The following is a 121,020-nucleotide window of genomic DNA, read 5'->3' as shown; positions in this document are numbered from 1 at the left end:
GCAAGGTGCTTTAATTAGAATAGGTGATCTAATTGGAACAGATTCTGCCTGCATCAGCTTGATGTGCAAGCTAATAATGCTATGCCATGGAGTGAAAGAATAGTAATCACATCCTGAAAAGACATGACTATAGAAACTCGATGCTATAAACTGGCTTTGCGATGATCCAAAATCATCAGCTATTACATTCACCCCAGTGTGAACAGTTGATTTTAAAAAAAGCTTGCTAACCTAATCCCACCTCCAGCATAAGAATCTGTAACCTGCTGGTCATGGTACTTTAAATCAGCAATATTGAACATTCACCAAGTGCAATATCCTATTTATCTGCTTAAATTTAAGCCACGCAAAAAATGTAGTCTGAAAAAGTTATCTAGCAATTGGAATTATTTAATTGTTAATTTTTGAATACATTGTAAATGTGTGTTTATGGTGCCAAAGGTAGATAGGTTGTTGAATAAGGCTTTTGGTACCTTTGTCAGCAAATTGAGCATAGGAATTGGAAGTTTTGTTTAGAGTTGTATAAGATGTTTGTGAGGTTGCACTTGAAGTATTGTGTTCAGCTTTAATCACTCTGCTAAAGGAAAGATGCTGTTAAGTTGGAAAGGGTGCAGAGAACAATGCATGAGAAGTTGGGCAGGCTAGGACTTTATTCCTAAAGGTTGTACGAAGCTGAGGCATATTATAGACGTGTATAAAATCATGGAGGAAGTAGATAAGATGAATGTACAGAGCCATTTCCCCCCAAAAAACTAGAGGACATAGATTTAAGGTGAGAGTGGAATGATTTAACAGGAACCTGAGAGGCAACTTTTTCTCAGAGGGTGATGGGTATATGGAAGTGGTTGGGGTAGGCACAATAACGCTTAAAAGACATTTGGACAGGCACTTGCAGAGCAAAGGTTTAACTGTATATGGGCCAGACTTGCGTATTTTCTGTCTCGGAGCATTTAACTGCCAATTAAGTACGGTTCATAAACAATGCAGATTTATATTTATATTTGTGCTATCAGAATCAAAAATTATAATAGAGACCAATTTCCTTTAGTGCAAATGGGTGAAATTAATTTTAGATGAGAATCCTTAATCCAATTTGCACTGAATAGGGGTTGGGGAAGTTTGTCAGTGCTGAGGAAAGATTGGATAATCTTTTGAGTTGATTTCTCTGGAACAAAGATACTGAAGGAAGATTTAGCTGCATAAACTTGAGGGCTTTACATCAGTGCAATCTCAATCATCAGCAAAATGATTGGCATAGATGAGTTGGGCTGAAGGGCCTGTTTCCATGATGTATGACTCTTTAAGCAATGGAATCTGTTGTTGATGCAATTAATCAACAATTCCCAGTTTTAATTTATTGTACTAATTGGCTTCAGATTTCATGCAATCCTTGATGCAAAAATATAAATCAAAATGTTGAATTCTGAAGGTAAATTGTGGGTGCGAGCCTTTCACTGAGGCACCAGTTGATTTCAAGAGATTTCAAGATCAATTTATTGTCACATGTACCAATTAAGGTACAGTGAAATTTGAGTTACCATACAGCCATACTAAGTAAAAAGCAACAAGACATACAGCCACATAAAATAAAGTTTAACCTAAACATCCACCACAGCGGATTCCACATTCCTCACTGATGGAAGGTAATAAAGTTCAAGCAACTTCCTCTTTGTTCACCCGTGGTCAGGGCTGTTGAACCATCGCTACTGCCGACTGTCCGAGGCCCTTGCGTCAGGATGATCGAAGCTCCCCGCTTCAGGACAGTTGAAACACTCTCCACAGTATGGAGCTCCCGAGTCAGCCTCTTCTTACCAGAGGCCGCGGGCTCACGATGTTAAAGTCCACAGGCCCCGCGTTTGGAGCTCTCCACAGTCGATCCTCGGCAAAGGATCGCAAGCTCCACTATGTTAAAGTCCGCGCCATTCAGCACCGGCATGCAGCACCGGGCCGGTCTCCAGGAAAGGCTGCCAACTCCTGACGTACAATCACCATCACTGGTTGTCGCATACGTTAGGAGGGTCATGTGCCAAGTTGCAATTAAATATTAAAGTGGGCCTTAAAGGTCAACATCTTAATATCGATTGTTTCCAACTTGGTATTGAAGGTCTTAACATCGGGTGCAGTGCGATTGTCATGGTAGAGATTATTCCATTCGCAAATTGTCTTGAATACCTATGTCTTTACTTGTTGGGATGATGTTGTATTTGAATGTCTTTGGTTGTCTGGATGAATTTGCAGATTGAAGATGACTCTTAATATTGCATGGAATAAACCCATGCATTTCTTTATAGATGGTCGTCAGGCGTAATTTGGTCCTACGAAGAGTTTCCCACTCTAGACCAGCAAGAATTTTAGTGATACTGGACTCCCTACTGTAATCACCAACGGTGAACCTTGCAGCTCTATTTTGAATTCTTTCTAACTTGTTCCCATCTGTTTTGTGTTGTGGATCTCAGACTGCGGAGCAATACTCAAGTTTGGGTCTTATCAGAGTCTTGTAGGCAAGGGACTTAGCTCTGTTGTTACAATAATAAATATTTCTCTTCAGTAATAGCAGCATTCTGTTAGCCTTGGTGGTTGTTTGGTTGATGTGAGTAGACCATTTCAAATCACTGCTAAGTTCCACTCCCGGTTAGGGATGATGTTTCACCTCTTCCAGGGTGGAGTGCCCCATCTTGTACTCCCCTGACTCTCGGTCTGAAGAAGGGTCTCCACCCGAAACGTCACGTATTCCTTCTCCCCAGAGATGCTGCCAGTCCCGCTGATTTACTCCAGCAATTTGTATCTGTGTCTTGATGTAGTATAATCACCATCAATGGTTGTCGCATACGCTATGTTAGGAGGGTTAACACAAAATGCTGGAGTAATTCGGCGGGTCAGGCAGCATCTCAGGAGAGAAGGAATGGGTGACGTTTCGGGTCGAGACCCTTCTTCACACTGATCAGAGGTCGGAGGGTTAGGTGCCAAGTCGCAATTAAATATTAAAGTGGGCCTTAAAGGTCAATAGACAATAGGTGCAGGTGAAGGCCATTTGGCCCTTCGAGGGCAGCACCGCCATTCAATGTGATCATGGCTGATCATTCTCAATCAGTAAGCGTCTCAATATCGATTTTGATATGTCCCAATGTCGATTCTGTCAACCCACTAGGACATAAGTCCAGTTTCCAATTGATATTCTCATTTCCCCAGCCACAAGTGCCAGTGTTGGGAGCCGGAAGCGCACTCGCCCGCAGTACTTCCGGCCCGGGAATATGGTCTATTCAGAGAGCGCGCCCATCCGGGGCCGTGAAGGAGGAGGGCGGCGGCGCAGGCACGGGCACGTCGATCGGGCGTGGCGGCGCGGGCACGTCGCGCGGGGGCGTGATGGCATGGGCACGTCGCGCGGACGTACTGGCGCGTGCACGTCGCGCAGGCGTAGTGGCGTAGCCAGGGTCGGAGCCATGGGTGTGGAGGACGGAGAGATGGCGAACACCGGAGAGCCGGAGGTGAGGCTGCCCCGGGGTCGGCGGGCAGGGGAGGTGGCGGGCGCGGGGGAAGGCAGTCAGGGGAACGAAGTCCTGGCGGGAGTACTAGAGGCCTCTTGCCAACTCCCCCCTGGCCGTGTCGCCGAGGCTTCCTGGGCCTGGACGGAGAGCCAAGGGCAAACCAAGGCCGCCAGGTTCGGCGCCGCGGCGGGACTGAGGAGGAGGACGAGGGAGATGGAGGAGAAGGTGGACGAGGAGGGGGAATAGGACAAGGAGGAGGAGAAGAAGGTGGAGAGGAGAGAGAGGGACGAGGAGGAGGCCAGACGGAGGTCGGCCAGCTGTAGAGTGCGGGCAACACCGGCTAAAGGGAGAAGGGCGAGAGGGTTTAATCAGACCGTTAGTGCTCCACATTTCCCCATCAGGTCATTCCACTTCAAGGAGACTGCGTTCCTCCCACCCTCACCATGCTGAGTGACCCACACAACACAAAAGTGCCGGAGTAACAGCGGCTCAGGCCACATCTGTGGAGGACATGACATGGATAGGCATCGTTTTGCTTTACTCCAGCACTTTGTTTTTAAACTGCAAACCAGCTGTTCTTTGCGTCAACGTTCTGAATGACCTGCCTTCAGCATTGAGCGTTGCAGTTTCCACCTTCTGAATGACCTGCCGGTTGCAATATTTCATATACTTGCTCATGTACATGAGTCTTGTACCAACAAACGATATTTTCAAATTATGATCTGCTTTCAGTTGTCGTATATTGCTTCTGCGATGTGAGCAAGCCAATATAAATTAGAGGGCACCATCCCAAATCTAAAAACAAGAGGATTAATACGACACCGTGATTGCTGGGTTCGCTGACTGTGGAAGGTTGTTAAAAGTATACAGTGGGACAGAGATCAGCTACAGAAATGGATAGAGAAATGCAAATGGAGTTTAATCCAAGCATCTATAAGGTGTTTTCTTGGTGAAACTTGCTACTACATAAATGCAAATAACTATACTGAATCAATTTGTTGCATTTCTTATTGATTCTTGCTAATCCAAGTTTTTTCTCTACTTAGGAAGAAGAGGAAGTGGATTTGGTGGTAAGGCTTTCAGTAAATTATCGATAGGTGGAAGCTTTCATTTGGTTTTTATTCTGAGGTGGTGTCTTTTTTATTGGACATCTGCTTTATTAGACTGAAAAGCTTGCTCCTTTACATGTTGTAGTTCCTTCTGCCGCAGTTACTCTTAACAATTTGTTCTTTTCTTATGTGCACCCTGAATCTTGTTCAATATGAGTAATTGGGAGGTTAACCAGTTTTGTTAAGTGCCCAACCTCTTCCAAATCTTCCAAATATGGGAGATATTATGCCTGACTCCAGTTATTTTTTGTCACTTGTGGTCCTGGATGTTCATAGCAGGGGACTTGACGTGACCTGATTATTCCATCATATGTTAAGGGACAATTTATTACTAATTCATCGGGTGAGATAAGTGTAAAATGCTTTTTCTCCAGTTGCCAACTTTTGTTCTTAATGCTTTTTAATGAAATTATCTGCTATGCTGCAAATAAACAAAAAGTATAATAACTAAATGCAATTTTTTTCTGCTGTCACCTCAGTATTTTCATTTTTCTGCTTGACCACCACAAAGGCAAATTTAAAAATATTACAAAGCAATGATCTGATACCATTAAAATTGCAACATAACTGAATTGAATATTACCATTGGTATTAGGTATTGTGGGCAATTGGAGAATGTAGATTTGGTCTGATTGTAATCTGATACTGGTTTAGCGAAAACAGCTTTGTGCTAAATCTTATTTTCCTTTTGCTACCCTCACAAACGTAAACTTATCGCCAGTGCATACAAGAAATAGTTTCAATAGACAATAGGTGCAGGAGTAGGCCATTCAGCCCTTTGAGCCAGCACCGCCATTCAATGCGATCATGGCTGATCACTCTCAATCAGTACCCCGTTCCTGCCTTCTCCCCATACCCCCTCACTCCGCTATCCTTAAGAGCTCTATCCAGCTCTCTCTTGAAAGCATCCAACGAACTGGCCTCCACTGCCTTCTGAGGCAGAGAATTCCACACCTTCACCACTCTCTGACTGAAAAAGTTCTTCCTCATCTCCGTTCTAAATGGCCTACCCCTTATTCTTAAACTGTGGCCCCTTGTTCTGGACTCCCCCAACATTGGGAACATGTTTCCTGCCTCTAATGTGTCCAATCCCCTAATTATCTTATATGTTTCAATAAGATCCCCCCTCATCCGTCTAAATTCCAGTGTATACAAGCCTAATTGCTCCAGCCTTTCAACATACGACAGTCCCGCCATTCCGGGAATTAACCTAGTGAACCTACGCTGCACGCCCTCCATAGCAAGAATATCCTTTCTCAAATTTGTAGACCAAAACTGCACACAGTACTCCAGGTGCGGTCTCACCAGGGCCCGGTACAACTGTAGAAAGAGTTTCGGGCATCTACTTTTGTAGATATTGTGCTCTCAAGTTCAGTGTAAAATCCAAGATTGTATGGGGCAAATGCTTATTAATGTTCAAACATCTCTGTGTGCTATTGACGTGCATTTTGATTATTTAAAACATTTGACTTGATGTAGGATCCTTTGACAAACTTCAGAGAGCAATGTGAGCAGCTTGAAAAGTGTGTGCAACTGCGGTCACGCCTGGACGAGTGCACAGACCGAGTGAACTCGAGATCGCAAACACAAGAGACGTGCACCGAGGAGCTGTTTGACTTCCTGCATGCCCGTGACCACTGTGTAAGCACTTAATTTTTCACATTGGGCCCAAAAAGAGATCCAATTTACTAAGAGTGTTGTTCACCCTCTTGTGCTTTTCTTTTGGGAAAGGTGTCCCCATGGATCAACTCTAATATTCCTACTTGTAGTACTATTCAGTAATGTTTTCTCTTTTAGTCTTCCTAAAAAAATCCTCCTTGAATACATTTTGGAGTTCATCAAGTAATTGTTGCCTCTTTTATTGGACATTACTATAAATACCAGAATTTTGCTGTTTTTAATGTCCAGTGCTTATGTTGAAGGAGGACAAATTATAGCAAAGCTACTAGTAATTTCAGAGATTGGAATTGAAGAGCTGGGGAAATTACATGGTCTGAATACATTCTAAAGAGTTATCATTTTTTTCTAGATCTGGTGTCCAAAAAAAAACATTACAAAGGGAGACAGTTTGGCTGTCATGTCTGTTAGATCTTGAATAACTAAGCAATCTTTTCTGTTACAATCTTTTTAAAGAACAATTAAGAAATGCACATGTTTCATGACTATAACAGCACATTGAATAAAGCCTAAGTATTTTCTTTTCCCCAGGTGGCTGACCAAATCTTCAGTAAGTTGAAGTGAAATCCAATTCAAAAAAAGAAAGTGCTGGGATTCATACTGATTGTGAATTGAGTTTATTCACTGATTTCTGATTGTATATACAGCATATTAATCTTGTGGTCCACTGCACAGTGATTCGGGTATTGCTTTTAGGTATTTGTAATTGAGTTTGGTGCCACCAACTGTTGGTAGTTAATAAATTTATTGAACTTGAATATGTGTAATTTGTTTTTCATTTCATATTTATTTCAACTGTTCACGATTGTGATGGTTCATGCCTCTGCAAATGAATTATTTTACCTTTGCCCTTTTAAAATTGTTAATTTTACCAAATTAGGATTTATTTATATTTATTTGGATTTTGACTGATTTATATCTTAACAATTTAACTGTCTGTTACATTCAATTTTTAACATCAGAAAAAGAAAATAATTTAGTTCAATCTGCTGAGCTATTTTCTTCATCCAAGTTAAACAAGTGTATTAAAACACCACATAAACCTCCAAATAATTTATTTGGTACCATTTATTTCAATGTCAATTGATTAAGTTAGCAACATCATTTCTGTGACATTGGTGTTCAGTATGCGTAATACCTCTCCTGCAAATCAGGTTGTAGCATAAATGCACACGACTAGAAGTCCCTGCTTAAGATGCATTATGTTGCTCCCTGCTGTTTATACTTTTGTCAAATTTGCTTTGAATTGGTATTTCGTTTCTTCAACTGGAGTCCAACTGGGCCACATTTTCACAACCGACTGGCTCATCATCCAGATTTGGTTCATCTCAAGTCAGGAACATTTGATCTAAATGATCACAGGTTGCAATTAGTGATTTTAAACATCTGAACACACATTGGTTTAACAAACCTCTACAATGGTCCCTGTCTCGATCTGTCTTTTCCTGACTCACTAGGTAAGCGTAAGCATTCTTGTGTCATTATTTTATTTGAAACTATTCTCTCTAATTAGTGTCATAATGACAAGTTCAACTTGTCCATTATCAGGTGATGTATCGGAATTGATGAACATATTCTGATCCTGAGAAACCACATCTGCAGGTGTCCACTGCTCAGGAATTTTCGCTCAAAATTGATCAAAACAACAATAAAGCAATACCAATTTTATCAGTCAGAGTATTGAGCATAGAAGTTGGGGGATCGTGCTACATTGGTGTGATCGCATTTAGAATATTGTGTTCAGTTCTGGGCAGGCATGTTTTCGGAAATATATTGTCAAGTTTGAAAGGGTTCAGAGAATATTTACAAGGATGTTGCCAGGACTAGAGGGTGTGAGCTATAGGGAGAGGTTGAGTAGGCTGGGTCTTTATTCCTTAGAGTGCAGGAGGATGAGGGGTGATCTTATAGAGGTGTATAAAATCATGAGAGGAATAGATCGGGTAGATGCACAGAATCTCTTGCTCAGAGTACGGGAATTGAGAACTAGAGGATATAGGTTGAAGGTGAAGGGGAAAAAATTTAATAGGAATCGGAGGGGTAATTTTTTCACACAAAGGGTGATGGATGTATGGAACAAACTGGCAGAGGAGGTAGTTGAGGCAGGGACTATCCCAAGGTTTAGGAAACAGACAGTTACGTGGATAGGACAGGTTGGAGGGATATGGACCAAGCGCAGGCAGGTGGGACGAGAGTAGCTGGGACATGTTGGCCGGTGTGGGCAAGTTGGGCCAAAGAGCCTGTTTCCACATTGTATCATTCTATGACTCCACCTGTCTCAACATGCTAGAATAAGAGTCTTGACTTGTTATCAAAGAGTTTGGAGAGAAAAAATGCACATGTCAATGTGCCAGTTGTTAACCAACACCTTATGCCAACATTTTAAGTATTTTCTGACATGATTTATTGTGCCATCTATACACTGTTAAATTCTAGTTCTTCATTGAATGAACTTCCAAAACATGAAATCTACTCTATCATATTAAATTATCACTGAAATTGTAATTGTTGCTTGTCGTAGACTTGGTTTGTAGGTTGTAAAAATGTTATCTATTTTTGGCCAACTTGGTTGCTCGAGGCTGAAACGATTATGGTTCACAATGATCATTGGAACAATAACAACTGACAGTTTTGTCCTCAAGCATAGTTTCATTATCTTGCATTTTGCTATGGTTTACTGACTGCAAACCACAACTATACCAGTCACTTGTACACAAAACCCTTTAGCATTCTTGAATCTTTCTATTTACAAGGCAAAATGTGTTCATATTATCGAAACGTATAAGATTATTAAGGGGTTGGACACGTTAGAGGCAGGAAACATGTTCTCAATGTTGGGGGAGTCCAGAACAAGGGGCCACAGTTTAAGAATAAGGGGTAGGCCATTTAGAACTGAGATGAGGAAAAACGTTTTCAGTCAGAGTTGTGAATCTGTGGAATTCTCTGCCTCAGAAGGCAGTGGAGGCCAATTCTCTGAATGCATTCAAGAGAGAGCTGGATAGAGCTTTTAAGGATAGCGGAGTCAGGGGGTATGGGGAGAAGGCAGGAACGGGGTACTGATTGAGAATGATCAGCCATGATCACATTGAATGGCGGTGCTGGCTCGAAGGGCCGAATGGCCTCCTCCTGCACCTATTGTCTATTGTCTGTCCATCCACAAATCTATTTGGATAGCCTAGTCATCCCTGTCCAAAACCAAACAGCTATGGAAGTAACAGCAAGTGGTCTTGAAGTCAAGTCAATTTTATTTGTATAGCACATTTAAAAACAACCCACGTTGACCAAAGTGCTGTACATCTGATTAGGAAAAAAAAGAAACATACAGTGGCGTGAATGGTTAAACAAAGTTGGGCGTCAACGAATACATTGTGGAAAATGATTTTTATTCACAAAATGCTGGAGTAACTCAGCAGGTCAGGCAGCATCTCAGGAGAGAAGGAATGGGTGACGTTTCGGGTCGAGACCGTTCTTCAGAAAATGAGTGGAAAATGAGTTGCTTTTCCAGATGCTGACTGCGTTGCTTCGAATTTCAAGCTTTTATTTGTACACTGCAACTCGACTTCGCCTTAAAAAGCACAACGAAAACCCGAGATGTTAAAAAATCTTTTTTTTAAAACGCGACATTCTGCGTAGACGCTAGAAATTGGGCAACGCGAAAAAAAATCAGGAACGAATCAATTCCGACAATTATTCAGAATACAAACTAAGTCTCTTGTTTGATTTGACCCATTGCGCTATTCCAGCACTTTGTGTTCAATTATCATATCATATATATACAGCCGGAAACAGGCCTTTTCGGCCCTCCAAGTCCGTGCCGCCCAGTGATCCCCGTACATTAACACTATCCTACACCCACTAGGGACAATTTTTACATTTACCCAGCCAATTAACCTACATACCTGTACGTCTTTGGAGTGTGGGAGGAAACCGAAGATCTCGGAGAAAACCCACGCAGGTCACGGGGAGAACGTACAAACTCCTTCCAGTGCAGCACCCGTAGTCAGGATCGAACCTGAGTCTCCGGCGCTGCATTCGCTGTAAAGCAGCAACTCTACCGCTGCGCTACCGAGTTACATCCTTTTCCTCCTGACCCACTGCCATTTTGCGTCTATCTTCGGTATATACCAGCATCTGCAGTTCCTTTCTACACACCATGTTCCTTGTTTGATTTTGAGTCATTGAATTCAAAGTTGCCGCCGGCCCTTTCGAGCGGCGGAACGTTTCCGGTGGGAGCGAGTTTCTTGCCGGACCGATGCGGGCGGCGCTCAGTAATGGCGGCGCTCAGGGGTTGCAGCCTCCGCCTGAAGACTTTATGCGAGCGGCTGGGCGAGTGGCAGCGGCCGCCCCGGAGAGAAGCTCACAAGAAGAAATGGGTGAGTGTGTTTGACCGCGGTGAGCGCAGGGGCGACCGGTCGAAGCGGGCACCCGATTGATGGCGTGTAGGAAGGAAGTGCAGATGCTGGTTTAAACCGAAGATAGACACATCATGCTGGAGTAACTCAACGGGACAGGCAGCATCTCCGGTGAGAAGGAATAGGTGATGGTTCGGGTCGAGACCCTTCTTCAGACAAAGTCAGGGGAGAGGGGGGGAAGGAGAGGGGGAGGGGGAAGGAGAGGGGGAGGGGGAAGGAGAGGGGAGGGGGAAGGAGAGGAGGAGGGGGAAGGAGAGGGGGAGGGGGAAGGAGAGGGGGAGGAGGAGAGGACGGGATGGGGCAAGGGGGGGGAGGGGGCGAGGGCGAGAGGGGGAAAGGCGAGAGGGGGGGGGGGGGGAAGGTGGAGGTGGTGGGGGGGGGGGGGGGGGGACACAGATAAGGCGGCATGGTGGTGCAGCAATAGAGTTGCTGCCTTACAGTTGCAGTACCAGAGACCCGGGTTCAATCCCGACTACGGGTGCTTGTCTGTACAGATTTTGAACATTCTCCCCGTGACCTGCGTGGGCTTTCTCCGAGATCTACAGTTTCCTCCCACACTCCAAAGGCGTACAGGTTTATAGATTAATTGGCTTGGTAAATATAAAAGTTGTCCCTAGTGTGTGAAGGATAGTGTTAATATGCGGGAATCTCTTGTCGGCGGGGACCCGGTGGGCCGGTGGGCCGAAGGGCCTGTTTCCGCGCTGTATCTCTAAACTATATAAGGAAGTGTAAGGTGTAAGAACGAGACATCAAAGGGTGTGGAGATCAAGAAAAGTGTAGAATAGATAATTGTTAGCTGGGTGAAGGTTACAACAAAGGAAACAGAAAATATAACCAGGGACAATCGGACTGGTCGGAGAACTGGGAAGGGATGGTGAAAGAGGGAAAGCAAGGATTACTTGAAATTAGAGGTCAGTGTTCATACCACTGGGATGTAAGCTGCTCAAGTGAGATATGAGGTGCTGTTCCTCCAATTTGCTCTGGGCCTCACTCTGACAATGGAGGAGGCCCAGGACGTGTCAGAGTGGGAATGGGAGGGGGAATTAAAGTGTTTAGCAACCGGGAGATCAGGTAGGTTTTGGAGGATTGAGCGGAGGTGTCGATTGATGGTGTCTTCTTTCCACCCGAAGGCTTCGTTCCGGCCCAGTGCCCGAGGCGCTCAGCTGGCGCTGCAGAACCTGGACATGAGCTGTGGCCCGCAGTTCGGTGACCTCTGGCCCTCTGTTCGCGTCGGCCTCCTCTGCGAGCAAAAGTACGGGGCTCTGCTCAATGGTTTCGAGGACGTGGAGAAGGTGATCCGACAGATGGAACTGCAGCAGGCCAAAGACTTTGTGTACGGCGGCTGGGACAAGGCGGCGGGCCAGGAGGCGGGCTGCACGCCGAAGGCAGGCTGCAAACCACGCGGAATTCGGGATTTACCTCAAGACTTGCAAACGTCTGAATCTCAAGATTTGCAAACGTCTGAATCTTGTCCTGATCCTTCGTTGGCTGATGGTGACTCGGGCCGAGAATCTGCATCTTCCCTGGAAACGAAACAGTATCTATCCGTTAGCCCAAACCTTAAATGTTTCACATTTCCAAGAGGAGATACCACACGTTTTAAACCATCAAGGTATTTTAATGGCTACCTATCCATGTTTTCCATGGCTACCTATCCAGGTTCTCCAGAAATGCTGCCTGACCCACTGAGTTACTCCAGCACTTTGTTATTTTTTTGTAAACCAACATCTGCAGTTCCTTGTACCTAAATTAATGGCTAGTCCATGGAACACTTGCGGCCCATTTGTTGAATGCAACATATCCGCTATAGTGAAGGGGTGATCTCCGTTTTGAGGCACGCTACGTTGAAGCCAGCACTTCTCTGGAGGCCATTTGGTGGAAGAAATATACGATTGTTTCCATCCAGCCTTTTATGGTCACTTATAATGTGGATATAGAATTATTGCAGTTACTTCCTACACGTTACTCCAGGTGTCTGTGCAGAAATTGCTATGTCTTTTCCAATATCATTGGTTCCTCCAAAAGATTTGTTTGGTTATTTTTCTTTTTAAACTTGACCCAGTTATACTTCCTGAAGCGAGGGAGACAACTGATAACTTGCCAGTTCTTGCATTATTGCATCTCTGCAATAATAGAACTGCATGCTCCTAATCGGTTAGTTGTTACAATATGAAACAAATTCATTATTACTCTTCTTTGAAGCGCCATCCTCCTTATATAGTCAGAACTGATGGGCAGATCCAGGGATTATTGCACAGATTCGGTCTCTTCCTGTGGATTGTTAACCGATTCACATTTTCCGCTCCATTCTGCACATATTTATAGCGTCCACTTCCTTTGGAAAAAGATTGCTGGAAACTTTACAACCCCCCATACGTTCAAGATGTACGATTCCTGTTCTAAAATGTAGCAGTTCATTCAAACGGCATGGCATACTGATAAATACGTGCCAGGTGCAGGTTTCTGATACCTTTACTTGCATGCATCAGTAATTGGGCTCCTAATACTTTAGTATTCACCATTTTTAATTCTGAACTTAATAAATCAATTAGATTTGTTGTGTAGACTCAAACCTTTCTCAACATTCCTCTATCCCAAGCATCAATCATCTTCTGCCTGTAGATACCCACTCCTGTCAGAATATCACCCAGTCATTCTCTCAGCTCAAATATTATGTTATGTTGAAATGTTTCAAAATACAGGTAATGGAGGACAGAATGTCAGATGTGGTGTTAGGAATTGGCAATTCCAGGAATTTTTAAAATGAAGATAAAATGGTGTCTGATGACTGATGGCAGTCTCGCCAACAGTCTCTCTTTTTTGTTATTTTTAGTTTGTTTTAAAAGTCTGTGCTAATGTTCTCTGGTTTGTTTTTAATGTTGGGGGTGGGGAGGGGGTCGGGGGAAACTTTTTTCAATCTCTTACCTTGCCGGAGTTGCGATTCACGTTTTTTTTTCTGGATCTTAACTCCGGTCGTTCTGCCCCCTAACGTCATGGAGCTGGCGGCCTTGCACGAGACTGACTATGAGCCCCACAGCGAGGCCGTGGACTTGCCATCGGAGCCTGCGATCCCTTGCCTGGGATCGACGCTCCAACCATGGTCTGCGGATTTCAACATCGAGGAGCTCACAGTCTTGGGTAAAGACTGATGTCGGGAAGCTCCAAAGTCGCAGGAGGTTCGACTAGCCCCGACCCGGGGTCTGATCGTCCGGCACGGGGGAGCTGAGATCCCTCCAATGCGGGAGCTTGATCGCCCCGACGCAGAGGGCTCGACCGCCGTTAGCGGGAGCCAAGATCGCCCAGACAACCGAAGGTTCGAGTGCCCCGAACGCGGGAGAACAAAGAAGGAAAGAAGATTGAACTTTTTTTGCGTTCCATCACAGTGAGGAATGTGGAGGAGTCGCTGTGGTGGATGTTCAAGTTAAAAATTTATTTGGATGTCTTGTTGCTCTTTATTGGTATGACTGTCTGGCAAATCAAATTCTTCATATGTTGCGAAACATACTTGGCTAATAAGGTACTATTATGATTATGAGTAAATACAAAATGAAATAGAATGAAAGCTTTGCATCAGTTTTGAAAATGTTAGAAATGGAATCTTCCTTTCCTTTTAGAAAGGTGATTTTTTAAAATCTATTGGCATTATATATTTTTCAATGTTATTTTGTTTCATTTCAGACAAGGAAGTTTAAGAATGCTGGAATATTATCTAATGGATGCTGCATCACTTCTTCCAGTACTCATTCTGGATGTTCAGCCAGGTCACGCTGTCCTCGATCTATGTGCAGCGCCTGGTGGGAAGACTTTGGCACTGTTGCAGACTGAATGCTGTCGTAAGTTATCAAAGCATTTTCAGTGATGATCATTGTAAGACTTTGAAAACAGTATAATAAAAGAGAGTCTTATTTATTGGAGAAACAAGGAACTGCAGATGCTGGTTTGCAAAAAATAATACAAAGTGCTAGAGTAACTTAGTAGATCAGGCAGCATCTCTGAAGAACATGGATAGGTGACATTTCGGGTCAAGACTTTTCTTTAGACTCGCACTTTAGGTTGGGACTCTTCCTCAAACTGAAGAAGGGTCCTGATCTGAAACGTCGCCTATCCTTGTTCTCCAGAGGTACTGCCTGACCTGCTGAGTTTCTCCAACATTTTGTGTAATATTTATTGGGCTATTAAATATATATACAAAGTAAGACAGGAGGAATTAAGGTTTAAAATTAGTCATTAGCCTTAAAGCTTTGCATCAGTTTTGAAGTTTGTTAGTGGGGTCATTGTCCAGAAGGAGGGATGAAGATACGTTTAAGTGCTGATACTGCATAAATAAGAGTCAGATTTGCAGTATCTGCTGCTTTAATTTTCATATTGTTAAATGTTGCTATTGTTCTTGTCTTTTGGAGCAGGACATCTTGCTATCAATGATATATCCTCATCTCGCCTAAGTCGGTTACGTAAAATTCTTCACAATTATGTCCCAAAGAATCTTTGTACGGAAGATAGACTACGCATCACGTCATTTGATGGCAGGCTCTGGGGAGAAATAGAGAGGGATACCTTTGATAGGGTGAGTACATTATTACATGGCAAGCCTCATTGTGTCATGAAAAAAGTGCTTCAATCACCATATGCCATATTTCCTCACAACACAGAAGAAAATAAAACATATAAAATTCTGAGGTAAAGTGGATAGTCAGTCTTTATCCAAGGTTGAAAATGTCAAATGCAAGAGTGCACAGCTTTAAGGTGAGAGGGGGAAAGCTTAAAGAAGACTCAATAGGCATTTATTTTTACACAGAGAGTGGTAGGTGCCTGGAATGTGCTGCCGGAGGAAATGGTGGAAACAGAAATGATAGCAATGTGTAAGATACATTTATGCAGACATATAAACAAGCAGGGAATGGAGATATATAGCCCATGAGATATATAACCCGTGTAAACAGATTATGCATTAAGGTTCGCAAGATTGTGGGGCAAAGGGTCGGTTGCTGTGCTGTACTGTTCTATGAGCCCATTTTGTCTCATTGAGTCCATGCCATCTTACAGAGCATTCCCATTCCCCACTAACCTATTCTCCCCACATTTCTATCATCCCCTCCCAGATTTTACCACTCACCCGCACACAAATTAACCTGTCGATTTCTACGTTGAACAAAGGAGGAAGAGAGTGTGGAAATGTTTATTGGCATCCATCCAAACTTTCCAGGAAAAAATATCAATAATAAAGTTGTTTATGTTAATTGTCATTGCAGGTGTTGGTTGATGCTCCTTGTACAACGGATAGGCATTCAGTACTTGAAGACGACAACAACATCTTCAACAGGTTGCGGATCAGGGAACGGCAAATGCTGCCTCTATTACAGACCCAGCTATTGGTGTGAGTATTTTAAGAAAATAACTGCAGATGCTGGTACAAATCGAAGGTATTTATTCACAAAATGCTGGAGTAACTCAGCAGGTCAGGCAGCATCTCAGGAGAGAAGGAATGGGTGATCTTTCGGGTCGAGACCCTTCTTCAGACTGAAGAAGGGTCTCGACCCGAAACGTCACCCATTCTTTCTCTCCTGAGATGCTGCCTGACCGGCTGAGTTACTCCAACATTTTGTGAATAAATACCTTCGGTGTGAGTATTTTGATCATTTCACTCTGTTTGCCACCCAAATTGATCATCCTCCTCCTCCCCCCCCCCCCCCCCCCCATCTCAGTAATGTGACACTAGATTTTTATTTTTCACGTTGCCTCTGGACCCTCGCTGTGGTGATATGTTGCTTGTCCAATTTAAAATTACTAGAAGTGAGAGGCAATCTATATTATTAGATGTGGGCATGATATTCACAGGTAACTGTTTATTTAGTATGAAAGTTGTGAATACAGGGGTAGAGAAGCCAGAAAATCAGAAGTTTATAAATAAAAAAGGATGAAAGATCATTCAAAGGGAATCTAAACACTGTTTCTCTTATTACAAATGACAAATACCGCCTTAACTGATGAATATTTGTCGCATATTCTATTATTTCTGTATTCCAGCATTTCTCCGTTTTTATTTTTGCGACAAAGCGAGTTAATTTAGCGAGTAAATCATTCAGGTTACATCCCTGAATTGTGCTGAGTGTATTGGTCTTGGTTTATGCAGGGAGTATTAGTCGTATCAGTTTGCTTCCCCTTCCTCCCCCACCCCCTAAAGATGGGCATAGTTAAGAAGAATCAGTTACATTTTTGTTACCAGTCATTATCCAAAATGGCACAGGCCTGTGGGAACATCAGATGACCTTATTATTGGGTTTTTATTAAATATTTTGTTTTTCCCCACTCATTCAAAGAACAAAACAAGGAGCCGGGGAAACTCTGCAGGCCAGGCAGCATCTATGGAGGGAAGTTGACTGACAATGTATCTATCCATTTCCCTCAATAGATGTTCCCGGGTCTACTGTGTTCCACTGGTAGGTATTTCAATCCTACTTTGATAATATACAGTAATAATATGCCAGGCCATTTAATCCCCCCTTTGTTTCCTATCAATGCCTCAAATTTTCCAATTGCATTTCAAGATTAATGTCAAACAATATTGCCAGAGAATCGTGTGTTGATTTTTTTTCTCCCTTCCCTTCTCTTTCTCAGCTCTGGTATTCTTGCCACAAAGCCTGGCGGGTCAATTGTGTACTCAACGTGTAGCTTATCCCAGTTGCAAAATGAGTGTGTGGTGGAGAGGGCAGTACAAGTGGCAGAGACGGAACATGGCATGGAGCTTCAACTGGAGGACCTGACTGACATCCGGGCACACTATAGAGAGACATTTAATTTCTACGGCCGCTGTAGAGTTGGTGAATTAGTTCTTCCACATCTTACTGCAAATTACGGGCCAATGTATTTCTGTAAGCTGCACAAAATACATTAAAAGTGTTTATTATTTAATTTTGTGGAGTAGCTGGTTTTATTTTCCTCTTGGGAATGTAACTTGAATCTCATTTGCTGCCTTCTTGATCAAGTGAGCAATGCTATCTTTTGGCAAGCTTCTACTTTCATCTTTAATGTAGAGGATGTTATTTCAGAAAATAAAGATGTGGGTGAAGTCAAATAGCATCATGAGACAAAAGTGTTGGTGGGAGTTATCCACAGGCTTACAAACAGTATTGGTGAAGCAGGGGGCACCATCAAAGAGGAAATTAGAAATGCATGCAGCAAGGGTGCTGCAGTAAATATAGGTGATCTTTAAATTTGCATACAGTTCAGCTTAACTAAATCAGGAGGAAGAAATCCTGGAGTATTTTTTAGGGTTTTCTTTTTGTTTTGGACCAGTATGTTGAGCAGGTGACCAGAGAACACACTGGACTAGGCATGTTGCAAATAACAAGCATTATTTGAGAAAAGTGAGGAGGTAAAGGAAATTAGTATTAGTATGAAAATAATTTCATATTTTATTTATTTCATATTTCAGATACAGCGCGGAAACAGGCCTTTTCGGCCCACCAAGTCCGCGCCGCCCAGCGATCCCCGCACATTAACACTATCCTACACACACTAGGGACAATTTTTACATTTACCCAGTCAATTAACCTACATACCTGTACGTCTTTGGAGTGGGAGGAAACCAAAGATCTCGGAGGTCACGCAGGTCACGGGGAGAACGTACAAACTCCTTACAGTACAGCACCCGTAGTCAGGATCGAACCTGAGTCTCCGGCGCTGCATTCGCTGTAAAGCAGCAACTCTACCATTGCGCCACCGTGCCGCCCTGGTGAATGCTGGTGAAGTCAATGGCACTGCAAGCCAATAAATCCCTAGGGCTTGATAATTTGCAAACCAGTGTCCTTAAGGTGCCGGCAATGGAAATGGCTGTGCTGGTGAACATACGATCTAATTAGAACGAAAGCAACTACCTTTCTAATGTTTTTAAAGATGTCACGGGAGTACTTCTGAATTGAGTTGAGAACATACTCCCTTTTGTTTGTTCCAAGATAAACTGCTATCACACCATGCTTACACCGTGATTGCCTACACTGTGATTGAACACTGAATGAAACAATGATCAGTCATCAAGGTACGTTTTAGAAACCATCTCTAAATATGCCCACTTGATGTGTTTTTGGTTTCGCAGCACAGCAGTAACAAGACCTGGCTACCACTGGCAAGGCCAACATTTATTGCTATTAACTAATTGACGAGATGGTGGTAGTGAGCCTTGAAACTGCTGGGGTCCTTCTCGCCAAGATACATCCATTGTGCTGTTGGGTGAGATGTTCCAGAATTTACAATGAAGGACAGGCAATTGTATTTCCACATAGTGTAGGACTTGGAGAAGAACCTACAGGTGCTAATGATTTGATTTGGCAGTTTCTCCATCCACTGCCCTTGTTGTCCGTATGGTAGAAGCGGCAGGTGTTTGGAGGTGGGTAACTAGCATGCATTCTGCAGGTGGCCCATCACCCTGACGTCACACTCAGTCAACTGTGCTCCAGTAATGGGGGAAATGAATGTTTAAGGTGGTAGAAGTAGTTTCAGTTGGGCAGTGCTATCATGTCAAGATTCTTAAAGGTTTTGGAGCTACCAAGGCATGTGGAGGGCATTCCATGACACATCGGATATGTGCTATGTTGATGTGAGAAGGTATTGGGGGCATCATAAGCTAAATATCAAAACCTAAGCAGAAGCAGTTTTCAGATGAGTAGCACCATTGATGACAGCTTCCATCACTATTGATTGTGAGGTGACCGATTGGGCAGGTAATCAATCTGATTGGATTGGTTATGCTTTTTGTGGCAACTTTGCACTTTGTTAAATGGATGCCAGTGTTGTAAACATCGAAACAAACTGTCTAGAGGCACTCACAGGCAGACACAAAATGCCGGAGTAACCCAGTGGGACAGGCATGGGTGACCTTTCAGGTCGAGACCCTTCTTCAGACTGATTCTAGAAGCATTGTTCGTTCTGAGTACAGGTCTTCATGACTGTAATGCTGTCTGGTCACTGCAGTGTCCTGCTCTGTCCACCATTTAATGATACCAAATAGAGTGAATCACATGGGAGCAAGTGAAGGTGAATCATCTACTCCGCAGTTCTGGCTGGATGGTATTTTATAATATTAAAATTGTATGCACAGATCTGATATGTTGAGGTGCCAATGAGCAATGAAGTAGAGCCATAGTTTTCGTGCTCTGAATAAGGTAAATTATTCATTATTCATCCAGATGTGTCTTCAGATGAGACAATGCCATGCAGGCACCTCAAGCCCCTAAATGGGTCATTCAAGACTGGATCAGAATCGAGGCCTGAACATTATTAAACATTTCAAATGAAGAACGGACTGCAACTGAACACAACCTACCTGCTTCAACAAAGATTTCTCGAGGAACGTTGTGGGAACATTTTACCAGCCCCACGGCTTAATTATTGCCACGTTTTAGACAAAGAAACCAGTCAGTTGGAAGTTTGGAACATTGGTGTTTGAAGCAGTTGGGTTCTAGAACACAATATAAAGGTACAAAAAGTTGAGAATGTGGCAGTTTAGACGGTTGAAATTGTACAATTGGTAAAAAAATCTAGAGAGAGGAGGAGAAGCAGAAAGTAGCAGAAATGGTGCTAGGCAAATCGAGAAGGTAACAAGAGCTAAACATAAGAAGTAAGATAACACCCACAGAACCAAGCAAAAGAAAATCAAAAGAAACGGGATAACAGGATTTTTAATGAAAATTAAGATCTATAAAACTGTCAAGATAGAGGTGAGTTACTAAACTTCTCAAGAAATACTAACACGTAGATTTAATACCATAAAAATTAGGAATATGTGTAGATGAATAGAAGGATGTATTTAATACAACCAGTAAACAATGCCTGAAGAATTGATGCAGATGGCAAATATGGCTGCCTCCAACCTTGTCTATTGCTTTTGATCCTCTCGATGTGGCCTACTCCACAATGGTGAGATGAATTGTAGACCAGTCCATCACTTTGCAAAACATTTGTAATTTGTCCACCAGACCTTATTGGAGATCCCGGATTCAATTCAATTTAATTTCCCTTCCCTTTCGCATACCAACCTGTCTTTCTTTGGCCTCCTCCACTGCCATAGTGAGGTCACATGCAAACTGGAAGAAAAGCACCTCATATTCCTCTTGGGCAGCTTACAACCCAACAGCATGAGCATTGATTTCTCCAATTTCAGGAATACACCGACCCTCCCAAACCTTCTCATCTACCCAGCTCTTCCCATCGCACACATCATTCCTTGAGCATGTAATGAGCATCATTTCGCAGATGGGAAATATATGGATTAGTCTGTTAATTTTTTGGGCTTCAATCATGCCTGGGCATTGGAATTACAATCTAATTCTCTTGTGCCAATTTGAAGTGTGGAAGTTCTGATCAAAGGTTGATATAAAAATTGGTCAACAAAGGTTGCAAAAATATTGAATATATGTTTCAGTAATTCATTTTATGGGATGTTGCCAAGTTCAGCTTGTCCACTGTTTCTTCTATAATTGATGGACAATCTTGAATAGTCATTGATAGAGTATTGCTGATGTGTGGAAAAAAGAAAAAAGAATTAACAACTGTGTTAGTTTCAGAGTAATTTTATTTCCCTCTAGGTCTTTTCTATTATTGTAATCTCCATTGCCCTGTCTGTGAAGTTGATGAGATGGCTGGAGAAAAGGCACTATCATCAGGTGATTTTGAAAGTTCGCTCGAGGAGGGAAGAATCATTAAATGACATGAAACAGGTTATGGATGTGATTAAAACAATGGTAAGTGCTTCCTGTCTCTTCCAGCTGGATGCCAGCAAAAAAATCCTGTTTGGATTTGGGCATTTTCCCATGTGTATACTATAAAACTTCATACTTAACCCAACATTTCCTGAGCAGAGCTTTTGAATAATAGTGGAAGAGGATCCAAAAATACAGTTTTTCAACTGAATATGGGGATTGATTACCAAGGTTGGGATTGAACCCTATTGCACTTTGTCTCCAAGCCACTTGGAGTGTGCTGGGATTCAATGACATTTTAGAAGAAGGTGAAGATTTATTTTCTCCCGCCCACCTCTTTGGTTGATGACATGTTGACAATAACCTTGCCTTTATTTAGCAAGATTACTCTGGAATGTTATTAGTGTGGAGTGGATATATAACACTAGTCAGGCCTACTCCCAAATCCATATGCTGAAAAATCAACATTTATCAAATTACCAAAATTTAGTGGGGGAAAAAAACGTTTTTTATATTAGATTACTTCAATACCCATACTACCGAGCAGCTATGAACAGTATATAATTATTCGTTTAGAGATACAGAGCGGAAACAGGCCCATCGGTCCACCGAGTCCTCAACGACCAGCAATCCCCGCACACTAATATCCTACACACAAGGGGCAATTTACCCTTTTCCCAAGTATACAAACCCAATTAACCTACAAACCTGTACGTCTTTGGAGTGTGGGAGGAAACCGAAGATCTTGGAGAAAACCCACGCAGTCAGGGGAAGGATGTACAAACTCCATACAGGCAGCACCTGTAGTCAGGGTCGAACCTGGGACTCCGGCGCTGCAAGCGCTGTAAGGCAGCAACTCTACCGCTGCGCCACCGTGCCGCCATGATTATGATCGCTTTCAACCACAGAGTCGGTTCCCAGTTACCTCCACAGTTTTGTTCTTGAAGTTGAAGTCATTCACTGTGGAAATGTCCCTGAGCACAACGAAACACGATTCTAAAAAGCAAATCGCCAACAATCCCTACTATAGAGCCTGTCCCAGTTACGCGATTTTTAAGGTGACTGCCGGCGACTGTCAAAGTCGTAGCAGATCGCCAAAATTTTCTTTTACCCTATGACAATGACCACGACAATGCCGAGTCAGGTCGATACAAGTTACTTTTTTTTTGTGAAACTAGCACCTGGTTAAGAGATTACACCGTCTTCGGAAACATCGCAAAATTCCCACGCTTACCTGACCGTCAAACTGTCGCCTCCAATCTACCTGTCAAATGTCCTGACGGTAAATAAATTGGTTAAACAAAACTATCTCTGGTATCTTCAAATGCCTTTTCTTAATTTAATATTACGTGCTTCTAAATGCATCTGCGACAACCTAGCAAACCCGGGGACAGCATGCGACAGCGCCCGCTGTCGACAAGCCAGCTGTCGCCGAGAAATTTCTATCTGGGAATTTTTTCTGCGACTCTCCGAGATCCGCTACGATTCATTGAAGACTCCTCACGATCATGCCCCCGACACCCCGGCGAACGTTCGGCAACAGCCTAGTCGCCGGCAGTCACCTTAAAATCGCCTAAGTGGGACAAGGCCCTTAAAGTCTTGAACTCCGTTATTGCCATGGTGAGGGTTTAGAGTATTTTGGATTTTATAAATTTATAGATACATAAAAGTAGCTTTATACACTCACTCAGAAAAGAAAATAATTAACTTTTTGCAATTGCTAAATGTTTCGTAAAATAATGAGCATATAACCAAACTGGTTATTGTAATTTCTGACAACATGGTCAATGGAACTGCGACCAAAGAAGAGTTTTGTTTCCTGCATCTAAATCTGATTTCTGTTTTATTAATTGACCGGAGCTATATGTGGCAATGTGCTTGAAATGATTAGATTTGCGATGAAACAACTTTCTTTGGTAAATTACAATACTGAGGCATGAACTAATTGCCTGCTAGCTGGTGCCAGAAGGTTATGGGCTCAGCTCTAACTCCAGATACTTCAGCAGGTGAAATCAAGACCTTTCCGCTGATTCAAGTGGACACAACAATATGCCATTCTGAAGGTTCATAGAAATATAGAAAATAAGTGCAGGAGTAGGCCATTCGGCCCTTCAAGCCAGCACCGTCATTCAATGTGATCATGGCTGATCATCCAAAATCAGTTCCCCGTTCCTGCTTTTTTCCCCTTATCCCTTGATTCCGTTAGCCCTAAGAGCTAAATCTAACTCTCTCTTGAAAACACCTGATATTTTTCAGCATGTATGGTCTTTTCTTTCTGATCTAGTGTATTAATTCTGAGAATTATTGGATCAGTTTCACAATGTTACCGGCACTGTGCAGCACCTCTAATCCTGTTGCTGCACCTTCGGTCTCTTACTTGTCCTTCTGAGGATAAAGGAGAGTGATAGAAAATGGTTCCTAATTACCTGTATTTTTGTTTGTACTGTAACCAATATGCTCTTCTCTCTTTAGGGTACTTTTCAAACAAAAATTGACCATGAACTCCTTCTCTCACTTCGTGACCTCTGTAAATCAATAAAGAATGGGGATGTGTCAGCAAGTTACATACTGCATGCCTACATGGACAAAGTAAGAGAACAGCCATGTTTCATTCTAGATTACATGTTATGGAGCCTCACTCCATTCCTATGATATTCGCCTTGTCTCTCTTAAATATTCTTGCTATTGAGGGCGTGCAGCATAGGTTTACTAGGTTAATTCCCGGAATGGCGGGACTGTCATATGTTGAAAGACTGGAGCGACTAGGCCTGTATACACTGGAAATTTGAAGGATGAGAGGGGATCTTATCGAAACATATAAGATTATTAAGGGGTTGGACACTTTAGAGGCAGGAAACATGTTCCCAATGTTGGGGGAGTCCAGAACCAGGGGCCACAGTTTAAGAATAAGGGGTAGGCCATTTAGAACGGAGATGAGGAAAAACTTTTTCAGTCAGAGAGTTGGAACTGAGATGAGGAAAAAGTTGTGAATCTGTGGAATTCACTGCCTCAGAAGGCAGTGGAGGCCAATTCTCTGAATGCATTCAAGAGAGAGCTAGATAGAGCTCTTAAGGATAGCGGGTATGGGGAGAAGGCAGGAACGGGGTACTGATTGAGAATGATCAGCCATGATCACATTGAATGGTGGTGCTGGCTCGAAGGGCCGAATGGCCTACTCCTGCACCTATTGTCTTTTGTCTATAAAGTGATCGACAGTCACTGCCTTTCATGTACTTTCATGCATTGTACAGATGGTGAAGGTTTCGTTGAAAGATTTATCGACCTACAGAGCTGGCAGCAATCTAATTGTCCAAGGGAGATGCAACACCTCTCCTTATACCTCCTTCCTCGACTTCATCCAGGGACCCTGACAGTCCTTTCAGATGTGGCAGAGGTTTACTGGCACCTCCTCCAACCTCATTTACTTCACCTGGTGCTCCCGATGTGGGCTCCTGTATATATTAGCTAGACCAAACTTAAACTAGGCGATCATTCAATCTGCCTTGGCCTACGCAATCTCCTGGTTGCCAAACTTTTTCATTCCCCCTCCCATTCCCGCATTGACCTTTATATCGTGGGTGAGGCCACATGCAAATTGGAAGAACAGCACCTCATATTTCACTTGGGCAGTTTACGACCCAAAGTTATGAACGGTGATTTCCCTAATTTCAAGTAATTCAAGTTTTCCCTGGGTGCTCCAGTTTCCTCACACACTCCAAACACGTACAGGTTTGTAGGCTAATTGGCTTGGTAAATTTGTAGATTGTCCTTAGTGTATGCAGGATATGGTTAGTGTGCGGGGATCGCTGGTTTGCATGGACACGGTGGGCCGAAGGGCCTGTTTCCGCACTGTATCTCTAAACTAAGAAGGAGGGAAAGCCTGGACGGAGCCTGCTAGATTTTGCTATGGTGGCTGCAGACTCCTGGAAGATGTAATGGCTAATAAGATCACCGCACACCCCTCGGTTCACTGCAGATTATTGGCATGCTGCGCCAAAATCATGCTCTTCCATAATATCTCTCCAGCCAGTGGTATGGTGCATGCTTTCCAACATAATGAGCAGACCCTGAATAAACCTCTTTGCTTTAAAGTCTGGGCCAACAAGCTGTGCAATGTTGTCCTCTCTGCAGAACTGGTCCTCATGGTTGGCCTTCAGCACACACATCCTGCACACACTTCATCTGTTCCACTTGCACCTGCACCTGTTTTTTCTATCCGTGCCACCTGGGGGCAGACCTCCAACACTGATAATGAATGAATGAATGAGTGAATGAATGAATGAATGAATTAATGAATGAATGAATGAATTAATGAATGAATGAATGAATGAGTGAATTAATTCATTAATTAATATTTTATTGTCACATATGACAAGTCACAATGAAGTTCTTTCTTTTGCATACCCAAGGTATGCAAAGAGTCGCCACATAAAGGGTGCCAACAAAGTTACAAAGTATCCCATGCAGATCCTCCTTTGCTCTCTCCCCCTCCCTTCACCCACCCACCTCCCCCTCCCTCACGGCGGTCCCCCCACGCCGGATGAGAGGTGAGAGAGATTTTATTTACATCTTCAGGAAAGGGCTGATTCTTCTGTTTACACAACAATGTTATCTGAAAAACATCAAAAATGGTGAGAGTTATCAAATGTTATCCTTTAAGGCGGATGAGAGTCAGCGCAATGCAGGTATCTTTGTGTGTCCTTTTACAACATGGTTTGTTCTCTTCCTATTTTTGTACTCGTTACTCGCCTGAGTATAGAAGTTGGGAGTTCGTGTTGCAGTTGCATAAGCTGTTGGTGAGGCCGCATTTAGAGTATCGTGTTCAGTTCTAGGCATCATGTTATAGGAAAGATGTTGTCAAGTTGGAAAGGGGGCAGAGAAGATTTACAAGGATGTTGCCAGGGCTAGAGGGTCTGAACAGTAAGGAGAGGTTGAGTCGGCAAGGACGCTGTTCTTTGGAGCACAGGAGGATCTTATTGAGTTGTATAAAATCTTGATAGGGATAGATCGGGTAGACACAGCTCACCCCCATTCCATGACACACTGGTTAACCTGAGGGATACCTTCAGCAACAGACTAGTTCCACTAAGATGCAGCACAGAACGCCACAGGAGATCCTTCTTCTCTATGGCTATCAAACTGTACAACTCCTCCCCCTTCTGTTGCAGGGTGAACTGTCCCTACCCCCCCCCCCCCCCAAATCTTTGCACATCCCCAATCCTTTCCACTCGTCACTTTAATTTCATGTTTCATGTTTCTTGTGTTTTATGACTGTTGGCAGATCAATTTCCCTCATGGGATAAATAAAGCTTTATCATATCATATCGTAGATGCACAGTGTCCTTTGCCCAGAGTAGGCGAATCGAGGACCAGGGGGCATAGGTATAAGGTGAAGGGTTAAGAAAAGATTTAATAGGAATCTCAGCGGTAACTTTTTCACACAAAGGGCGGTGGGTGTATGGAACAAGCTGCCAGAGGAGGTAGTTGAGGCAGGGACTATTCCAGCATTTAAAAAAACATTTAGACAAGTAAATGGATAGGACAGGTTTGGAGGGATATGGACCAAATGCGGGAAGGTGGGACTAGTGTACCTGGGACATGTTATCCCATGTGGGCAAGTTAGGCCGAAGGGCATGTTTCCACACTGTATCACTCTATGACTCTATAACTCTATGACTCCATTCAATTCTGTGCCAGTTCAGTAAGGGCATGAACTGATGTGTGGCATATAGGACGATGGTGAGGCAACTTACCATCCTCCATGCTGAATGATCTGTACAATCAAGAACATCACGTAAGAAGGTAAAATCATTTTTAAAAATAAACAATTTAAAACAGTTACCTTCTGAGTCATGAAAAATGTAGTTTGGTCAGTAACGTTTCATCCAAGAACTGCGTGAAATTTTACATGTTGCCAGTGCTAATTTACAATCACTGTCCTCGCTCGGTTTATTTTTTGATATTACTTTCTTCACAGGCTTTGGAAGCCACAAGAAAATTCAACTGCATCACAGAATTTCTTCCAGAATGCCAAAGCGTGCTTTTAGAACTGCATCCTGAGAATAAGGGTTTACTGTATGGGATCCCCATCAGCATCAAGGAGAACATTAACTGCAAGGTAGAACATTTTGTCAAAAATGCATTAGGTATTAAGTGCTGTAGATTCTTTGGAACTGGTTGAGATTTCGCATGAATAATTTACTTTGATTAAAGTTTAAAATGTCAGGAAGTCCTTTAAAATTAAGGAGAAGAATCGCAATCCCCCTCTTAGTCAATGCTATTTGTCGATTTTATTTACCGTTTTTCACAATTTTTTCCCCATTCTGTCCAAACGTCATGACTCCCTTGTCAGAAATTCATTCTGGGTCCAATATCTGTCAGTTATTTATGGATGAAATGCGAGCCCCTGCCCAATCTACCATGGCAACACCACTGCCAAATCTAATCATATCCTCACCCAGTGTCTTTGCATCTACACTTCTATCAACAGCTGCTGGAGGAAAGATGACATTAAGCTGGAAAGAATCTAGAGAAGGTACACGAGGATGTTGCCAAGACATGAGCACCTAAGCATTGGGGACTAGGACTTTGGAACATAGGAGGCTCGGGGGTAATCAGATAGAGGTGTATAAAATCATGAGGGGAATAGATAGAACGAATCCACAGAATTTTATTTCCTAGAGTAGAGGAATCAAGAACTATAGTTCTATAGGAACTATAGGGGTTTAAGGTGAAAAGGGAAAGATTTAATATTATGTTCAGGTTATTTTCCCGATATTTGGTATCAAGGGCTTATTTCGCCCATTTATAAGAGTGGAAACAAATCAGATCCAAACATTTATCGTGGCATCTGTGTCAGTGGTTGCCTAGGGAAGTTATTCTGCAGTATTATAAATAACAGAATACAGGATTTCCTTAGCAAATATAATATTCTCAGTAAAAATCAAAGTGGCTTCCTTCCAAAACACCGCACCACTGACCATATCAAATCAAATCAAATCAAATCAAATTGCTTTTATTGTCATTCAAAAATAAATTTGAACGAAATTGTCGTTACCATGCAGTCACTAACAATAAAGAGCACAAGACATACAACCACACAAGTTTAACACAGACAACCATCACAGTGATTCGTCCAGGTACACCCTCACTGTGATGGAAGGCAAAGAAAAGTCTTATCTCCTCCTCCGTTCCTCTCCCGCGGTCAGGCAGTCAAACTGCTGCCTCGAGGCGATCGGGGCTCCCTGTTTTATGCAGATGACTTGGTTTTGTTGTCTCCCACAGAACAGGGACTGCAGCAACAGTTAGACCTACTCGTTGATTACTGCCAAAATTGGGCCCTGGCAGTAAATCTAAAGAAAGTCAACATCATGATTTTTCAAAAAAGACCCAGATGTCAGGAAGACAAATACCAATTCACTCTCAATGGTATCATTATCGAACACACTATGAGCTACACTTACCTTGGTCTAACTATTGCAGCATCAGGGAGCTTTAGCATGGCAGTGAATGCACTAAAAGAGAAAGCTCAAAGAGGTCTGTATGCAATAAAAAGAAGATTCCACAACATCCAAATTCCAATTAAAATCTGGCTTAAAATATTTGACAGTGTAATTCACCCCATTGCACTTTATGGTAGTTTAGTATGGGGTCCACTCAGTCACCATAGCTATTCTAAATGGGAAAAACACACAACGGAGGCCCTACATGCGGAATTTTGTCGGAACATCCTCCGCATCCAAAGGAAAACACCAACAAATGCATGTAGGGCAGAATTAGGTAGATACCCACTGATAATAAATATCCAGAAACGAGCACTAAATTTTTGGAATCACCTTAAATCTAGTCTCGCAGACACCCTCCAGTTCAAAGCCCTCCAAACCCAAGAGGGGGACTCAGAAAAGAGCTCCCTGTGTCAGTTGGTACTGAGACTAACTACCCCTACTCAGTTAAACCTTGACCAGTCTCAGATCAACACTGCTTTCCAATCACCAGTTAGATTGAACCAAATTATTAAACAATGCAAAGAAATCTATTTGGAACATTGGGATAAAGTAACTAAAAGCCAAAGCAGACTAGAGTGCTACCGTGCCCTAAAATTATATTATAAATTGGCAGACTATCTCTCAACTGTTAGAGACATAAAGCAGAGACAGACCCTCACCAAGTACAGGTTAAGTGACCACCATTTGGCAGTTGAAAAAGGAAGACAGAAGAGATCTTGGCAACCAAGAGAAAATAGAATATGCGGTCACTGCTTGACAGATGAGGTTGAAACAGAGGTGCACTTCCTCTTAAAATGTTAAAAAATCGATAAAATAAGCAAAATATATTTTGAAAAACTCAGTCTGGAGGCCCCAGATTTTAAAGAACTAGACGATATATCAAAACTAAGAATAATCCTTGGCGAAGGAAATACGGCACATCTTGGCACACAATACGTAACAGCATGCCACAACCTGAGAGACAGTGAATGACCAACATGTACACATGCACTCGTACATAAATTGACACTAAGGAACTTAATATCGACCTGCTAAACTTGCTACCTTGCTGTACTGTTTACAACTGTAAGAACGAGTAGCAATCGCTAAAAGGCTATAAATGTATTGCGTGAATATATATATGTACAGGGGCATATCGACCCATGCATTGTATACTTGTTTTTATATTCATGCATTTTAAATATGTATGTTATGTTCTATACTTTGGCAATATAATGATGTATCTTATCATGCCAATAAAGTATTTTAAATTGAAAAATTGAAAATTGAACAATAGGAACATGAGGGGCAACTTTTGCGCTCAATTTTATCCAGAAAGCCAATGCAGAGCAAACATATGTTACATTTTAATCAATGAACATAGTTGGTATCTCATGTAAACCTATGACAGCAAACAAAATAAAAGGTTGTAAAATTATTTTAACGCAGGGCCATGCTTCAACTTGTGGACTGAAGAAATTTATAAATAAGACTATCGATGAAGACTGTGTAATAGTTCAGGTATTGAAGAAACAAGGAGCAATTCCATTTGTGAAAACCAATGTCCCTCAGACATTATTCAGGTACTTTTAAATAAATTGCAATTGAAAAAATGTTGGGATGTTCTTCAAAGGCCAAGGGAACTTTGCGGATTGTGTTGTGAGTAGAAAATTGGGTGAATATTGAGTCAAAATTACTTTTTTTTTCTCTCTCATGAACAGTCCTTTAAAAATAGATAATAGTGAATGCAGGATGTTCTGGGTTTCCTCCTGCAGCCCACATTTAGTCCTGTTGTCTGTGTGGAGTTTGTATGTGTTCCCTGTGACCACATCTGCTTATCCCGGGTGCACTGGTTCAATTTCGCCCACATTTGAAAAATGTAACTATTTTACATCCAAATTGATTTGTATTGCATCCAAATTGATCCAAATACAGTTTGGTATGTAAGAAGGGTCTCAACCTGAAACGTCACCCATTCCTTCTCTCCAGAGATGCTGCCTGTCCCGTTGAGTTACTACAGCTTTTTGTGTCTTTCTACAATTTGGATGTATCCAAATTACATCCAAAGCTTGTGTTCTCTCTCGGCATAATCTACTATTCCTTCACTCTTGTTAATAAATATGCGGCAGTCCCTTTGAATGGGGTGAGAATTTTTTTGGGGGGTTTTCTATCATCAGACCATCCACACGAGAATGCTTTATTTCTCGCTACAGCTATGAGTGCAGTAATCCCATTTATGGTCAAACTCTCAACCCACACAACACCAAGCGGACGTCCGGAGGGTCATCCGGTGGGGAGGCTGCCCTGATCGCAGCGGGCGGCTCCATCCTTGGCATCGGAACAGATGTGGGTGGCAGCATACGCTTTCCAGCTGCCTTCTGTGGAATCTGTGGCTTCAAGCCAACGGCAAGCCGATTGAGGTGAGATATTATATTTGTAGCTTTTAGAGGAGCAGGATTGGGCTATCCATTTATGGTTCCTTTTCCTGCCTCCAGTTCCCTCCTCCTCCACCTCCCTTCCCTCCCCTCTACTTTCAGTCTGAAGAAGGGTTCCGACCTGAAAAGTCACCCATCCTTTATCTCCAGAGATGATGACTGACCCTCTGAGTTACTCCAGCACGTTGTGTTGCTTTTTCCTTCCTTCAGTTCCCTCTCCTCTACTTTCAGTCTGAAGATGGGACCAGGTGTGGGAGGGGAGGGGAGGGTGGGGGGGGGGGGGGGGCAGGGGGTGCTAAGAACACAGCGGGACTTTGGGAAGGTGGGGGGAGAGAGAAGGATGAGGGATCATTGGGAGTATATTGAATATTTTTGTAACTTTGTCAGCGCACTTTACGTGGTGATTCTTTGCATACCTTGTGTCCTGTATGCAAAACAAAGAATTTCACTGTACCAAGTGCAAGTGGCAATAAAGTATTAATCAATCCAAAGGTCACCCATCCTTTTTCTCCGGAGATGCTGCCTGTCCCGCTGAGTTACTCCAGCACTTTTTGTCTATCTCCTGTATAAATCAGCATCTGCAGTTTCTTCCTATCCGTTTACGGATACTGGTATTTAACTTCAGATCTAATTTGGATGTTGAATGCAAACTCCCCTGCTTCTGTAGTGGGATTCAAACTCGTGTCCATGAATCAAAGGTCAAGACCTCTGGATGCCACTCTGGTAACTGGCCACACTTGCTCCCTTAGCCAACTTATTACCATTCTCTGGATTCAGGTGGATTATGACTGTTCTGTACCTTGTCTTTTCATTGCCAGGCATTGCTTGATGCCTACCACCAAACTCATTTTATCTTGATCTTCATAAAAACTCAAATTGCTTCAACATCCAGACATGTGTGAGGGAGAGAAGTACAGAGATCCACTATTGTTTGTATGGAAAAATATTTCTTGATATCTCTGTTGAATGGCCCAGGTTTAAATGTGTTCATTTGTTGGTTCCTCCTGGCCATTTAAACTATTTAAGCAGAACATAGACACAAAATGCTGGAGTAACTCAGCAGGTCAGGCAGACAGACAGGGAATGGGTGACATTTCAGCTCGAGACCCTTCTTCAAACTCTCTCCAGTCTGAAGAAGAATCTCGACCCGAAACGTCGCCCATTCCTTCTCTCCAGAGATACTGCCTGACCCGCTGTTACTCCAGGTTTTTGTGTCTATCTTGGGTTTAAACCAGCATCTGCAGTTTCTTCCTACACTGATATATCTTTGACTTGTGAAAAAAGTACATTTTCACAGCAGATCTTTCCAGTAGCAGATTGTCCAATAAAGATTTGTTTTATAAGATGCAATACAAACCATTTTGCTAAGGACTGAAATCACACATTTGGCTGAAGATTTCATTTATTGCTTTTGTTTTGACTTTGTATGGATACAACTTCCAAAGTGCAATAATATTAGCAGAAAGGAAATTAGTTATTCAATAAAGTCTAGGACAAAATACAGTATTTTCAAGATTTGTGCAGAGTTATCAGATTGTATCCGACAACATGAAACAGTTTGAAGGTTTACAACGCTGTGGATAAGGATAGAGGTCAGCAGCAAAGTAAAACGAAAGAAAGCAAATAACCTAGAGTTATAGAGTATTCATGCAGCACGGAAACACACCCTTCAACCTGACTTATCCACGCTGATGGAGATATCAATCTACTCTAATCCTATTTTCCTGCCTTTTACCACTTTCCCATCCATGTACCTGTCCAAATGCTTTTTTAACGAGCTTCTCTGGCAGACTATTCCGGATACCCTCCACCCTCTCTGTGGAAAAACTTGCCCCTCTGATCTCCTTTATATATTTCTCCTCTCAAATTAAACCTATGTCCTCTAGTGTTAGACTCCACATGCTCTTGGAAAAAGACTGACTACCCACCCCATCTATGCCCCTCATTATAATATAAACCCCGAAAAGGTCGCCCTTCTGCCTATTCCCACTCCTTTCAGAGCAATCCTGGCCTATCCAATTTCTCCTTGCAATTAAAGCCCTCCATTCCAGGCAGTATCTTGCTTGAATACCACAAAGCATTTTTTTTTGTTAGCACTACCACATCCTTTCTATAGTGTTTATTCACAAAATGCTGGAGTAACTCAGCAGGTCAGGCAGCATCTCAGGAGAGAAGGAATGGGTGACGTTTCGGGTCGAGATCCTTCTTCAGATTGAGGAAGGGTCTCGACCCGAAACGTCACTCATTCCTTCTCCCCTGAGATGCTGCCTGACCTGCTGAGTTACTCCAGCATTTTGTGAATAAATGCCTTTGATTTGTACCAGCATCTGCAGTTATTTTCTTACACTTCCTTTCTATAGTGTGGTGCCAGAGCTGCACCCAATTGCAAGTGTGGCCTCATCAATGTCTCTGCACAACTGCAACATGATGTCCCAACTTTAATACTCAAAACCCCTAGCTATGAAGTCTGGCAAGCTCAATGCCTCCTTCACTATCCTATCCACCCATATTGCCATTTTCTGGAAGCTGTGAACTGCATCCTCGGGCCCCTCAGTACATCAATGCTTCTGAGCAAAAATGATAAAAGCAACAGTACAATATTGCCCCACAATCCTCAACATAAAATGGGGTTTATCTTGTCTGGCCTCTCTTCTGCCAGAGAATACCGGATCCCACAATTGAGTAAATCTTCCAGTAGTGGAACGGGAATGTAAGGCTGGGGATCAAGTAACTAATCAAAATACATTTGTCTTCACTCGTGTCTGTGACAGGCACCTGCTCTTGGCTGACGTCTTGCTAAATCTGTACTGCTATCACTCTTGTGCTGATATATGATATATGTTTAAATTAGTTGGACAAGACAACTCAGAGTATTTTAGGAGGTTAACCTTCGAAGATAATTTACTAGATTGCTGAGGAAACAATTTGATGGAGGCAAAGATATTGGTTAAGCTGTACATTTTTGTGAAGGGACTCTCATTTGAAGAAATAATATATATTTTTATTTCATGCAGCAAAAAGGGGTTGACAGTCAATACATCTGGACAGAAAACGGGTGAGTTAGTTCTCTGCATGAATACTACAATTAGAACTATGTGCCAAATTTAACCAGAGTTATTCTTAAGATCGGGATAAGATTCCACACACAGAGCTTTATATCAAATCAAGTTTCTTCAAACAACAACCAACATAATCCCAAAGTTCTTGTAGATATTGAAAGGAACACACCTATCCATTATATACATTAATCATTTATTCAAAGGACACAGGATTCAGACACAGGATGTTGATCCAGAACCGAAAGGTAATTTTTACTTGGTCTCTTGCTAGAATGCACACGACAGCAATCAGCAGTTTGTTTCATTTCAGTGTAAAGATACGAAGATATCCAGATAACAAAGGCTCTGAAAAGTCAGGAAAAGTTTGTGGTTTTCCCCACAGAACATTGAAAGTTAAGGGGAGATTTTACACTGGCGTTCTGGACCATGCAGGATTTGGATGAAGGAATGGATGACACAGGGAGAAACTGTTTGTGGTGGTAGTATTGTCATTAGTATGGAGGAATAGATTTGTGATCTGTAACCAAATCTACGACATGTTGAGGAAATATATTTTGCTTTGCATGTTTTGATCTGGATCATAGCCTTTGGTCTAGAATGCAAGGCTAAGATCCAGGCATAGATTTACACTAACTTCCAAACCTATTTTTGAAGGGGAAACATTTTCAGGATCATGAGTAAAGACCCAGGGAACAGGACTATTTGGAAATCTTTTTCAAATTTGAAGCACAAGCAGTTGGCATCTTGTATGTATCCTTCCATGATTATATAACTCGTGTGTTCATTCACGTTCATGATACTAGCAGGTTGTAGCTGACTGTTCATCTCTTTCATATTATCTAGTTTTAAAATGTAGCCACAGTCTCTTGTCATCTGCATCACAAGTTGTAATTGAGTGGTATTATTTCCATAAATTTCTTATAATTTTATTCCTGGCCATTCAGTAATTTTCAGGGGGAAACTTTCATCTTTCAATGTTGAAGAAAAGCAGTGGTTAAAGCATTTTCTATCACTGCAATGATGGTCATTCTAATAGCGTTGTTCCTTAAAAGTTGGTTTTCCTGAAGTCCAGTTGTGAGAATCTCATGGATATGTGGGGACATGTGGGAAGTCATTTAAAATGAGACTGATTATTGTGCTTAAAGTTAACCTGGGTGCAACAAAATTTCCTTCTTCACATGAAGCTCACAGAGCAAAGAGTATACATGTCATAATGTTAAGTACAACAATAAAAACAATGAGTGCAAAACCAGCAGAATGGTGCAAGGCAGGATTGCAATCCAAAGTAGAAATTCAACATATTTCCAATGACACTGGCCATTTTCAACAGATGGACCATAGAAAGCAAACTGTCTGGATGCATTACAGTCTGTTTTGGCAATGGCTCTGCCCAAGACTACGTGAAACAGCAGAGAGTTGTGGAATGTGCCCAGTCCATCATGCAAACCTGCATGTACCACCAGATAAACTAAACTGTAACTGAAACAGTGATTCAAGAGCAGCTTTCTCCCTGCTGTTATCAGACTCTTGAACAGACATCCCATATGATCATAAGGTCACAAGTGACGGGAGCAGAATGAGGCCATTAATGATAGGACCAGAATTAGATTTAGATTTTTTCGAGATACAGCGCAGAAACAGGCCCTTCGGCCCACCGGGTCCGCGCCGCCCAGCGATCCCCGCACATTAACACTATCCTACACCCACAAGGGACAATTTTTACATTTGCCCAGCCAATTAACCTACTAACCTGTATGTCTTTGGAGTGTGGGAGGAAACCGAAGATCTCGGAGAAAACCCACGTAGGTCACGGGGAGAACATACAAACTCCGTACAGTACAGCACCCGTAGTCAGGATCGAACCTGAGTCTCCGGCGCTGCATTCGCTGTAAGGCAGCAACTCTACCGCTGCGCCACCGTGCCGTCCTTTAAAAGCAAGGGCCGCAAAAAATTAGGCCATTTGGCACGTCAAGTCTACTCCACCATTCAATCATGGCTGATCTATTTCTCCCTCCTAACCCCATTCTCCTGCCATCTCCCCATAACCCCTGACACCCGTACTAATCAAGAATCTATCTATCTCTGCCTTAAAATTCTCCATTGATATTTAAAATATCTATGATAAGGATGAATTCTCGAACTCCAATTCTCGAATTCTCGTGCTTTTTTTGCGGCCCTTGATTTTTTTAAATCTGCATTTTCTCATTAGCTGTAAATCTATACTCTGCACTCTGTTTTATTCTCTTTCTGCACTACCATTGTGCTCATGTATGGTTTGATTGCACACATGTATGGTAAATTTACTCGGATAGCATACAAAGCAAAGTTTTTCACTATATCTTGGCACGTGTGACAATAGATAATGGTGTTAGTTTTTATTGTCAGGTGCTATCCAGTAAAATCATACTCTACATGAGTACAATGAAACCATACACAAGTACAATAGGTTGTACAAAGAGAAAAATATCACTGCTTAATATGGGGTTCCAGTTACAGAGAAATTGCAGATCAAAATAAAAGTGCAAGGGCCACTATGTTTTGGTTGGATGTTCGGGACTATACCTTTGGTTTATCAGAGATGGTTCAGTAGTCTCATAACAGTGGGGAAGACGCTGTTCCTGAGTCTGGGAGTCTTTCAAGCTTTTGTATCTTCTGCCTGATTGGAGAGGGGAGAAGAGGAAATAAGTAAGAAGGAAATGATCCTTGATTATGTCGGTTGCTTTCCTGATGCAGCATGAAGTGCAGATGGAGTTGGTGGTGGAGAGGCTGGGCCTGGGTGATGGACTAGTTTTCATCCACAACTCTTTTCTTCCACGTGTCATGAAGTGTTTGCAAGATGGAGATGAATTTCTATGAGCAGCTAAATCTTTCATTCCCACTGTACATGCTCCTTTCTTGATTTGATTAAGTTGATGTGGAACAACTGAGTTTGTAGGACAGTGGGGAGTTAAAATGCAATTTATAAAGATCTCGATGGGATAGTTAATTACTGTACACTATCAATTCACTATGAATCAATATTTACCCTGTGTTGTACAACTGCAATAATGAAATGTTAATTTATATATTCATTAAATGGTGAGTTCATGGGTCAGGAAGCCATGTTCATGATTTTCATTTGTATCAGAAAGAGTGTATTCAATGTTTTCTGAAAGTTATAAACCTTCATCTCCGGAACCATTTGATAAACCCATTGGATGTAATCTCTAATGTTCCTCTATAAGCGTTTGATAATATGATCATGTACCAAGTGAGGTCTCATAAAGATTTCCCTCTGTCTCCATCCCCTCCCCTTCACAGTTCTCCAAACAGTCTTACTGTCTCCGACTACATTCTATCTCTGTCCCTCCCACTCCCCTGACATCAGTCTGAAGAAGGGTCTCGACCCGAAACGTCACCCATTCCTTCTCTCCAGAGATGCTGCCTGACCCGCTGAGTTACTCCAGCATTTTGTGTCTACCCTCATAAAGATAAATATATATTTTAAATAAACTTCAGCTTTTCAATTTGATCCCTTTGGAAATTAACTCCATTAGTTCTTGAGGTTATTTCTTATTGCCTTAACACCCTGAAATGTTTCTTTTGGTTATTTCTGTATCCATCTCCACAAATGTCTCTCTTTTTCTTTTTCTTTGTCATTTAGACAATTATTTACCAACAAGAGTAATGCTTCCTTATTTATCTTGCTAAAAGTTACTGCCTCGCACTAAACAATACCGAAAACATGTCCATTCTGCATTTACTAATGACTTGTTTTATTTGTTGTCTGTATTAACATTATCCTCTCTTGTCATTCCAATTCCTGTTACCTCTCAGCCAAGATTACTGATGAAATACTTAAATCCACACTTGCACATTCTTACTGCACGATGAAAGATACCGCATTCAATGTTTCCGTTTATTTAACAATCAATGCTGTTTTTGAGTGGTTTATATTTTCTAGTTGAATCATCTGTTGGTCCACTTGCCAGAGATGTGGACAGCTTGGCTTATTGCATGAAGGCTCTACTGTGTGACGAAATGTTCGAGTTGGATCCTCATGTGCCACCTATGCCCTTCGATGATATGGTAACATACAATGCAACAACTGCTATAATTGACATTGTCCTTTCCAAGTTATTACATACTCCAAGGTGTTTCAAATAAAAGATTCTGCAAAGAATTGAGTGAAGAGCAGAGTTGAACGAGCAGGGTTGAACTTGCAGATTCCAAGAAAACTTTTGAAAGCTGGACGATGTTGCTGGGCAAGATGGTTGATAGTATGTCACAAAAAAAATGGTGAGGTATACAGGAATCTTTTGATAAGAAGGGGCAGCATGGTGGCGCAGTGGTAGAGCTGCTATGTTACAGCGCCAGAGACCCAGGTTCGATCCTAACTATACGTGCTGTCTGTACGGAGTTTGTATGTTCTCCTTGTGACCGTTTGAGTTTTCTCCGGGCGCTCTGGTTTCTTTCCACACACCAAAGACATACTGGTTTGTAGGTTAATTAATTTTGGTAACATTTTAAATTGTCCCTCGTGTGTAGGATAGTGGGGGTATACGGGGGGGGGGGGGGATTGCTGGTCGATGCGGACTCAGTGGGCCGAAGGGCCTGTTTCTGCGCCGCATCTCTACAATAAAAGCTCAACTAAAGATCAAAGAGCAAAGTATTGGTTGCATGGCAAGGGGTGATGTTTCAGGGTATGTGGGATATTAATGAAGATAGAATTAATTGGAAAATATGAGCAATAAGGGACTGGAGATTCTTCTTGAATTGGAGTTTATACAGTTTGGGAAAAAGTCGTCCTAGAGGGCCATTGTAAAATTTAAGCCTGTAGCTAACAAAACCATGACTAAGAGTTCCATTGGGCTTAGTGATGAGATAGGGAGAGAAGCAGGCAACATTGTGGTGAAGTAATTGGTGGTTTGAAACAATTCATGGTCAAACTAACGACCTGAGCAAGTAGCCGTGGGGGGGGGGGGGGGGGGGGGTGGTGGGTATGGGATGTGGAGCTACCTTTGGTCACTGACATCCTCAAGGAGAGTGAGGGGTAGACTCTTCAGGCTCTTGGTTTGCAGAATATGCTTGATTCTTGTCTCATTGAAATCAATGGAGGTGAAACAGTTGCTTTTTGTAACTCCCACGATCCCTGATTGCGAAGAATGTTTTTTTACCAGAGATTCTTTCAGTACTTTGGAATCTCAACCACACAAAATAATCTGTAACTACTCATTTTCTGTATTTTAATGCTAATTATAAAAGACGAAATTGCGGAGCATTTGGATAGTAGTAACAGGATTGTTCCGAGTCAGCATGGATTTACGAAGGGGAAATCGTGCTTGACTAATCATCTGGAATTCTTTGAGGATGTAACTAGGAAAATTGACAGGGGAGAGCCGGTGGATGTGGTGTACCTTGACTTTCAGAAAGCCTTTGACAAGGTTCCACATAGGAGATTAGTGGGCAAAATTAGAGAACATGGTATTGGAGGTAGGGTACTGACATGGATAGAAAATTGGTTGACAGACAGAAAGCAAAGAGTGGGGATAAATGGGTCCCTTTCAGAATGGCAGGCAGTAACTAGTGGGGTACCGCAAGGCTCGGTGCTGGGACCGCAGCTATTTACAATATACATTAATGACTTGGATGAAGGGATTAAAAGTAACATTAGCAAATTTGCAGATGATACAAAGCTGGGTGGCAGTGTGAACTGTGAAGAAGATGCTATGAGGTTGCAGGGTGACTTGGACACGTTGTGTGAGTGGGTGGATGCATGGCAGATGCAGTTTAATGTGGATAAGTGTGAGGTTATCCACTTTGGTGGTAAGAATAGGAAGGCAGAGTATTATCTGAATGGTGTCAAGTTAGGAACAGGAGACGTACAACGAGATTTGGGTGTCCTAGTGCATCAGTCACTGAAAGGAAGCATGCAGGTACAATAGACAATAGACAATAGGTGCAGGAGTAGGCCATTCAGCCCTTCGAGCCAGCACCGCCATTCAATGCGATCATGGCTGATCACTCTCAATCAGTACCCCGTTCCTGCCTTCTCCCCATACCCCCTCACTCCGCTATCCTTAAGAGCTCTATCCAGCTCTCTCTTGAAAGCATCCAACGAACTGGCCTCCACTGCCTTCTGAGGCAGAGAATTCCACACCTTCACCACTCTCTGACTGAAAAAGTTCTTCCTCATCTCCGTTCTAAATGGCCTACCCCTTATTCTTAAACTGTGGCCCCTTGTTCTGCTCCCCCAGCAGGCAGTGAAGAAAGCCAATGGAATATTGGCCTTCATAACAAGAGGAGTTGAGTATAGGAGCAAAGAGGTCCTTCTGCAGTTGTACAGGGCCCTAGTGAGACCGCACCTAGAGTACTGTGTGCAGTTTTTGTCTCCAAATTTGAGGAAGGATATTCTTGCTATTGAGGGCGTGCAACATAGGTTTACTAGGTTAATTCCCGGAATGGCGGGACTGTCATATGTTGAAAGACTGGAGCGACTAGGCTTGTATTTAGAAGGATGAGAGGAGATCTTATCGCAACGTATAAGGTTATTAAGGGGTTGGGCACGTTAGAGGCAGGAAACATGTTCCCAATGTTGGGGGAGTCCAGAACAAGGGGCCACAGTTTAAGAATAAGGGGTAGGCCTTTTAGAACTGAGATGAGGAAAAAGTTGTGAATCTGTGGAATTCTCTGCCTCAGAAGGCAGTGGAGGCCAATTCTCTGAATGCATTCAAGAGAGAGCTAGATAGAGCTCCTAAGAATTGCGTAGTCAGGGGGTATGGGGAGAAGGCAGGAATGGGGTACTGATTGAGAATGATCAGCCATGATCACATTGAATGGCGGTGCTGGCTCGAAGGGCCGAATGGCCTCCTCCTGCACCTATTATCTATTGTCTATAATGCTGCAACAAATGAAAAGAAAAGAATACTTAGTTTGTAAAGGTGAATTTGCAAAGTACTGCATTTTCAGCCACGGAGCGATAGTGGGGGGGGGTCTTCATGGATATATGTTAATCAGAGTACACTGGTGTTGGGAGCGGGACCCTCACAACATTTAGACTATGAAATCTGGAGTATCTTCTGTGCAACCTCAGAAAAATTGACCTTGGAACTATTTTCGTCAGGATTTTCTACTTCCAAGAGGATCCTGAACGAAAGGGCAAATAACAATTGTTTGGATCCCACTTGGAATGAATGTAATAAGGTCACAGGGTTTGGAAACAAAATTGAAGTTTTGAAGCTCATTGAATGGTTGCTCAGGGTAGAGCAATCCCCTGGATTACTCTTTACTATTTCCACATATCTTTGATGATCAGAGATATTTAATCAGACATATTATATTTGGTAACAAACGGAAAAAAAATTCAAATTGTTTAGTTTAAGAGATTTAATTTTTTTTTTTAATGTATAAAACTGCTGTCACTTAATCAAATACAAAAATATTATGGAGAAAAATAAACGGACTAATTTGCCTGGACTATTAAATGAATGGCAGCAATCCGATTCCAATGAATAGAGCTGCACTGGATGTACCAACAGTGGATAGTGCAAAGTTGACAGGCCAAGGTTTCCCTGGCAGTTGCAGTGTAAATCATTTGTTAACAAAAATGACACAGAGTGCTGGATTAACTCAGCGGTTCAGGTAGTGTCTCTGGAGAACATGGATAGATGATGTTTCAGGTCGGGACCCCTCTTCAGACTCTTTATTTTAATTTAGGTAAATTAACTGGCAAGGGCCAGTTAGTGCATTCACGCCCATTACCTTCTCCAGGGTCCTACATTTTACATTTTTCTGAAACAACCTGAATAATCATAAACAGAACACAATACAGACATGTTATAATCCAAACTACCGGCATTTCATATTACTCTGAAAATCTTTCCAAAGAAGGAATGAAAACAATATATTGCAGAAAGAATACTCGTTAGTAAAATGCTGCTACCAATCTATTGTCTGCCTGAGACAAATTAATCTATTATTTAGTAAAGTGTAACCTTGACTGAATCTTGAAAAAACTTCTAATGTTGATAAGCAATTTTCTGATTTTATTTCTCCTAAATGCAAGTCAAACAGTTATCTAACAATTTTATATGCAGAGACAATACTGAACACATATGCTTTTTTAAAACTGCAAACTTTAGACTCATAGTAAAAAAGATCTCATGAAGAATTATATCTTAACATACACTATTTAAAAATTATCTTGAAGATCTATACTGCCATCAAGCCGATGAAGATAGGCTACTTTGAAAGTGATGGCTACTGGATCCCATCCCCAAGCATGAAACGTGCCGTATTGGAAACAAAACAACTGCTGACGGATGCCGGACACACGGTGTGCTTACTGATGCTCAAGGGGAATGGAGAAATACCTAGGGTATTCCTGAGGGAAGTTGGGGAGGGAAAATACTGAGAGTCCAATTGAAGGAGAGACCATATTGGATCTTGTATTTGGAAACAAGCCCAAATGGCAGAGCAGACCCGATTAGGCCAAATGTGCCTAATTCTGCTCCTATAACTTATGAACTTATAAAAGTACTACAGGGCATAGATTTAAAGTAAAGTAAAGTGAAGTAAAGATTTAAAGGGGAACGTTTAAAAGAGATGTGCAGGAATGTTTTTTTAAACAAAGTGAGTGGTAGGTCCCTGGGTCACACTGCCAGGGGTGGTGGTGTAAGCAAATATGATAGTGCCATTTAAGTGACTTTTAGATAGGCCCATAAAATTGAAGGGGAATAGAATGATATAGATAATATGCAGACAGAGAGGATTAATTTAAGTTGGCATCATGTTCAGCACAGAAATCGTGGGCCATAGGACCTGTCTCTGTGCTGCACTGTTCTATGTTCGATGATTAAGAAATTATTTGCTTTTAATTATTTGCTTTTTGTGTTGTAGAGCAGAGGGATCTAGGAGTACAAGTGCATGGTTCCTTGAAGGTCGAGTCGCAGGTAGATAAGGTGGTCAAAAAGGCTTTTCGCACTTTGGCCTTTGTCAGTCAGAGTATTGAGTATAGAAGTTGGGAGGTCATGTTGCATTTGCATAAGACGTTGGTGAGACCACATTTAGAATATTGTGTTCAGTTCTGGGCACCATGTTATAGGAAAGATATTGTCAAGCTTGAAAGGGTTCAGAAAAGATTTACGAGGATATTGCCAGGACTGGAGGGTATGAGCTTTTCAGAAGAGATTGAGCAGGCTGGGTCACCATTCCATGGAGCGTAGGAGGATGAGGGGAGATCTTTTAGAGATGTACAAAATCATGAGAGGAATAGATCGGGTAGATGCACAGTCTTTTGCCCAGAGTAGGGGAATCGAGGACCAGAGGACATAGGTTCAAGGTGAAGGGGAAAAGATTTAATAGGAATCCGAAAGGTAATTTTTTCACACAGAGGGTGGTGGATGTATGGAACAAGCTGCCAGATGAGGTAGTTGAGGCTGGGACTATCCCATCGTTTAAGAAACAGTTGGACAGGTACATGGATAGGACAGGTTCGGAGGGATGTGGACCAAGTGCAGGCAAGTGGGACTAGTGTAACTGGGACATTTTGGCCGGTGTGGGCTAGTTGGGCCGAAGGGCCCGTTTCCACACTGTATGACTCTGTGACTCTAATTATTTAATTTCACGTAAGACTCTTAATTCATCCACATTCTTCCCCCTTCACCTCACCACTTCCTCAACCATTACATCCCAAAGGAAATCTAAAACCTGTATCAAAGCCTGAAACATTTGTTTTGTTTAATTGATATAATATTACATGCTGTGTGTAAAGTTGTTAAATTGATCGGTTAGTGAGTAAAATATGAACCTATGAAAATGGTGCCTAGGTAAAAATTTTAACAGATTTTAATATCTAAATATCTTTGCAGAAATGTATTAATTTTCACGTTCCTAATTCTTACATATATCTTTCTATCATCTGCAAATTCACTAACCATCTCTGGCAACTAAACCGTAGGCCTTAGTTAGTATTTACATGCAGAATATATCTTGCATCATAGATGTGGACCTTAGGTGTCATAGAAAGTAGGTAAGGGCAGAAATTAATTGTATATCATTCTCCTGGATCTTGCTTTAATACATTCAAAGCAGAGAGGAGAATTAAAGATCAAAGGAGAATTGTGCAGAGTCCTTTCCTGAACCTTTTCATGTAGTTGTTGCATTTACAAGGACTGTAGGTATCCAGTTTATTCATTTCCTTAAGGTACATTATTTAGATGATCTATGCTCTGTGATATCAATTATTAATGAATATAAGATCAAATGACTATCAGGACACAAAGTGGTGAACAAGACAGCCCCTTTGTGTAAATAATTAAAACTGCGAAAAGGCTTTATCTCAGTGCCCTGAATAAAAATAAGTAGATTGTATGAGGGCCTGGATAGAGTACATAGGAAAGACCCTCTCAGTTGAAGGGTTAAAATACAGAATTTACACATTTAAATGAATTTAAGGATTAGACAGAGGTAAGGAAAAATACTTTCACCCAGAGGATCTGAAATAGTTGTAGAGGTAGAAATACTCATCGCATTTAATAAGTGCCTGGATGTGGGCCTTAGGTGTTGTAACCCATATGCTGGGAGGTGGGATTACTTTGAGTAGCTGTTCCTTGCCAGCACAGGCATGATGGACTGAATGACTTCTTTCCGCACCATGAAATATTTATGATTCCATGATTGATGCTACACTGATATGAATCTGAGGACCATGTTGAGGACTGGATGCAGTTCCACCTTCCACAGTGCAGGAAGGATAGATTGCTCTTGGACTGATGTATGGTTGAGATGTTTAATGCTAACTGACATCACCCTAAATGGTCAACCATTCATCCGATCCTAACAACTCAAACAACCAACTACATCTAAATTATTATTAAGGGAGAAATTAATAAGTTATTTCCATTTAATGGGGGCACAAATCTAAACCATATGAGAGCAGGAATAAACTGAAAGCTATGCACTTTTTATTCTCGAGCTTCTGAAATGCATTGGGGCGGCGCAGTGGTGCAACAGTAGATTTCCTACCTTACAGCACCAAAGATCCAGGTTCTATCCTGACTACGGGCACTGTCTGTATGGAGTTGGCATGTTCTTGTGACCATGTGGGTTTTCTCCAGGTGCTCCGGTTTTGGTCCCTGGTGTGTCCCTGGTGTGTAGGATAGTGCTAGTGTATGGAATGTTTGCTGGTCGGCACAGACTCAGTGGGCCGCGGGGCCTGGTTCTGCACTGCATCTCTGAAGTCTAAAGGTGGATTGTGGGCGTTAAACATTTCAGTTCCACCCAGTTGCACTCCCAGAGCAATGGGAAATACAACTGTTTAATTTCAAAAGAGCTTTATCATATCATATCATATATATACAGCCGGAAACAGGCCTTTTCGGCCCTCCAAGTCCGTGCCGCCCAGTGATCCCCGTACATTAACACTATCCTACACCCACTAGGGACAATTTTTACATTTACCCAGCCAATTAACCTACATACCTGTACGTCTTTGGAGTGTGGGAGGAAACCGAAGATCTCGGAGAAAACCCACGCAGGTCACGGGGAGAACGTACAAACTCCTTACAGTGCAGCACCCGTAGTCAGGATCGAACCTGAGTCTCCGGCGCTGCATTCGCTGTAAAGCAGCAACTCTACCGCTGCGCTACCGTGCCGCACAGTGATGTGAGAATAGACCCAAGTTTGAGAAGTTGTGCAACACAGTTGAGGACTCCAGATCCTGGTTGGTTATCTTAGAGTGCTTGAGAAATGAGATGATTTGTAAAGCTCTTGCCAAGTTACTTTGCAGATTGAGAATTGTGCATTTGTCATTTCCCGGAACACTATTTCTGTGGTCGTTTATGTGATCATTTGGGCAAGGATGAACAGTTTTCCTTTGGGACGGAGGTGTCATTATTTCACAGCAAACACAGTTGAGCCTCTCAATTATCCTTAGAGCAAGGATTGAAAAGTGTTCCCTGTAACTTTCAAGAGTTTATTGCAAACTGACTATTTTGGCTATGTGCCCTTTTTTTGTTTATATAAAATAGGTGGAAACTAGCAAGCTTTCTTTTTTAACTTTTTTTTTCCAAACCAATTAAGAAGTTGATCTGGACATTTTTTTCAGGGGCTTTTGCATGCTAGGGCCATTTAAAAGGCTTCGGGGGTATTTGCATGTTAGGGTAATTTAAAAGGCTAGGAACTGAACAGAATTACTTGGAAAATAACAAATGAGCTATTTATTTCACATAGGGTGGAGTTTATACCCTGTTTATATCTTGTACAACCCATGCCTCATCAGCCATGCTGAAAAGCATATTCTTATAATCTTGACTGATCCATGCTTACCTCGCTTTACTCAACCATAATTTTGCGACTTCACTTTCTAACTGCCAGTTTCTCACTGATTCGCTCATTTCTTTTGGAGAAATGTGTAGTATTTATGGTGGAAGCTTCAGGGTCTTGAAGAGGGATTTGTTCGGTATAGCGTGTGGTGCAAATGTCCATTTTCATCTATCGATTGGTCTGATTGTGTTTTATTTTTAATATATTAAACATTTACTTTTTGTTTCTCCCACTTTTAGTTGATATCATTCACGCCACCAAAAACTTTCTATGCTATGAATGAAATAATATTTCAGGGACTTCTTGCAGACGGTGGTACGACATTCCTGGAAAACCTGTAGGTAACCTCAGTGGACTTGAATTTACAATATTGAAACATATTAATTCATGAATCTGGAGTATTGGGTATAGTTTTGGTCTCCTAATTTGAGGAAGGACATCCTTGTAATTGAGGCAGTGCAGCGTAGGTTCACGAGATTGATCCCTGGGATGGCGGGACTGTCATATGAGGAAAGATTGAAAAGACTAGGCTTGTATTCACTGGAGTTTAGAAGGATGAGAGGGGATCTTATAGAAACATATAAAATTATAAAAGGACTGGACAAGCTAGAAGCAGGAAAATTTTTCCCAATGTTGGGCGAGTCCAGAACCAGGGGCCACAGTCTTAGAATAAAGGGGAGGCCATTTAAAACTGAGGTGAGAAAAAACTTTTTTACCCAGAGAGTTGTGAATTTGTGGAATTCTCTGCCACAGTGGAAGCCAAATCACTGGATGGATTTAAGAGAGAGTTAGATAGAGCTCTAGGAGCTAGTGGAATCAAGGGATATGGGGAGAAGGCAGGCACGGGTTATTGATTGGGGACGATCAGCCATGATCACAATGAATGGCGGTGCTGGCTCGAAGGGCCGAATGGCCTCCTCCTGCACCTATTTTCTAGGTTTCTATGAATTGCTTTTATTTCAATTTTTATGCAATGAGTTTATTTTTGGTACAGGTGGAGAAGGCTGGAGCAAAGCCCTAAGACTAAATTGGGTGTGTTAATGAAAGTCAGAAAATAATTATAAAAGGATATAGTAGTTTCTACTCCAGAAATATACTCGAGAGTCAAGCGTTTGGTCTCATAATGATTTGTGTATCTTTAATATGCCATCTAATTTTCAGCTTCCTCATATCTTAACAATAATCCACTTCATCCAAAACTAAAAAATGTTGGAAATACTGAGCCGGTCAAGCTGCGCCTATGTACAAAGAAACCATGTCAACATCTGGGGTCAGAGACCCTTTGTGAGAACTGCAAAGGAAACAAAAGTTTGTAAATTTCACAAGTTCACAAGTTATAGGAGTAGAATTAGGCCATTTGGCCCATTGAGTCTACTCCACCATTCAATCATGGCTGATCTCTGCCTCCTAATCCCTTTTTCCTGCCTTCTCCCCATTATCCTTGATATCCATTCTAATCAAGAACTTGTCTATCTCTGACTTAAAAATATCCACTGACGGCCTCCACAGCCCGCTGTGGCAATGAGTTCCACGGATTAACGATCCTTTGACTAAAGATGTTCCTCCTTACTTCCTTTCTAAAAGAGCACCCATTAATTCTGAGGCTATGACTTCTGGTCCAAGACTCTCCCACCAGTGAAAACATCCTTTCCACATCCACTCTATCTATGCCTTTCATTATTCTGTAAGTTTCAATGAGGTCCCCCCTCAACCTTCTAAACTCCAGCGAGTAGAAACCCAGTGCTGTCAAACGCTCATCATATGCTAACCCACTCATTCCTGGAATCATTCTTGTAAACCTCCTCTGGACCCTCTCCAGAGCCAGCACATCCCATCTCAGATATGGGGCCCAAATTTGCTTACAGTACTCCAAATGCAGCCTGACCAGCGCCTTATAGAGCCTCAGCATTACATCTCTGTTTTTGCATTCCAGTCCTCTTGATGTAAATGCTAGCATTGAATTTGCCTTCCTTACTACCGATTCAACTTGCAAGTGAACTTTTTTTGAGTCCTGCACCTGCACTCCCAAGTCCCTTTGCACCTCCGATTTCTGGATTCTCTCTCCACTTAGAAAATAATCTATGCCTTTATTCTTTTTACCACAATGCATGACTCCGCACTTTGCTATACCAAATTTTATCTGCCACTTCTCTGCCCACTCTCCTAACCTGTCCAAGTCTTTCTTGAGAGTTCTTGCTTCCTCTACACTGCCTGCCCCTCCATCTATCTTAGCATCATCTGTACACTTGGCCACAAAGCCTTCAATCCCCTCATTAAAATAATTAATATACTATGGCGAGTCCGAAAACTTGTTGGTTGTAGAAGAAGTTTATTGCAGCCGCAATATTCGAATACAGAGTTAAACAACAAGGTAAAGGACAACCATCAAAAACTTACTGTCTTCTTCGAAGACTTCGCCGAACTGAACATTTCGGGCGCCAAAAGCGCACATGACCACGCTGGCCAATCAGCGATGTCGCTCCCTGGACCAATCCCCATGGTCGCGTTCACACGTGACCTCGCTGGCCAATCCGAGGGTTCGACGACCTGGACCATTCTCTATGGTCGCTACATGACCCCCCCCAGAACCCGAGGTGCGGAACCTAGCAGGGAGCTGGATTTCGCGACCATAACGAGTACGGAGAGGGACAGCCTGAACCACAGGAGCCGGGGGTTCCGGACTTGGCGGAACTGCCGGAACGGGAGGTCCTGGAGGAACTGCCGGAACGGGGGGTCCTGGAGGAACTGCCGGAACGGGGGGTCCTGGACTGAGCGGAACTAACGGAGGTCGGCCTCTCCTAGGGGTTTGACCGACCAGGACTGGTTGATCCGGATCCAAATGTGCAGGTTTGAGCCGGGACACCGAGACGAGCTCACTCTTGCCGCACATGTCTAAGGTGAAGGTAGCCGTTCCCTTACGCAAAACCCGGAATGGCCCTTGATAGACCCTCTGCAACGGGGCGCGATGGGAATCTTTTCGCAGAAAAACAAACTCACAGTCCTTCAGGGAAGGCGGTTCATGTACCATGGGACACCCATGACGTGAAGTCGGAACTGGAGCCAGGGAGCCCACCCGTTCCCGGAGAGATGCTAACACTGATGGGACTGTAGGCAGCTGGTCTGAAGGGTCCAGAAACAAATCTCCGGGTACTCGAAGTGTCGAGCCATATACTAGCTCCGCGGACGATGCACCGAGATCTAGCTTAGGAGCAGTCCGGATGCCCAAAAGAACCCAAGGGAGCTGGTCTACCCAGTCCGGGCCTTCAAGCCTTGCACTGAGGGACGCCTTAAGTTGACGGTGGAACCTTTCTACGAGTCCATTTGCCTGGGGGTGATATGCAGTAGTGGGTTGTAACTTGGAACCGTACAGTTCTGCGAGCGCGGCCCAGAGGGACGAAGTGAACTGTGGCCCTCTGTCAGTGGTAATAACTGCCGGGACCCCGAAACGAGCTACCCAATGAAGGGCCAAAGTCCTAGCACAAGACGCTGACGAAATATCAGACAATGGGAAAGCCTCTGGCCACCGGGTGAACCGATCCACCACCGTGAGGAGGTGGGTGTAGCCCCGGGAGGAAGGCAAAGGCCCGACCAAATCCACGTGGATGTGGAAAAAACGAACTGCTGGGACCTCGAAATCCTGTACGGGGGGCTGGACATGGCGCTGGACTTTAGCGGTCTGACAGGGAACGCAGGAACGCGCCCAACCCGCTACCTGTTTCCGTAGGCCATGCCAGACAAACCGAGCTGCTACCAAAGCAGAGGTGGAGCGGATGGACGGGTGCGCCAGCCCATGAATGGCATCGAAAACCCGGCGCTGAAGGGAGGGCGGTACTACCGGCCTGGGACAGGGAAGAGAAACATCGCACCAGACTTTTGTGCCTTCCGACCCACAAGCTACCTGGGCCAACTTCAATCCCGAAGTGGTGGACTGGTATGCCGAAGCGGTATCCGCTAGAAGCTGTGCCTCCGCAAGCTCCTGGGGATCCACTTCGCAGTCCACCGCCGAAATAGGGGAAAAAGCAGGTCTAGACAGGGCGTCAGCAACGGCATTAAGCTTACCCGCGACATGACGGACATCGGTGGTGAATTCGGAGATAGCAGTCAGGTGCCGCTGCTGGCGGGCCGACCATGGGTCAGACAATTTAAAAAATGCAAATGTTAATGGTTTGTGGTCCGTAAAGGCCACAAATGGGCGGCCCTCAAGGAAGTACCTGAAATGACGAACAGCTAAATAGAGAGCCAGAAGCTCTCGGTCAAATGCGCTATACTTCAGCTCAGCCGAATTTAGTTGCCGGCTGAAAAACGCTAAAGGCTGCCAACGGCCACCGACCTGCTGCTCCAGAACCCCGCCCACCGCCACGTCAGAGGCGTCAACCGTCAGGGCCGTGGGGGCGGAGGGGCTCGGGTGGACCAACATGGTGGCGTCTGCCAAGGCTGCCTTAGCTGCTGTAAAAGCCGACTCTGCGGCCGGGGACCATATCAACTCTACCGGTTTTCCTGCAATGCATTGGAAAAGCGGGCGCATGACTCGCGCAGCTGCCGGAACGAACCGAAGGTAGAAATTAACCATGCCTACGAACTCCTGTAGCCCTTTTACTGTGGTGGGCCTGGGAAATGCCCGGATAGCCTCCACCTTCTCGGGCAAAGGGGAGGCGCCGGCAGGGGTAATTCTGTGCCCTAGAAAATCAAGAGCAGGGAGGCCGAATTGACACTTGGAGGGTTGGATAATGAGCCCGTGGTCTTGGAGCCGCTGGAACACGGTCCGCAAGTGGACCTGGTGTTCCTGCACTGAGGGGCTGGCGACCAGGATGTCGTCTAAATAAATAAACAAAAAGGGTAAACCCCGGCCCACACGGTCCATCAGTCGTTGGAAAGCCTGTGCCGCGTTCTTTAAACCGAAAGGCATACGCAACCATTCAAACAACCCGAACGGAGTAATCGTTGCAGTTTTCTGTATGTCCTCCGGTCGCACCGGAATCTGGTGGTATCCTCGCACCAAATCGATTTTGGAGAACACCACCGCTCCTTCCAGCCCAGACGAAAAGTCCTGTAGGTGCGGTATGGGGTAGCGATCAGCCGTGGTGACAGCATTGAGACGCCGATAATCGCCACATGGTCTCCACCCCCCAGATGCCTTGGAGACCATATGTAACGGCGAGGCCCACGGGCTGTCAGACTGACGGACAATTCCCATTTCCTCCATCTTCCTGAACTCCACCCGTGCCACCACCAGTTTGTCTGGCGGTAGTCTCCTGGCCCGAGCGAAAACGGGAGGGCCTTCGGTGCGGATGTGATGGACCAGGCCATGCTTGGCCGAAGACGTGTCAAAACGTTGAATGAGCAGCTCTGGAAACTCCGCCAGGATCTCAGCATACGAGTCAGGGGCCGCGACGACGGCCTGGACAGTAGGGCTGGGCGGGAAGGCGATTGTCGGAGCGACGGGCTCATCTCCGGCGGAAGGTCGGAGGTCGTTACCGCGGACATCAGGGACCAGTGAAAAAGCCCAGAGAAAATCTGCGCCCAGGATCGCTTGTCTGACGTCGGCTATGATGAATGGCCATTCGTACGTGCGGAGGCCTAACACAAGGGACATCTTCCGTATACCGAAAGTGCGAATGGGGCTGCCATTAACCGCGATGAGGGTGGGACCTGTCTTACCCGATCTGGTTTCGAGGTCGGTCGGCGGCACTATACTGACGATGGCTCCCGTGTCCACCAAAAATTCTGTGTCCGTGAATCGATCATGGACGTAGAGGCGTCGGTTCTGGCCAATCGTAACTGCCCCTATGTACGATCGGCCGAGGCATTTCCCGCGAAGGTACAAGGCGAGCGGCAGTTGCGGGATTCGCTACCCCATCGTAGGTGATAATAGCACCAGCTGCGCTTGTGCGGATCTTTTTGGCGGGCTTTCGGAGAATTGGCGGGAGACGCGGCGCCATCTTGATGTCGCTGTGGCGTGGTCACTGATGTCGAGACCTTGTTGATCGAACCGCTTGCCTTGTTTTTAGCCGCTATGAGCGCGTCCGCTTTCGCTGCATATGCTTCGGGGTCCTTAAAAGAACAATCCGTGACCAGCAGTCGGACATCCTCAGGAAGCTTCTCTCGGAATGCCTGTTCGAACATAGGGCAATCCGTATGCTCACCGGCTAGCATCATCATTTCGGACATGAGAACGGAAGGCCGTCGGTCTCCAAGATCCGGTAGGTGCAGAAGTCTTGCAGCGCAATCATGCTTATTAAACCCGAAGGTTCGCAGTAACACTTTCTTCATGGCCTCGTACTTGCTTTCCGCAGGTGGATTAACGATGAACCGCATCACGCGCGTGGTCGTCTCCGACGATAGAGCGCTGACGAGGTAGTAATACATCGTGGAGTCGTCCGATATCTTCTTTATATGAAATTGAGCTTCGGTGTGGATAAACCAAGATTGCGGTGCATGCGTCCAAAACAACGGAAGGTGAACGCTTACCGCGCTTAACTCCGGTGTGCCCGGCGCGGCCATCAACAACGAGGCGTCGTGTTCCTGCATAGTCGGTGATCGTCCAGATCACGTCGGGGTCACCAATATGGCGAGTCCGAAAACTTGTTGGTTGTAGAAGAAGTTTATTGCAGCCGCAATATTCGAATACAGAGTTAAACAACAAGGTAAAGGACAACCATCAAAAACTTACTGTCTTCTTCGAAGACTTCGCCGAACTGAACATTTCGGGCGCCAAAAGCGCACATGACCACGCTGGCCAATCAGCGATGTCGCTCCCTGGACCAATCCCCATGGTCGCGTTCACACGTGACCTCGCTGGCCAATCCGAGGGTTCGACGACCTGGACCATTCTCTATGGTCGCTACAATACTGTACAACATTAAGAGAAATGGCCCCAGCGCCGATCCTTGCTGAACTCCACAAATCACTGGCAGCTAACCTGAAAAAGTGCCTTTTATTGCAACTCTTTGCCTTCTGCCATCCAGCCAACTATCCATGCTATCCATGCTAGTATCTTCCCTTCAACACCATGGGCTCTCATCTTCCTTAGCAGCTTGACGTGCGGCAACTTATCGAAGGCCTTCTGAAAACCTAGGTAAACAACATCTCCATCCTCTTCTCTGTCTGTCCTGCTATTAACTTCCTCAAAGAACTCCAGCAGATTCATCAGGCAAGATCTTCCCTTCACAAAACCATGCTGACTTTGGTCTATTTTATCGTGAACTTCCAAGTACTGCGTAACCTTAACCTTTATAATTGACTCTAAAATCTTACCAAATTAGCTGGGAGGTTGGGGGAAGACAATGTCCCTGATAAAGTAAAACTGAGATGACCATGGGGATAAAAAGATAAAAAAGTGCTGCAGGGACTCAAATGGTCAGGCAGCATCTAGAGAAGGAATGGATAGAGGCGATGTTTTGAGTCAGGATCCTTCTTTAGACTGACCAGACTGAAGAGGGGTCCTGACCCGAATCGAGGCCTGTCCTTTCCCTCCACAGGATACTGCCTGACACGTGCTTTGTGTTTCTCCAGTGCTTTGTGTTTTGCTCAGGTTTCCAGTATCTGCAGTCTCTTGCGTGACTGTGGAGATAAACTGTAAACAAGATTATCTGATCAGTGTGTGAAACGGAGCCATTAGTAAGAACCGAGACAAAGGAATGTGGGGCTTGTCAAGTCAGGAAGATCGATATTCAAGGACTCAAGTTGGGTGATCTCGACCTGTGTGGGAAATCAAGGCAAGGCCGCAAAACCATCAGGGATGCTGAGAGACATTTTCTGTCCCAGACTAACCACACAGGCACCTGTAGATTGTGGCAAGACTATAACGTGCGACAAAGTGAAGTTGGGCAGTATCACAGCCAACAACACAACCCTCCATGATAAGCTCAACCCCTTCCAACCTGCACAGGAAATGGAGGTATGAACCTCGCAAAGCCATCAAGGATGCCAAGAGACAAAGTTAAGTCGGGCCATATCGCTGGTGACCACGCATCCCTCCCTGACAAGCTCAATACCCCTGCCAACTGGTTCATGAAGTTTCTGAGGACATGTCTGCGGACTCCATCCCAGACAGTCACCTTTCGTGGGGTCGCTCTCTGCACGGCTGATGTGACATTTGTGACAGTGACGATAGGGGTGGCTGGTGTCATTCCACTCATCTTACATTTTGAACTCTGCCTTCTGCACCATAATTCCAGTCAATGTCTTCTCCAAAATCCTGGACCTAGGACTTAGCACCCCTGAACAACTGGATCCTTGTCTTCCTGATCCATAGATTGCAATCAGCCAGGATAGTCAATAACACATCATCCACAATTATTCTCAAGAGAGTCTGCATTCTTAGCCTCTTTTTATAATCCATCTACAATTACAAATGTGTGCAAATTTTTTTACTATCTCCATTTAAAAGTTTACAGATGATACCGTCGTAGTGGGCCAAATCTCAAATAATGATGAGACAGAGCAGAGGAAGGTGATAAGAACCTTAGTAATATAGTGTCAAGACAACAACCTCTCCTGCAATGTCAGCCAAACAAAGGAGCTCGTCATCAACTTTAGGAAGTGGAGTGATGTACACGCTCCAGACTGTACTAATGGTACTAGAGTGAAGATGGTTCAGAGCTTCAAGTTCCTGGGTGTAAATATCACCACCTATTTGTCCTATTCCAGCAACATTGACACTCTGGCCAAGAAAGCACATTAATGCCTCTGCAACCTCAGAAGGCTAAGGAAATTCGGCATGCTTCCAATGACTCTTACCCCTCAGATACATCATAAAAAACATCTCATCTTATTGCATCGCAGCTTGGTGTGGCCGTTGTTCTGCCCAAGGCCACAATAAATTGCAGAGAGGTGTGAATGCAGCCCAGTGCAGCACACACATCATCCTCCCCCTAATGACTCCAACTATACTTCATGCTGCCTCACAAAAGCAGCCACTATAATCAAGGCCACCTCACACCGGTCATCTTCTATTCTCCCCTGTCCCATCAAGCAGACAATACAAAAGCTTGAAAACACATACCACTAAATTTAAGAACAGCTTCTTCCCTGCTGCTATCAGACTCTTAAATAGATCTCTGATATGCTAAGGATGAATACCTGATCTTCTAATCTACCTTGTTGCAGCCTTTGTACTTTTGTTTTATCTGCACTTTCTCTGTAAGCTGCAGAACTATATGCTGCACTCTGTTCATTTTCTCTGTTGCACGATCCAATATTCTCATGTGCGTTATGATGTGGATGTATAGCACAAAAAAACACATTTTCACCATATATCAGTATGTGTGACAATAATGAACCAATGCCAATCCCAATACTGAAAGAAAGAGCTGAGTTACAATTTCAAGTCACATTTACCTGACATTTAAGCATTGTTCTCCTTGAACAATGGGCTAAGTACTAAAGGAGACACAAAGAACAAAGCTGGTTTACAAAAACGAGACAAATTGTTGGAGTAACTCCGCAGGCCAGGCAGCATCTCTGGAGAATGTGGATAGGTGACATTTTGGGTCGAGACCCTTCTTTGGACTGATTGTACTAAGTACTAAGTTGAGGAATGATATTGCAAGCCCTAAACTACTCTTTTAGAATTATTTGGTTTTATAAGGAGTCCGCTGATAAATGCAAATGCAACCTCAAAGCTGAAATTTCATTATTCAAAGTGATTTACAGTTCATGTAAATTTCCTTACAGAAACCTGCAAACCTTCCACAACATAAGTTGATTCCTTTGTTTGCTTTAGGTTTTATTCTTTATTCAATAATGGGCTGATGTAGTATAAATAGCTTACGTTTCGGTCAATTCATGTCCTACTGAACATAAGAACATGAGAAACTGGAGTGTGAGAAGGTCAATCAGCTCCTTCAGCACACTTTGTCACTCAGTAAGTTGTGTAGGAAAATAACTGCAGATGCTGGTACAAATCGAAGGTATCACAAAATGCTGGAGTAACTCAGCAGGTCAGGCAGCATCAAGGAGAGAGGGGATGGGTGACGTTTCGGGTCGAGACGGGCAGTGAAGAAAGCGAATGGTATGTTAGCATTCATAGCAAGAGGATTTGAGTATAGGAGCAGGGAGGTTCTGCTGCAGTTGTACAGGGCCTTGGTGAGACCGCACCTGGAGTATTGTGTACAGTTTTGGTCTCCTAATCTGAGGAAAGACATTCTAGCCTTAGAGGGAGTACAGAGAAGGTTCACAAGATTGATCCCTGGGATGGCAGGACATTCATATGAAGAAAGACTGGATAGACTAGGCTTATACTCGCTGGAATTTAGAAGACTGAGGGGGGATCTTATAGAAACATATAAAATTCTTAAGGGGTTGGAGAGGCTAGATGCGGGAAGATTGTTCCCGATGTTGGAGAAGTCCAGAACCAGGGGTCACAGCTTAAGGATAAGGGGGAAGTCTTTTAGGACCGAGATGAGAAAACATTTCTTCACACAGAGAGTGGTAAGTCTGTGGAATTCTCTGCCACAGAAGGTAGTTGAGGCCAGTTCATTGGCTATATTTAAGAGGGAGTTAGATGTGGCCCTTGTGGCTAAAGGGATCAGGGGGTATGGAGAGAAGGCAGGTACAGGTTACTGAGCTGGATGATCAGCCATGAACATATTGAATGGCGGTGCAGGCTCGAAGGGCCGAATGGCCTACACCTATTATCTATGTTTCTATGAGACCCTTCTTCAGACTGATCAGTCTCGACCCGAAACATCACCATTCCCTCTCTCCTAGATGCTGCCTGACCCGCTGAGTTACTCCAGCATTTTGTGATACCTTGCCACTCAGTAAATTCGGGCTGATTCAATCTCACCCTCAACACAACATTCCAGTTCTCTCCTCATTCTGGCCTACTCCCTTGTGGTTCAAAGTAATGTCAATCTCTCCCTTGACTACATCTTCATAACTCTCCATGGTGAAGAATTCCAAGGAGGCACAAATTTCTGAAAGGAGATGACTTGAGTTTTAAATTGCTTGGATGTGGAGAGGATGTTTCCACTAGTCGGAGAGTCGAGGACCAAAGGCTATAGCCTCAGAATAAAAGGACGTACCTTTAGAAGGGAGTTAAGGAGGAATTTCTTTAGTCAGAGGGTGGTGAATCTGTGGAATTCATTGCCACAGAAGGCTGTGGATGCCAAGTCAATAGATGTTTTTAAGGCAGAGATTCATAGATTTTTGATTAATATGGGTGCCAGGGGTTGAGAGGGAAAGATAAATCAACCACGATTGAATGGCAGAGTAGACTTGATGGGTCGAATGGCCTAATTCTGCTCCTATCACTTATGAACTTTCGGGAGAGGAAATTCCTCCCCATCTCCATTATTAATGGACAACAACTAATTCTGAAAATATGTCGTCTAGTTCTCAATGTCCCCACTATGGGAAGTATCTTTTCAGTATCATCCCTATTTATTCCCTTCAGAATCTTACACCTTTCAATAGAGTCAATTCCCATTCTACTACAATGAGTATGGACTCAACCCGCTCAATCCCTCTTCAAGCACAACACTTAGTTATTTGTTGTTCACAAGCCTGTTGTTCATAAACATACAGTAAAAGAAAAGGGGTAGACTTTTAAGATTTGAACCTCAAAACCATCTGAAATCTCATTTGCAGAAGAAGCAAAACCTAATTTAGTCAGTCAGTCGCCATGAATACTTAATCACAGTATATGGGCGTCTAGCTCAGCATGGGTAAGTTGGGCTGAAGGGCCTGTTTCCATGCTCGTTGACGCCATGACTCTGACACAGATCGATTTTTATGTTGATTGTTTTTTGCTGTCAGCCTCTGAGATATATTTAAATGTCACTAATATCCTCTGTTTTTGTTTTTAAATAGTGATGTATTCTTCGTGAATACACAATAACTAAGTCATTAAAAACTTGTATTTTCCAGTAAAGGCGACATTATCGATCCTCACATAAGAGCTCAAGTATCTACACATGCTCTGCCCAGAGTAATGAAGAAGCTCTTGTATTTTATTTTGAAGCCTTTTGTAAGTATAATTCATTGCTGGGTTGGGATGGGGAGATGGATGGCAGCTGTGTATATACTCCCTACATTGGCCAGAAGGCACTGAGGCTCCAAGATTATTGCTCAGACATATGGCTAAGAACGCTGCCTCGGCAAGGCCAGCATCATAATCAAGGACGAGTCGCACCCTGGCCACTCCCTCTTCTCCCCTCTCCAATCAGGCAAAAGGTATATATGTCTGAAAAAGCACACCTCCAGATTCAGGGACAGATACTTCCCAGCTGTTAGCAGGCAACTGAACCATCCTACCGTTACCAGTCAGCAGTCCTGAACTGCTACCTACCTCATCAGGGACCCTCAGGCTATCCTTGATCGGACCTTACTGGCTTTACTTTGCACTAAACGTTATTCCCTTATCATGTATCCATAAACTGCGAATGGCTCGATTGTAATCATGTACTCTGTTTGGTTGGTTGGCATGCAACAAAAGCTTTTCACTCTACCTCGGTACATGTGACAATAAACTAAACTGAAGATTGTAAAAAGTAATGTAAATCTTTTTAACATTTGGCCATCTGAATATCCACTACCAAAACTGATGAATCTTTTATCTCCCAACTTGCAACCACTGGGGATGCATTTTGTTGAAGTACCGGGCAATAAGCAAATAAGCACAAAAATAAATAAGCACAAAATACAGACACTAGAGGTTGCCCAAAATGTTATCATTAGGATTAATTATTGCTATTAACTAGGATACATTAATTAATCAAGTGATTTAAAATGTTTTTTGCATCTGGTATTAGTATTAATATTTGCAGTGAATGCACGGCCCACCTTTACACAAAGTGTGGTCGGTGCCTGGAACGTGCTGTTAGGGCTAGTGGTGGAAACAGGTACAATAGTGGCTTAGAAGAGGCTTATTTTGGCCCATAAATACTCAGAGAATGGAGGCAGAAGGGTTTAACCTGTTCGCTGCCAAGATTTCTTTTCACTATTGGCCATGGCCTGAGTATACTCGGGGGTGACACCAAACAGGTTCATTTAGCATCATATTCAGCAAGAACATTGTGGGCTGAAGGGCCTGTTCCTGTGCTGTACTGTTCTATGAAGGGAGGCACTCTGATGGTTTAATAAATATGGTAATGGAAAGGGTTGCAGGGTGCTCTGGAATGTTCTTGCATGATCGTCTGACAAGGAATTCCGACTGCTAAAAGCATAATTAATCAGCATGCTCCTTCTCTCTTGCCTTTATCTACTATATTGTCTTGGCAGAAGTATGGATTTTCCCCTTGTATTGTGCAATGTACAGTACAAGATGATAAATCCAGCCAGAATGGCAAACTGTCCAGGCAACAGAAGGTTGCTTGGATACCCTGCAGATCTACTATGTGAGAGTTTCATTCACAGAATGATATTTGCTGGAATGTGCTGATTGACTCACTCTGTGGTTGTTGAACAGCCTGCAAAAATATCTCCATCACCCAATGGCCAATATAGTTCCTTGTGTCTCCATGTGACTTGGCTGTCTGTTAGGAACAAATACGATGCAGGATAAATGAACCATGACTGAACCTTGACTGAATGGACCAGGGCGTGGCACAGTGGTGCTGCTGGTAGAGCTGCTGCCTCGCAGCACTAGAGTCCTCGGTTTGATGTTGACCTCGGGTGCTGTCTGTATGGAGTTTGCATGTTTTCCCTGTGGTTTCCGTCCGGGTATTCTGGGATTCCTCCCACATCCCAAAGACGTACGGGTTTGTCGGTTAAATGGCCTCCAAAATTGCACCTAATGTGTAGGGAGTGGATTCGAAAATGGGATAACATAGAACTAGTGTTAATGGGTGATCAATGGTCTGTGTGGACTGGGTAGGCCGAAGGGCCAATTTCCATGCTGTATCTCTAAACTAAACTGTAGCCACGGAGTGACTAACTAATTGACAGTTAACCAGTAAACCTCTCTACTTATTTAGGCAGCCTCCGGTATACATTAATCTGCATATCTAAAGAGAATTAAAAATCCAACTTGTTAAGTCTTTCCTCCAATTTTCATTAGGTACAAGGCTCAATAACCTATCTACCTTGAGTCTTGCAGTTTTTAAAACTGGTCTGCAGGATGTGATTTCTCATCCAGCTTAGGGGGTCCCAGTTTATGGATGAGCTGACTTCGGGAATTTTTTTAAGAATTTTGCAAGATAATAATAAAAAATATTTTGTGGTGTTCATTATCGACTGCTTACCGCATATGTTCCACCAGTTTAATTATGGGTGATGGTAGAGTGGGTATATGGAACGATCTGCCAGAGGAGGCGGTTGAGGCAGGTACTGTAACTGCATTTGACACACACTTGGACAGGTACATGGATAGGAAAAGGTTTAGTATATAGGCCAAATGTGGGCAAATGGGACAAGCTTAGATGGGGCATCTTTGTTGGCATGGAGAAGCTGGGCCAAGTACAGCTGTTTCCGTGCTGTATAACTCTATGTCTCTCTATAACATAGTATATTCAACAAAACGGAAGAATTATAGAAAGTTATACAGATTGATATGATATGAGTAGCTATAGAAAACGGACATTTCTGACTTATGGAAAAATTGTTTGTTGATAGTTTGTTTGTAACCCAGGGCGTGCCTGTAATATAATTTATATTATATAGTAATCATAATCATAAATCTGATTTTATTTATTAATATCTTTGTTAGTGTTTTGTAACCAGATTTCTCTTTTTATCTTTGAATTTTTGGAGTTTGGCAATGCTACCACTTACCTCCTGTTTGAAGACATTTAGCAGAACTCCATGGCTTCTAAAGCCTGGTGAAAGACAGCAGTTTAAGAGCCACCCAACATTTCTAGCACAGTAACATTTTCCTATAGCTGTGGTCTAATGTCTGGTCTTTTACAATAGAACATATAAAGCAGACTTTAACCTTTCCATAAATGCGGTTATGATGTAGCATAGTGGTGCAGCTGGTAGAGTGGCTGCCTTACAGCTCCAGAGATCCAGGTTTGATTCTGACCTCGGGTGCTCTCTGTGTGGTGTTTGCATGTTCACCCTGTGACTGCATGGGTTTCCTCCAGGTGCTCCGGTTTTCTCCCACATCCCAAAGATGAGATTGTAGGTTAATTGGCCTCTTGCATTGCCCCTAGTATGTAGAGACTAGATGCAAAAGTGGGATAACAGAGAACCAGTGTGAAAGGATAACCCATGGTCAGCATGAACTCGGTGGGCCAAATGGCTTGTTTTCATGCTGTATATCGAAACTAAACAACCAATCTTTTCAATTATGTCAGGGCTGTTAATTAATTTTACTTTCCTTTTACCAGAGTCCCAGAGTTGCTGCGGGCTTTAAGGCAACAACAGGACTAGGGTGAGTATAAGTTAAGAAAGAGATTGAAAAGGTATGTATATATGTGCAAGTTCTCGTTCAGGTTTTGGCCAATTTTTTTCTTGTTAGAATTGATCCTTCAAAGGTTTCAAAAGGTGAAGTTCTCTGGAGAACAAGATTAAGTAAACAACTTGGACAAGTGATGTAAAACGTTTAAAGAAAATAGCAAAAAACAGAATTTTTCTATTGTGAGATAGAAGTTGAATATTATCAGTCCCTCCCAACCTCCGTAGAGTCATAGAGTGATACAGAGTGGAAACAGGCCGTACGGCCCAACTTGCCCACTCCGGCCAACATGTCCCAGCTACACTAGTCCAACTACCTGCATTTGGTCCATATTCCTCCAAACCTGTACTATCCATGTACCTGTCCAACTGTTTCTTAAATGTTGGGATAGCCCATGCCTCAACTTACTCTTCTGGCAGCTTGTTCCATACACCCACCACCTTTTGCGTAGAAAAAGGTGTAACTCCTCAAAATTCTCTGAAAACAGTTCTCGCCCAATATCACATTCCTTTCTCCTCCATTTCTGTGGGATTGGTGTGTAATGTGATAAAATTCAAGAAAATTGTTTCTAACTATTTTTGATGTTATTATTTCCATATTTTTAAGGTCAATTCAGGAACTGTGGAAGCACCACATTGCAGTTATGGTAAGATCAAACACAGATGACGATACTATACTGATTTGTAAATAAACGGAAAATGTTTGACATTCATTGAATAAAAATAGAATAAATTTGAACTAACATAAAAAACAACTCTGTCCATCTAACTACTATCTACCTCTGATTCCCTCGGACTATCCTTGACTAGAGTTTGCTGGCTTTAAATGTTATTCCCTTATCATGTAACTATTCACTGTAAATGGATTCATTGTAATCATGTATTGTCTTTCTGCTGACTGGTTAGCACGCAACAAAAAACTTTTCACTGTACCTCGGTACACGTGACAATAAACTAAACTGAACTAAACTATATTCACTTCAGATTATCTTTAAAATCAAGTAAAATGTCCTTGTGCTGAAATTGCAGCTTTCTAGTACCATTCCCAATATTTCACTACTTCTGATTTATGAAATATAGAATTGGCACAGAAGAGTTGTAGAACACAGAAGTAGGCAGAATTAGCACGACCCAATAAATTGTTCCATGTTTCAGTTGGAGAGTTAAACTATTCCCTTTTCTCTCTTCTGCATTCTGGGAGAAGATACAGGAACTTAAAAGCTCGCAGGTCCAGACTTAAGAACAGCTTCTTCCTCTTCTTCAGTCTGAAGAAGGGTCTCGACCCGAAACATCACCCATTCCTTCCCTCCCGAGATGCTGCCTGACCCGCTGAGTTACTCCAGCATTTTGTGTCTAGCTTCTTCCTTATTGCTATCCGACTCCTGAACCAATCACCTCTTTCATCCTCCATCCCGGAGGTGTTGTCATGTACTATCCCTTTACATCACTGAGGTGTAGGTACCACATACCTGCACCACCAATATTAAAGAATATTTAAGTACATATTCTGTCTTAGTACATGCAGTAATGATAAATACAACAGTAGCTACCAAGGACGGGTGCTAAACAAGATAGTGCAAGATTGTGATGAGAAATAAGAGTATTAAAGAATATTAAAGTACTGTGATGGAATATGTACTTTAATATTCTTTAGCACCCTTATTTTTCGTTGCAATCTTGTACCATCTTATTTCGCACTTCCTTGTATTTACTGTTCTATTTATCATTACTGCATGTATGCTGTTTACACTGTGAGCTTCATTCGAATGAGGAATTTCATTGCACCCTAGTGTTTATGGCAACAAACTAATCTATCTCTCTATGTACTGCTCAAGATACCAGCTCCTGCAGTTTCTTAAATCTCTATCTAACAGCTTCGTAGGCTCTAGTGGGCATTTCCTCAACAATATTAATCATCTTTTTTTTTTTGGACAATGCCATAAAGAGCTAATCATTTTAAGGCCACGTAATGGTGGGTCTCTCAGAGATCCCTAGAGCAGGGGAACTCTGCCATTGATACTTTGCGGCCATGGTGCCATGTTTGTTGAAACGTGGGGGATGCCTTTTGCACTGTTGCCTCATAGCTCCGGGACCCTGGTTCAGTCCTGATCTCAGATCTGTCAGTGAGGAGCCTGCATGTTCTCCTCATGTCATCTCTCTATGTCCCAAATTCCTCCCCAAAAAAACAAGGAATATGTAGGTTAATTACCCTTCAGTGCAGGCAAATAAAAAAATCAAAGAGGATTTAATGGGCATGTGAAAGAGAATAATTTGTAGAGCACAGGGAAAAAAGAGAAAGAATAGGACAAAGTGATTTTTATTTTGCTGGGAGCTGATATAGATGTGATGGGTCAAATGGCATCCTTCTGACATAGTATGAATTGAATCTGAAGAATGGTCCCAACCCAAAACATCACCTATCCATGTTCTCCAGAGATGTTGCAAAACCCGCTGAGTTCAGTTTAGTTTAGCTTCGAGATACAGCATGGAAACAAGCACTTCGACCCACCAAGTCTGCGCCGACCAGCAATCACTCGTACACTAGTTCTATTCTATATTCTAGGGACAATTTACAAAAGCCAATGAACCTACAAAGCTGTGCATCTTTGGAATCTGGGACGAAACCAAAGCACCTGCAGAAAACCCATGCGGTCACAGGGAGTATGTAGGAACTCGGTACAGACAGCATCCGTAGTCAGTATCAAACCTGGGTCTCTGGCATTGTTAGGTGGCAACTCTGCTACTGTGCCACTCTACTGCCCACTGTGCCACTGTGCCACCCACTTTTACTCAGCTCTTTGTATCCCTTAGTGTAAACCAGCATCTGTAATTCCTTGTTTCTCTTTAGTAAGAACTAGGTTGCTCATTGTTTCTTGGTTAGTTATTTTCAGGGTAAAAAAAGACTGTTGAGAGAAATGAGGGTGAATTCTTGTGCTTTGTCTAGGCATACCGTGATGAATATGTGAATGCATGGAAACATCAGCAGATTGAAGTTTTACTCTGTCCATCATTAGGACCTGCATTCAATATTGGATATGCAGGAAAATTGTCAGGTAGGCAACAATTTAGGATAAACTTCTATAGAAAAGCCCCAGAAAGTAGAACTGTCAAAGAAATAACAATAGAGTCATAGTCATAGAGATATACAGTGTGGAAACAGGCCCTTCGGCCCAACTTGTCCATACCGGACAACTTGTCCCAGCTACACTAGTTCCACCTGTCTGTATTTGGTCCATATCGCTCCCAAACCTGTCCTATCCATGTACCTGTCGAACTGTTTCTTAAATGTTGGGGTAGTCCCTGCCTCAACTATCTCCTCTGGAAGCTTGTTCCATACTCCCGCCACCCTTTGTGTGACAAAAGTTACCCCTCTGTTTCCAATTAAATATTTTCCCCTTCACCTTAAACCTATGTCATCTAGTCCTCGATTCACCTACATTGGGAAAGAGACTCTGTGCATCTACCCGGTTTATTCCTCTCACCTCTATAAGATCACCACTCATCCTCCTGCGCTCCAAGGAATAGAGTCCCAGCCTACTCAACCTCTCCCTATAGCTCAGACCCTCTAGTCCTGGCAACATCCTCGTAAATCTTCTCTGTATCCTTTCCAGTTTGACATATTTCCTATAACACGGTGCCCAGAACTGAACACAATACTCTAAATGCGCCCTCACCAACGTCTTAAAAAACTGCAACAATAGACAATAGGTGCAGGAGTAGGCCATTCGAGCCAGCACCACCATTCAATGTGATCATGGCTGATCATTCTCAATCAGTACCCCGTTCCTGCCTTCTCCCAATACCCCCTGACTTCGATATCCTTAAGAGCTCTATCTTGAATGCATTCAGAGAATTGGCCTCCACTGCCTTCTGAGGCAGAGAATTCCACAGATTTACAACTCTCTGATTGAAAAGGTTTTTCCTCATCTCCGTTCTAAATGGCCTACCCCTTATTCTTAAACTGTGGCCCCTGATTCTGGGCTCCCCCAACATTGGGAACATGTTTCCTGCCTCTAACGTGTCCAACCCCTTAATAATCTTATACGTTTCAATAAGATCCCCTCTCATCCTTCTAAATTCCAGTGTATACAAGCCTAGTCGCTCCAGTCTTTCAACATATGACAGTTCCGCCATTCCGGGAATTAACCTAGTAAACCTACGCTGCACGCCCTCAATAGCAAAACTATCCTTCCTCAAATTTGGAGACCAAAACTGCACACAGTACTCCAGGTGCGGTCTCACTAGGGCCCTGTACAACTGTAGAAGGACCTCTTTGCTCCTATACTCAACTCCTCTTGTTATGAAGGCCAACATTCCATTGGCTCTCTTCACTGCCTGCTGTACCTGCATGCTTCCTTTCAGTGACTAATGCACTAGGACACCCAAATCTCATTGTACGTCCCCTTTTCCTAACTTGACACCATTCAGATAATATTCTGCCTTCCTATTCTTACCACCAAAGTGGATAACCTCACACTTATCCACATTAAACTGCATCTACCATGCATCCGCCCACTCACACAACCTGTCCGTCACCCTGCAACCTCATAGCATCTTCCTCACAGTTCACACTACCACCCAACTTTGTATCATCTGCAACATGACCTCCCAACTTCTATACTCAATACTCTGACTGATGAAAACCAATGTGCCAAATGCCTTTCTGTCAAATGCCAATCGACCTGCGACTCCACCTTCAAGGAACCCTGCACCTGCACTCCTAGATCCCTCTGCTCTACAACATTCCCCAGAGCCCTACCATTCACTGTGTAGGTCTTTCCCATGTTAGACTTCCCAAAGTCCAACACCTCACATTTCTCTGTATTAAATTCCATCAACCATTCCTCAGCCCACCTGGCCAATTGATCAAGATCCTGCTGCAATTTATCACAACCATCTTCACTATTTGGTGTCAAAGTTCAATGATACTTGATTCACGTAAGTGGTTATCAGATGAGTTACATATATCTCTACTAGATGATTGTGAATTAACTTAAGATATGGGTGCAATTGATTATGTGTTTTATCCACTTCTGAGTTCTAAATAACAATAGGTTATCTAAAAAGACCAGTAATATCCCCTCCATTAGATCTAGAATATTCATTGAGTGTAAGCTGTGTAGGAAAAAAAAACTGCAGATGCTGGTCTAAATCGAAGGTAGACACAAAATGCTGGAGTAACTTAGCGGGCCAGGCAGCATCTTGAGAGAGAAGGCATGGGTGATGTTTCGGGTCTGAGGAAGGGTCTCGACCCGAACTGTCACCCTTTCCTTCTCTCCCGAGATGCTGCCTGACCCGCTGAGTTACTTCAGCATTTTGTGTCTATCTTCAAGTGAAAACAGAGATAGTCACAACACAACATTTTGTAAATTAGGAGGCAGTCATTATTGATGAACCATATACTTTGAAAATGCTAAATTTTAGACAAGACAGTGGAATCCAATTTTAAGACCTTTAATTTGTTGGCATGTACATTGTACAAACAAATTCCAAACAGCAATGCACAATGCACAGAAAAGGGGATTTCAGATTTCTGTAGCTTCAAGTAACCCTTGCATTCCCTCTCTCTCTCCATCCTTCCCCCACCCACGGCGTACCAGCTTCAAAGTCGTCTGGTTGAGTCTCATTGTCTGTACTCGTTCTCACCGAGGGTACAGCTAACAATGGCCTGTTTCCTTTATCATCGTTAATTTTTTGCATATCTTTCATTCATTTGTTCTAAATCTCTCTACATCACTGTCTATATCTCTTGTTTCCCTTTCCCCTGATTCTCAGTCTGAAGAAGGGTCTCGACCTGAAACGTCACCTATTCCTTTTCTCCAGAGATGCTGTCTGATCCGTTGAGTTACTCCAGCTTTTTGTGTCTATCTTCAGTTTGAACCAGCATCTGCAGTTCCTCCCTATGCACAATAGTTTTAGACATTTCATTGTCCTGCATAAACAGCATTTGTTATAATAGTTAAGATTATGTCCATGAAACTAAATGCATCCACAAGTTCATAAGTTTTCTGTCTGTGCATAATCATATCGTTATGCCCAGAATACTGAGAACACTGCTCACTTGGAAATTTTTGTTAAATTGCTTTTCTTTGTGTAACGGCTTCTAATTTTTGTTAATCAGGACACTGGGTCCACAGGTGTGTGCTCATGGAAGTGTGCCAATGTTGGCGGAGTAAACTCCCATGCAAACTGGCTAGAGAATATGGTGTACAGGGATGAAGTGTGCTAGTTCTGTAGGAAAATAACTGCAGATGCCGGTACAAATCGCAGGTATCACAAAATGCTGGAGTGACTCAGCAGGTCAGGCAGCATCTAGGAGAGAGGCAATGGGTGATGTTTCGGGTCAAGACCCTTCTTCAGGCTGAAGAAGGGTCTCGACCCGAAACGTCACCCATTCCCTTCTAGATGCTGCCTGACCCGCTGAGTTATTCCAGTATTTTGTGATACCTGTGCTAGTTCTGTGATGCTTTTGCATTTTATAATGTTTAGATCATTCTGCTCCTTTTGGGTATGGCCACCTCGGCCATGTTTTGCGAATCCTGTTGAGATATTCCCATCTTTCCTCAATGACCGCGATTTCTCGCTTTGCGTCAGGGCATTATCCAGAGTGTCTGTTGTTATTACAAGAGATTGGTGAAACTCAGGACAATAACGCGACAGATAAATTGTTTTTATAAATATTTTCCTTTCAGCTGCATCCAGCGGCATGATTATTTTCAACCTGTTAAATTTCCCTGCGGGCGTTGTGCCAGTGACCAGTGTAACGGAGGATGATGAGAAACAGCTGATGAATTACACCGGTTACCTGAATGATATCTGGGACAAAACGTTCAAGAAGGTCAGTGTGACAAAATTTGATTCAGTTTTGTCAGTGTTCTATTATTTGATTGATTTCTGTTTTTAGTACAGTGCATCTGGGAGTAAAACCCATCTTTAGTTTAGTTTAGAGACTCAGCACGGAAACAGGGCCTTCAGCCAACAGAGTCCACGCCGACCAACAATCACCTATACACTAGTTCTATCCTACACATTAGGGGCAATTTACTAGATGGCAGACTCCAAGATGGTGCCCAGGCCAGGCGACTCTTTGTCTGCTGGTCACAGAAGTGGATCTGCAATCACGCATTACAATTTCCAGAAACCAATAAACCTACAAACCTACACGTCTTTGGAATGAGGGAGGAAATTGGGGCACCCGGGGAAAACCCACACGGTCACGGGGAGAACGTACAAACTCCATACTGACAGCACCCTTAGTCCGGATCAAACCCAGGTCTCTGGCGCTGTGAGGCAGCAACTCTACCACTACGGCACTGTGCCGCCCATACAATATTAAATATCAGAATGTGTTTACTGTGCATTGCTTCAGAATATTGATATCAGCTTGGAAATTTGCAATATATGAAGCATAATAATCTTGCTAGACCATTTACCACAGCAACACTTTCAATATAATGGTGGCAATGCAATTCTAGTTATTTGTAATGTCATGATAGTGTATTATGATTACATATTCTGCTGCGCTGCTGCAAGTACGAATTTCATTGTTCTATCTGGGACATATGACAATAAGACACTCTTGACCTGACTCTTGATTGCGACATGCTAAAATTAACTCCTATATAGTTCATTTGAATCTTAGCTCATTTGTTCTGTGAGGTTATTATGTTTCTCTTGAGGAAGAGATCGGGGATGTTGAGTTTAGTTTGGAGATACTCTTGATGTGGCCTCCTCTACATCGGCAAGACCATAGGCCAGCCGAACACTTGCGCTCTATCCACCAGGGCCAGCCGGTGCTCCTGGTTGCTAGTCATTTTAATTCCTGTACCTATTCCCATACTGACCTTTCTGTCCCCGGCCTTCTCCACTGCCTTTCATGGTCCACTTGTCTATGGTCGCGGTTTGAACGTTGACTTCTCCAATTTCAAGTATCCCCCCACCATGTCTTAACCCCCCTCTCCATGCGCTCGCCTTTCTTTCCAGTTCCCTTGCTCGTGTTACCCAGTTGCTTCCCCCTTCCTCCAGCCCACAACTCTTTGACTAAGAGGCATGTGTGCTACAAATTAAAATGGCTGTAGCATTAACTGTGCAGTAGATAAATTAACAGTACTATTTTGTTGTATTTCTTCACATCTGAATTTGCTTGTTAATGTTTAGTCAAATGTAAAGATCACTAACTGCAGTGCCAATTCAGCAAATAGTGGTGAGCTTTGTACCTTGGGTATGGTTAGTTGGAGGGAGCCATGGCATTGAGAACTGGATCAGCTGCTTGCTTTGTAGTTCCGACAGAAGCACCACATTTTCCACTGAGTAAAAGATTTGATGCCAGTAGTTAACCATTAATATTAATAAAATGATTTCTGTTTTGTTGATTGACTTGAAAGGACGTTATTGCTCGGTGGCTAGATAGTGATATTTCTTTGTACCCACTCGCATATCTTATGAAATCCGAGCGCATTATAAAACAAACTGAATCGTTGTTAGTATATCAAAAACTAAACTGCTGGGAGAAGGGAGTTGTTTTGCATTTAATAATGATGTGAATATGATCAACAACAGCATGATAGAGTTAGCAAAGTTATTGAGGGAGGAATTTTCAGCAGATCCTGTCAAAGACTGATAGGACATAGTTCTGGTTTTATTTTCCTCTGAGCCCATTTGAGTTGTTGCCTAGAGGGTGAACATATGACCATACATGCAAACTAGGAAGATGCATGAACATCAAAATGATGACTGGTCTGATTGTAACCATGACTCTGCAGCACTGCCTTCCCTCATATAATCTTTTTTGTTTTAAACTCAAAGCACCCAGATTAGTAGTCCAGTAGATGGTAAAGTTAAAGCAAATATGGAGATTAGAACAAGCAAGTTCCATAGAAAGACAGTCAGGGCAAGACAGGGAACATGATGATTTAATACAAGAAAATTTTAGTACACGAAGCCTAACAGGGAAGGTGGATGGATGTATAGCAGGGATTGCCACATAGACTTGTGATGTAACAGTTGTTACAAAACATGGTTAAGGGATTGGCATCGCTGGCAGCTAAATGTTGTGGGGCATTGATGTTTCTGGCATGACAAGGGCGGATGCAGGAGAGGAGGGGAGTTGCATTATTGGTTGGGGAGGACATTATGGCAATATGATGTCAGAACATACTGTTGCTTGACCATTCAGAATAGATCACCATTTAGGATATCCTCTCCAAATGGAGATCCAGTTAGAAAGGATATCCTGGAGAGAACATCTAGTGAGACCATATGTGTAGAAAGAAATAAGAAAGGGGGGAATTACTTTGGTGGGATGGTACCATAAGCCCCTCAGTAGGCAGTGGGAATTAGAGAAAAAAATATAGAGAGAAATCACAGATAGTTGTTAGAATAATTTTGCAATAGTAAGTAGATTCAACTTCCCTAATGCTTCATACGAAGAAGGAATTTCATTGCACTTGGTGTATTTGACAATAAACAAATCTGAATCTGTTGAATGGGACTGCTTTAGTGCTGAGGGATTAATATATTGGGCAGAATTTGTTAAGTGTGCAGGAAAGTTTTCAGAAGCAATGTGTGGATGGCCTTCTCCCCACAAATCACCCTACAAGGATATTGGTCTCCCTCCAGTTAAAACGCAACCCCTCCCATTTATACAGGTCACATCTGCCACAGAAGAGATTCCAATGGTCCAATTTCCTAAAATCCTCCAGCCTGCACCAACTCTTTAGTCATTTGGTCTGTTTATGCCATTAGCAAATTTAATAATTGTATCTTTAGAGCCTTCGTCCAAATCACTTACAAAAACTGGAAAAAGTTGTGGATTCTGCACTGATCCCGCTTACCAACTAGAAAAAGTTCCATTTATGTCTACTCTCTGTTTCCTGTCAGCCAGGCAATCTGGATCCATGGCATTATTTACCTCCTACACCACGAGCTTTTATTTTCTGCAATGACCTTTGTTTTAATGCCTCATAAAATGCTTTCTGAAAATCCAAGTACAGTATACTTTAGGCTTTTGAGATAAAGCTCGGAAACAGGCCCTTTGGCCCACCAAGTCCACGCTGATGAGCGATCACCCCGTACACTAGCACAATCCTACTCACTAGGGACAATTTACAATTTACAGAAGCCAAATAACCTACAAACCTGTACGTCTTTGGAGTGTGGAAGGAAAACGGAGCACCCGGAGAAAACCCATGTAGTCACAAGGAGAACAAACAAACTCTGTCAGATAGCACCCGTAGTCTGGATCGCACCCGGGTCTCTGGCGCTGTAAGGCAGCAACTCTACCGCTGCGCCATAGCGGGAGGTCAAGCAGCTCCCCATTAATCTACAGCATATATTATTTTTTCAAAAAACTCCAGTGGGCCATAGATGATTTCCTTTTCACAAAACCCTGTTGACTTTAGCTGATCAAATGGATCTTTTCTACGTGCCTTGCTTTAACATCTTTAATAGTAACTTCTCACATTTTTCTTACGATACATGTTGACTTGACTGATTTGTACTTTTCTGCTTTCCGTCTCAGAATCGCAAACTCACTGTCACAGGAAATAGTTGAGGCAAGTAATGGCATTGATTGTTACTGGAAACAGGATGAAAGATAAGGATTATCAAGTGAGAGATAAAAGATTAATGAATTAAGCTGATAGGTTTAGTTGAAGAGGAATCAAATGGTGTATCGATATCAGAAACACACATTGGACTGAATGGCATGTTTCTTTAGACACAGATTGGAATGAAAACAATATGTGGCAATGAGAAAGAAACATGGTGCAACATTTTGATGATTATCATTTTAGCCTTCAGCAGGATAATAAAAAATGGATCCCAGAGAAGACGTATCTACAGATCTAAATGATTTAAATGTGAATATGAGGAGAATGTTAGTACTTAACACTTCAGTAAACCACTACTTCCTCAAATAAACTTATATCGTATCGTATCATACAGGCTATACTGTACATCATCTATTCATGAGCTCCAGAGATTCTGCCTGACCTGCTGAGTTGCTCCAGCACTTTGTCTCTTTTGAGACCCTTAGGTCTACTCTTTGTACTAATATGTTTGATTTCCTTGTATTTCAGGCTGTGGCAGGAGGTGTTGATCTTCCTTTATCTGTGCAGTGTGTGGCCTTACCCTGGCAAGATGAACTCTGTCTTCGTTTCATGAAGGAAGTGGAAAGGCTCGTCAATTTAAAGAAAATTACATAGCTACTTCTGGAACAGAGTAAAACAAAATTGTAGAATAATCTCAGTGACATAGAGCAAGACTTTCTCTGAGGATGATTTTAAAGAATTCATCACTTAATGTCAATGAGCTTGATTAGCTCTTGCATTTACAATTGTACATTTCTACTTTTAGGACATGTTCATGGATGACAGTGAAGTAATTACCTCCTTGTATTGATCTCAGAGTTACTCACAATCAGTTTTTTGGATCATAATGTAGCATTCAATGTTTAAGCAAAGTAATTCCAAAACTTGAGCCGAAATATATCAAATAAAAATATTCAAATTGTAATAGTGAATGTTTGTTTTTTCAAACTGCTAGTTATTGGACTGCAAAGAAACTCAATGGCGTTGCCAGCATTTTTGATACTGTATTTTACAGAATGCGACAGGTTTGGTTTTCAAAAGGGAAAGAAAACTGTTCAAGATAATTGAGGTCAATCCAGACGGCCAGAAATTCTTCAGTGGGTGAAAATGCACAACAATCTGGTGTTGCACAAGGGATATCGTCATTGTCGCTCACAGTTTCACTGCGACAATATTTAAAGTGGTTGAGCATACAGTCCAGGATCTTGTGTACAGAAACCATATTGATCTTAGGACTGCCACATGGTTTCACCAGGATCCCCTTGGGACAGATTTGAGAATGGGCAAAACATGCTTTTGATTGCCATTGGCTCTTTGGTGATTGGAGGTTGCCCCCAGGAGAAAGGTTCTGACCCAAAACGTCACCTATTCCTTTTTTCCGGAGATGCTGCCTGACCCACTGAGTTACTCCAGCATTTTGTGTCTGCCTCCAGGACAAAGATGGTGGTCACTGGAGCATCCTAGACGCGTAAAGAAAAAAAAACAGGAACTTAAGTTTAGGAAGAATGAAACGTCCTGATTCATTCTTCACTATAAGACTGCCAGCAGCGGCTCTGATACAGTTTGGTCCATTAGGTAATGCTGGAGCAGGCCTTTACCTTCTGGTTGGCCGCGTAACCACACTTACAGAAGAAAATGTTTACAGTAATGTTCATCATGCACTGGCCACAGACTGACATTTTTCAAACATGTGCCATAGCTTTCTTGTGCAAGGGTTTCAGCTGTACATAGAATGTAGAACACTACAGCACAGGAACAGGCTGATTATTTGTGCCGAACATGATGCATAGTTTAACTGATCTCATCTGCCTGTACATAATCCATATCCTTTTACTCCTCGCACTTCCGTGTTCCTATCTATAGCCACATTCGTATCTGCCTCCACCACCACCCATGGCAATGCATTCCAGTCCCACACCACTCTCTGAAGAAAACAACTTGCCCTGCACACTTCCATTAAATTTTCCTCCTCATCTTATAACTATGGCCTCTAGTGTTGGACATTTCTACCCTTGTATACAGTTCTGACTGTCTACCCTATCTATGCTTCTCATAATTGTATATACTTCTATCAAATCTCTCCTCGACCTCTGACATTTCAAAGAAAACAATCCAAGTCTATCCAATCTCTCCCTGCAGCTGAAACTCTCTAATCCAGGCAGCATTTTGGTTTACCACCTCTGCGCCCTCCCAATGCCACCACATTTTCCTGTAATGGGGCCCCCAGAATTACATGCGGTACTGCAAATGCGACCTAATCAAATTCTTATAGAGCTGCATAATGACATTTTGACTTATATTCAATGCCCCTAGCAATGAAGGCAAGCATATCATACGCCTTCTATATGAAGACTATAATGGAATGAGTGGTTCTTGGTCCTCCAAAATATTCCAAATGGAATTTAAACTGGTATTCAAGTTCAGGCAATCAAGGAAGTACTTCTCCATCGAGGCATAAAATAATGCAGATCTAGTTTGCTGTTGGCCTCTCCATAGCAGTGGAGAAGGGCGAAGATATAGGTAGGTGTAGAAATTGGATCAGGAAATTAAAATTGCTAGTAACTTTGAAATCCAAATGGCCTTAGCAGATAAAACACGAGACTTCTGCAAAGCAGTCACCTTGGTCTGCGTTTAGCCTCACTGGTGTAGAAATGTTATATAGAGACCAAGTTTTTTTTTATTGGTGGGCCAGTTTGCAGAGAGAGCAGCTTCAAATTCCTGCTGGTTAACATATCAGTTAATATGATCAGTCCTGGCACCAGCACATAGACACAATCACCAATTTGGTTCAGCAGTGCCTTTGTTTTTTTTAGAAGTTTGAAGAGATTCGGTAGTCAACAAAAACTCAGTTTTTTCTCGAAGGACTATAGAAAATATGCTGACTGGTATTATCATGACCAGGGCAATTCCAACGTGCAGGAATGCAAGAGGCTGCAGAGGGTGGTGGACTAGGCCACCATGTGTACAGCCCTCCTATTCAATGAAAGCATCTACATGATGCACTGCCTTAAGAAGATAGCATCTATCATCAAGGATTGCACAGATTTGGATGCAAGAACGACAGGACTGGCAGCTTAATGTTCTTGGGTTTCAATGTTTCAGACAAGATAGAAAGGGAGGTAAAAGAGGTGGAAGAGATGCTTTACTAATCAGCGAGAATGTCACAGTGGCCCTCGGATAGGATATGCTGGAAGGTTCATCTACAGAGGCAATATGGGTAGAGCACAAAAATCAGAAAGGTGCAGTCGCACTAATGGACCTCCTAATAGCCAGCGGGAGATAGAGGGACTTGGATAGATTGGGGAAAGATGCAAAAGCATTCGGGTTAAAGCGTGAGACTTTAAGCTCTCTAATATTGACTGGGAATTATTCAGTACAAAAGGCTTAGATGGGGCAGATTTGTAAGATGTATTCAAATAGGTTTTCTGTTACAGTATCAACTTGAGGAAGGACCGTAATGGACATTGTGTTGGGAAATGAGGCTGGCCAGGTGACTAATCTTTCAGTGGTAGAGCATTTTGGGAACAATGATCACAACTCCATAAGTTTTGAGATAGATATCAATATGAATAAGTCTGAACCTTGGATGGAGGTACTAAATTAAGGTAAGGCTTACCATGATTAGGGAGGAGCCAGGGAGAGTAAATTGAGATCAGTTGGTATTTGGTAAATTCACATCTGACGTGGGAGTCATTTATATGTCAGCTGATCAGAGTTCAGGACTGGCATATTCCAGTAAGGATGAAGGATAAGGATGGCAAGCTAATGGATACATGGATCACCAAATACATTGTCCAAGTCCATAGCTCCTTGAAAGTAGTAACATAGAGCAGTAAACAAAGGCATATTGTATGTTAGCCTTCCTCAGCCAAGACATTGAGTAGAAGAATCAGAAAATTGTGTTTTAGTTTGATAAAACTGATTAGGGCACATTTTTATTTTCTAATTATGGCTTTGCATTAATGTCTTGTTTTTTTGCATACCCTTATAAAATGTTATGTGCAATATACATATAATTGGCAGCATCTCTGAAGAAAAGGAATGGGTGAGGTTTAGGTTCAAGAACCTTTATCAGACTGAGAGTCCTAAATAAACTAAGATGATTGTCTTTTTGCACTATTATTGTTTGTTTTTATCTGTATGTGTGTGTATGTATATATTTATATATATAGAAGATAGACACAAAAAGCGGGGCAGGCAGCATCTCTGGAGAGAAGGAATCATTAGAGCCTACCCATACACATTCGCAATCAGTGACATCAACCTTATTTCCAGAAATCCTAACATTGTGAATAAAATAACTATGAACACATGTCAAGATATTTTTCATTCTTTTCATTCTCTAGTAGTGTAATAAAATGTAATGCATACATACCTACACTGATACAAAGGTGCTAACTTTAGACATGAATGATGTACATTACCACCATAGTTTAGTTTTGAATTTAACATATAATTGAGGGGGTCGGTGCAATACAGTACTAACCCTCATATTTGTGAAAAATGAATTACATGCATTAACACGATCCTTACCCACTACCCTACAACCTGTAAAAATTTCATATTTAAATTCAACCGATAAATTGGTCAAATAACATAGGCACCTTCTTGTTTTTTTGTGATTTATGAATTTTTCAAATGTGCATATCTCATAACAACACATTTGTGGGTAAGCAGTATATTGCACCAACCCCCTTCAATTTTACATCATTCAAAAATGAACTTCATAAACAAGGATAACACTTTTTATTTCTGTCACTCATGGTAAGATTTACATCATTTTGTGTGCGAGATATACATGGGTGCAGGGCCGATTTTACAGCATTATGGGCCCCCGGGCAAAGCAGTGTACTGGGGCCCCTACCGTTACTCTCTCCCACCCCCCTGTCGTGCCGGTGAAAAGCACTTACCGAAAAGCACAGCGATGGACTTGGGGTGCTACATTGTTGCGAAAAGCACTTACAGATCGCTGTGTGAAGCACTTGGGGATGGAAAAGCAAAGCACTTAGGGAGCTAATTGTTGCGAAACAGATCGCTGTGAGAAGCACTTAGGGATGGAAAATGTTGTGAAAAAACCTACATTTTTAAAGTAGTATTTATTTATTGCAAGTCACTTAACATACACAGTTCAGCGTGGGGCCCCTATGCTCGTGGGGCCCCGGGCAAGTGCCCATCAGGCCCATGCGTTAAGACGGCCCTGCATGGGTGCACTGTTTCGCGTATCAGCTAACCAATGAAAAGATCAGGTCCTGATTTATACCAGCTCTTCACCTTCCCCCTCTTGTCTGAAGAAGGGTCCCAACCTGAAACATCACCCTTTTTCTCCAGAGATGCTGCCTGACCCGGTGATTTACTCCAACGCTGTGTCTATTTGAATTGGATTCATACTTCTGTACCACGTCAGGCAACATTGGTCATTTTAGTGGCTGTCAAGGGGTTTTAACTAATCAATTCACCAATTGAAATTTTCTACCACGGTTTTCAGAGTCGAGGGGTCTATCTTGGTGCTCTGGTATCTTTGGGTTTGCCTACTAAAATGGCGCTGAAATTTACCCATGACCTACCACGGTTTTCAGTCACAAAATGCTGGAGTAACTCAGCAGGTCAGGCAGCATCTCAGGAGTCAGGAGAGAAGGAATGGGCGACGTTTTGGGTCGAGACCCTTCTTCAGACTGAACTGAGATGCTGCCTGACCTGCTGAGTTACTCCAGCATTTTGTGAATAAATACCTTCGATTTGTACCAGCATCCGCAGTTATTTTCTTACACTACCACGGTTTTCAGAGTCGAGTGGTCTATCTTGATGCTCTGGTCTCTTTGGGTTTGCCTACTAAAATGGCGCTGAAATTTACCCATGACCCACCACGGTTTTCAGAGTCGAGTGGTCAATCTTGATGCTCTGATATCTTTGGGGTTTGCTTACTAAAATGGCGGGCCTTCCGCTCCGTGCTGTACTTCAGTGGGCGATTTCGACGGAATGGCCCATCTTGTTCCGCTCTATTATCTTTGGGCGGGGCCGCTGTTCACCCAGAGGGGGTGTGCGGCGTGCAGAGTGCGCTTGCAATGACTTGGATGCGGGATGAGTTTTTCCAGACGTCCTGGCTTCACCAAGGGATCGTTGGGTCCGTGTGCGGCGCGGTCACGATACTGCTGGCGCTGAGATGGCTGGAGAGAAGGAGGTGCCTGGCGGACTTCAGGAAAGCTCGATCACGCAGGGAGAGAGCCCTGGGAGAGATGGCGAGGGCTGTGTCCCAGTTAGAGGAGTCGGTGAGTGTTGGAACAACCTGGGGATGGTGGTGGTGGTGGGGGGTGGTGGGGGGGGGGGGGGTAGTGGTCGGCGAGATTCAATGCACAGAGTGTTGGGTTTGCAGCAGGACAGGTGGCAAACTCCAGTTAACAGCATCCAGTCGCTGAACAAAAATGGCAGTGGGGATAGGAAAGGTTTGGAGGGACATGGACCAAACGCGGGCAAGTGGGACTGGTGCAGATGCTGCATCCTGGACGGCAGGTGCAAGGTGGGCCGAAGGGTCTGATTCCGTGCTGGATGACTCCATGAAGATCCCCGAGTCCACAGCACCTCCCTTTTGAGGTTGCAGGGTGACTTGGACAGGTTGTATTTGTGGGCGCATGCATGGCAGATGCAGTTTAGTGTGGATAAGTGTGAGGTTATGATTGAGAATGATCAGCCATGATCACATTGAATGGTGGTGCTGGCTCGAAGGGCCGAATGGCCTACTCCTGCACCTATTGTCTATTGTCTATTTTCTTTGAGATCTACTTTTGCGACCCTGTATTGGCCCTGGATGTCACTCGGGATGAATCAGAGTTAGGCTGCCTAAATGTGCAGGGAGGAACTACAGATGCTGCTTTAAACCGAAGACAGACACAAAAAGCTGGAGTAACTCAGCGGATCAGACAGCATCTCCGGAGAGAAGGAATGGGTGACGTTTCGGGTCGAGACTCTTCTTCAGACTGAGTTTGAAGAAGGGCCTCGACCCGAAATGTCACCCATTCCCTGTCTGTCTGACTGTGCCGCTGAGTTACTCCAGCATTTTATGTCTTTCTTCGATTTAAACCAGCATCTGCAGTTCTTTCCCACACAGTTTTTAAAATTACTGGGTCTGATCAATCGCATCATGCCTGGATTATTAAGAAGGGATATACGTTTTTTTTATTGATCAAAATACATTTTATTCATAAGTCTATATAAAGCAAGTACAAAAAAACGCTTAAGACTTTCAGTGTCGTTCCGACTATAGTTTTGTTGTAATCTCGGATCTATCTAATGAGATAAGTGTTGGGTATAACAATACACAAGGGCAATTTAAGAACAAAGATGTGCTGCTGTTGTGTTTCTTGAAAAATATTAAGGTAGATAAATCCCCAGGGTATGAAGGGATCTATCCAGACTATCCAGAGAAAAGAGTGCAGGGGCCTTGACAAAGACCGTGGTATCCACTCTAGCTCCAGGTGAGGTCTCAGGTGGGGGTGCTGGAGAATAGTCAATATTGTTCCTTTATTTGTAAATGTTAATGTAAAAATGTAAAAAACCTTTATTGTCACTACACAAAGTACAGTGAAATTAAAGCAGTCCAGATGATGCAATCACACACAGCAGACAGTACAAAGGATAAACCTTTATCCATAACAAGCTAAACCTAATCTACTGAATTAAACAAACTGACCTCTAATACAATATAGACAAAACAATCACAATACGGTCAAGGCAGTGTACAGTGCAATCAAGACAGCAAGTAATTGCACAGCAATGAGAGCTAACATTGCAAATGCATCGGTAGTGCTGTTTTTTAAAAAAAATAAAAGAAATAATGTAATTAAATATAAGGTGCGGTCGGGTATAACATGTAATAAGTTTAGCAGATGTTCAGCAATATAAGTGCAGTAGGATGTAAACATGTATTAAATTGAGGCTTATGTTTTCTGACAAGTAACTGACAGTGTTCTGATCAGTTCCGTTCCTTCCATTTAGTTTTATGCGAGTGTCTGGCAGTGTTCAGCTCACGTATGACGCTGGGGCAGAAGCTGTTCTTGAGTCTATTAGTCTGTGATGTAATGGACCTGAACTGTCTACCAGAGGGCAGCAGTTGGAGCAGCTGATGACCAGGGTGGGAAGGATCCCTCAGGATGTTGGCTGCTCTGCTGAGGCAGTGGACGGAGTAAAGTTCCTCTAGAGAGGGTAGTGGGCAACCAATGATTTTCTTTGCAGAGTTGATGACCCTCTGAAGGGCTTTCTTGTCTGCCTCTGAGCTGCTGGTGTACCACATAGAAATACAGTACGTCAGCACACTCTCGATGGTGCAACGGTAGAAAGTCACTAGCAGCTGCTCTTGCAGGTTGTTCTTCCTGAGGATCCTCAGAAAGTAGAGCCGCTGCTGTGCCTTTTTGATTGCCGCTATGGTGTTTGTGGTCCAGGAGAGATCCTCAGCAATATGCGTGCCCAGGAACTTGAAGGCAGGGACCCTTTCCACACAAACCCCGCTGATATGCAGTGATGTGTAGCCCGTATTGTGTCTTCGGAAGTCTATTATAAGTTCTTTTGTCTTGGAAGGATTCAGAGCCAGATTGTTTTCCGCACACCATCCTATCAGTTTTTGGACTTCATCTCGGTAGGCTGTCTCGTCATCTCCTGAGACGAGTCCAACCACAGTCGTGTCATCCGCAAACTTGATGATGGTGTTGGTAGGATGAGTGGGGGTGCAGTCATGGGTGTAGAGGGCATATAGAAGGGGGCTCAACACGCATCCTTGTGGGCAACCGGTGCTGATTGTGAGAGTGGAGGATGTGTGAGGGCCTAATCTGACCATCTGGGGCCGATTGGTCAGGAAGTCCTTAATCCAGTTACAGATAGATTGGGAGAGTCCTAAAGCAGTTAGTTTAGAAATCAGTCTGTCCGTGATGACCGTGTTAAATGCTGACCAAAATCTATGAAGAGCATCCTCACGTAACTGCCCTGCCACTCAAGATGGGTCAGTGCGGTGTGTAGGGCAGTAGTAATGGCGTCCTCTGTAGACCTGTTTGATCTGTAAGCGAATTGGTGTGGGTCGATAGTGGCTGAGAGGCTGGCTTTGATGTGCTGCTGGACCAGCTTCTCAAAGCACTTCATAATGACCGGGGTTAGTGCAAAGAGGAAAGTAGAGATAATCTCAGAATTTACAGGCTGGTGAGCTTCTTGTTAATTGTTCAGGAAACTATTTGAGAAGATTCTTTGGGATAGGATATACTCACATTTAGGTTTAGGTTTATTATTGTCACAAGTACCAAGGTTCAATGAAAAGTTTTGTTTTGCGTGTTATCCAAACATCTGACTGTTAGCGCCCAGGTATTTGCAGCTGCCAACTCTTGCTTCACCAACCCGCAAATGCAAACTGGCACGTGGTCTCCTAACCATCCCTTTTTGAGTTCATGATTAGTTCTTTGGTCTCATTGACTTTGAGCGCGAGGTCGTTCTTGCGACACCATTCAACCAGGAGTTCCATCTCTCCTCTGTGTTAACCCATTAGCACCCGTCATTCCGTCAACCACAGTGGTGTCAGCGAAATTATAAATGGCATTGGAGCTGTGCTTGGCCGCAACGTCTTAGGCGTATAGAGAGCAGAGCAGGGGGCTAAGCATGCAGCTTCAAGGTGCACTTGCATTGATGATCAGTGAGGGGGAGATATTTGAGGCCTGCCATTGAGGAAGTCAAGATTGTAATCGAAAAGGCCGATAGAGGCCCAGGTCTTGGAGCTTGGTGATGTTTGAGAGGTATAATAGCTATAGTCACTGAAAAGCAGCCTGTCTATGTGACTCTGATGTCCAGAAGGTCAAGAGCAGGGTGGAGAGCCAGCGAGCTAGTATCTGCTCTTGATCTATTGTGGCGATAGGCAAATTGAAGCAGATCCAGGTCATTTCTGTCCTATTTTGTCCGATTCCTTCTCTTCAGAGAAGACGGCAGGGGAAGAGAAAAAGACATTCTGGCCTTGCATCACAGTGAGGAGGTGACTGGAGGAGACTCACTGTGATGGATGTTTCTTTTGTTTTAAGTTGGTTATGATTGTATGTGTTATTGCTTATTTTTATTGGTCTTATTGTTGAACTGCGGGTAATTTTTCATTTCACTGCACATTTATGTGTCTGTGACAAATAAATTGACTATTGACTAGCATCCAAAGCAGTACATTTGTAGGAGAGATGGAATGGCCAGAGAAGATTCTTGCACCGCTTGCCTTCCTCTATCTGCCAGACAGTCACCAATTCCTATCCTTCCTGCGTGCATGGCCTTTACCTGCAGTGTCACCACCTCACTATACATATTATCTATGTACAATCTCAGCACTGCATATGCCCCACATTGAATCCATCTGCAGTTTCCTCTCCATAGAGTGCTCGGTACTGGCTGCAGTTGGATATAGTTCGTGCATTTATGGCTGCTGTGGACACTGGACTATCCATTATTTCCCATGTTATAAAGGATGAACATTCCACAGGTCCATGCTCTCCTTCCATAAATTAACCTTAGATTAAGCTTCTCGGATACTTCCCTTAATTAATCTCATTATAGCTCGGATCCTAGCTATATCCTATTCAGGCATGTGAATTTTCCGCAGATTTCCACGTTTTAAAAATCAAATTTTCGCGCTTTTTGCATGGTTTCCGAGTTTTTCACTTTGCCAAATAAACGGAGAAATCAGATTTAAAAAAACAAACCGATGTATAGACTTATAATGAACACTAGGTTCCGCTAGAGGTCACTAGGGGTTCCACGAGAAATCCCCCCCCCCCCCCCCCCCCGCGTGCCCTGGAAGTCTACCCGAAAATGTGGCACCTAGGCTGGGCAAGGCAGCCAATCTCGACCTCATCGGGACTTCAACGGCCGATCGGTGGGTTGAATTTGCAACCTGCGGCCGGGGCTCCGGAACTCCAGCCCAGCTGGAGTCAGCAAATCTATCCCCATAACCGAATTCTTTGGCTTGCTAGATAATCCAGCAAAGCTCTGGAACCAAGAGTGCCAGAAATATTAAATTTAAGTGCAAGATTATATAACTAAATTAATTAAGACAGGGTTAAAATATAAAACACAGCAGAAAAGCCAATTACCACTTTTTTGGGCTGATTATCAATTCATGTGCAAATTTACTTCAAAATGTTATTAGTGTACAGTGACATATTTACATGATTTTGTAATATCTGTTTTTACTTTGAAATGCACTAAAAGAGACTTGAAACTGTTAATTTTGTGTGTAAATTTTCAAATTTTTTCCAATTTTTTGACCCCCATTGTACGCTTCGTGCAAACGCACGGCTTTTCCTCTTTTTTTACCTTTCTCGCATGCCTGACTATCCAAGAACGTTTTTTAGAATCTCCACAAGAAATGCAATCTCGTTGTTTTTTGATGTTTTTCTTTAAAAAGTAACCAAAAGTTCCTCTTTTTTTCAGAAAAGGTCTGGAGACAGTGAAGCTATTCTGTCCCTGTCACTTCATGAACTTCATGAAAAGTTGCAGAGTGGATTTCTCACTCCTGATAGTGTACTGCATGCCTACATGGATAAGGTATGAGGTAGGGTTGTGTTGTGCTTGAAAGGGAGTGGTGGGATCATGGTGGGGAGATTGGTTGCTTTTCTCTTGGATTGGGGCACAAGTGCATCAAGATGGATATCCAACAAACCCCCAGGCAGAAAACACAATGACAAACTGAGGTGTTGGGCTTGAAAAGCCTGACATCAAGTGGAGGGAATGAATCTGATTATAAGATAAAGTGTTCAATCTTTCACCCACCCACCCACCCTCAACTGTAGCCCCAAAAAAGGGTCTGAATATTCCATTTGACTTTAAAAGAAGTGTTCTGTGTCGAAGGTTATTTTGCAGTGCAGGTTAATTGTTGAAAATCCCAGGTACAATTGGGAGGGTTGCTTTATTCAAGTTTTTTTTGATAAGGTAACAGATTTACAAATCCTACAAACAATGTTGCTCCATTGAGAATTGTAGCCATTGATCTTAATACTGTGATATAGTCATGAGATAGGTATAGAATTAGGCCATTCGGCCCATCATGTCTACTCCGCCATTCAATCACGGCTGATCTATCTCTCCCACCTAACCCCATTCTCCTGCCTTCTCTCCATAACCTCTGACACCCATAGTAATCCAGAATATATCTATCTCTGCCTTAACCATATCCACTGACTTTGCCTTCTGTGGCAAAGAATTCCACAGATTCACCACCCTCTGACTAAACAAAATGCCTCCTCATCTCCTTCCTAAAAGAACGTCCTTTGATTCTGAGGCTATGACCTCTAGTCCTAGACTCTTCCACTAGTGGAACCATCCTCTCCACATCCACTCCATCCATTTCATTATTCTGTACGTTTCAATGAGATCCCCCCTCATTCTTCTAAACTTCAGCAAATATAGGCTAGTGCCGACAAACGCTCTGTAGTCTGTAGAATCCTTGCAAACAGTTTATTTCAAAGTTTGAATCTCATGATAAAATCTACACGTTTTGCTTATATGTTTTTTTTAATTCCTATGTAAGTTCTTCACTCTAAATTTCTACTTTTATTCTTTTGAGGCCTTGGAAGTAAACAAAGAGCTGAACTGCCTCACGGATTTTCTTCCTGAATGTCAAAACCAACTTCAGAGTTCCAAGGAGAATTCGAAGGGACTTCTTTATGGGATCCCCATCAGCATTAAGGACAGCATTGACTGCAAGGTATAGATTCACCAGTGAGCCAAGATACCTGACACCGAATGTTTGCTGCAAGAATGATAAGAGAAAAATGTTGGCGAATGAATCACAGTAAATTTATGACAAATCGAGGCTATTGAGTCCATTGAGTCTGACGAAGGGTGTCGACCCGAAACGTCACCCCTTCTCTCCAGAGATGCTGCTTATCTTGCTGAGTTACTCCAGCATTTTGTGTCTATTTTCCATTGAGTCCATTGCCTGTGCAGTTGTAAAAGAGTTATCCGGTCTAAACCCATCCAGCATTAAGTCTGTAGCTCCTGGCTCTTCGATATCAGTGGACGTGGGACCCGCCTTCCCCGGAACAGGTCACACAGCTCTATGAATGTAAAGCTTTCCCTTCTGCATCATCTGACCAGCCACACTATTCTCTTATCTTTCTCTTCACTTGCATGTCATGCTGAGAGCAATGTGGCCATTACGTTTGTTTTTATCCCTGTACATCAGACACAATGAAGGGAAACACTGTACATTGTATTAAGTAATTTAGAATGTAACAAATAAAGACCTAGGCTTAAAATAAAAGGTGTTGGGGGAAGGGAGAATGGAAAATGAGATTTAAATTGCAAATGACGTAAACAGAGAGTTAAAAAAAAGCCTATTTAGATATGCGAAGAGAAAAAGATTGATGAAGACCAATTTCGGTCTCTTGGAGTCAGAGTCAGGGGAACTTTTATAATGGAGAAAAAGTGGGGATTGTCAAAACAATTGAACAAATACTTTGTGTCTGTCCTCATAATGGAGGATTTAGCCTCCCAGGGACTGATGGGCTTGATAGTCTGCATTCCAGAGTCCTAAAGGCAATGGCCTAGAAATAGTGGATGCATTGGTGATCATATTCAAACATTATTTCCAACAGATTGAAGGATATATAGAAATGTTAATGGCTGGAAGTTCATGGTTCTTGTAATACTCCTTTGAATGAGTCTAAATGCAGCCCTCAAAAATGTGTAGCTGCAAACTGCCAGCAAAAGGATATGCTTGTAAAAAATACTTGCATGACTGTGGGGCATGGAGAAATTGGTGATCTTCTACCAAAACTTTGATTAAATGAAGTGACCATGCTTCCCAAATTGCACTGTGAGAGCACATCAAAGTCTCAAAATGCAAAATACAGGTTGCACAATGGATTGAGGCAAGCATTGTTTTATAGCTTATATTCCAATAGTTGTGTCTAGCAGACAGGTCTGGGTTACAGATGGTCTGACTTTAAGCAAAGTCTCTTATACATTTTTAAAGCATTTTTCACAGTAATAATAAAATGTTTTGTGTTTATTAACGACTGGATTATATATATATATATTCTGTTAGTTTAATTGTGGATAGTTTTAGGGTGAATATTTGATGAAATGAAAGAATTAAAGCAAGTGTACAATATGTAGAGTAGTAAAAATGGATGGCTATTGAAATTGGGCATTTGTTTCTGCTGGGGAAATTAGCTTGCCTCTACTACTAATTCATAACCTGTTGCATAATTCTTGTGGACATGATGTTGCCACATTGAAGAGCTTTCAGATGTATATAAGCAATACAGTAATAGCCCTGGGGCCACAAATAGTGATTGCTAGTTGCAATATTCGAAGAGCGAAACAAAGTTCACATTTCAGGCAAATTATCTAAAAGGTTGACTCTCTTTCTCCATACACAAATTCTGTCCACCCTGGTAAACATCATTTTTTGGCATTTTCTACTTTTAATTAGAGAAAATGTAGAAAGGTTTCTTGTGGATTTTTGGGAACAGCACTGCAGAGATTTTGCCTTTTGATTGCATGATGTGCAGAGTCCCTGCCGTTTTAATTTCTATCTTCTCTTGTTGACTGAGATTATACTCGGCAGCTTCCCATCCCTTCTCACCTACTATCCTCTCTTTTATACTGTAGTGCAAGTACAATAGGAAAAAAAAATGTCTCTTTTTTTTTTGTTTAAACACAGGGCCATGATTCAACTTGTGGACTTAGAACATTTTTGAACCAGCCAGCCACTAAAGACAGTGTCATCGTCCAAGTGCTGAAGAAGCAAGGAGCTGTTCCTTTTGTGAAAACTAATGTCCCTCAGTCCTTGCTAAGGTAATAAGTGTACTGCCTCCTGGCTGATGATGGCTAATAGATGAAGGTCTTTTTACAGTTAATTGTTTTTGATGCAATTCAAAGGATGCTCTGAATGAACTGGATTAATAATTATTTTTTCTCAGTTCGCCTGATTATATGTATTCATACAGCTGAATACTTGGATGGAATATTCTGGAATAATAGGAGCCAGTGGAGTGATGATTCCTACTCAGGCCTATCTTAACATAGAACAGTACAGCACAGGAATGGGCCCGTCGGCCCACAATGTTTGTGCTGAACATGATATCTAGTTAAACTGATCTCATCTGCCTGTACACGATCCATATCCTCTATTCCCTCTACTTCCATGTGCCTTTCTGAGCACCTCTTAAAAGCCACTATCGTATCTGCTTCCACCACCACCCCTGGCAAAGTGTTCCAGGCCTCCACTACACTCTGTGTTAAACAAAACTTGCCCTGGACATTTTTTAGATTTTTTTTTTTTTTTAGATTTAAAAAAAAAATCTAAAAAATCTCCTTTAAACTTCCGTCCTCTTGACTTAGAGCTATGTCTTCTAGTGTTGGACATTTCCACCCTGAGAAAGGTTCTGACGATCTACCTTATCCATGCCTCTCATAATTTTATATACTTCTATAAAATCTTACCTCAACATCCGACATTCCAGAGAAAACAATCCAAGTCTCTGCAACCTCTCCCTCTAGCTGAAACCATCCAATCCAGACAGCGTCCTGTTCCGCACCCTCCACACAGTTCCTGTAATGGTGCAACTAGAACTGCATGCAGTACTCCAAATCCCGCCTAACCAGTCCAAACGATTGGCATCATGACTTCATTTTCACAAATTTCACGTGTAAATTCTTATGAAATTTACATCATCCTCATAATCTCTGTAAGCTTGAATGGTTTGACTAAGGCAGAGTTTAGAGATCTTTGTTAGCTCAGCTTCTTCCCAACCATCATCAGGCTATTGAACGCTACAAACTCCAATTAATTCTGAACTACAAACTGCCTTGATTGCACTAGCGACTTCAGACTTTTTGTTCCCCGCTACAATTTGGGTTTTAAAAATTATTTATTGAAATGTTTTTGTTTATGTTTGTTTATTATATATTCTATTGAGTACTGTGTTTACAAACATGTTGTGCTGCAGCAAGTAAGGAGTTAATTGTTCTGTTTTGGTATATATGACAATAAAAAACTCTTGACTTTTGATTCTCGATCTCTTATCTCTTAACTCCTCTTCCCTCAATTTTCTCCCTTTTGTCATTGCCCAACCTGTTCTTAATGCATTATTTTAAATGCAAATGTATCCCTCCACATTACAAGTACCTGAATCTTAACCACTGCGTTAAGAGGCAATCAGAAGATCGTGTGTTTTTATTGACGGAACAAGTGCTCAGAAATTGAACCTTCCTATCTTTTTTAGTTTACAGCGCGAAAACAGGCCCTTTGGCCCATTGAGTCTGTGCCGACCAGCGATCCCCGTGCACTAGTACTATCCTAAATCCTAGGGACAATTTACAATCTTTTACCGAAGCTAATTAACCTATAAACCTGTATGTCTTTGGAGTGTGGGAGAAAACCTACGTGGTCACGGAGGGAACGTACAATTCCGTACGGACAGCACCTGTCGTCAGGATCGAACCTGTGTATCTTGCGCAGTAAGGCAGCAACTCTACCGCTGTGCCACCATGCCACCCTGTTCTCCTTCTGTTCATTAAATAACTTTAGCACAACCTAGGAAGGACCATTTGTGGAGGAATGATATGAAAGAGCAAAGTGGGGCAAGTTCAGGCAAATATTGAACACCTTGTGATAATGATTTGTTCTTTGCCAAAGCTACGAGTGCTGTAATCCCATTTTTGGGCAGACAGTCAACCCACACAACACCAAGCGGACATCCGGAGGGTCATCTGGTGGTGAGGCATCCCTGATTGCAGCAGGAGGCTCCATACTTGGCATTGGAAGTGATATTGGCGGCAGCATCCGGGTACCAGCTTCATTCTGTGGAATCTGTGGCTTCAAAGCAACTAGCAAACGACTAAGGTAAAACAACATAGAATGGTTTTTGCTTTGATAAAACAAACATTTTCATTTTGCATTGGGTTCAATGGTTTCCTCACACTGCTGTCAACAGAGGGAGCTTGAAATTTCTTAATGTTTGAAGCATGTTATCGTTTGACTTCATGGTCTTGGATGGCTTTCTGTGGATAAACCATAACCGTTGCTTTTCTACTCCTTCAATAACACCCCTTTATTCTTTCGTATAAAGTTGCTCATTTGGAAAGTGACATCTGTCCTTGAAGAAAAAGAGAAATAAGACAATTCTATTGGTTTCCTTTTCTATAGTACAACTACTACAGCTGCTCCTCAACTTACGATGGGGTTACGTTCTGAGAAACCCATCGGAAACCGAAAATATCTTTAGTCAAAATGCATTTAATATACCCACTCACGTGGCCGGAAGCGAGATGTGGCTTGCTACGGGTTGCTGCCGTTTGCACCATCGAAAAGTCGAAATATCATAAGTCGAAGCATCGTAAGGCGGGGAGCATCTGTACTGGATTGTAAGGAAACCCCATCTGGTTCACTAATATCCTTCAACATTAAAAAATCATCTGTCCTTCCTGGCCTGGACTGTGTGTGAGACTCCACACCCAGCAATGTGCTTAACTGTTAACTGCTCCTCAATTCTGGGATGGTTAAGATTGAACAATAAATGTCGGCCTTTGTTAATGATATGCACATTGGATTAATAAGTAAAAAGATGAGGAGAGTTAGTTAGGCAGTTAATCTTCTCACAAGGCACCACATTCATAAGTGATAGGAGCAGAATTAGGCCATTTGGCCCATCAAGTCTATTCCACCATTCAATCATGGCTGATCTAGCTTTCCTTCAATATTAATATCAGTATCAATATACTTAAAATACTTAAAATGGACTAAGAAGACACGCTGTGACGGTGGTCTATTACAAGTGGGCGTGAGTTATTTAACTTCAGCCATTATGTTTCTCTGATAAAAGTAATGGTGAATAAGAAGTTTGCCACACATTTTTTTTCCCTTCAAATCTATTCAAGGATTTTGTTCCTTGACTTAATCCCAGTGTTCAGCTCTACCTTATGAACTACTGTTCTGATCTGCAGGCAAATAGCAAGAAGTGCAAGAACAGTATGAATTGATACTGCATGATATTTTTCTCCCCCATAGGAAGTACCTCTACACTTGGTACTTTTTAGCTGAAAAATAACAGAGTTTGTGCATAGTGCAGTGTAAGATCGCACAGTCATCAGTCTAGGGTGGAATGTATTGGAGCCCCAATGCACTGCCTTTTGTGCTTCTTTCCATCTATTCTATGTGGCTATAGGTGGAGAGAGGCTCTCTTTTAATTTAGAAAGTAGAAACAAGAAGCTGCAGATGCTGGTTTACAAAAAAGGACTCAAATGATCAGACAGGTCCATGACCCGAAACTTCACCTATTCAAGTTCTAGAGATGCTGCCTGACCCCCTGAGTTACTCCAGCACTCTGTGACCTCTTTTTAAAATTTGCTTACCTGTTTTTATATTTGCTGCATTCACTGTTTTAAAAGAAGTGTTGTCTTTAGATCTACCATTTTTTTAAAAATCAGAGGTGGTAATGTAGGAATTGTTTTTCCAATGTGGAAGAATGGGAAGTTTATATATTTTACAGATTATTTTTCAAACACAGCATTCTTGCAATGTGGCTGGACAAATTGTTGCTTACATATATTAACCAACCTGATCTCCCAGTGGCTGAAAACTTCAACTCCCCCTCCCACTCCCAATGTGACCTTTCTGTCATGGGCCTCCTCCAGTGTCATAGTGAGGCCCACGACAAATTGGAGGAACAGCATCTCATATTTCGCTTGGGCAGCTTACAGCCCAGCGATATGAATATTGACCTCTAACTTTAGATAGCTCCTCTGTCCCTCTCTTCCCCTCCCCCTTCCCAGTTCTCCCACTGTCTTCCTGTCTCCACCAATATCCTTTCTGTGTCCCGCCCACCTCGCATCAGTCTGAAGAAGGGTCTCGACCTGAAAGGTCACCCATTCCTTCTCTCCTGAGATGCTGCCTGACCCACTGAGTTACTCCAGCATTTTGTGATACCTTCGATTTGTACCAGCATCTGCAGTTATTTTCCTACATATATTAGGTTTATGGAGTTTTCTTAACTCAGCAGAATGCAGCTATCTGCTAATGATTATTTAGATTTACTATTTCAAATAATATAAGATTTTTACAAAACACATTTGCTTTGAAATTAATTTGCAACTTTGTTACAATCCAACTGAAAGGAAGTCTAATGGTTGTGAAGCAGAATGTGGTTCTTTTGGTAACATTTTGGTCAATATGTTATGCAGCCCCAATGGATTCAGAGTATCGGTGCCTGGACAGAAAGCAAGTGAGTATCAGCAATTTTGTTTCCCCTAAGCAAGAATATTAATTTAAGGAGAGTATGATTTGAGCATGACATTGCAACTCCCACTTGCCCAGCAACAAACACACACAAACACGCAAACATGTAAACACGCAGACACACACAGATCTTGCTATCCCTTAGTACCAAACCTGTTTGCTGCCTGAATGTTTTTATACTGTCGGAGTTGACAGTTTTGCTTGATAATTGATTCTTGTTTTAGTTACACACTTTATTACCAAAATTAGAAGGTTTTCTACCTTGCATATGCTTGTGTTCGGTGGTAAATATTTTTTTCCGAAATAACTCCTTTCAACAAATCTACCCGTCAAAAAAAGGAATTACTACCAAAATAATGTAATCTTCCCAATTGTTCATTATACTGTGGATTTAAGATATTGATGCTACTTAACATTGGAACTATTGATTTATATTACATGCACACTTGCAATGCCATTTCTAAAATTGTATACAAGAGCCTCGGTGGCTTCAAAACCTCTCGATTAAATCCCCCCAAAACACAGCACCAATTGCCAAAATGCTTTAAAAAAAAGTATAAGGGAAAGGTTAGCACAGATGTACAATGGAATTAGTCTGGGATTCAAGGCTATTGGTAAAAGCAGACCAGTGGGAATATTTTGGGATAGATGCAAAGCTAGGGCAGGAATGGCCACTCATTTTGGAATTTGCTTAGTATGGAGACAGCTTAGACACAATAAGCTGAATGGGCATCTGTGGAGAGACACGGGGAATGGCAGGGCCATGGGAGACACGTAATGGTGTGGGAAGGGAGTGACAGAGAAAGGTGGAGGAGGTTGTTCTTCCGAGATGTTGAATGACAGAACTTGTTCTAAAACACTTGTCCTATGCAGTTTTAGGAAATGATTAGCTGGCTCTACAGTTTGGGTCCACCTATATGCAACATTTGCAGGAGATGTTTTGAGTGATGCAATTTTTATTTCTCCTAGTCACAGCAAGCATTGGCCCACTGGCCAGAGATGTGGACAGCTTGGCCCTTTGCATGAAAGCCTTGTTATGTGAAGACTTGTTTCATTTGGATCCCACAGTGCCACCAATTCCCTTCAACGATGAGGTAAAGTGTGGTTTCTCCTATTTGATTTCCAAAGCTTCTTCATCCTCAGTAATTACACAAAGTTGTTTACCTTGAGAAGTACCATATTTGAAATGTTTTCTGCCATTCATTCTATAAAATCAAACTTGGATACAAGGCAACTGTGGTCCCAAAGATGACACAATGCTGGGTGGCAGTGTGAACTGTGAGGAAGATGCTATGAGGTTGCAGGGTGACTTGGACGGGTTGTGTGAGTGGGCGGATGCATGGCAGATGCAGTTTAATGTGGATAAGTGTGAGGTTATCCACTTTGGTGGTAAGAATAGGAAGGCAGATTATTATCTCAATGGTGTCAAGTTAGGAAAAGGGGACGTACAACGAGATCTGGGTGTCCTAGTGCATCAGTCACTGAAAGGAAGCATGCAGGTACAGCAGGCAGTGAAGAAAGCCAATGGAATGGTGGCCTTCATAACAAGAGGAGTTGAGTATAGGAGTAACGAGGTCCTTCTGCAGTTGTACAGGGCCCTAGTGAGACCGCACCTGGAGTACTGTGCAGTTTTAGTCTCCAAATTTGAGGAAGGATATCCTTGCTATTGAGGGCGTGCAGTGTAGGTTTACTAGGTTAATTCCCGGAATGGCGGGACTGTCATATGTTGAAAGACTGGAGCGACTAGGCTTGTATACACTGGAATTTAGAAGGATGAGAGGGGATCTTATTGAAACATGTAAGATTATCAAGGGGTTGGACATATTAGAGGCAGGAAACATGTTCCCAATGTTGGGGGAGTCCAGAACCAGGGGCCACTGTCTAAGAATAAGGGGTAGGCCATTTAGAACGGAGATAAGGAAAAACTTTTTCAGTCAGAGAGTTGTAAATCTGTGGAATTCTCTGCCACAGAAGGCAGTGGAGGCCAATTCTCTGAATGCTTTCAAGAGAGAGCTGGATAGAGCTCTTAAGGATAGCGGAGTCAGGGGGTGTGGGGTGAAAGCAGGAATAGGGTACTGATTGAGAATGATCAGCCATGATCACATTGATTGGTGGTGCTGGCTCAAAGGGCCGAATGGCCTTCTCCTGCATCTATTGTCAAACAGGAAAATTATGCACTTGGTGATATTTATTTGGAGCTTGGATTAGTACTTCTCATGACATTTTTAAAATGATGGAATTCAAACTCAGCCGACCAAGCTTATGTCTTGATTCTGATCCAGTAACATAACTACTGTGCTCCATTGCTTCCAGCTTTCCTGTGTAGAAAGTCAAGAATGCTGTCTTAATTTCTTGTATATGTTTCCACTCCAATTTTTTTTTTTGCCATTTAAACATTCCTTTTAAATTTTCTTCGCTGATTACATTTTCTTCACGCACTTAGCCAAAGTACTTTGTGGTGTATCTCCAATTGTTTCTCACTCTTGGCCTTCCTTGTGTATCCAGAGGGGCAGCACAGTGGCGCAGCATTAGAGGTGCTGTCTTACAGCGCCAGGGACCCAGGTTCGATCCTGACTATGGGTGCTGTCTGTGTGGAGTTTGTATCTTCTCCCCATGACCGTGTGGGTTTACCCCGGGTACTCTGACACTCCAAATACATACAGGTTTGTAGGTTAATTGGCTTCGGTAAAGATTGCAAATTGTCCTTAGTGCATAGGATAGTGTAGTGTCCAGGGATTGCTGGTCGGCGTGGAGTCGGTGGGCCGAAGGGCCTGTTTCCACGTTCTATCTCTAAATTAAAATAAATAGTGAGTGTGTTTACCAATTAGGGCCAAAGTACAGATTGTTTAGTGCTGTCATGTAAGGGCAGTTAAAAGGAATTGATTGGATACAAACCCAACCTCCTTTCAATTACTTTGTCAATATTTGCAGGAAGCGTATTTGTAAAGGGTGATGATGTGAGAAAGGGGGCAGAAAGGATTTTCATTGCATTGATTTTGTTGGATTTCAGAGCTGAAAGGAGTTTGCATCTACGCCTTGTGCTTAATGAATTTGCGATGAGTACCAGCTCTATTTTGCGGTTGTGATTCACTGAAAATAAATTCTTCCATCTTCCATCCCTAAATTTTCAGGGAAAATACTTTGAACTGGAGATCACAATGTCTGTGATTGAATGGATAGATCATCTCTTTGGTCTCCCCAACTCTTCCCCCTTCTCTGCAATTTAAAGCTTATTTGCTAACTTTCCTCAATCTGATGAAAAGCCATTGACCTGAAATGTTAACTTTTACTTTAGACAGATGACTTGTTGAGTGTTTCTGGCATTTTATGTCCGATTTCCAACTGTTTTTTGCTCGTCTTACTGACTGTTAAAATCATCCCAGCAGTTCTACTCTTTTAAAAGTCAACTTTTTTAAGTTAACAGTGTCAGAAAGTTTAGCAAATTGGATTTGCCTTGCTGTAACCGACCTCATTGGTCACCTGGAGAAGAGCTTTTGGGTCACCTACATATGTTCGCAACGGCGTACAAATTAAAAATTGACTCGGGAGAGGAAAGATTTGTGGAAAACATTTAGAAATCAAATTGATTCTTATTTCTGCCCGATCATACACTGAAACATGGAGCCATACACTTTGGTATTGAACTATTGGGCATTTGTGTCTTCTATCAGCAGTAAGGTAATTTTGCCTATTAGACTGTTTTCACACTCCTGCCTTTGAGTTTAGGTGCTTTGTGGAAATGGCTCAGATAATTATGAGCATGTATCAGTCAGCTAGTCATTTTTAACAGCAGGTGGGATATTGCTCAGTAAATTTCAGAGTCAGTTTTAAGACAAGACCGGAGAGCAGCCAGCATCACCTCAGTACAAGGGGAGAATTTGGAGCAGGAGGAGAACAATTCCTGGTTTGCGATGTTGGATGCCTAACCAAGATTGATGTCCATTTGGGGATGCGGTGTTGTGTCATCAGCTGCAATAAAATGCAGCGATGCAATTGCCAGGAGCCAGTTGTCTGCCGTCTAATTTACATCAACAGAAATTATTACACATAACCTGTGGGCTGTTGACCCAAGTGGCAAGCTTGGGGTGAAAGCTGATAAATATTGTACATTATTAAACTGCAGCAAAACTGATCTAAAATGTTAACCTTGAAACGGCTAGCTGCCGTTTCCTCATTTTCTCTCCAATCAATGCCTTCCTCAGGATTCGCATTTCTTGATTCCTATTCCAGCAAAAGTTATTTCACAGTGGGATTTTTAAAACCCTGCCCATCTCGGGGTAATTACACTCAGCATATAAATTTCAATCTTATCCTGTTTGTTTCCCTCCAGGTGTATTCCAGCTCTAAGCCGCTGAGGATCGGTTATTATGAAAGTGATGGGTACTGGCTCCCCTCAGCCAGTATGAAGCGAGCAGTGATGGAAACCAAACAGCTGCTGGAGCAGGCCGGCCATACGGTGGGTGTGCAGGCTTATGGCGAGACACCCGAAGCACAATAGTTTACCTAATGTTTTAGTGGTTTAAAAATCAATCAAAGACAATTCCACCTCATGAGATCCGAACATGATATGGTTCTTGAAGGAAACATCCCATGAGGGTGACACAGTTAGTAGAGCCGCTGCCTCACAGCGCCAGAGACCCAGGATCGATCCTGACCTCGGAAGCTTCTCTGTGGAGTTTGCACGTACTCCCTGTGACTGCGCCGGTTTTCCTTGAGTGCTCTGGTTTCCTCCCAAACCCCAAAGACACGTGGGTTTGGAGATTAATTGGCCTCTGTAAAAATTGCCTCTGATGTATATCAGAGTGGATGAGAAAGTGAGATAACATAGAACTAGTGCAAATGGGTGATCGATGGTCGGTGTGGACTCAGTGTCCCAGAGGGCCTATTTCCCTGCTGTATAACTAAACTGAACTAGTATCTTTTTGATTTGAGTAAAGGGAGTTATTTGATTAAGTTGTGCTTAATGCTTTCAAGAGCCAGGAATATCAGTCTTGTATTTTGAAATGTGTTGCATTTGCTTCAAGCTGTATAGTTATACCATTTCACAACACTGCTTGGGATGGGACAAAGAATTGTAGCAATGGTAATGAGGGAAAACTCATGATTGCTTCCTGTCTGTCTGAAAGTGAAGTAGGATCGGTGTACAAGTGAGATTCCGATTTCTCTAAGAACTGCCCTGCAACTCAAATAAGAGAGTCCTTTTATTGTACATGTCAGGTCAGGAATACTTTTTTTTATGTACAATTAGTCCAGTTAATAAATATGTCTCTAATAATGGAGTTTACTTCCCAAGATGTGACTATGGTACTCATTTCAAGAATTCCCAATTGATGAACTTTTAACACCAGCATTGAATAATTTTGGCTGGTGAGCGAACTTGCACCTGCACCCCAATGGATTGGATTATTAAATAAGCGCTAAACCACATAGACTTGGGGGCATTTGTCTTTATGCGCTATTATTGTTTGTTTGGCTGTTTTATATATGTATGTGTGTGAGCTTTTTGTGAAACGTGTGAACTTTTTTTCGTTTATTATATTGTTTACAGAGTACTATGTTTACATATTCTGCTGTGCTGCTGCAAGAAAGAATTTCATTGTTCTGTTTGGGACATATGATAATAAAACATTGTTGACTCTTGACTGTTACACTTGAGTTCAGTTGACCACACACTAAATTTTTTTTTTTCTCCAGCTGATTCCATTTGCTCCTTTGAAAACATCATATGCAGCGAAGGAGTTTATTTTCAAGGGCTTGTCAGCGGATCGCGGCACTACAATCGAAGAAAGACTGTAAGCCTAATTTTAGTGAACGCTTTGCAGACAATTCATTATGTTTTTGTGCCATTTTAAATATTAACGTGGTTAGTAGTTATACTCAATTTTATGAAATTCGATTTTGCAGCTCATCTCGATTGTGTTTTTCCATTGACCATTCCAAGTAGCTATGAATTCAGAGCACCCTACTGTCCTTGATAAATGTAATGCATTTGTGCAATAGATAACAACTAAAATAAGGTATTAGTTTTGGCATCATTTGAGTTGTTGCTAAACTACCTGAACATTTATTATAAATATGTAAAATTCCACAATTTGGGATTGGAAATGTACTGTTGTCCCTTCATAGTCATAGTCACCATGACTAATCAGAGCTATGTTACATACAAAAGGTAGACTTAAAATGCTAGAGTAACTCAGCAGGACATGCAGCATTTTTGGAGAGCGGGAATGGGTCTGAGCAAGGGTCTTGATGTGAAATGTGACCCATTCCTATTCTCCAGAGATGCTGCCTGTCCCGCTAAGTTACTCCAACATTTTGTGTCTATCTTTGGTGTGAACAAGCATCTGCAGTTCCTTATACACAATATGTTAATTACGGACCCCTTTGTTCCCTTCTCTCTCTCTTTTGGATCCACCCAGGTTCTCTCACCCCGACCCACTCTGCCCTCTCCCACCTGATTCCATCTGCTTATTATCCACACACTTAACTACTGGGTCTCCTATTCCCCTTCCCAAAATGGTTACATTTGCCCATCATCCCTTCATCCGGTCCCACATATTGTCAGATTGCAGTATCTGCAGACTTTTATTTCCATGTATCATGTTCCAACCTCTCTGTCCTCTCTCCCTATACCCCAATCCCTAACATGTTTCCATCTGTGTCATTTCATTCTCTCTCGTTACCTGTCTTTATGACCCAGCAGCTGCTGTCATCCAAGTATCCATGCTTCCCAGCCTGGTTCCATCTGCCCATTGCCTCTTCCTTGCCAGGTTCCACCATCACCCGCCAGGACCTTCTTCATCCTTCCTTCTCAACTCATGCGGCACGGTGGCGCAGCTGCTAGATCTGCTGCCTCATAGCGCCAGAGACCCGGGTTCCATTTAGACCTCGGGTGCTGTCTTTGTAGGGTTTCCACGATTTCCCTGTGACCGTGTGGGATTATTCCGGTTTCCTCCCACATCCCAAAGACGTGAGGATTTGTAGGTCAATTGCCTTTGTAAATTGCCCTCTCGTGTGTAGGGAGTGGGTGAAAAAGTGGACTAACATAGAACCAGTGTAAATGGGTGATCGATGGCCGTTGTGGTCTCAGTGGGTCGAAGGGTCTTCTTTCATGCTGTTTCTTAAAGTACTAAGTAAGTAGGAAAGCTCTTTATAGGAGGTATCGCCCCGCTCTTTTCTCAAACCTATTGTAGGGTCTTGACCTAAAAATCTTAAACCATTCTTCTGCTTTCACGGATGCTGTCTGATCTAGAGAGTTTCTCCAGCTGTTTGTTTTTTCCTCCCAAGATATATTCATCTGAGAGCGGTTGGATGTCAGAGCTCTGCTTACCTGTCACCATCCACTGCCACCTGTGTTTGGCCACTTGAACACATTGTTGGGGGTTTTATAAATCATTGGTGCAGTGTCGACTTCAAAAAACATACAGAGATGAGGTGGCAAATTATGAATAGAGTAATTGAGTCATGCAGCATAGAAATAGGCCCTTCGGTGCACTTGCCCACGCTGACCAACATGCCCCATCTACACTAGCCCACCTGCCTGTACTTGGCCCATATCCCTCTAAACCTATCCTATCCATGTATCTGTCTAAATGTCCTTTAAATACTGTTGTTGTACCTGCCTCAACTACCTCTTCCGGCAGTTCGTTCCATATACCTACCACCCTATGTGTAAAAAAAGTTGCCCCTCAGGTTCTTATTAAATCTTTCCCCCCCTTACCTTAAACCAATGTCGTCTGGATCTTGATTCCCCTTCTTTGGGTAAAAGACTCTGTGTATTTACCCAAGCTATTCCTCTCATGACCTTGTACACCTCTATAAGATCACCTCTCACCTTCCTGCGCTCCAAGGAATAAAGTCCTAGCCTGCTCAACCTCTCCTTATAACTCAGTCCCTCGAGTACTGGTAACATCCTCATTAATCTTCTCTCCGCCCTTTCCAGCTTGACAACATATTTTCTATAATATTTCTCTGAGATCTTTGGTTTCCTCCCACACTCCAAAGACGGACAGGTGTGTAGGTAAATTGGCTTGGTATAGGTGTAAATTGTCCCTATTGTGTGTAGGGTGGTGTTAATGTGCAGGGATGGCTGGTCGGCACGGACTCGTGGGCTGAAGGGCCTGTTTCCATGCTGTATCTCTAAACTAAAACTAAATAACTCAAGAAAAACGAGTTATATTTAACTTGCAGAATTGAATTGCTTGTTTTTATTTGAGGCTGATTTTGCTTGTACATTGTTTGAAATATCTGATGTTGCTAACAAAACTAGAGCTTCAAATATCTGACGTTGCTAATAAAACTAGGATTTCTGTTTTTAACAATGGATGCTTTTACTGCCCTCATAAACAGAAGAATGCAGCTAACTCTTTATTTTGTTGTTGCATATTCTAGAAAAGGAGACATTATTGATCCTCGCCTGAAAGACCTCTTTTATGCATACATGATTCCTGTCATACTAAAAAAGATCTTGTATTTCCTCATGAAGCCTTTTGTAAGTTAAAAGCCACTCAAATATATTTTAACTTTTAAGTATAAAATGAAGCCTGACACAAATGTAAATACAAATCTCCTCAGGCATTTAAAAAAGAACAATTGAGGTCACGTTTTGGGAACATTAAAAATGATTGCATTGTATTTGCATGAAATTCTTTCTTTGCCAGCTTATCAGTCGGTATAAAATGGATGATAACTCCTGAACCTGAAGTGAGTGGTGAATATAGTCCACCTCATTACTTCCTTCCATCCAATGCACCTTCACGGTGTGTTGGGTCAAGAAGCTGGAAGTATCGCCAAGGATGCCTGCCACCCTGGCCATTCCCTTTCCTCTCTCTGACCTTCCGGGAGATGATATAGAAACTCAAAAGACTGTGCATCAAGACTTTAAGAGCAGCTTCTTCCCCACGGCTCTCTGACTCCTGAACCAATCACCTCTTTCACAACCCCTTCCCCGAAGTCCCTCCCTGTACTCTCACTCTTCATTCGATCTCATTCAGTTATTTCGACAATGCACTTTTGTTTTTTCTGCATTACTTCAGATTTCACACCAATCTTTGCACCATTCTGCTGTTTTGCATTTGTTGTATCTATCATTAGCGTACACTGTTTACCCTATGAGCTTTATGGGAAGATGGAATTTAATTGCAGCCTGATATATTAGACAATAAAATAATCTGTTCTGGATCTAAATCTGGCTTCTACCTGGTCAACCAGTGGCCATCAGTCTGGAGAAGGGTCCCGACCCAAAACGTCACCTATCCATGTTCTACAGAGATGCTGCCTGACTTGTATCTCGATGCTCGTCAGCCTATCAAATATTATTTGGCAGTGATGTTTGTGTGAATAGGTACTGTTAGTCAACAGTGCTTAATTCCTGTTGTTACTTTTCCAAAAATAATTTTTCCTGATATTTTCCTTTCCCTTCCCTGTTTTAGAATCCAAGACTGTCAGATATCTGCAACAGCTTTTGTGGAGTAGGGCAAGTCATTTACTACTTTGATTTTTTTCCTCCTGAATATGTTTAGAATGTGCCTATTTAAATCAATAATTTTTAACTGGTAAACAACATCTTCCTGTGAGCTGTGTAGGAAAGAAAACTGCAGATGCTGGTTTAAATCGACAGTAGGCACAAAATGCTGGAGTAACTCAGCGGGTCAGGCAGCATGTCTGGAGAGAAGGAATGGGTGATGTTTTGGGTCGAGACCCTTCTTCAGACTGATGTCGGGATGGGGGGGGGGTCAAAGATAGGATGTAGTAGGAGATAGGAAGACACATGGGAGAACTAGGAAGGGGGAGGGGAAAGCAGGCACTATCTGAAGTTAGAGGTCAATGTTGATACCGCTGGGGTGTAAACCGCCGAAGCAAAATATGAGGTGCTGTTCCAATTTGCTCTGGGCCTTACTCTGGCAATGGAGGAGGCCCAGGACAGAAAGGTCAGGTTGGGAATGGGAGGGGGAGTTAAAGTGCTGAGCCACCGGGAGATCAGGTTAGTTAAGACTGACTGAGCGGAGGTGTTCAGCGAAACGATCGCCGAGCCTGCGATTGACCATCCTTGCCACGATCGTTTCGCTGAACACCTCCGCTCAGTCCGTCTTAACCAACCTGATTTTCCGGTGGCTCAGCACTTTAACTCCCCCTCCCAATCTGACCTTTCTGTCCTGGGCCTCCTCTATTGCCAGAAAAAGGCACAGCGCAAATTGGAGGAACAGCACCTCATATTTCGCTTGGGCAGTTTACACCCCAGCGGTTTAAGCATTGCCTTCCTTCACTTCAGATAGTCCCTGCTTTCCCTCTCTATCCCTCCCCCTTCCCAGTTCTCCCACCAGTCTTCCTGTCTCCTACTACATCCTATCTTTGTCCCACTCAACCCCTGACACCAGTCTGAAGAAAGGTCTCGACCTGAAAAGTCACCCATTCCTTCTCTCCAGAGATGCTGCCTGAACCGCTGAGTTGCTCCAGCATTTTATGTCTATCTTCCTGTAAGCTGAAACTCTAGTACAGTATTAACTCACAGTGTTGTAAACTTCAGCTCGAGTTGCACTGCTCTCAAGGAGGCTAGTCTCTTTGGCGGAAAAAGAATCAGAAAATAAATTGGTTGTATGGGCATTGAGGAAATAGGGGCATGTTTATAAGTAAGGACAGTTAAATTAATGTCATTCTCACTGTTTCTGGAGTAGAACAAACAGAGTGGATGGAACTTTAAAAGTGCAGATTCCTTAATCAACCAAGGGTGATAGATTGTAGAGTTAATTGATGGTACAGGAGGAATGCTTTCAAGAGAGAGCTGGATAGAGCTCTTAAGGATAGCGGAGTGAGGGGGTATGGGGAGAAGGCAGGAACGGGGTACTGATTGAGAGTGATCAGCCATGATCGCATTGAATGGCGGTGCTGGCTCGAAGGGCTGAATGGCCTACTCCTGCACCTATTGTCTATTGTCTATTGAAAGCAAAATGGTTGGATGTTGAAATGGTATGAAAAGTTCAAACAAAATATGGATGAATTACATTTTGGCTTTTGGCAACGTGAAAGTGTTGGATTTCCATAAAGTGCATCAGGATTTTCTAAGATGAGGTGGCGAACCATAATCAGAAGTTATCAGGGTGGCAGTTGGGACCGCGATTCTGTTTAAAATAATTTGCAGCCCTTTTTTATGCAGGTCAGAATCTGTGTGTCCAAGGAACTGATGCATTTTTGGATACATCATGGAGTACTGGTCTGGGTTCTCCATGTCTGATAATACAGCTAGCCTCCGCTAGCAGATTATTAGTTCTTCTGTCTAATTTTAAAGAGATTTTTATTAACCGCACTGTGGATATCCAAAACATTTAGTTACAAGCGCCATTGAGTTATAATGTAGAATATTGTTGGTTCTAAATGTATCACCTCATTTGAAATGAAGTTCAATTAAATTTTGTTTACATGTTAGTGCCGTTGGACTGTTTCAAAGTTGAAATTAATGCGGTTAATCTAAGACACTTATTTTTCTACTGTGGCTAAGGTTTTCCATGTTTTCTGTTTTTGTCCTTACAGATCCATAAGTGAACTATGGAAGCAACATGTTGCAATAGAGGTGAGATCATTATTGAATCTTTTGGAAAGAGGCCAATCTCCGTTCCATTTCCCGGGCTATTGTCTATATTTTATATCTTTTAAAAATGTAAAACAGTAAGAAATCCACAAAGCTCTGCGATTTTATTTAGGGACGCACACCACTATATGTTGTTCTGTAAATGTAATCTGTTCTGTGGTGTGAATAACAGGGTTATCCTGCTCCACAATAAGCCAGAGAACTGAAGTAATAGACAAGAGATTTGGGTTCAATACATGTTATTGGTGAATGGGGGAATTTAAATTAACTGAATTGAATAAAAATGGTTTGAAAAGTAGGTTGCAGTAATAATGAACTGCATAATCATAATAGTCCATTTATGTCCTCAAGGGGATTTTATTTTTAACCCTGTCTGGACTTTATAGAACTAATATTGTTCTTATTTTCTGTTAATGTGTTGGTTTTAGCAACTGAGTAATTTTCCAGGTCATTCCAGAGAGGATTGAACAGTCAACAATTTTGACTGCATGCGGGAGCATAAAGCACCTGCAACCAGTAAAGAAATCGAGTATATGTATTTTTGCTTAGGCTTACTGTGAGGAGTACATCAGCCTGTGGAAAAGCAAGAACCTTGATGTCCTGCTCTGCCCAGCACTGGGTCCTGCTTTCCTTGCTGGATCCGCTGGAAAGCTAACAGGTAGGTAAAACGTAGGGTAAACTCTCAATTAAGAAAGGTTTTACTGTAATTTCATATTGCAGTCCCATTTGACCATTGTGAGATATCCCACTTGGTGCTGATCTCTACCCACTTCATATTTAGACTTTAGACTAGAGATACAGCGTGGATACAGGCCTTTCGGCCCACCGAGTCCACGCCGACCAGTGATCACCCTGTACACTGGCACTATCCTACACACGAGGGACAATTTACAATTTCCAGAAACCAATTAACCTGCAAACTGTACGTCCCTGGAGTGTGGGAGCACCCGCAGAAAACCCACGCGATCACGGGGAGAATGTACAAACTCCATACCGATAGCACCCATGGTCACGATCGAACCCAGGTATTTGATGCTGCAAGGCAGCAACGCCACCGTGCCGCCCTTTTGTTCCAAAAAAGATTCCTTGACTTTCATTGGCAATGGAAACCTTGGGTTTCTTTTAGACATGGTGCTCATGTGCTACTGAATGCTGAGGTTTACCCAACAAAAACTCGGTTTCATATGGACAGAAAAAAAGAGAATGCACTCGACAAGTCAGGCATCATTCGTAGAAAGCGCGAAACATTTGAAGTGATTTGCCACGCAGTTATTTCATTCAATAACATGAAGCAGTGGATAGAGTGCTTTCTACAGCTCATGGCCTGTAGTGGTGATGTTCAGTTTTGTGGATGTAGATTATTTCCGATATAATAGTGTAAACAGATATAGAAATTGCGAATGCAGTTGGTTTTGCAGGCTGGACTCGACAGACAATCTGAAATATTCCTACAGGCTTTTCCATGAAAATCTGTTTTATTTTAATCATGCATCATAGTAATAATGTTTTAGTTACATGTGCGAAGAAACAAATAACATTCCTTGCTAAAGATTGATGTTATTTTCAATTTGTTAAATTTAATAACTTCTCTACTTTACAAATTAGATTGAATTCTGATTATGAACCAAATGGCAACTCCATTGCTGCCTAAACACTGTCTCTTGCTAGTTTTCTGTTGACTTCCTTATTGCCCTAAGCTGTTATTTTCCCAATTTGCCAACAATGCATGCTTTTTACCTAGACGTTTTGAATCATTCCTTTGACTGGGGAAAATATTTGCAATTGAATGGTCAAATCAAACATGAATGATTGGGGACTATAAATCTGAAGTAGATCATGCATGTGACCACAGTTTTATAGTACTATTCAAATGCAAACCTGTTCTGCTAACCAGTCAACATGGGACCAATAACCCTGATGGTCTTGGTCCACCACGGCAGTGCTGGAGGACTGATCTTCATTCCAATCCTCTTCTTGTATTTCCTCATAAGTGTTCCAATATAGAAATATTGCAATCAGTACTGATACTTAATACCACGTGTTTGAAGCCTGCTTTTCTTCTACAGTTACAGCCACCTACAAGTTAATTTTTAACCTGTTAAATTTCCCAGCTGGTGTAGTGCCAGTTGGTAGAGTGATTGAGAAGGATGAAGACGAGATGAAGGACTATGTAGGTTACTACAATGATTATTGGGAGAAGACTTTCAAGAAGGTAGGCGCATCCAATTGAAAAATGCAGACATTTTTGCGTGGAAAGATTGATCTTAAAATCATTAAGGATGTGAGATTAACTTGAGTGCTCGAATCTGGTATTTCACATTTATTTTTATTCTCTACTATTTGGAAATTGCATACAACTCATTTATAACATAATTTTCAAAGAGCATGTTTTTAATATTATGGTTTGAAATCTCCGGTGCTAGTTTCTAATTACAACTGTTTGTTTATAGGAGTGAAATAGCACCCCCAGGTGCTGACAGTTCAGGTGCTGTCTGCTACAGAGTGGGGGAATTAAAGATGTGTTTGTTCTTAGCCATTTGGCCTTTGGATCTGTGCTGTTGCACAGTGCAAGTGTTATTCTTTTATCCTGAAACATCTCTTTTCTTCTCTCTTCCGATCTGTAGCCCAGTTGGCAGGGAGTCAGCACAATACATCTTTTCGTACAAGTCCGCAGGTGCATTTTAATAGGGAAACCACTTTGGCTGGCACTTGTCTTCACTTGTGCCAGGACATTAGCATCAACACACATGCACCTGAGTTAGAAGGCTGCGATTTCAGTTCCCCCAAGAATCAGACTGCGCACAGACCCAGAATGGCACTCCGGATTAGAGTCATAGAGTCATACAGCGTGGAAATAGACCCTTCAGCCCCAACTTGTCCACAGTGACCAATGTGCCCCATCTACATAAGTCCTGCCTGCCCGTGCTTGGCCCATATCCCTCTAAAGCTACCGTATCCATGAATGTGTTCAAATGTTTAGGATTGATGAAGCAATGCATCTTTAGGAATGCAGGGGTGGAATTTTTTTTTAATGCCACATGTGTTGAATGCCCAGTAGCAAATCCATACCTTGCTTTTGAAATTTGATTCTGCTGGCTTCTGTCAGAAGTCATGAGCACTTCGTTTTATGGACCAGTGGGCTAGTTGTTTTAGTGGGCTAACATCATTTTAGAGACCAAGTAAAGGGTGGTTACTTGAAAACTGCCACCTGTGATGAGATGGCTCGCAATTGAAATGAAATCCAGATGCAGCCTTGTTATGGATCATACAATCATTTAATTATCATGGCACAAAATTGGCCATTCGGGTCTTCAAATCTATATTAGCTCGCAGTGGAGCAATCCTGTCCATTTCTAGTTCTTTTCCTTCTTATTGTCTCTCAGTGCCTGTTTAATTCCAACCATACACATTGTCACCCTAGTCCATGGTGGCAACAGGGTGTATTTCCGTTGTGGCATGGAAACATTGGTTGGACACTGCATGCACTGCGATAGAGCGATCAAACATCACATCAGATCTGGGTCCTCGGGTATCCAAAATGAGTTGTCACTTCTTTCACACAGGAAAGGATGAAGACTCTGCTCTATGTATGGTCCAGCATCTTCCTGGTGCTGTCCTCTGCAGTAGTCCTCAGCATTAAATGCAGACTTCCCTGTAAACTGCATTGCCCACACCACTGAGCCTCCTTCTATAAGCTACTCTCTCCAGTGGTGACACCAGATGTTGATCCACATTTAAACTCTCCTATAATCTGTGGGGAAGGCTGTATCTGAGCTAGTGATTGCAATGTATTGACAATGTAACCAATGAAACCTAATAACTAATTTTACCATTTATCATCTCATTTGCGCATGAGCTTATTTTGCCATTTGTTTTTCTCCCTCACCTGTTTCAGAATGTGTCTGATGCTATTGGCCTCCCAATAGCTGTGCAATGTGTGGCGTTACCTTGGCAGGATGAACTTTGCCTACGTTTTATGAAAGAGGTGGAAAGAGTTACCCAAAAGAACAGAGCCATTTAACTACATCAGAATGGAATGTCCTTTTAAGTCGGTGTAGTCAGGTGGGTTTTCCACACAGATGGCGCTTGGCTCAGAATCTAGCAACTATTTTTGGTATCCTATGGCATATAATTGAGATACCTGATAAATAATTTAGATTAAGAACCTGGAAAATGGCAGCATTATCAGGTCAGGTACATAAATATCTCCCTTCTTCCTCCAGGATACATTTTCCATTGTAAACCATGTTAGAAGGGTCTCGACCCGAAACGTCTTCCATTCCTTCTCTCCAGAGAAGCTGCCTGTCCTGCTGAGTTACTCCAGCATTTTGTGTCTATCTTTTGTTGATTAACAGGTTTGAAAGTCCATCAGGTGGTCCATCAAACAATATGGTTGGACATGTGAAAGAAAAAGTGTAGTGTAATAAGCAAACAGGTTTTAGGAAACAATAATGTCAGGCATTGTTTGTCTTTTCTAGTTGCACTTTATCCTTCAATTGACAACAAAAAATGTCCAATGCTCATCCCTATTGTAAGCTGTAATCTCATGAGCATTGGTGGTTATGCAGCACGGTTGTTATGTTACCAGCTTAAATTTTGATGATGTTATGATCAGTGGAAATGAATCCAGAATAGAAATTCAGCAGCAGGAGACCAATAGTTTGTAGTACAACCCCAACCTGCTGTACAAATGTTCTGGAAGGAACTGCAGATGCTGGTTTAAACCGAAGATAGACAAAAAAACGCTGAAATAACCCAACCGGACAGGCAGCATCTCTGGAGAGAAGGAATGGGTGACGTTTCAGGTTGAGATTGAAGAAGGGTCTCAACCGGAAACGTCACCCATTCCTTCTCGCCAGAGATGCTGCCTGTCCCGCTGAGTTCTACCAGCATTTTGTGTCTAACTTCGGTACAAATGTTCTTCTCTGTTACTTCATGAAAGAATTAACAGCAATACAATCACCAAATCATTTGCCGCAACTTGCTGCAACTTAACTGGACCAAATACACACAAACAGCTCAAGAGCAGGTCAGGGATTGAGCATACCTTAGTGACTGAGTCTGTACCTGAGTTCATCCAAAGTTTTTCCACCATCTACAATGGAATAATCTTTATTTGCCTGGATGAGATGCAGCTTGGACACCCAGGACAAAACACCAACTCAACTCGCATCTCGCTCTTTGTAACATGGCTATGGGCATGAAACATTTACAAGATGCACTACAATAACGTAGCCATTACCCTCAAGATGGGTAAGGGCATTGGATGCATGGGAGAATCCTCTTTCAAAGAGCTCCCTGGGTCACACACACTTCTGAAACTGGAAATATATTGGTGTTCCTTCACAGTCAGTGAAGGTCCGAATCCAACAGCAAGAAATGATACTTGTGGCACAAAGTCATCCTGAGCATCTGTGTAACATCTAGCATGCTTTAAAACTGGTGGACATTTGTTTACGGTACCTAAGGATATTTGATTTATATCTTTTTAATGAAGTTTACTGCAAGAATTGGTTATTCTATACTTGACATAACACAGGCATACTTTCCTCCGTTTTGATTGATAATGTACAAAGCCTGCATTATTTTTTAATTTATTTGCCTAAGGTAAATAAATTATTATTGAACATCAATCCTGTTGTTTTGCTCTGTCTACATTTTCTTTCCAACAAGTCTGGAGAAACTTTATTTTAATGTTTGCCTTCATCAAATAAAACAATTTGCTTTACCTCTGGTTGCTGCCTTTTGTCTAATTAGTCCCTCACAGAGTGAAGGTAGTCTCCTCTTTGAATATTAACGCAACAAAAGCTTTAGGCTTAGAACTATGGTCTTTGGATCGGGAAATAAAATTATAAGCACAGAATTTCCACTTGCAAATTTTATTGGAGGATGATAGTAACTGGCAACATGTAGCAATGCAAAGTATATGTATCAAAGGTTTCAAAGGTCTTTTATTGTCACGTGTACCAATTGAGGCACAGTGATATGCAAATTACCATGGTGTCTGTGTTACGTTTAGTGTTGTGACTTTAGTCCCTGGGACTAGCTGCCACAACAATCACCTCGTCTTTAAATCTCTGTTTATAGTCTTCATGCTTAGTTGATGCAAAAACGTATTAATTTAACGTTCCAAAGTATGGGTCTCAAAAGCTACTGTAACTTCAAAGTCGAGATATTGGACCTCAAGTTGCATGTAAACTGTGTTTGTGTGTTGTTTAGTGCCAAGATCATCCCTATTGAAATGCGTTCCATCAGGGAATTGACCAGACACTTCCAAGTGTGATTTTTATTTGTTTTTCTCCCTCAAATGTTATAGAATATTGTAAGTGATGTAATGACATAATTCGTATGCACAATGCTTTGCCTTGAGATAGACACAAAATGCTGGAGTAACATCTCTGGAGGGAAGGAATGAGTGATGTTTTGGGGCCTTTCTTTTGACTAGTCAGGGGGAAGGGAAACAAGAGATATAGACAGTGATGTATAGAGATATAGAACAAATGGATTCCCTGTATGCAAACATTGAATGATGATAAAGGAAACAGGCCTTTGTTAGCTGAAAACGGGAACCTGGTGCGTCTTGAGTGGGGGAGGGATGGAGATAGAGGGAGTGCACGGGTTACTTGAAGTTAGAGAAATCAATATTCATACCACTGGATTGTAAGCTGCCCAATCAAAATATGAAATGCTGTTCCTCCAATTTACGATTAGCCTCACATTTTGACAATGGAGGAGGCCTAGGACAGAAAGGTCAGTGTGGGAATGGGAAGGGGAATTAAAGTGTTTTGAAATTGGGAGATCAGGTAGGTCCAGGCGTACTGAACAAAGGTGTTCCGCGAAACGATTGCCCATTCTATGTTTGGTCTCGCCGATGTATAAGAAAGAGTCTACATCTTGAACAACGGATACAGTAGATGAGGTTGGAGACGGTGCAAGTGAACCTCTGCCTAACCTGAAAGGACCGTCGGGGTCCCTGGACAGTCGAGGGAGGAGGTATAGGAACAAGTGTTGCATCCCCTGCGGTTGCAGGGGAAAGTAACTGGGGAGGGGGTGGTTTGGATGGGAAGGGATTTAACCAGGGAGTTGCGGAGAGAGCGGTTTCTGCGGAAGGCGGAAAGGGGTGGAGATGGGAAGATGTGACTCGTGGTGGGATCCCCTTAGAGGTGGCAAAAATGTTGGAGGGTTATGTGATATATGCGAAGGTTGATGGGGTGAAAGGTAAGGATGAGGGGGACTCTGTTCCTGTTGTGACTCGGGGGAGGGGGAGCAAGGGCTGAGTTGCGCAGTACCGAGGAGATACGTGTGAGGGCCTCGGGTGTAGAGTGACTTCACAAAATTTGTGTGAAGTTGAATTTCCATTAGCCACGTCTTCCATAACCTGGGAACCCCTGTACTTTGCTTCCAAACAAATGAAACCAGTCTTATTAGAGGAATGATCCTGCCAGTGGTGCCTCTGCAATATCATACCAATTCAGTAGATGGATGTGAACAAAGTCAGAGTGTTCTCCCAGGGCAAGATCCCCAGTACTATTCACACTCAATCAGCCTGAGTGGACAGGCCATGTTATTTGCAAGTTCGATACCAGACTTCTGAAACAGACACTTTATTTTGAGCTTGGTCAGGGGAAGAGATTAATAAGCAGGCTGAAGAAAAGATGCAAGGATGTGCTCAAAGCCTCTTGGGGTGTCAAGGGTAAAAGGGAGAAGGCAGGAGAATGGGGTTGAGAGGGAAAGATAGATCAACCATGATGGAATGGTGGAGTAAACTCGATGGGCCAAATGGCCTACTTCTGTTCATAGATGAAAAAATAATGTCAATATCCCTTCTTACTCTTAGCCTGGCCCATGAAAGTGGCGAAGGAGCATATGGTATGAGATCAAGAATCTTGAGTATGCAGTGGGAGCATGTAGAGTATCCAGACCCTGCTTACATAGTGGAAGGCACATAGCACCTCAGAAATAGCCATACACAAGTATAGTAGGTACCTCCTGGGCCATCTAAACATAGCACAAAAAGTAAGGAAATTTGTGTTTGGTAGATTATTTCTTTGTTGTAACAATGCTTCTTGGCAATAAATTTTATACCGTTGGAAAGCCTGTTTATTTCCCTTTTAAATGGTGCCACATTTGTAAGGAACATGCATTTGTGGGATGAGCAGCAGAGCTGAGTATGTGGGTTGCGCCCATGAAAAATCTGCCAAATCTTCTCTGCCAATGCCAAACAGCTTATTCTGCCATTGACTCTTGTTCGGTGTTGTTTGGTGGATTGGATGATTGAAGTCTGAAGAAACAAGACATATTGGCAATTTAACAATTTATTCATTTAATAAACAGGAGCCTCAGTAGCGTGTGGAAGAACCATACACAGCCACAACAGCCTGGCACCTCCTCCTCATGCTGGTCACCAGCCTGGTCACACACTGTTGTGGGATGGTATCCCATTCTTCAACCAGCATTTGTCGCAAGTCAGCCAACGTGGTTGTGTTGGACACTCTGGCACGAACAGCACGCCCAAGCTGATCCCACAAGTGTTCAATGGGGTTGAGGTCAGGACTGCTGGCAGGCCATTCCATCCTCTCCAATCCCAAATTCTGGAGGTAGTCTCTGAGAAACCCTGCTCTGTGGGTGCGAGCATTGTCATCTTGGAGGATAGAGTTCGGTCCCAGACTGTGGAGATATGGGATTGCCACTGGTTGCAGAATCTCATCTCGATATCTCTCTGCATTGAGATTGCCTCCAATGATGACAAGCCTCGTTTTTCCAGTGAGGGAGATGCCGCCCCACACCATCACACTGCCTCCACCAAAAGATGTTACTCTATCGGTGCAGCAATCAGCATAGCGTTCTCCGCGTCTTCTCCACACTGACCCTATGATCCAACTGCCGTAGGCAGAATCTGGACTCATCGCTGAACATAACGTTCCTCCACATGTTCAGGTTCCAGTGGTGTTGCCGACACCGGAGATCGGCTGCGTGCAGTCTGTTCCGAATTGTCTGGGCAGAGAGCCGTTGGCCATATCGTCCTGCAAACCTTGACTGTAAATCTGTAGAAGACAGCCTACGGTTCCTAAGTGCTGACAGGGTGAGGAAACGGTCTTCTTCGGGTGTCGTCTTCTTGGGGCGCCCACTTCGCGGCCTGTCTCTGACATCCCCCGTTATATGGAACTTGGCGATGGTACTAGGGCTCACTCCAAATAATGCCGCAACTTGGTTTTGCGGAACACCAGCTTGAAGTTGCCCTATCGCACGGGCCCTATCCAGATCAGTCAAACGTGGCATGCCGATTCTTGGAGCAGACACCTACTGACCACTGTAGCAGGGCCCATGCTCACAGATGCTGCCAATCAGGTGCCAATCAGGCACCTGATTGTCAGCACCTGGGGGTACCAGAAGCTCAAAACAAGAGTCAATAGCAACAGCAGAATAAGCTGTTTGGCATTGGCAGAGAAGATTTGGCAAATTTTTCATGGGCGCAACCCATATACTCAGCTCTGCTGCTCATCCCACAAATGCATGTTCCTTACAAATGTGGCACCATTTAAAAGGGAAATAAACAGGCTTTCCAACGGTATAAGATTTATTGCCAAGAAGCATTGTTACAACAAAGAAATAATCTACCAAACACAAATTTCCTTACTTTTTGTGCTATGTTTTATGAGAGATTCTGCATTTTCCACTCTAGTCACCCCAAAACTAATGAAATCAGTCAAAGCATCTCAACCTCAGTCACTACTAAAGAAGAAGACTACTGGGACTGAGGATAGATCTAGCTGTATTTCTTGCTCTTGAACCTATACGCATCGGGCTAGATTTTTAGGTAATGCAACCAACAAAATACTCAGCCCTCACTGATATCGGGGAATCAAATGGCTGGCAACATCTGACAATGAAGATGCATGGTTAAATAACTTTGATATGAATGAATGAATGAAAATAAGTTTATTGACCAAGTATGTGCATGTACAAGGAATGTCCCTTAGTGCTCCGCTCACAAATGGCAACACAAACATACAGTTAACAATTAAGAATAAAGCATAAACACGTCAAAACAATAAGGATACAACAATACGGTCTAAACATTTGGGTGAAAATTAACCGGAGCAAAAAAGAGACTACAGACTTTTGGTTATTGAGTAGTACTACTACATGTGGGTAAAAAAGGCTGTTTTTCTGTCTGGCTGTGGCTGCTTTGACAGTCCGGAGTCGCCTTCTAGAGGGAGGTGCGTCAAAAGATTTTGTGGCCAGGGTGAGAGGGGTCAGAGATGATCTTGCCCGCTCGCTTCCTGGCCCCTGCAGTGTACAGTTCGTCAATGGGGGGGGGGGGGGGGAAGGTTGCAGCCAACAACCTTCCCAGCTGATCGAACGATCTGTTGGAGCCTCCAGATGTCGTGCTTGGTGGCTGACCCAAACCAGACCATGATGGAGAAGGTGAGGACGGACTCAATGATAACAGTATAGAATTGGACCATCATTGCCTGTGGCAGATTGTGTTTCCTCGGTTACTGCAGGAAGTACATCCTCTGTTGGGCCTTTTTGACTGTGGAATCGATGGTGGCCCCCCATTTAAGGTCCCTGGAGATGATGGTTCCAAGGAACTTAAATGACTCCCCAGATGTGACTGTGGTATTGTTGATGGTGAGTGGGGGGAGGGGAGGGGAGGGGGAGCTCTTCGAAAGTCTACAATTAGTTCCACTGACTTAAGAGCATTGAGCCCCAGGTTGTTGCGATGGCACCAGGACGCCAGCTGTGTCACTTCCCGTCTGTAGGCAGATTCCTCCCCATCCTGGATCAGTCCAATCAGGGTTGTGTCATCCGCAAACTTGAGGTGCTTGACAGAGGAGTCTGTGGAGGTGCAGTCGTTGGTGTAGAGAGAGTAAAGGAGAGGGGAGAGTACGCAGCCTTGCGGTGCTCCTATGCTGAGGGTCTGCGGGTCCGAGATGTACTTTCCCAGCCTCACATGCTGCTTCCTGTCTGTCAGGAAGTTGATGATCCACTGACAGGGGGGTTCAGGCACAGTCAACTGGGAGAGGTTTTTTTTTGTTTTTGTTTTTTTAAATCAAAAATATTTATTCAATTATTAAAATAATATATACAATACAATAAAACCAAAATGGAACCCACCACCAGAATACTACACAAACAAATATACCAATTGAAACTATTATACAATTATATTACAATCCCCATCCAGGATACATCCAATCCCCCGCGGTGCCCAGCGGTCCCGGAAATCCTCCAGGGTGCCCGTGGACAGCGCGTAGTCCCTCTCCAGCACCACCCAGGAGTGGATGCAACCCCGGAAAAGGGGTAGGCAGCTGGCTCGGGCAGAGTCCTCTTCCGCCTGGTGCCGTGAGTCGCGGATGGCCAGTTTGGCCAACTGGGAGAGTTTGGAGTGTAGTAGCTCTGGCACAATGGTGTTAAATGCAGAGCTAAAGTCCACAAACAGAATCCTGGCATAGGTCCTCTTGCGGTGCTGGAGGATGAAGTGCAGGCCTAGGTTGACTACGTCATCCACCGATCTATTGGCCCTGTATGCAAACTGCAGAGGATCCAGCAGGGGTTTTGAGATGTTTTTCAGCTGGGCCAGCATGTCTTTCAAAGGTCTTCATGACAACAGAGAGGCCAGTGCGACAGGCCTGTCGTCATTAAGACCAGTGATCCTTGTCTTTTTGGGTACAGGGACAATAGTGGAGACCTTGAAGCAGGCAGGGACAGTGCAGGTTTGCAGGGACTGGTTGAAAATGTCTGTGTAGATCAGTGCCAGTTCGGCACAGAGCTTGAGGGTAGAGGGGGAAACGTTGTCTGGTCCTGGAGATTTCCGGCTTTTCTGTTTCCTGAATAACCTCTCCACCTCTGCAATTTCTATTGTTGGAGATGGAGAAGTGGCCAGACTTATGTTGGGCAGTGGATGAGGGCCCAGTCTGGAGTCAGGCTGTGAGTATGTGCACATTGGAGGGAGGTGCCAACTAAACTGAATAATTCCTCTACCACTGAAAATTAAATTTCACAAACATTGAGTCTCATTCCCCTCAGATTTTAATCATTGGAGATTTTCCAAAAGCATTTTGATTGATATTCTAGCATTAAACTCCATGGAATTTCAATAGGAATAAACGGACGGGTAATGAATTGATCTCGTAGTTACCAAACACATTAAGTCTCATTCTCATACTGATCTCTCTGTCCTGGGCCTCCTCCATTATCAGAGTGAGGTTAAAACTAAATTACAACCCAGCGGTATGACTACTCATTTCTCTAACTTCAAGTAACCCTTGCAACCCCTCTCTCTGTGTGTCTCTCCTCCACCCTAGTCGTCCTACTAGTCTTACTGTTATCCTGTTGAGTTCTGCTATCTGTATTAACTCGTTATCGCCTATCCCACAGCCAACAATGGACCATTGTGGACTCCACATTTCCTTGATTATTGTTACATTCTGTATTTCTTCCATTCATTCGTCCTAAGTATCGTCTATATCTGTCTTCAGTTTAAACCAGCATCTCCAGTTCCTCCCTATACAATGAATTTTGGTGTTGTGTTCAGTGATGCCACAGAAATCCTCTTGAGGGCGCCACCTTGCTGCAGCTCCCTGAACACCCTGGTGATGAGTCAAAGAGTGATGAATGCTCAGCAATGCAAACCCCACTTAAATTCACAAACATTCAAAAGCCATTAAAAATTAAACAGAATACTACATTTTCATTACGCGAATAAACAAAAAACTGAATTATCACCAGAAGATATCTAGAAACAAAGAACTGCTTTTAAATTAATTAATTTAAATTTAAAAGGCGCAAAATTATCAGCCATTGGGAAGTCATAGCAATTGTTTCTTAGATGCCCCCAAATAATTCACCTTTTCTTTCCAAATGCAGAGCAACCGCAGAACTTCACCACCCTTAATGTTTCTTTAAGCTCAGAGTGAATTAATCAGTTGATAAATTTTTGAAAGGTCAGGACATGGAGGACTATGTGGAATTGGCACGGAAAAGTAAATGAGGCCAGAAGCAGATCGGCCAGGATGGTGGGGTAGGTTTGAGTGGTTGAGTATCCATAAGTCCATTAGATCGAGGAGCAGAATTAGACCATTCACCCCATCGAATCTGCTCCACCATTTGATCATGGCTGATCCACTTTTCCCTCTCAACCCAATTCTCCCGCCTTCTCCCTGTAATCTTTGATGCCGTTACGAATCAAGAACTTATCAATCGTAAAAAGTGTCCTATTCTTGCTTCTCTTTTTTATGCACCTATATTATGCTAGGGGGGAAACAATCTTGCCTACATGATTGATTGCAGAAGTAACTGCAACATTTTATTTTAGTTAGGGCCTGGCGTCAATCTGTGAACTGAGAAAGAAACTGGATACCTTTCTGACATGATAGTCATGGTCAGAATTAGGAGAAATGTCAGTGGCACCATTCATTCCTTATTTGTGGATTCCCACTTTGTCAGCACTTGATAAAACATACAATATAAAATGTGTAACCTAGCCTTGGTACGGTCTGCTGTGGCTCAGTGAATATAATTATATTAATGTATGTGAATGATTACTCTACCTATTATAGTAATAGACTGTGGTATGGACCTCTGAAGAATTAATGACACATGAAACTATTTGGGTTTTTACTACGCTGAGATGGCTGGATTGAAATGTGTAAATATTCTTGAATTTTTTTTTCACATTATATGCATTTAACACCAGCATTCTCCTTATCGTTTTAACCTGTACTTTAAGGGGGAAAGAAATAAAATAAAAACAACTTATGGTAATTTAAACAATAACATTTCTCTTGTCCCTCATCAATCCCCAAAGTAAGGAAGTGGTCAGATAATGAAGAAAGGTGGTGATAATTTCAGAGCTGGAAATAGTGAGGAGACAAAAGAAATGGACACATTTTCGAGCCTTTCAGAAATACATTTGTGGAGCACTTATTGCAAGCATTACCTTGGAAAAGTAAATTGGGACTATGAAAAGAAAGGCATATATTGAATGGAAGGAATAGGCTTGATATGTCCAATGCCTTTTCTTATCCTTTCTCTCTTAAGGATAAATAGTTTGACGATACATTTCTAATTTCATATTAAAAGATAGTTAGCATTCATCCCCATGTTCATGGCAGAGAGTAAAGGTTTAGCATGACTGTAATTTATAATTTCATTATTATATTAGTTGCAGTTTGAAGTGAAAGGTCAGACATGAAAGCGATAGAATATGGGATTGACCACGTTTCATCCTTGTTTTATTTTGGAGCATTCCCATCCAAGCAGGAACATCCTTGGAATATTATCCATATAATAAACAAGGTACTTCAATTTAATCATGAGTGAATCAGTTCTGCATTGAATGATACTTATTTTCTAGTGATACCTGGTTCATCATGCTTGGGTACTCAGTCGTTATTGATAATTACCCGTTCTGTATTACCCCTCGTGCCGGAAGGAACTGCAGATGCTTGTTTAAACCTAAGATAGACACAAAATGCCGGTGTAATTCAGCGGGTCTGGGCAGCATCTCTGGAGAAAAGGAATAGGTGGCATTTTGGGTCGAGATCCTTCTTCAGACAAAGATAGAGAAGGCCAGAATAAAACAGGCTGTCCTTTTAAAGCAACTGGTGAGCTGCAGCTAGATACCTAAAGAATAAAAAAAAGAGCCTGAAGAAGGGTCTTGACCTAAAACGTCACCTATTTCTTTTCTCCAGAGATGCTGCCTTACTTCACTGACGTTACTCCAGCATTTTGTGTCTATCTTCTCCATTATCTTCCCTGAGCTAGTTTTGATACAAATGGATTGCATGAATTCTGTATTAACAATTACAAATCAAATGATGGAAGACTGACAGTTAACAAATTGCAAGTCCACTGATCAGTCTGATACCATAAATTCAAGTCAAGTCAAGTCTCTCTTGGCAAAGGAGCTGATCTCGATGAGTCCTGGTATCAATAACATTGTGTTCCCTCCCGTCACCTTTCCAACAGGCAGGAGAGATTTTCTTTTGCCTTGCTGTTTTTCAGTTTTCAAGGAATGAAGTTTAATTTAATTTGGCATTTATCTTTTTTTTTTCAGCAGTTCAGATACTTGAATGCTTTTCAGTCCTTATTTTGGGGTAGCAGAGTGAAATCTGCAAGTGTTTTTTTTAGAAAAGGAAGTGGTATTGTTCTAAAGAAAAATATGCATTTCAGTAGTTTCAGCCTTATTAAGAGCAAGGAAATGTCACTTATGGATTAGAGTTAAAAGAAAAATTATTAGTCTGTTTTTTGTGTGATTTAAAAAGAAATGATTGTACCAAATTTTGTGGTAATATTGACAGAAAATCTATTGGCGACTATCATTGTTACACTGGTAAAATAACATCTACTTTGGGATTTCCGCATGAGTATAGTTTAATGCAGAAGATCTGAAGAATCCTTTTCCATTAGCCGTGCTATTTTGTTCCATTCCCCATCAGAATCAAAGGTCAGCGCTTGAATTGGCAAGAACTTAAACCACATTCAATCTTGCAGCAAATACCCTTAATCTGTTATAATTTTAAAATATAAAAACAAAGTGTAATTCCAATGCTTCATCACCACTTTGGCTGAATCCAAGATCTCCCCACCCAACAGCACTTTGGGAGTACATTCACCAGAAGGACTGCAGTGGTACAAAAAGGTGGCTCACCACCATCTTCCCAAGGGCAGTCAGGGACGACCCTGATCTTGCCGACCACAATAAGCTGCCAGGAAATGAATTACCAACAAACAGCCCTGAGCGAATTTTTGGTGGCATGGTTAGTTATCATTATTACTCTTAAAACTTCCTAATCATAAAGAACAAACTCTGTGGTCTGTTATGGCATGTGGGATAGGCTAGATAGTCAAAGAAGCAATGGACATGTTTGAGTCATAGAGTCATACAGCCTGGAAACAGGCCCTTCAGCCCAACTTGCCCACACCAGCCAAGATGTCCCAGCTACACTAGTCCCACCTGCCTGCATTTGGTCCATATCACTCTAAACCTGTCCGATCCATGTACTTGCCTAATTGTATTCTTGAACATTATGATAGTCCCTACCTCAACTACCTCCTCTGGCAGCTCATTCCATACACCCACCACGCTTTGTGGGCCCATTGTTGCAAATGCCTGTTGTACCCACTGAGGAAGGGAGGTGAGGACGGTGAGAGGAAAAGCGAGAGTCAATGGTTGTGGATGCAGTAAGGCTCTAGGTTTGGATCACCGATCAGGAGCGATCTTCAGAAGGGTCCAGATAAACAGGAAAACAAAGGTGTCTGAAGAAGGGTCCCGGCCTGAAACGTCACCTGTCCATTCCCGCCACAGATGCAACCTGACCCATTGAGTTCTTCCGGCACTATGAGTTTTGCTCCAGATTGACATTTCTTGTGTCTCCTCAGTGTGAGCTCGTGCTGGACACAAGGGGGCGCTAGCCACCTTCCTTCAACATCTTAAACCAATCCTAGTTTGTAAGGGTGGCTGATCAGATGTTTTTCGACAGGAGCAGTTAAATATATAGTCTGGAGTGTGTTCACGTTTAAACACTTGTGAAGATGTTTATCTTTGGCCTGGATTTAATCCCAGAGAGTAATGATGATAGAGGTGTCATGTATTTAGAATGAACTCCTGGGGAGCCCTGTGATTAAATGGACTGAAGGTTAATTTCCATTTTGTTCAATTCAGTTCAGTCATTGAGATGCTTTAGTGGAAATGAAGTTTCTCATTACCACATAGTCCCAAATTGAGTAAAACCCATTATTTGTGATCTAAATAAATCAGGAATCAATCAATCTTCTAAAAATATCTCTCATGGAAGAGGCACAACTGAATAATCTAATTAGCAGAATTAGGATTCTATATTTGTCGTTTCCCTGTAATTAATTACAAATCAGTCTTTGATAAACTCTAGACATAAAAAGAAAGAGAAGAATAAAACTTAGGCCACTTCCAGACTGAAGAATTAATAAAGGCAAATAGGAAAATGACAAGCATTCTGAACAGATATGTTGTTTGTCGTAGAAGAAGCTTAAAACATCCCAATGATAGTAGAAAAACATAGGCAAAAGTGAAGGAAGGAGCTCATAATATGTTTGATAGAGAAAAGGTGCCCACGGAGATAGCACTGAGAAGTTCACTGAATGTGGCCTGCACCCAAGGATATTTTAAAAGCAGCAATAAACATTCGGCTGGAAGAACAGAGCAGTCTGGGCAGCATCTGTGAAGGGAAAGGAATTGTCGATGAAAGGAATGTTTCTGCATCAGAGGGTGTTCAGAGAAGGTTGACTGGTTGATTCCTACCATAAAAAGATTGATTTATAGCGAAACATTGAACGTGTGAATCTGTAGACTTCATTGCAACAGGCAGCTCTGAGGGCCTAGATTTTGGGCACTATTAAAGCAGAGGTTGATAGATTCTTAAATAGTAAGTGTGTCAAAGGCTGCGGGGAGAAAGCAGGAGAATTGGGTTTAAAGGGAAAATATATCAGCCATGATTGAATAGCAGAACGAACTTGATGGGTTGAATGGCCTAATTCAGCTCCTAGGTCTTATGGTCTAATTTTGGGCTAAACACCTTTCAAAGATAATAAATAACCTTATCTATATACTAAAACTCG

At 42.6% G+C, this 121,020-nt stretch overlaps 4 protein-coding genes across 7 annotated transcripts; all 4 read left to right on the top strand.

The window, feature by feature from the left end:
* Positions 1-3,353: 3,353 nt before the first annotated feature.
* Positions 3,354-7,029, top strand: uqcrh (ubiquinol-cytochrome c reductase hinge protein). Its single transcript, XM_078408377.1, has 4 exons — positions 3,354-3,485; positions 4,532-4,555; positions 6,074-6,235; positions 6,803-7,029. The coding sequence occupies exons 1-4, from the start codon at positions 3,369-3,371 to the stop codon at positions 6,833-6,835; spliced, it is 336 nt and encodes a 111-aa protein (XP_078264503.1). The 5' UTR covers positions 3,354-3,368; the 3' UTR covers positions 6,836-7,029.
* A 3,471-nt stretch (positions 7,030-10,500) lies between these two features.
* Positions 10,501-17,572, top strand: nsun4 (NOP2/Sun RNA methyltransferase 4). Its single transcript, XM_078407936.1, has 6 exons — positions 10,501-10,641; positions 11,811-12,292; positions 14,359-14,513; positions 15,084-15,244; positions 15,930-16,054; positions 17,296-17,572. The coding sequence occupies exons 1-6, from the start codon at positions 10,540-10,542 to the stop codon at positions 17,570-17,572; spliced, it is 1,302 nt and encodes a 433-aa protein (XP_078264062.1). The 5' UTR covers positions 10,501-10,539.
* A 2,785-nt stretch (positions 17,573-20,357) lies between these two features.
* On the top strand, positions 20,358-73,198 carry LOC144598053 (vitamin D3 hydroxylase-associated protein-like). The gene is made up of 16 exons (XM_078407935.1): positions 20,358-20,393; positions 21,261-21,416; positions 23,847-23,963; positions 27,352-27,492; positions 30,308-30,441; positions 31,072-31,278; positions 34,308-34,348; positions 38,296-38,420; positions 42,541-42,666; positions 46,895-46,992; positions 58,527-58,626; positions 61,928-61,971; positions 62,602-62,641; positions 64,939-65,047; positions 68,687-68,832; positions 73,073-73,198. Exons 1-16 carry the CDS (start codon positions 20,358-20,360, stop codon positions 73,196-73,198), a joined length of 1,746 nt encoding a protein of 581 aa, XP_078264061.1.
* Positions 73,199-78,435: 5,237 nt separating this feature from the next.
* LOC144598332 (vitamin D3 hydroxylase-associated protein-like) lies at positions 78,436-109,150 on the top strand. Of its 4 annotated transcripts, XM_078408372.1 has the most exons (16): positions 78,494-78,849; positions 84,020-84,133; positions 85,152-85,292; positions 87,258-87,391; positions 89,235-89,441; positions 91,712-91,818; positions 92,802-92,926; positions 96,163-96,288; positions 97,527-97,624; positions 100,224-100,323; positions 101,264-101,307; positions 103,359-103,398; positions 103,966-104,074; positions 105,483-105,628; positions 107,312-107,478; positions 107,640-109,150. In XM_078408372.1, exons 1-15 carry the CDS (start codon positions 78,646-78,648, stop codon positions 107,435-107,437), a joined length of 1,821 nt encoding a protein of 606 aa, XP_078264498.1. In that variant the 5' UTR covers positions 78,494-78,645; the 3' UTR covers positions 107,438-107,478; positions 107,640-109,150. The 4 variants fall into 4 exon arrangements, with proteins under 4 accessions (XP_078264499.1, XP_078264498.1, XP_078264497.1 ...); XM_078408373.1 differs by having other exon boundaries at positions 78,436-78,849; positions 105,528-105,628; positions 107,312-109,150; XM_078408371.1 differs by having other exon boundaries at positions 78,495-78,849; positions 107,312-109,150.
* Positions 109,151-121,020: the final 11,870 nt, after the last annotated feature.

This window comes from Rhinoraja longicauda, chromosome 11 (assembly GCF_053455715.1).
Source record: "Rhinoraja longicauda isolate Sanriku21f chromosome 11, sRhiLon1.1, whole genome shotgun sequence".
NCBI lineage: Eukaryota > Metazoa > Chordata > Chondrichthyes > Rajiformes > Arhynchobatidae > Rhinoraja > Rhinoraja longicauda.
Note: the sequence above shows the minus strand (reverse complement) of the source record. Positions and strands in the feature narration are given on the sequence as shown.

Excerpts from the sequence above, each read along its gene's own strand:
- uqcrh (XM_078408377.1), top strand. The coding sequence starts at position 3,369 with ATGGGCACGTCGCGCGGACGTACTGGCGCGTGCACGTCGCGCAGGCGT. Across the intron at positions 4,556-6,073 it reads AAGAGGAAGTGGATTTGGTG|GATCCTTTGACAAACTTCAG; the intron begins GTAAGGCTTTCA and ends GACTTGATGTAG. Across the intron at positions 6,236-6,802 it reads TGCATGCCCGTGACCACTGT|GTGGCTGACCAAATCTTCAG; the intron begins GTAAGCACTTAA and ends TCTTTTCCCCAG.
- nsun4 (XM_078407936.1), top strand. The coding sequence starts at position 10,540 with ATGGCGGCGCTCAGGGGTTGCAGCCTCCGCCTGAAGACTTTATGCGAG. Across the intron at positions 10,642-11,810 it reads AAGCTCACAAGAAGAAATGG|GCTTCGTTCCGGCCCAGTGC; the intron begins GTGAGTGTGTTT and ends TTCCACCCGAAG. Across the intron at positions 16,055-17,295 it reads TTACAGACCCAGCTATTGGT|CTCTGGTATTCTTGCCACAA; the intron begins GTGAGTATTTTA and ends TCTCTTTCTCAG.
- LOC144598053 (XM_078407935.1), top strand. The coding sequence starts at position 20,358 with ATGAAAATTAAGATCTATAAAACTGTCAAGATAGAG. Across the intron at positions 27,493-30,307 it reads AGGAGAACATTAACTGCAAG|GGCCATGCTTCAACTTGTGG; the intron begins GTAGAACATTTT and ends ATTTTAACGCAG. Across the intron at positions 68,833-73,072 it reads GGGACAAAACGTTCAAGAAG|GCTGTGGCAGGAGGTGTTGA; the intron begins GTCAGTGTGACA and ends CTTGTATTTCAG.
- LOC144598332 (XM_078408372.1), top strand. The coding sequence starts at position 78,646 with ATGACTTGGATGCGGGATGAGTTTTTCCAGACGTCCTGGCTTCACCAA. Across the intron at positions 85,293-87,257 it reads AGGACAGCATTGACTGCAAG|GGCCATGATTCAACTTGTGG; the intron begins GTATAGATTCAC and ends GTTTAAACACAG. Across the intron at positions 103,399-103,965 it reads AGCAACATGTTGCAATAGAG|GCTTACTGTGAGGAGTACAT; the intron begins GTGAGATCATTA and ends ATTTTTGCTTAG.